The sequence below is a fragment of the Arachis ipaensis genome, chromosome B1, assembly GCF_059453495.1.
Source record: "Arachis ipaensis isolate K30076 ecotype BB chromosome B1, ASM5945349v1, whole genome shotgun sequence".
In the NCBI taxonomy this organism is placed as follows: domain Eukaryota; kingdom Viridiplantae; phylum Streptophyta; class Magnoliopsida; order Fabales; family Fabaceae; genus Arachis; species Arachis ipaensis.
This window is the reverse complement of record NC_142436.1, coordinates 108285494-108429672: the sequence shown is the minus strand read 5'-3', so window position 1 is coordinate 108429672 and position 144179 is coordinate 108285494. Positions and strand designations below refer to the sequence as shown.

The following is a 144179-nucleotide window of genomic DNA, read 5'->3' as shown; positions in this document are numbered from 1 at the left end:
TCTCCATGGGTTAGTTATTCTCTTCTCAAACACCAATATTTTACTTTATTTGTTAGTTCATTATTGCATTCTCATGTTTAATTGCATGTTTATTTCATTTTATGCATTTAGTTACTACTTGGTTGAAGTAATATTTTCTTTTTCAAGAAATTTTTATAGTATTTCACTAATTTAAATTAAAAAAAAATTTTATGTGTTAAATTTGTTTGAAGTTGTATTTGGAACATGATTTTTGAGCTAAAGAACACACAACCTGTGAGATTTTGAGCTTATTTATATGGTTACATTATTTAACCATAAATATTTTATTCTTGTGTGTTTTCTTTTCTATGATTGCAATCTTTGCTTTGTTCCATTCTATATGTCCAATATTTAGTGTATTTACATGCTTGCATATGATTGAGGCCATTACTTATTTAGCTCACTTATCCCAAATAAGTCTACCTTTTAAATCATCCTTGTCAGCCACTTTGAGCCTTGTAAATCCCCATTTATTCTATATTTTATCACATCACTAGCCTTAAGCAGAAAAACAATTAAATATCCCAATTGAATCTTTGGTTAGCTTAAGATAGGGATTGTGTAACAATTAAGTGTGGGAAAACTATGGGAACATGGGTTAATAAGGGAATGTGTTATGTTTTTCTACTTTGATAAAATATTAGGAATTTGGGTACCTACTCATGTGAGACTAGAAAAATCAAAAAAATCCATGTGCATTGATAAGTTATGTTTATTTTTCAATAAAAAAATAATAAAAAAAGAGAAAAAAAATATATTCAATAAATAAGTAAATAAATAAGGGGACAAAATTACCTCAATGTTAAGTTAATGAAAAATCAATGCATATGTGATAAAATTAAAGAAAAATTGATACATGAGTATGTGATGCAAAAGTGGGAATTTTGGGTAGCTAGGCATGAATTAGAATTATATAGAGTATATGTATGTTAGGTGAAAGTTTAGGTTAATTAAAGATTCAATTTATAGCTCACTTAGCCATATATACCCTCACCTTACCTTAGCCCCATTACAACCTTGAAAAGACCTCATGATGTTTGCATTGGTACATTAAAATTTTTGTTAATTGATTAGATGAAGAACAAAGTTTAGAAAGCATGACGAGAGAAGAGTAGAGTGATTAACCCTAGACACTTGAGAGTTAGAGTGATATACACTACCAATAAGGGTTCAGTGCTTAATTCTATGTTTCCTGCTTTCATGAGCTATCTTCTTACAAGTTTACTTGTCTTTTATTATATGATTTGAATTAGTGGAATTTGAATTATTTTTGTCTTGGAGAACTTGTTTACTTTTAACCAAGTAGATAGAAACATCTTAGCATATAGTTGCATTCATATAGATAGGTTGCATTTCATACTTTCTTACTTTCCTCATTCACTTTTATAGCTTCTCTTGAGCTTAGCATGAGGACATGCTAATGTTTAAGTGTGGGGAGGTTGATAAACCACTATTTTATGGTTTATCTTGTGCTCAATTGAGTGGTTTTAATCAACTCTTTACCCACTTATTCATACTATTTGCATGGTTTTACTTTTTCCTTCCTGATTTTGTGCTATGATTGAAAACATGCTTCTTTGATCTTATATTTTCTAATTATTAATCCTCTCTTATTACCATTCGATGCCTTGATATGTGTGTTAAGTGATTTCAGAGATTACAGGGTAGGAATGGCTCAAAGGATGGAAAGGAAGCATGCAAAAAGGAAGGAATACAAGAAGTTGGAGAAATTGCTAAGCTGTCCAACCTGACCTCTTCGCACTCAAACAGCTATAACTTTAGCTACAGATGTCCAAACGACGCGGTTCTAGTTGCATTGGAAAGCTAACGTCCGGGGCTTCGACTTGATATATATTATGACATAGTTTCTCTAACTCTAGGTGATGCGAACCCGCACTCCACGCAGACGCGTCGCAGTGACGAAAAATCAGCGTGTTTGAATTCGCAACCAGCAAATTCTGGGCTGTTTCTGACCCAGTTTTCGGCCCAGAAAACACATATTAGAGGCTATAAAGTGACGGAATCCATTCATTCATGATCATAAGCTCACAATACACAATTTTAGGATTTAGATGTAGTTTTTAGAGAGAGAGGTTCTCTCCTCTCTCTTAGGATTAGGATTTAGGATTTCTTTGCTTTCAGGATTGTTTCTTTTTATCAGGTTCAATTTTCCTTTTATATATTTTCACAATTTAATTTATGAACTCTTCCATGTTACATATGATTTTCTTAATTAATGTTATTTGAGGTATTTCAATTTATGATTGTTTTATTTATGCTATGAATGCTTTCGATTTATCCAAATTATTTTCATTCGAGTAGATTCTCTTCCCATTTGGCTTTGGTTGAGTAATTGGTAACGCTTGAGTTGTCAAATAAAGCAGTGGTTGAAATTGGAAGTTGCTCCAATAACTCTAGTCTTTCCATAGGAATTGACTAGGACTTGAGGATCAAACTAATTAGTCCATTTGATTTACCTTCATAGTGAGAGGTTAACAAAGTGGGATTAAAATCCAATTCTCATCACAATTGATAAGGATAACTAGGATAGGACTTCCAGTTCTAATACCTTGCCAAGAGTTTATTTTATTATTACTATTTTATTTTTCTTATCATTTAACATACTGGTTCCTTACTTTCAAAACCCCCAATTTACAAGACTCATAACCAACAATAAGAACATACTTCCCTGCAATTCCTTGAGAAGACGACCCGGGGTTTAAATACTTCGGTTATCAATTTATTTAGGGGTTTGTTACTTGTGACAACCAAAATGTTTGTAAGAAAGGACTTTTGTTGGTTTAGAAGCTATACCTGCAACGAGGATTTATCTGCAAATTTCTAGACCACGCAAAAGTTCTCTCTTCATTTTTACATTTTTATCTGTTCTTACTGTATAAGAATCGAATTAGTGGAGTTTGATTTGTGATTGTCTTTAAGAACCTATTTACTTTTGATCAAGTAGACAAGAATCATATAGTTGCATTCATATATATAGGTTGCATTGCATTACATGAGTTTTACATGTTCCCACTCATTTATTTTATCTCCTTCAACTAAGCATGAGGACATGCTAATGTTTAAGTATGGGGAGGTTGATAAACCACTATTTTATGGTTTATATTGTGCTTAATTGTATGGTTTTATCAATTCTTTACCCACTTATTCATATGATTGGCATGTATTTATATTTCCTTCCTAAAATTATTACATGATTGAATATTTTCTTCCTAAAGACTTTTAATTATGTATTTTAATTCTCCTTCATTCCATTAGATGCCGTGATCTGTGTGTTAAGTGTTTCAGGATTTATAGGGCATGAATGACTTGGAGATTGGAAAGGAAGCTTGCAAAAATGGAAGGAACACAAGAAATTGAGGAGATGACCAGCGAGAAGTGACGCGGACGCATGGCTCACGCGACCGCGCGGATTAGAACTGCACAACTGACGCGGAGGTGTGGACGACGCGCACGCATGGCAAGGCAAAACGCCGAATGACGCGTCCGCATGAATGACGCGATCGCGTGACATGCGCGATTTGCAGAATCTGCAGAATTCGCTGGGGCAATTTTGGGCCCTGTTTTGACCCAATTTTCAGCCTAGAAAAGCGGACTAGAGCCAAGGAACATGGAAAAACGAAGGAGAACAATTCATTACAGACAATTCTCAGTTTTAGATCTAGTTTTTACTCCTCCTCTAGGTTTTCTCTCTGCACATTCATAGTTTTTAGGATTTTATTTTTATTGCTTTTCGCATTGGGATATTGAGAAGAGTTATTACCTCAGCAAAAATTCGTCATTCTAGTTTGTTTTCTTTACCTGTCTCTTACTCTTCCATGTCCTTTGTTTACGCAGAAATATTATTGGATTATTTTTAGAATTTATTAATACAAGAACTATTTTTATTTTTAATTGATCCGTTTGATTATTATTTATCATGTCTTTCTATATTTCCCTTTCATATGTTATGAATTCTACAATGAGCGAGTAGTTCCATAACTTGGATGGGAGTTGATTGAAGGGAAGACCTTGAGTTGGAATGCTTAAAAGAAAAATTGTAACTGGGTTTATTGTTGGATTGCTCTCTAATCACTGACACCAATCCTTCCAAGTAAGCAGATTGGGACTTGTGAATAGAAATAGCTTTCCAACTTGCTTGACTTTCCCTTACCTAGTAAGGGATAACTAAACAGAACAACCCTCAATTATCAATTAATCTTGACAGTACTCCAACAAGAATATGGCTTCCAACTAATCTACTCCCAGCCAAGGCTTTTATTTAAAATTACACAAATTCTCTAACTTAATTTCCTGTTATTCAACACAAACCATTTTTTGAAAACATCTGATTAATAAAATAGGACATCTTTCTGCAACTCGTTAGAAGACGACCTGGGACTCATACTCCCAGTATTTTAATTTAAATTTTGTAATAACCCTTCTAAATTGATAAGCGGATTTCTGGTTGGTTAAGAACTGTACTTGCAACGTATCTCTTCTAATAATTTCTTAACTCACCAATTTCCGCCACATCAGCCGCTTAGGCCAGGATTTTATTCCTTTGGGCCCTCCTATCCATTAATGCTCAAAACCTTGGATCCTTTTTACCCTTGCCTTTTAGTTTAAAGGGTTACTGGCTTTTTGCTCTTGCCTTTTGGTTTAAAGAGCTCTTGGCTTTTTCTGCTTGCTTTTTCTTTTTCTTTCTTCTTTTTTTTCGCCATTTTTTTTCGCAACCCTTATTTTTCACTACTTTTTCTTGCTTCAAGAATCAATTTTATGATTTTTCATATTATCAATAACATTTCTTCTTTTTCATTATTCTTTCAAGAGCCAACAATTTTAACATTCATAAACAACAAATTCAAAAGACATATGCACTGTTCAAGCATTCATTCAGAAAACAAAAAGTATTGTCACCACATCAAAATAATTAAACTAATTTCAAGGATGAATTCAAAATCATGTACTTCTTGTTCTTTTGCTTTTAGAATATTTTTCATTTAAGAAAGGTGATGGATTCATAAGACATTCATAACTTTAAGGCATAGACATTAGACACTAATGATCATGTAATAAAGACACAAACATAAATAAATATAAAGCAAAATTTTCAAAAATACAGAAAAAAAAAACAAGAGCAAGGAGATTAAGGAACGGGTCCACTTTAGTGATGGCAGCTAGTTCTTCCTCTTGAAGATCCAATGGAATGCTGGAGCTCCTTTATGTCTCTTCCTTGCCTTTGTTGCTCCTCCCTCATAGCTCTTTGATCTTCTCTAATTTCATGGAGGAGGATGGAATGTTCTTGGTGCTCCACCCTTAGTTGTCCCATGTTGGAACTCAATTCTCCTAGGGAGGTGTTAATTTGCTCCCAATAATTTTGTGGAGGAAGTGCATCCCTTGAGGCATCTCAGGGATTTCATGATGAGGAATTTCCTCATGCTCTTGTTGAGGTCCATGAGTAGGCTCTCCTGCTTGCTCCATCATTTTCTTAGTGATGGGCTTGTCCTCATTAATGAGATGAGGGAAGGCTAACCTTGCCAAAGTAGAGGACTTGTCCGCCACCTTGTAGAGTTCTAGGGATATAACCTCATGAACTTCTACTTCCTCTCCATTCATGATGCTATGGATCATGATAGCCCGGTCTATAGTAACTTCAGACTGGTTGCTAGTGGGAATGATTAAGCGTTCGATGAACTCCAACCATCCCCTAGCCACTGGCTTGAGGTCTAGCCTTCTTAGTTGAACCGTCTTGCCTCTTGCGTCTCTCTTCCATTGAGCGCCCTCCACACAAATGTCCATAAGGACTTGGTCTAACCTTTGATCAAAGTTGACCCTTCTAGTGTAGGGGCGTGCATCTCCTTGCATCATTGGCAAGTTGAATGCCAACCTTACATTTTCCGGACTGAAATCTAAGTATTTCCTCTGGACCATTGTAAGCCAATTCTTTGGGTCCGGGTTCATACTTTTATCATGGTTTTTGGTGATCCATGCATTGGCATAGAACTCTTGAACCATTAAGATCCTGACTTGTTGAATGGGGTTGGTGAGAATTTCCCAACCTCTTCTTCGAATCTCATGTCAGATCTTCGGATATTCACTCTTTTTGAGTTTGAAAGGGACCTCAGGGATCACCTTCTTCTTGGCCACAACTTCATAGAAGTGGTCTTGATGGACCTTTGAGATGAATTTCTCCATCTCTCATGACTCAGAGGTGGAAGCTTTTGCCTTCCCTTTCCTCTTTCGAGAGGTTTCTCTGGTCTTAGCTGCCATAAATGGTTATGGAAAAACAAAAAGAAACGCTTTTACCACACCAAACTTAGAAGGTTTGCTCGTCCTCGAGCAAAAGAAGAAAGAAGAGAGTAGAAGAAGAAGAAATAGAGGAGATGGAGGGGGTTTAGTGGTTCGGCCAAGGGGGAGAAGTAGTGTTTGTGGTATGTGAAAATGAAGGAGTGAAGAGGAGTTTTTATAGGAGTGGAAAGAGAGGGTAGGGTTCGTGTATTAGGGGTTGGGTTTGGGAAGGAAATGGTTTAAATTTGAATTGAGAGGTGGGTGGGGTTTTTTGGGGAAGAGTGGGTGGAGGTGATTGGTGAAGAGGTATTTGGGGAAGGGTGTTATCGGAAGGTGTGAAGAAAAGAGAGAGAGAGTTGAGGTAGGTGGGGATTCTGTGGGGTCCACAGATCCTGAGGTGTCAAGGACTTCTCATCCCTACACCATGTTGGCGTGTAAACGCCCTTTTGGGTGCCAATCTTGGCATTAAACGCCAGGTTACTGCCCATTTCTGGCATTTAACGCCAGCTTTTCTTCCCTTTCTGGCGTTTAAATGCTAGCTTTTCTCTCTTTTCTGGCGTTAAACGCCAGCTTTATGCCCCTTTCTGGTGTTTAAACGCCAGTTTGGTGCCCTTTTCTGGTGTTAAATGCCTAGAATGGTGCCAGACTGGGAGTTTAACGCCCATTCTGCTACCCTTACTGGCATTTAAACGCCAGTAAGATCGTCCTCCAGGGTGTGCTGTTTTCAATGCTGTTTTTCATTCTATTTTTTCTTTTTCAATTATTTTTGTGACTTCACATGATCATCATCCTAAAGAAAATATAAAATAACAAAAGAAAATAGAATTTTAACATAGATAAATAAAAATTGGGTTAAACCTCCCAACAAGCGCTTCTTTAATGTCAATAGCTTGACAGTGGGCTCTTATGGAGCCTCACAGATACTCAGAGCATGATGATAGCCTCCCAACACCAAACTTAGAGTTTGAATGTGGGGGCTCTGTTTGACTCTACATTGAGAGAAGCTTGTCATGCTTCTTCTCCATGTGTGCATAAGGAGATCCTTGAGCCTTAGACACAAGGCAGGCCTCATTCACTTGAATGACCAGCTCTCTTCTGTCAACATCAATCACAGCTTTTGCTATGGCTAGGAAGGGTCTGCCAAGGATGATGGATTCATCTATACTCTTCCCAGTGTCCAGAATTATGAAGTCAGCAGGGATGTAGAGGCCTTCAACCTTTACCAAGGCATCCTCCACAAGTCCATAAGCCTGTTTTCTTGAATTGTCTGCCATCTCTAGTGAGATTCTTGCAGTTTGCACCTCAAGGATCCCTAGTTTCTCCATTACAAAGAGGGGCATGAGGTTTATACTTGACCCTAGGTTACACAGAGCCTTCTCAAAGGTCATGGTGCCTATGGCACAAGGTATTGAGAAATTTCCAGGATCCTGTTTCTTCTGAGGTAATTTCAGTTGAACCAGATCATTTAGTTCATTGATGAGCAATGGAGGTTCATCCTCCCAAGTCTCATTACCAAATAACTTGGCATTCAGCTTCATGATTGCTCCTAGATATTGAGCAACTTGCTCTTCAACAATATCTTCATCCTCTTCAAAGGAAGAATACTCATCAGAGCTCATAAATGGCAGAAGTAGGTTGAGTGAAATCTCTATGGTCTCTGTATGAGCCTCAGATTCCTTTGGCTCCTCATTAGGGAACTCCTTGGAGGCCAGTGGACGTCCATTGAGGTCTTCCTCGGTGGAAATCACTGTCTCTTCCTCCTCTCCAGATTCGGCCATGTGGGTTATGGTGACGGCCTTGCACTCTCTTTTTGGATTCTCTTCTGTATTGCTTGGGAGAGTACTTGGAGGGAGTTCAGTAACTTTCTTACTCAGCTGACCCACCTGTGTCTCCAAATTTCTAATAGAGGACCTTGTTTCAGTCATGAAACTCAATGTGGTCTTAGATAGATCAGAACTATGATTGCTAAGCTAGAGAGACTCTGCTCAGAATTCTCTGTCTGTTGCTGAAAAAATGATGGAAAAGGCTTGCTATTGCTAAACCTATTTCTTCCACCATTATTACTATTGAAGCCTTGTTGAGGCTTCTGTTGATCCTTCCATGAAAGATTGGGATGATTTCTCCATAAAGGATTATAGGTGTTTCCATAGGGTTCTCCCACGTAGTTCACCTCTTCCATTGTAGGGTTCTCAGGATCATAAGCTTCTTCTTCAGAAGATGCTTCTTTAGTACTGCCTGTTTCTGCTTGCATTCCAGACAGACTCTGAGAAATCATATTGACTTGCTGAGTCAATATTTTGTTCTGAGCCAATATGGCATTCAGAGTATCAATCTCAAGAACTCCTTTCTTTGTCCCATTATTCACAGGATTCCTTTCAGAAGTGTACATGAATTGGTTATTTGCAACCATTTCAATGAGTACCTGAGCTTCTGCAGGTGTCTTCTTCAGATGAAGAGATCCACCAGCAGAGTTGTCCAATGACATCTTGGACAGTTCAGACAAACCATCATAGAATATACATATGATGCTCCATTCTGAAAGCATGCCAGAAGGACACCTTCTGATCAATTGTTTGTATCTTTCCCAAGCTTCATAGAGGGATTCGCCTTCCTTCTGTCTGAAGGTTTGGACTTCCACTCTAAGCTTACTCAATTTTTGAGGTGGAAAGAACTTTGTCAAGAAGGCATTGACCAGCTTTTTCCAAGAGTTCAGGCTGTCCTTAGGTTGTGAGTCCAACCATGTCCTAGCTCTGTCTCTTACAGCAAAAGGGAAAAGCATAAGTTTGTAGACCTCAGGGTCAACCCCATGGGTCTTAACAGTGTCACAGATTTACAAGAATTCAGCTAAAAACTTATGAGGATCTTCCAATGGAAGTCCATAATACTTGCAATTCTGCTGCATTAGAGAAACCAATTGAGGCTTAAGCTCAAAGTTGTTTGCTCCAATTGCAGGAATTGAGATGCTCCTTCCACAGAAGTCAGAAGACGGTGCAATAAAGTCACCAAGCATCTTCCTTGCATCTCCACCATTGTTGTTGTTTTTGGCTGCAATGTCTTCTTCTTTTTCGAAAATTTCTGTCAGGTCCTCTTCAGAGAGTTGTGCTTTAACTTTTCTTAGCTTTCTCTTCAAGGTCCTTTCAGGTTCAGGATCAGCTTCAACAAGAATGCCTTTGTCTTTGTTCCTGCTCATATGAAAGAGAAGAGAATAAGAAAGTATGGAATCCTCTATGTCACATTATAGAGATTCCTTGAGGTGTCAGAGTAAAAGAAGAATAGAAGGATGAGGTAGAGAGGAGAATTCGAACTTATAGAGAGGGAGTGAGTCCGAATTGCTAAAAGACGGGGAGTATTAGTCCTTAGATAGAAAAAGGTGAGGAGGGAGAAGAATTTTCGAAAACAAATTTTTAAATAAAACCAAAATTTTTAAAATAATTAAAAAGAATTTTGAAAAAGTGGTTAGAATTCGAAAATTAGAGAGAAAAGTGGTTAGGTGGGTTTGAAAATCAAATTTGAAAAGATAAAAAAAAAGTTAGGAAAGATTTTGAAATCAAAATTTATGATTGAAAATTATTTTGAAAAAGATGTGGTTGAAAAGATATGATTGAGAAGATATGATTGAAAAACAATTTAAAAAGATTTGATTTTGAAGATTAAAGTTGGTTACTTGACTAACAAGAAACTAAAAGATATGATTTTTAAAATTTAAGAATTGAACCTTTCTTAATAGGCAAGTAACAACTTGAGATTTTTGAATCAATCATATTAAATATTAGCATTAATTTTGAAAATATGAAATAAAAATAAGAAAAATATTTTGAAAATCATTTTGGAATTTTCAAAAATATTTAAAAAAATTGAAAAATATGTGATTTGAAAAAGATATGATGTGAAAAAGATTTGATTTTGAAAAATTTTGAAGATTTGAAAAAGATTTGAATTGAAAACAAAATCTCCCCTCCTGTGCCATCATGGCGTTAAACGCTCAGAATGGTATCTGTTCTGGCGTTTAATGCCCAGAATTGTATCCATTCTGGCGTTTAACACCCAAAATACTACCCTTTTGGGCGTTTAACGCCCAGCTAGGTACCCTGGCTGGCGTTTAAACGCCAGTTTTCCTTCCTCACTGGGTATTTTGAACGCCCAGCTTTTTCTCTGTAATTCCTCTGCTGTATGTTCTAAATCTTCAATTCTCTGTATTATTGACTTGAAAAGACATACTTTTGAAAAAAAATTTTGAATTTTTAATGATGAGAAAGAAAAACAACAGAATGATACTAAACATGGAAAATTAAGATCAAAACAAATAATTCATGCAAGACACCAAACTTAGAAGTTTGTGTACTAGGGACAATAACAATTTGAAAATGCATATGAGAAATAACAAAAGACACCAAACAGAATAGTTTAAAGATCAGACCAACGAAAATCATCAAGAATAGCTTGAAGATCAACAAAGAACATTATGCATAAGATTTCGAAAAATGCAAGAGAAAGAAAAACATGCAATTGACACCAAACTTAAAATCTGACACTAGACTCAAACAAAAAACACAAATTATTTTTTATTTTTAAAATTTTATAAAAAAATTTCGAAAATTATTTGGAAAAAGAAAATAAGGAATTCAAAATTCTTAATGAGAATTCCAGGAATCATGCAATGTTAGTCTAAAACTCCGGTCCAAGAATTAGACATGGCTTATTAGCCAGCCAAGCTTTCAGGGAAAGCTTCGGTCCAAAACATTAGACATGGCCAATGGCCAGCCAAGCTTTAGCAGTTCATTGCATTCAACAACAAGGTTAATAGAAATCAACAAGCTCTTGTGATAATAAGTTGAAACATCGGTCCAAAAGATTAAACATGGCTTCACAGCCAGCCAGACTTCAACAAATCATCATGAAACTCTAGAATTCATTCTTAAAAATTCTAAAAAAAAAAATTTGAAAATAAAAAAATGAAAGCTTAAAATAAAATAAAATTACCTAATTTGAGCAACTAGATGAACCGTCAGTTGTCCAAACTCGAACAATCCCTGGCAATGGCGCCAAAAACTCGGTGCACGAAATTGTGATCTCAACGGCGCCAAAAACTTGGTACACACTTTCATAATCTCAATTCTTTTTTCACAACTCCGCACAACTAACCAGCAAGTGCACTGGGTCGTCCAAGTAATAAACCTTACGTGAGTAAGGGTCGATCCCACGGAGATTGTCGGCTTGAAGCAATCTATGGTCATCTTGTAAATCTCAGTCAGGTAGATTCAAATGGTTATGAGGTTTTGATAATTAAATATAAATAAAATATAAAATAAAGATAGAAATACTTATGTAATTCATTGGTGGGATTTCAGATAAGCGTATGGAGATGCTTTGTTCCTTCTGAATCTCTGCTTTCCTACTGTCTTCATTCAATCATTCATACTCCTTTCCATGGCAAGCTGTATGTTGGAGGATCACCGTTGTCAATGGCTACCGTCCGTCCTCTCAGTGAAAATAGTCCAAATGCACTATCACCGTACGGCTAATCATCTGTCGGTTCTCACTCATGTTGGAATAGGATCCATTGATCCTTTTGCGTCTATCACTACACCCAACACTCGCGAGTTTGAAGCTCGTCACAGTCATCCCTTCCCAGATCCTACTCGGAATACCACAGACAAGGTTTAGACTTTCCGGATCTCAGGAATGGCCGCCAATAATTCTAGCTTATACCACGAAGACTCTGATCGTGAACCAGGAGGCTAAGAGATATGCATTCAAGCTCGTTTTCATGTAGAACGGAAGTGGTTGTCAGGCACGCGTTCATAGGTGAGAATGGTGATGAGTGTCACATAATCATCACATTCATCATGTTCTTGGGTGTGAATGAATATCTTAGAATAAGAATAAGTTTGAATTGAATAGAAAAATAATAGTACTTTGCATTATTTCATGAGGAACAGCAGAGCTCCACACCTTAATCTATGAGGTGTAGAAACTCCACCATTGAAAATACATAAGTGATGAAGGTCCAGGAATGGCCGTGAGGCCAGCCTCCAAATGTGTACAATGATAAAAGGCTAAGGACTAAATGTCCAAAGATGGTCAAAAGACATTAAAATAAATCTCTAAAAGTAGTTTTTATACTAAACTAGTAGCTAGGGTTAACAGAAATGAGTAAATGATGCAGAAATCCACTTCCGGGCCCACTTAATGTGTGCTTGGGCTGAGCATTGAAGCTTTCACATGTAGAGACTTTTCTTGGAGTTAAACGCCAGCTTTGGTGCCAGTTTCGACGTTTAACTCCAGCTTGTAACTCCGTTCTAGCGTTTAACGCCAGAATAGGGCAGGAAGTTGGCGTTTAAACGCCAGTTTGTGTCATCAAAACTCGGGCAAAGTATGGACTATTATATATTGCTGGAAAGCCCAGGATGTCTACTTTCCAAAAAAATTGAGAGCGGGCCAATTGGGTTTCTGTAGCTCCAGAAAATCCATTTTGAGTGTAGGGAGGTCAGAATCCAACAGCATCTGCAGTCCTTTTTCAGCCTCTGAATCAGATTTTTGCTCAGATCCTTCAATTTCAGCCAGAAAATACTTGAAATCATAGAAAAATACACAAACTCATAGTAAAGTCCAGAAATGTGAATTTTGCATAAAAACTAATAAAAATATACTAAAAAGTAGCTAGATCTTATTAAAAATTACCTAAAGCAATGCCAAAAAGCGTATAAATTATCTGCTCATCACTTTCTCTTCATCATATTCTTCTTCGTCAGCACCTTTTAGGCTATGTAGAGCATAGCCTCCAACACCAAACTCAGAATGATTGCTTGTCCTCAAGTAACAAAGAAAAGAAGAAATAATGGTGATAGAAATAGGTATAAACAAGATTATCAAGTAAAAAATCAAGTAATGCAAAAGCTTATTCAATTAAAAGAAAAAAAATCAAAATAGAATGAAATAGAAGCAAAAATAAAGTAACATAATGGGGTTGATAATGTGTTTGCATGGTGAATGTGGCAACACGAAACTTAATTTGATACTATCCTTGTGAAACTAGGACAAGTACCCAGTGGGATGCAAATTTGGTGTGGCATACCAAACTTAGTCCATGAAAACATATGCAACCTTAAACAAAACAATAAAGAGGGATGAAAAGAAAATACCAAATGTTGGGTTATATCCCAACAAGTACTTCTTTAACGTCACTAGCTTGACGGTTGTTCCTTGCTTAGGTGGAGGTTGATAGTGCTTCATCTCTTCCCCTCTCACTTTGAATCTCCTTCCTGTGCCTTCATAGAATAGCTCAAGATGCTCAAGAGAAAGAACTTTACTCACTATATATGATGACAAGGGGTGGTGAGATAACACCACTTTATCCCCGGGTGAAAAGTCTTTAGTAAGAATTTTCTTATTCCTCCACCCTCTAGGCACTTTCTTCTTGGGAGCTTCCTCTTTATTTGATGCACATCCAACACCAAGCTTAGGGTTGACATTAGGGGATTTATTGATTGTAAAGGGAGGCTCTGGTTGCATGTTCCTGTTACTTTCAATTGAAATTCCAACTTGCTGTACCTCCTCCTTTTCTTCTTTTCTTCCTATGCATGAAAGAGGCGTCTCTAGTAGTGATTCATCAGGTTCTTCTTTCAATTTTAGATTTTTTTTTTCAATCTTCATACAAGTCTCCTCCTCTCTTGCATGATGCATGATTTTGAAAACATGAAAAACTTAAGGCTCATCATGCACTCTCAACATTAATTCACCCTTTTCAACATCAATAAGGGCTATTCTAGTGGCTAGGAAAGGTCTCCCTAGGATGATGGAGGCATGTTCATCTTCCTCTATGTCAAGAATAACAAAATCTATCGGGAGGAATAATTTTTCCACTTTGATCAAGACATTCTCAACTATTCCATTTGCAAGCTTCATTGATTTGTCTGCAAGTTGTAGAGCTATTTTTGTGGGTTTCAACTCTTGAATTTGTAACCTCTTCATCATGGATAAAGGCATCAAATTAATACTTGTCCCCAAATCACATAATGCTCTCTCAAAGGTGGTATTTCCAATGATGTAGAGAATTTGAAAACTCCCTGGATATTTCTTTTTTGTTGGCAACTTCCTTTGAATAATTGCACTACACTCCTTAGTCATCTCCACTGTTTGGCCACCCTTAAAGGATCTTTTCTTGGACAATAATTCCTTCATGAATTTAACATATAAGGACATTTGCTCAAGTTCGTCTGTGAAGGGAATATTCATATGTAGTGTCTTGGATATCTCCAAAAATTTAGAGTATTACTTTTCCTTGTTCTCTCTAGAGCCTTTGAGGATATGGAATCCTACGCTTGTACTCTTGCACTTGGACCTTCTCTTTGGATGTATCTTTTGAAGCTTGAATTTTTTGGTCCTCTGGAGTGGGTTGTACGTGCTCTATTAGAGGGATAATGTCCTCTGGAGCCTGTTTCCTTTGAATTGTCGTGGAGTCCTCCTTCCTGGTTTCTCTTTCCACTTTTCCACTTCTCAAATAAATGGCCATGTACTCCACCCTTAGGTTTGGAATTGTGTCACTTGGGAGTATTTGAGTGGGTTTGGCTAGTTGTTGAGTAATTTGGCCTAGTTGCACCTCCAAATTTTTAATTAAAGCACCTTGCTCCTGGAAGTTGATTCTTGTTTCCTCCAGGAATGAGAGTGTAACTTGAGAGAGTTTTTTCATAGCAAGCTCAAGATTAGTAAACCTTGAGGGTTTTGAGATGGTTGGGTGGGGGTGGAAGTTGGTGAGAGTGATTTTGAGGATGGTTATTTGGGTTTTGATTTTGAGAATTAAAAGTGTTTTGCTGGGAGTTGAAGTGGGTGGATAGATGGCTATTGTTGAAATTATGGTGCCTCTGTCCTTAATTTTCTCACCTAAAATTTGGGTGATTTCTCCATCCAGGGTTATATGTCTTAGAGAAGGGACCATTATGAGGCGGCTTTGGAGGATTATCCATGTAATTCACTTACTCCAGGGAAGAATATCCATACTCCATGCCTTCATCTTGAGATGATCCATTACCTACACCATAGGAATTCTCTTAAGAGCTCATTGCTGAGACTTGCATTCCTCCTAAGTATTGAGTAATTGTATTTATTTGTTGAGACAAGACTTTATTCTCAGCCAAGATGGTATCCAAAGCATCTAACTTCATTACTCTTTTTCTTATTGATCTTTTAAAGGAATAGAGGTATTGATTGTTGGCTACCATCTCAATCAACTCTAGTGCTGCATCAATAGTCTTCTTCATATGTAAAGAGCCTCCAGTCGAATTATCCAATGAAACCCGAGAGGCGAGGGTGATCCCATCATAAAATATTTGGATTTGGATCCAATTTGCAAATATATCCAGAGGGCACTTCCTGGGCATCTCTTTGTACCTCTCCCAAGCTTCATAGAAGGACTCTCCTTCATGCTATCTAAAGGTTTAAACATTAGTTCTAAGCTTAGTCAGCCTTTAAGATGGGAATAACTTGTTAGGAACTTAGTGACCAAGTCCTCCCATGTGGCTATGCTCTCCTTGTGCTGATTATCTAGCCACTGCTTAGCCCAGTCTCTCACAGCAAAAAGAAAGAGCAACAATCGATAAACCTCAGCCGGGACACCATTTGTCTTGATAGTGTCACAAATTTGTAAAAAATTAGAGATAAATAAATTCGAATCTTCTTGTGGACTCCCACTAAACTGACAATTTTGTTGCACCAATGTAACAAGCTTCGGCTTCAACTCAAAATTGTTGGCATTAACAGTAGGTGTCATAATACTACTTCCACAACTCCCTGAATTAGGAGTAGTAAAGCAACCAAGATTTCTCCTAGGTGGAGGGGTATTAGCATTGTTATTCTCTGCCATATTTTGCTCAAATTTCTCTTCAATCTCTTATTCAACTCTTTGATTTCTAGCTTACTTCCTTTATCGCCAAAGAGTTCTTTCAATCTCAGGATCATAGTGAAGAGGTTCTTTTTTCCTTGTTATTCTGCATAGATAAAAACAACAAGGCAATCGAATTGGAACTCCTTTCATAGTACCGAAGGGAATTCTGATAAACCCATATTTTATGACATATTTTGTGCTTAGTTTGAGTGATTTATTCAACCCTTTACCCACTTATTCATATTAATTGCATGGTTTTACTTTTCCTTCCTTATTATGTGATGTATGTGAAAAACATGTTTCCTATGCTTTTAAATTAATTATTTTAATTACCTTTATTTCAATTCGATGCCGTGATTAGTGTGTTGAGTAGTTTCAGAACTTCTAAGGCAGGAATGACTTAAAGGATGAAAAAGAAAACATACAAAAATGGAAGGAAAGCGCAAAACGGAGTTTCTGAAGAAACTGGCATCCACGCGATCGCATGGGCGACGCGGACGCATGCCAAGCGCGAATCAACAGCGACGCGGCCGCATGACTGACGCGACCGCGTGGCAAGGAAAAGCTCCGAACGACGCGACCGCGTGACCCACGCGGACGCGTGACAGAGGCCACGCACCAGAAATTGCAGAAAATGCTCATAGCGAATTCTGAAGCCCTTTTTGGCCCAAATCCAAGTCCAGAAGGCATAGACCAGAGGTTATGAAGTGAGGGAATGCATCCATTCAAAGAGAGCTCGCCAATTTTTACTTTCCATGAATTAGATTTAGTTTGGAGAGAGGTTCTCTCCTCTCTCTCTAGGATTAGGATTTAGATTTAGGATTTTTATTCATTTTCAGGATTATCTCTTTTGATTAGGTTCAATATTCCTTTTATTTACTTTTGCAAGTTACGTTATGAATCCTTTCATGTTGCAGATCACTCTTTTATTAATGTTATTTGAGGTATTTCAGTTTAATATTTATTTCTCTTATTTATGCTATTGTTGCTTTTACTCTAAAGACATTTTTATTCCAAGTAGATTTATTTTTCTCTCTTTGGTCTTGGTTAAGAAATCAGTAACTCAGGAGTTATCAAACTCAAATGTGATTGATAATTGTTATCTTTGTTAATTAAATTGAACTTCAATAATCCCAATCTTTTCTTAGGAAATAAATAGGATTCGAAGATCAACCCAATTAATCCCTTGACCTTCCTTTATCTTAGTAAGGGTTAACAAAGTGGAATTAAGATTCAACCATCATCATCATTGATAAGGATAGCTAGGATAGGACCTCCAATTTCTCATACCTTGCCAAAAGTTTGCTTTACAGTTATTTATTTATTTTAATTGCCATTTAATTAACTTGTCATTAAATTACTCGTTCCTCATTCTTGAAACCCCAATTTTACAATCTCCATAACCAATAATAAGAAAATACTTCCCTGCAGTTCCTTGAGAAGACGACCCGAGGTTTGAATACTTCGGTTATCAATTTTTAAGGGGTTTGTTACTTGTGACAACCAAAACGTTTGCACGAAAGGGATTTTTGTTGGTTTAGAAACTATATCTACAATCACTCCCAAGCACCACCACTTCCCTATGTTTCATGTCCAAATCCATCACCCCGAGAATCAGAGGTTCGCCTCAAGGCAACAGTAAATAAACTTCAAACAACCATTCGACAACTGGAGCAAGCAGTAATTCAATTAGCTTCTAGACGCGCGAACATTCAAGGACCAACCACAGCCCCATGTGGACAATCTAATGAAGAGCGTAGCATGAATGAAACACTAGAAACTCCAGTGGACAAGACAGAGCATGAATTCGTACTAGAACAAGTAGAAGAAGCTGTCATTGTACAAGAAGAAGAGTTGGTTGAAGATCTAGGAGACGCTGAACCTCCATGGGAATCCAGAGTTGAGGAGAACTCCATCAAGGACGTTACAGTTGATGCTAAGGAGGATATTGCACAATTCCCAAGGCAAGTCGTTTATGAAGAACTAGACGGAATAACCCAGGACACAAATTCCCTTGATGATGATAGTCACAAGTCAAGCTCTCTTAGTAATGAACTTGCATCCGCAAGTGAATTCTCTGATATCGAAGAATCTTCCCCAAATAAGTACGAAGATGATGCAGATGTAGATTTCTCTCAACCTCCGATCTATGACTCAAGTGATGAGGAAAACATAGAAGACTTTGACCAGGATACAGATGCATTTAAAGAATCTTGCGAAGAAGTGGAGAAATTCATAGAAGAGCACATGGGAGTAGAACTTACAGAACCACCAGAAACACCTACCCCAAAGCCATTACCGCCCAATACAAGCTTCAAGTGGGTACAATCCTTAACCTTTAACTTTACTTTTTCACTTGAATATGGTTTGCTTGAAACAGATGGCCAGCTTAGAGCTCTCTGTGGCTTTAAGAGTAAGAGGGAAATGGCTCGTACTCAGAGCTGGTGTACAAGGTTCGATAAGGTTCCACACTTCAAATCGAAATGCACGGATTGGTATCATGCTCAATTGAATGGATCTCGGAAAACGTTCAGTCACTATGGTGAGAATCTACTTTCTAAACCGCCCGGATGGAAAAATATAGATCAAAACGAAGGCGGATTTAGAACCAAAGTTTGGGATCTTGAAAAATATTCTGATATCCATCACCCCGGGAGCTTGAAAATCTGTTTGAAGCTGCTCAGAAGCTTCACATGCCTAGTTTGGGACCCCAGAGGCTATTGGCATTCCAAGCATTAGTGGAGATTTCTGGATTAATTTAAACACAAGCCACCATAACAGGAAGCTCTTCCAATGTCCAACTTAAGGACTTTAACTAAAAGTGCTAGGTGGGAGACAACCCACCATGGTATGATCGTTCCTTTTGCAATTTTAATTTTGTTTAGTTTTGTTTGTTTTTGAATTTTATTTTTATTTTATTGAACCTGGAATCATGCATAGCATTCACATTAAGCATTGCATTCTGCATACTGCATTCTGCACTCTGGAAAAAAAAAAGGTGCGCAACGCGATTGCATCACCCATGCGATCGCGTCAAATGGCGAACTACACTTCCCACGCGACCGCGTCATCCACGCGGTCGCGTGACCTAGAGATCGGCGTAAGGATCCAACGTCCAGAAAGTTGGGCTGAAATCGTGCGGCCATTGTGCATCTAGCACAAAATGGCCCACGCGATCGCATGCCCCATGCGATCGCGTCACTTGCACACAATCAATCCCACGCGACCGCGTGAGCGACGCGATCGCGTCGCATGGATTGCACAAATCCCAAAAGGAGACAGAGAGTTGGGCTGGAACGACGCTGGATTCGTGCGTTTAGCACAAATTCCAGTGACGCGATCGCATTCCCCAGGCGATCACGTCCTACCCCTTTTTATCCCTTCCATGCGATCGTGCGACCCACGCGATTGCGTCACCCCCCATTTCGCACCAGCCACGCGACCGCTTGCCCCACGCGACCGCGTGGATTCAAATTTATAACCCCCCCAGGTCACGCGAAACCCTATTATCGCCCCCCCCCCCCCTGAACCCCCTCCCCTCACTTCTCTCTTCTCAAAACCAACCACCACCACCCAGTCACCACCACCGCCACCCCCAGACGCCACCGACCTCCCAGACGCCGCCGCCACCTTTCCCCCCTCCCTCCCTCCCCTTCTTTCTCCTTCTTTCTTCCTCTTTCCCCCCCTCTCCGCCACTGCTCCTCCGCGCACCACCACCCACCGCCACCGCCCGCCCCAGCCGCGCCCCCCCATCCACCAGCACCACCACCCCTTCCCCTACCCCCCATATCCCCCATTACCCCTTTTTCCCCTGCCCCGAACAGCCGCACCGCCGTCCCCACCATCGCCAGCCACCGCGCCAAACGCCATCACCACCACCGCCAACCACCTTTCTGCCCAATCTCATTCTACGGCCTCCCAGGTTCCGCAGAACGTCACCCTTTTATCTATCCATAGTTAGTTCATATTTTTCTGTTTATGTTCATGTCTAGGCTAGTTAGATATGCATGCTGTAGTGGATTTTAAGTTGTTAGGTAGCCTAGGATGTGGTTAATGGATTTAGGTCTGTTTATTTGCGTTGTTTATGTTTATTGCTTTATGTCTTCGCAATCCTGCTGCTGCTGTAATGTTAGTTCATATGCTGTACTCTCCCGTATATTGCTGCTCTCTACATTGATTTTTCATGATTATATTCCTTATATGTAACTGCAAGCTTTAAATTTTAATTCATATGAACTATTTGATTGCTGTTTATTTTCCGGGACAGTCCAATTTTAGCCGGAATGTTGCCCAAATTTCTGTAAAATATTTCCCTTCATGTCTTGGTTTTGGCATTTTCAACTGTGCTTTCCTTATATTTCACCAAACCAATTCATGAATGCTTAGGCATGCATTCTTATTTTCTTTGATCTCCTGGTTCTAAATTGCAATTTTGATGTTTGATTCTATTTTTGTTATTTCTATATCTATCTGAATCATCATCCACTTGTTTTCCTTATTTGGTTTTGAGTTACTTATCGCTTCTAATTGTGAATGCTTGTTACTTAGAAAACTTATCCTTATGCCACTTACCTTAACCCATTTTTCACTAACTCACTAATTCTAATTTTCTGACACTCTTTTTCAATTCTAACCAGACTCACCTTTTAAAATCTCTTTTCTGGTTTTTTCACTTTCTTTTAACTTTCTAACCATGGCATACTGATAATTTTTCCTACTTAACATGCCTTCTATTACATTTTGGATTGTAAATTCTTCCTTTCAAACTTTTCACTCCTATACAATCCTTAATGCACATTCACTTAACTCATTTACCTCACTTTAATTCTCCTTTGCCACTTTGTATTTCTTTTGACTATTTGCCTATTTATTTTCCTATTTTTATTATATCCTGGTTTTCTGTTTTTCAGGATGTCTGAATCCCAGAGAAAGGGAAAAGGAAAGGCTACCACTGGCAAACGTAAAAGAGGAGATTCATCTATGTCCATCATAGATCTAATGCATGATGCCTCCTGGCGGGAGAAACACTTTACCCCGCAGGAGAAGGCTGACCAACTGCTTCCTGCCACTGATCCAATAAAATTTGCAAATCGATACTGTGAGCTGAAGTATCCGGTGTTTGCAACATCCGGGAACCTATACCTGGAAAGAACTCTGAAGATCCCAGAAGAACTCCAGCAGTACACCTCTGACCAAATTAAACAAAGAGGCTGGTTCTTCCTGGAGAGACCTCTGACTGAGGTCAATGCATCTTGGGTTAGGGAATTCTACCGCAACTACTTCAAAACTTCCCTAGATGCAGTGAACCTCAGAGGAAAGCAGATTCTGGTTACTGAGGAGGCAATTGAAGATATTCTGAAGCTTCTGCCTAAATCTGATCAGCTAGACGGTTATCAGAAAGTTGAGGAGGATATGCGCTATATGTGATTTGACTGGGATGCAGTAAAGGCGAGGATCGCCCTTGACCCGACAGTTCCTTGGATCATGGGTCAGAACACCACCATGCCCAAGGGGATCAAGCGAATTTACCTGAACGATGAGGCTCGGCTATGGCATCAGATATTCAGCAACTACATTATGCCGAGTACTCACGAGACTGAGATACCAGCCGCTATGATCACCCTCCTTTGGTGTGTGATGGAGGGCAAGGACCTGTACCTACCACGCTTTATCTGGCACTATATGGCCAGGGTCCATGTCCGAGGCACTCTTCCCTTTCCCTATCTGGTTACACAGCTGGGTCGTCGAGCTGACGTGCCTTGGGAGGATGCTGATGAGAGGCCACCTGCTGCGGAATGCAAGAAGATTATCCCACACAGCAGGAACTTTCTGGCCTTGGGCTACAAACCTCCATTCCTGACTGCCACTGCTGAGACAGCCACACCTTCTACCGGCCCCTCTTCCTCCACAGCCACACCTGCCACCACCACTGCACCTCCACCTGCCCCAGAGCCCATCTATCATCTAGTGCACCGCCTGTTTCGACGGCTTGACCAGATGGAGCGTAGCAACAAGCGACGCTATGAGCACCTGAAGCTGATGATACGATCCAGCGACATCCCCTCCGAGCCTGACACACCATCCGAGGCATCTGAGGAGGAGACGGATGCGCCCGAGGCAGAGACCATCCCACCTCAGGAGGCCGAGCAAGCAGGCACAGAGCAGGCCGCATCACAGCAGGTGGCTGAGCATCATATTCAGGCTGTAAACCCCGAGATCCCATTCAGACAGCCCCTCCTCTACAGCAGTCAGACCCTCAGCCAGTCACCACCACAGAGACCCCAGCTACCATCCCTTCTAGTGATGACACCCCTTCACACCCTGCTTGAGTGAGTATCAGGGACGATGCTTCATTTTAAGTGTGGGGAGGTCGCCATCTCTGGCGTATTATTTTGGTGAACCACTACAGACTCTTTTTCTTTTATTTTGGATATTTTTCTGTATTTTTCTCTTTATTTTTATTTTTTTCTGAGTACTTATACATTGCTACTTTTATGTATTTTTACTCTATTCCTGCATTCTGCATTTTTAGTTCATATTTTAGTTATTTAGTTTAACTTGCAATTCTAATCTAGTAGTTATAGAAATTGTGGATTAATTAGTATAGTTTACCCTTTTAGCATATGATAGCTTAGTTTAAATTGAAAATATAGAAAGGAAGTAAACTAGAGACTTTAACAGATTTAAAACAATCCACACACCTTGTATATATAGCATTACATGTTAGTTAGTTAACAACATTTCATCAAGGAGAAACATTAAAACCTTAAAGGCCACCCTAAATAATTTTTTTATGAGAATAATGGGAATTTTTAACTAAACCTGCATAACATATATGAATGATATATGATGTTTGAGTTAGAGAACACACAGCCTGTGAGTCTTGAGCATTAATTATATGGTTACATTCAAACCATAATTTCATCCCTGTGTGTTTTGCTTCTTTTTATTCTGATGTTCTTTACTTTGTTTTAATCTATATGTCCAGTTGTAGAATATAGATACATACCAAGAAAGTGATTGAGGCCATTATTTGATTTTAACCCACTTGTCCCAAAAATAGCCTACCTTTTACATCACCTTTGTTAGCCCCCTTGAGCCTTTAAATCCCTTTTTTTTCTATAAACCACATTACTAGCCTTAAGCAGAAAAACAAATAAAAATCCCAAGTTGAATCCTTGGTTAGCTTAAGATAGAAAATCTTGTATAGTTTGAAATGTGGGAAACCTATTGGGAACATAGATGATAAAAACAAAAGGTAGCAGAGTTGAAAAGAACAAAAATAAATCAAAATGAGAATTTTTTGGGAAGCATGCTCATGAGAAATCAAATTGAAAGAATTACCATGTGCATTCAGTTAAAAAAAAAAGAGAGTTATTTATTTTTCAAGCATATGAATAAGGGGATACAAAAGAATTCCCCAAATGTAAAAATAAAAGCAATGCACATGGGATAAAAAAATAAAAAAATTGAAACATGAGCATGTAACACCAAAAGTGGGAAAAGATGGGAAAATAGGTAAAGTAGCTTTGTTTTACTAAGTATGTATGTTAGGTGAGATCTTAGTCTAATTGAGGATTCACTTATTAGCTCACTTAACCTTATACATATATCCTTACCTTTACCTTGGTCCCATTACAACCTTAATTAAAGACCTCATGATTTTTGATATGTCTATATTCTATAATTGTTGATTGGTTAGATGAAGAACAAAGTTATAGAAAGTAAGAATAAAAAGAATAATAGAGTGATTAACCCAATAAACACTGAGTGACTAGAGAGTAAACACAAAATCCAGTGAGGGGTTCAATAACTCATCAACATATATCTATGCTTAATTTACTAATTGTTTTGCAAGTTTGTGAAATATTTTTCTTTCCCATCTCATTTGCAAAAGTGCTTTATTATTTAAGGGTTGGCTATGTATATATATGATTCCTTGAGAATGTGAATTAATTTAACTACATGTAAGCTTTATATATGAGTGAATAAATTAGAATTGCATGACTCATTTAGGTAGTTGCATTTAGAATAGGTTGCATTGCATAACATTCCACCACTTTAATCTTACCTTACTCTTTACCTTGGATTTAGCATGAGGACATGCTATTGTTTAAATTCCCAGGGAGAAATTAAACAAAAGTAGTAAATAACAGAAATTAAAAAGGTCTAATCTAGGTAACCAATTGATTGGTAGTTTGTTAACAACGATTAATCTCCGGCAACGGCGCTAAAAACTTGATGCCGAATTTTACAATCCACAACTTATCAGCGAGTGCACCGGGTCATACCAAGTGATAAACTCAGGTGAGTGAGTATCGATCCTACGAGGATTAACGGATTAAGCAAACAATAGTCAAATGATTGTTCTAGTCAGACAATCAAAATTTAGGATTTCAATAGCAAATAACATAAAAATAGAGAATTAAATAAAAGCAAACTAAAATTGGTTAAGAAAATAATATGATAAAGATAGTTAAGGTGTTAGAGATATTTAAAGTATTTTTATGTTTCTGGGAAAAAAGTATAAATATTAGAAATTTAAGGGGTTAAAGTATAAATATTAAAAGTTATAGGGTCAAAATACAATTTAATAAAATTTTGGGTGAAATGGAAAATGTTCAAAAATAATAATAAAATATTAAATAATATTATTTGATTAATAATAATATTTTATTAAAAATAATGGCAAAACGGTAATTTTTCGTAAAAGACTAAGAAAGACAACTCTTTAAGCTCAGAATCTCATAATTACCTTCATAAAACATTTAGGGAGTGGTAATAACATATTAGTAAGGAAAAGATAAAAGAAAGATAAAATGTTGAAAAAAAGATAAAAACCGAAGAAAAAATTGGTAAAGTTTTAATGACAAAGATTAATGGTTATTAGAGAAGCGATCTAGGAACAATATAGTTAGTGTTTGAATTGGGATTAGGGTTAGGTATTATATGAAAAGTCATATTGGTTCAGCATAGACTTAATGAATCTTTGCTTGGGACAGGTTGACTACTTATACCAAAATTGACATAAGCTATATATACAAACATTAAAAAGAGAAATAAGAGCAAAACAAGAGGCAAAGAAAAAAGAGGAAAAAGAAAAAGAGAATGATGAGTAAAACACTTATTATGTGTTCATCTGCTGCGAGAAGGCAGTCAGATAGATGGTGGTGTGACCACTTAGAACGCTTTCCTAGGATACTTAGCTATAATGCTATTCTGTAAGTCAGAGGACTCTTACAAAAGTATCGAGAACATACATAACTAGCATATGCTCTTGTAAATCAAATGACTCTTACAGTGAGTGTGTGTATGTGGGCTCTTGTAAATCAAACGATTCTTACCGTGAGTGTGTTAAGCAGACATAAGTTAACTAGTTCTGCCTTGCAAGTCAAAGGACTCTTACAGTGGGTTGCCAGTGCTGCCCTGCAAGTCAAAGGACTCTTTTAGTGGATTGTCCCGCAAGTCAAAGGACTCTTACAATGGAAAATGCCAACAGGGAAACCTTACCTGGTCAAAGGACTCCGAGTAACGTCAGAAGCAGGTATGTAACCGACAAATATGCTCATTACCTGTATTAGGATTAAACATGCATCATTGTTGTGTGCACATTATTCTTTGTTGCATATTCTTTGTGTTGTGCTTTATTCTTGTATTTTTCTATTTTTACTCTACTTTTTGTTTTCTCTGCTTCTCTGTTTATCTGCTTTCTTTGCTTTCCTCTATCTTCTGTAAAGTATATTACTGTTTGAAAAGTACGATGGAGCCGATTAACATGACTATTAGCCCGACTCTACTAAGAACTTTCCAGTTCTTACCCCTTCTCTCCCCTTTCAGATAGATGCAAGAGTACCTTTTCGTAATCTAATGATGATCGTTTCGCAAAGAGAATTCCGCTCTAGGTAGTCTTCCGAGTTTAGGATGAATTATATTTGCTGTTGATATGTAAATACTGTGAGACCAGCCAACGTCTACACCCTGTTTGAATACAAACTTTAGCCTAAATCCTTTGTACGAGGCTCCTGTTATGTGGCTACTTGATGGAGTACTAGTGAGACGCCCTATGACAACATATGATTGTGCAAAGGAGTAGTAGATGATGTTCTGCCTTTTGATGACGTTTAACATGACCCGACTTTTGAAGACCTAGAACGTACATTTCCTCGCTTTTGTAGTTAAAAGGGATGAGATGCTTATAGAGTCTAGGCTAGCTTGGGCCCCAACTTAGGGACTTCTTGAACAGGTCAGAACCTGGGATGTTGTATATATATATAGTTATTATCTAGGTATTTTTAGGGGTGTTCTAACTAAGATCTATACTCTAATAAAGGTTGGATAACTGAATGTTGTTAACTGCTTGAGATGTATATAAGTGTGATTTTTATAACTATTTTATATGTTATTATTTGTGAATTGATTATGAATGATCCTGTTTATTAATCCAAATATTAAAAAAATATAGTATCTCTCAAAATAACTACGCTTTTAACAATGAATCAGGCTCATATAATAAATAATAGATAATAATTAGGAAGACAAGTTGGTAGCGCTCAGTTTCTAGTATGATCTAGACATACTGAAAACTGGATCGTTACATAATTCTTCTATTATCTTGGAAGAGTTAATATTTAGAATTAGGCTAGAAACTCCTTCTCATAATTCTTTGAGTGTCCGAGACTAATTTTGATAAGTGACATAGAATCAATTAGGGTTGCTTCTTAAGAATTGTGTGGCTTTAAATCAAAAACTGCGCTTAAACTTTTATCATAGTTAATTGCTCAAGAAATTGATGGTTACTTAAGTTAAGGGGTATGTTGCCCTAAACCTACGCACCTCCCTACAAAACTACTCATAGATTTCATCATCTTAACATAATCAACATTTACTTGTAAATTTCATAAAGGGCAAAGGACAACATTTATCAGCAATTCAAATTCTATCGAAGTGTTACAATAAGACTCCATGGACATTCAACAAAGAATTGCTTGCACCAATAATGGTATTTCAGCCTATTCGATTCCAAAATTTTGTATTCAGCATTCTTTCGAATGTTGTAGTTCTTCACTGCCATCAGAATAGCATCCCTACCCCTGAATCTATGGCCCACCCAAAATTTTACACTGTCATCCATATTGTAATCTTTCCTGTTGCCAAGGTTGAACCGATCATCCAGTAACATTGTGTCCGAATTTGGAGTGTCATAATGGCTTGTAGCTTCTGATAATTGTGGAATAGCCAAAAGAGGAGGAAGGAAAAATCGAGCACCCTCACCAGTCGAAATCTTCGACACATACTCCTTAGACGAATCACTCTTGTTGGACGACCCGGTTTTAGCAACAAAATCCGAATCAGACTCATTATCATCCTCTTAACACTATCTAGTCTGGGTGATGTGAATCGATCTTACCTCCAACGGAATTACCTGTAAGATCGATGAGAACAGTCCACAACCACCACCTACGTCACGAACCGTAGCATACCACTTCATCACATGTTACATCATTAGCCTAGTATGTACACCAAATGTTACCCTCACATGCTGATCAGCTTCGAACCAAAATAGCTTGTTAGTAAACCCTTCATTCAGCAATGTTGAAAAAAATTTATATGTAACTTTCTCTATCACCTTGGAATTTATTGTCTTATGTTGTCCCATGTTACTCAATATAACATTCTTTAATATATCTAGAAAATTAACATGACAAATGCATAACATTATAATTGAATTACACTAAAATATTACTTCTTTTTTATAATTTCTTATTATTCCATTAAAATAAATTATTGTAAAAAAAAGTTAATTAATTTCTATTCGCATATATCTTGCATACTGTTACCCCAATTTCTTTACACGCATATCTTGAATATTGAGCACTTAATTTTTGGTTTGTGCTATATCTCAATAGCATTCGAAACATATAAATTTTTTTGTTGTACCATATTTTGATGACAAAGTATTCCAGATACATGTTTAATTTGAATAGGATCACATTTCCTAAGATGTATAACGTTGCTTAGGATTTCAGTAAATAATATATTTAATTAATTTAAATAAAAAAAATCCCCGAAGCTTACCAGCTGTCACGGTAAATTTTAAAGGGTTAGATTTAACAGTGTTTGTATAGTTTTCTGGAGTGTTTGAGAATACTCTAGATGGTTCCGGAACATTCTAGAATGTCCTAGAAGGTCCCGGAATACCCTAGAAGGTTTTAGAAGACTCTGGAAGGTCATAGAGTATTCTAGAAGAGTGTAGATGTATATAGAAGTATAAAGAGTGGTATGGAATAATCTAAAAACATTTAGAGAGTTGTGGTAGGATAGATATTTGTAAAGAAGGTTCTGGATGATTAATCTGGACCGTTGATTAGATTTAATCCTAATCATCCATTGAGGAGGTGGATGGCTATAAATAGGGGTGAGAGTTAGAGTTTGGGTGTGTGTGAATCATTTGTAACCACACTTGAGCAATAAAGTGTTCTTTCACCAAAGCTTCCTTTCTCTTGTGTTCTCTTGTGTTCTTAGCTTTCTTGCTAAGTATTGAGGGTTAGGCTGACTTGGTCTTAGCTCAAGAGGTTGAGTAATTCCGAGTGCCGGCACGGTAGCGTTGGAGTGTGTCCAAGGCCGTGACAATTTGGTATCCGAGCAAGGTTCGAGAGGGAGCACAAGTGATTTGTGGGTATGGCTTCTAGTATCACCATGGAGCATATTAAGTCTCAAAGGGGAAGGAATGCTATTCCTTCTCAATGGGGAGGCAAGAAGGTCCGTTCTTCAAGTGAGCCTAGAGGTAAGGACTCTAACTTCCTAGAAGAGAGAGTTTCTGTGTTGGAGAATGTTCTATCCTCTATGGATGAGCGTTTCCAAAGGATAGAACATGATAAGGAGACCCTCGAGGCTCACGTGTTAGGAAAACTAGATGCTTTTAAAGAAAGCATGCTCCAAATCGAAGAGAAGCTTGAGAATTCCATAAAGCTATTTGAGGAAGTTCGAGTTTGGTTCGAGGAGGCAAAATCTCGACCAACCATTATAAGGGAGACGACAAAGATTGATCTCCCCAAGCCAAAGGAGTTCAAGGGCGTAAGGGACGCTCGCGAGGTGGAGAACTTCCTATGGCAAATGGAGAGGTACTTCGAAGGCCAAGGGGTGGTTGAAGAAGTAATAAAGGTACGCACTGCAGCTCTCTACCTTTCTGATAATGCTACTTTGTGGAGAAGAAAGTACGTAGATATGGAAAAGGGTACTTGCAACATAGCCACATGGGAAGATTTCAAAAGGGAGTTGAAAAGACAATTCTTCCCTGAGAATGTGGTTTATGAAGCAAGGAAGAAGTTGAGGGAGTTGAAGCACAAGAGTACGATTAGCGACTACGTAAAGGAATTCACTACTCTCACGCTTCAAATCCCCAACTTAGCATCAGAGGATGCATTGTTCTTCTTCATTGATGGACTCCAACCTTGGGTAAAGCAAGAACTACAAAGAATGAATGTTAAGGATGTCGATGAGGCCATCGTGGTGGCCGAATCACTCATTGAGTATCATAGGGGAGACTCTAAACCCAAGTCATCCTCCAAGCCTAGTTCTACTAAAGGTGGGGGAGACAAGGGAAAGAGTTTCTCAATCAAGAAGGAAGGAAAATACTCTTCAAAGAAAGAGTACGAAGAAAAGAAAAAGGCTTTCATGCCCAAAGGATGATGCTTCGTGTGCAAGGGACCACACCAAATGAAGGATTGTTCCAAGCTAGGGACTTTGGCATCTATCGCCGAGGAACGAGAAGCTCAAACTCAAGTAACTGAGTGTGTTGGATCTATCCAACACATGAATGCTGTGAAGGGCAAAGAGGCAAGCACTACAGAAAAGAAAGGCTTGATGTATGTCAAAGCCTTTATCAATGAAAAACCCGTCATGGCTATGATCGACACTGGTGCTACACACAACTTCATCACGCCTGATGAAGCAAAGAGGCTTGGGTTGAAGATCACCGAAAAGAATGGCTGGTTCAAACCCGTGAATACCAAGGGTGAACCCCTTAAGGGAGTAGCAAAAGGGGTTGAGATGACTCTTGGTTCTTGGAAGGGCCTTGTGGATTTCTCAGTAGCACCCATGGACGATTTTAAAATAGTCATTGGACTCGATTTACAAAGGAAAGCAAATATAATACCTATGCCATACTACGACGTAGTATGCGTCATAGAGAAAGGGTCTCCATGCATGGTCCCTACAGTCTCTAAAGTTGGCAGACAATCGATACTGTCTGCCATGCAACTCAAGAAAGGATTCAAGAAGGGAGAAACTACATATTTGGCTCTATTACAAGAGGAGTCAACATCCGAAAGAGAAGACGTTCCTCCCAAAATCAAGGAAGTCCTTGAAGAAAATAAGGATGTGATGCCTCCCGAGTTGCCAAAACAACTACCACCTAGGAGGAAAGTGGACCACAAGATTGAATTGGAGTTAGGAGCAAAGCCGCCCGCCTCAACACCTTATAGGATGGCATCACCAGAACTCGATGAGTTGAAGAAGCAACTCAAGGATTTGCTAGATGCTGGGTTCATCCGTCCATCGAAGGCACCTTATGGCGCACCAGTCTTGTTCCAAAAGAAGCATGATGGTTCATTGAGACTATGCATCGACTATCGAGCACTTAACAAGGTAACCATCAAGAACAAATACCCCATTCCTTTGATAGCCGATTTGTTTGATCAACTTGGTAGAGCCAAGTGGTTCTCAAAGCTAGATTTGAGGTCAGGATATCACCAAGTGAGAATTGCCGATGGTGATGAACCTAAGACCACGTGTGTCACAAGGTATGGATCGTATGAGTGGTTGGTGATGCCTTTTGGCTTGACCAATGCTCCTGCGACCTTCTGTACCTTGATGAACAAAATTTTTCGACCTTACCTTGATCGGTTTGTAGTGGTCTACTTGGATGATATTGTTGTCTATAGCAATACTTTGGAGGAACATGTAGAACACTTAAGAACCGTGTTCAAGATCTTGCGAGAGAATAACCTATATGTGAAGAAGGAAAAATGTTCCTTTGCAAGGGACGAAGTCCACTTCTTGGGACACATCATTAAAGATGGAACTCTCTGCATGGATCAAGGAAAAGTGAAGGCTATCAAAGAGTGGGAACCTCCAAACAAGGTATCTGAATTGAGGTCATTCCTTGGGTTGGCTAATTACTATCGGAGGTTTATCAAGGGATACTCTGCCAAGGCTGCACCATTAACTGATCTTCTCAAGAAGAACCACTCTTGGGAATGGTCAAAAGAGTATCAAAAGGCTTTTGATGAGTTGAAGGCTGCTATCACAGAAGGACCAGTACTAGCACTACCCGACTACTCAAAGGTGTTTGAAGTCCACACTGATGCTTCTGACTACGCTATTGGAGGAGTTTTGATGCAAGAAGGACATCCTATTGCCTTTGAGAGTCGCAAGTTGAATGATACAGAGAGGCGATACACTGTCCAAGAGAAAGAGATGACCGCGGTGGTGCATTGTCTGAGAACTTGGCGTCACTACTTGCTTGGTTCACACTTCATCGTCAAGACAGATAATGTGGCTACAAGCTACTTCCAAACTCAAAAGAAGTTAAGCCCTAAACAAGCTAGGTGGCAAGACTTCTTGGCTGAGTTTGATTTCGAATTCGAATACAAGTCAGGCAAGACTAATGTGGTAGCAGATGCGCTGAGTCGCAAGGCTGAGTTAGCGGCCATTTCTATGGTGGAAGGAGATATTATGCATATCATCAAGAAAGGGTTGCATCACGATCCATTAGCCAAGAAGTTGGTGGAGTTGGCTAGAGAAGGTAAGACCAAAAGATTTTGGTTAGAAAACGACCTTCTCTACACAAAAGGGAGAAGACTATACGTTCCTAAATGGGACAATCTGAGAAGGAAGTTGGTAAGAGAATGCCACGACACCAAATGGGCTGGTCACCAAGGTCAGCGAAGGACCTTAGCACTCATTGAATCTTCTTATTATTGGCCTCAAATGAGAGATGAAGTGGAGAGCTATGTAAAGACTTGTCTTGTGTGCCAACAAGATAAGATTGAAAACAAGACACCAAGTGGGTTGTTGGAACCTCTACCTCCATCAGAGCGACCGTGGAAAAGTGTCTCTCTAGATTTCATCTCTGCCTTACCGAAGTCCGAGGGGTTTGGATCTATTCTCGTGGTAGTGGATCGATTTTCGAAGTATGCTACCTTTATACCTGCCCCTACTGACTGCACTGCAGAGGAAGCAGCACGACTATTCTTCAAGAATGTGGTGAAGTACTGAGGATTGCCTAAGAGCATCATTAGTGATCGAGATCCACGCTTCACAGGACGACTATGGACAGAGCTGTTCAAACTCCTTGGGTCGGAGCTTCATTTCTCAACAAACTTCCATCCTCAAACCGATGGGCAGACTGAGAGAGTGAATGCCTTACTTGAGTGTTACTTAAGGCATTTTGTAAGCGCTAATCAGAAGGATTGGACAAAACTCCTAGACATTGCTCAATTCTCATACAATCTGCAAAGGAGCGAGTCTACAGGGAAGAGCCCATTTGAGATTGTGACTGGACAACAGCCGCTTACACCTCACTCTCTTTCTTCCTCTTACTCAGGAAAGAGCCCTGGAGCTTATCATATGATTAAGTCATGGGAAGAACAAGCAGATGTCACTCGTTCTTACCTCGACAAAGCTGCCAAGAGGATGAAGAAATGGGCAGATAAGAAGAGGAGGCATGCATGCTATCAAGTGGGAGACAAGGTAATGATCAAACTTCTTCCACAACAATTCAAAACCTTTCGCAAGGTTCATAAGGGCTTAATCCGCAAATACGAAGGGCCATTTGAGATCATTGGACGTGTTGGGGAGGTTGCTTACAAAGTACAACTCCCTCCCTCTATGAAGATCCACCCGGTCTTCCATGTGAGTATGCTTAAACCATATCATGGAGACCAAGACGAACCAAGTAGATGTGACTCAAGTCGCGCTCTGCCCGTGGTAATTAGATCCTTTGATAAAGAAATCGAAGAGATCTTAGCTAATCGCATCGTGCGACGAAGAGGGGTGCCACCAAGTATCCAATACTTGATCAAGTGGAAAGGGCTCCCGATAACCGAAGCTAGCTGGGAAACTCGCGAAGATCTGTGGCAATTCCAAGAACACCTAGAGCACTATCATGAACAGAACGCGACGAGGACGTCTGCGCATTAGGTGGGGGAGAATGTCACGGTAAATTTTAGAGGGTTAGATTTAACAGTGTTTGTATAGTTTTTTGGAGTGTTTGAGAATACTCTAGATGGTTCTGGAACATTCTAGAATGTCCTAGAAGGTCCCGGAATACCCTAGAAGGTTCTAGAAGACTCTGGAAGGTCATAGAGTATTCTAGAAGAGTGTAGATGTATATAGAAGTATAAAGAGTGGTATGGAATAATTTAGAAACATTTAGAGAGTTGTGGTAGGATAGATATTTGTAAAGAAGGTTCTGGATGATTAATCTGGACCGTTGATTAGATTTAATCCTAACCATCTATTGAGGAGGTGGATGGCTATAAATAGGGGTGAGAGTTAGAGTTTGGGTGTGTGTGAATCATTTGTAACCACACTTGAGCAATAAAGTGTTCTTTCACCAAAGCTTCCTTTCTCTTGTGTTCTCTTGTGTTCTTAGCTTTGTTGCTAAGTATTGAGGGTTAGGCTGACTTGGTCTTAGCTCAAGAGGTTGAGTAAGTTCGAGTGCCGGCACGGTAGCGTTGGAGTGTGTCCAAGGCCGTGACACAGCGGAATAAAATCAAGATGAGCCACGGGCGGTGGTGGCTTTGTGGCGTCTCCGGTGAGAAGGCAGCCAACAACGAGAGAAGGAGAGTGGGCAGCACAAAGGTGGCGCAATAGTATTTAATTTTTAATAGTATTTAATTTGAGGTTGAGATAAAATTTTATATTTAAAAGACTCTTTATCTTCGTGCATAATTCCAATTGTTAAAAAATATTTTATTTTTTTTTTAATTTTATTTTTAATTTTTTAAATTTTCTTTAATTTTATTATTTTTTTAAAATTATTAATTTATATTTTTATTATATCTTCTTACTATATTAAACACTATTCTTTCTCTTACTATTATTCTCTAAACACATACTTGTCATTGTTTCATCGCCATTATTATATTTCCTTGTTCTCCTTTCTCATTTTTTCCTTTTCCATCCACTTTCTCTTCAGCAGACCGTAATTAATTATCACCAATGATTATTATCGCAACTTTTAATCTTGTTTATCACTTCGATTTATAACCATCTATTATGTTAACTTTTATGAATTGTTAAAGTTTCGCTAAAAGAAGTAAGACATAAAGCATTTAAAATTTTTACCCAAATTATCAAATTAACTTTTAGAATGTATAAAATTTATAAATTTAAATTAAATAAGATATTAAACAAATTTATTATGTTGTTATTATGGGTAACAAAATCAAAATCAAAATTTTGAAATATTATTTGCAAATTAACTATTTATAAACGTTATTAAGTTTTGTTATTTATTTTAAATAGTATTTAATTTGAAGTCGAGATAAAAATTCATATTTAAAATACTATATATCTTCATGCATAATTCCAATTGATAAAAAATATTTTAATTTTTTTAATTTTATATTTAATTTTTTAAATTATCTTTAATTTTGTTATTTTTTTAAAATTATTAATTTATATTTTTATTATATTCCCTTACTATATCAAACACTTTTTTCTTACTATTATTCTCTGTACATGTACTTGGTATTATCTCATCGTCATTATTATATTACATTGTTCTCCTTTCTCATTTTTTTCTTCTCCTTCCACCTTCTCTTCACCCGACCGTAATTAATTATCACCAAAATATTATTATTGCAATTTTTAATTTTGTCTATCACTTTTATTTATAACTATCTATTCTGTTAACTTTTATAAGTTGTTGAAGTTTTGTTAAAAGAAGTAAGACATAAAACATTTAAAATTTTGTTTCAAATTATCAAAATTTGATTTCATTCATCCTAAAAAATAATATCAAAATATATTATTTTTAACTAAAATAATAAAAAATACATAATTGTAAATTTTTTAACTAATAATTATAAATTTAAGTCACAATTTAATATAGTACCTTGGGACAAAAGACAACCATTGCTATTCATGTTTGATTGCTACTATCTAAGTTTCACATTTATTTTATTTTGCACATTAATTTAAGTGTACTTTATTATTTTATTTTACATATTTTGAAATAATGTCATCTACTTAATATACTAAAATTGGGTTTTCTCCCAACTAATGAAGGTGAGGTGTCGATCCCTCGTGACTCCGTTTTCCCTCCAAAATGAATACACATTTCTCTATTCTAAATTATTTTATACAAAATATCTTTATTATAATTATATTATAATTAATATTTAATGAATAATATATAATTATACTAATTTAGGAACATATCTTCATTATAATTATATCAAATCAATATTTAATGCATTATTAAACTACTTATCAATTGTCAATTAAAAATACTTTTAATCATTTTTAATAATAATAATAATAATAATAATAATAATAATAATAATAATAATAATAATAATAATAATAATACTTTTAATCATCTTTATTATAATTATATTACAATATTATAATTAATATTTAATGAATAATGCACAATTATATATACTAATTTAAGAAAATATCTTTATTATCTATCTATTCTATTATATAAAAATCAGATTTTTGCACTTAATAACAGAACTAATGCGACATGCTCTTAAGGTGTTTCCTGATTTATTTCATTTAATTCGTTAAAGAAAATTAATTATAATTAATTATATCAATTAATTAATTTGATTAGACATTCAAATTTTACCATTTATTATAATTAATTATATCAATTAATTAATTTAGTTAATTATATTAATTATTTGATTTGATTAGAGTAAATATCAAATTATTTAATAAATAATAAATATGATAACGAAATATATGAATTAATTTAATTAGTTTATTTTTTTCAATACCCTCTATTTATACAAAATCAAATGTCTTTTACTCATTTGCTTTTTTTTCTCTCTTTCCCTCCCCCCTCCGTCCCCCCTCCCCCCTCTCTCGTGTTTATGTACAATTTTTGTAATTTATTGAATTTTTGTTTCTTTTATCTTTTTTTATACATTTTATTTTTTTATATTTTTTAAAATTTTTGTTTATTTTAATTGCTTATTATTAGGCGCACACCTTTTTTTATTTTAGCTTCTGATTAACAAAAAAATGTGTGATTTTTATGTTATTTTTAAATAATCTTACTATAATTTTGTTTTGTAATATTCTATTTTGTCATGTGTACTTCAATTCATATATATATATATATATATATATATATATATATATATATATATATATATATATATTGTCCTTTTTTGTGATTCACAATTAATATATACATTGTTTGTGTATGTGGTTTATATGTTAATATTTTTATTGATTCTCTTTATTTTATTTTATTCTTTTGTGTGTCTCTTTGTTGCTCTTTATTTTAGTTATATATATTCATTGATTTTTCTGTATTGATGCTCTTTTTATTTGAAATATTGTGACAATTTAGAGTATATGTTGTGACTCATGTGATATCCGTTAATTTGGTATATCTTTTTAGATGGTTTATATTATAATATGTTTAAGGAGTTGACTTAAAATTATAATATGATATATAAATTTATAATATGATTTATAGTATGCTAAAATATTAGAACATTATCATATAAATATTTTTTTATTTATCCGTTAGATTTAACTATATAGGATCTTGAAAATTATGCAATTATGTAATTAGTTATTTTTTTATATAATTATTGCATTGATCATTTACATTAGTGAGACTATTTTCAATATTATTATTTATAAATATGCTATTATTTGTATAATTGATTGAATCATCTTATTCGTTTAAATTTAATTCTATTGAATTAATTATTCAAGGTTCCATCGCTATTTCTATTTTTAAAAAAATTTTTTAATATTATTTAATAATTCTAATAATAACAATTAAAAAAAGTAAGACGATACAAAATTGCAATGATGATAAGATTGAAATACCCGTGATAAAATTATGTTGATAATATATACTTGGGTATTACTAACAACTATGTTAGTAATTACTTAAAATAAATAACAAAATAAGTTATAGAGTATTATTTTATTTAAATTATTAATAATTAAAATAATAAAAGGTCAGTAATTATTTTTAAAATAGATATTAAATTTAATTTTATGGTACTAATTTATTTGAGTTGTTAATAAAATTTATAATTTTTAGATTTATATCTACTCAATTTATATATTTTATTTTATTTTACTTTAACAAAAAATTGAGACATGCATTTTTAATTATTTATTTAGAAAGTATAGCGAAATGAGTTATATCAATTATAATTAATTATCAATAATTGATATCAATAAATTAATTGTATTAATTTATAAGATGAATAACGTGTAATAAATGTTGTGAAATTAATTATAATAAATTAATAATTAATAAATAAAAAACTAAAAAGGATTTTTTTTATTGCTTTTTAATGGATATACATTTTTATAATTTTACTTTCTCTTTATCTCTTCCTCTCACATTTATTTCTTTTAATTTATTGAACTAAATCAATTATATTAATTATTTGGATTAACTAATTAAGTATTTTTTTAATGGGTTATTATAACTATGTCTTTAAACCATAGGTTAAAAATATTATAAAAAATCTTTTAGAAAAGTTGTTGCAAAATAAATATTTTTAAAATGTGTCCTTAAGACACAAATTAACTAAATTATTTTTCAATTTAATGTGTTTGATTCATTCAATTGTATTAATTATAACTAATCAATTATGTAATTTTATTTTATTAGGATAAATATTTCATCATTTAATATTTATTTGATTCATTAAATTACATTAATCATAACTTCAAATATTTAATTTAATTAGAGTAAATATCAAATTATTTTAAATTTTGTTTGATTCATTAAATCAAATTAATTATAACTAATTTATTATTTAATATGATCGAGATAAATATTAAATTATTTAATAAATAATATATAAAGCAATGAAATAAATGAACTAAATTAATTCAAATTATTATCTTATTATTTTATATATCCCTTTTCTCCCTCTCTATTTTGTATTTCAGGTAAAATATTTGTAATTTTTTATTTTTGTTTTTTTAACTTAATTTTGCTAATATTTTTCAATGATTTTGTTTTATATTGATTTTTTTATTTATTTTGATTAATAATTCTTAATGGTATTATTATTTTATTTAAAGATAATTTAAATTTTTTATAATATTTTTATAAAATTTGATTAATAGGTTTTTTTTAAAATATTTTTTTGAAATATTTTTAATAAGATCGTAATTTGATTTTTCTCTTTCATCCTTTGTATTAATTAATTATATTAATCTTCTATTACAATACATTTTTTATCTACTCCACACATTATCTTTTCTATCTTTTACTTTTTTAATTGATCTTTTTACTTTATTTTTAATTATTTATTTTACTTTTACTTCTCATATATAGATTTATTATAATTCATCACAGGTTCATTTTTAATTTAAGTGATTTTTTAGGTTATATTTTACCATTGATGCTTTTATTTTGTTTAGTGTATTTTTTTAGTTTGTGTTTAATATAATAATCTGTAAATATCTATTCTATTATATAAAAATTAAATTTCTGCACTTAATGATAAAACTGTCGTAACATATTTTTGATGGTGTTTTTCGATTTATTTCTTTTAACTCATTAAATTCATGTTATTACAATAAATTAATTATATCAACTAATTGATTTGGTTAATTTTTTAAATATCATACAATTTATTATAATTTCTACCAATCAATTAATTATAATTCAAATTGAATCATTATTTTGTTATGAAATTATTATTTTCTAATCTATTTATGGGTAATACATATATTAATTATCATCGTAAATTAAGCTATTTTACATTAAATAACTTATATAATGATCATCTCATTTATTATCATAAATGCTGAATTAAATAAGTCATTATTACTTTTGATTTAAAATTAAATGAGAATAAAATCAGAGATACTATTTTATTTGGTCTTTCGGATTTAATGGGTGTGACACTCAAATATAAATAGTGACTTCCAGATTTTGGTCTCCAACACATCAAAGCCATCTCCGTAACTCTTTTTCCATAAAAAAAATTTTGATTCAACTCTATCAGGGATACAGAAGGTTTTCAAAGAACAAAGGAATGGTCTGAATTTGCACGAATTCTAAATGTTCGAACTTACGACATTATTTCAGTTCGTTGTCGTTACGAGAATGACTCTAATCTATATGTGTCTAAGGACTAGAATAGATTAAATGTTATTTAAGTAATTTATTTCTAATATTGGTATTTGATTAAATTAGTTTTAGAGAAATTTAAATTATTGACTCAATTTATATATTACGACTATTCTTTTTGAATATATTATTTTTATATTTTTAATATAAAATTTCTTTTTTTTATTTTTAAGTTTATTTTCTTTCTCATTTTATATTTCAGATTAGTAATGTAATTATTAAGAAAAATATATTTAAAAAAAAGAAAAAAATATTAAAACATCACTATTTAAAAAAAAAGAAAGATACCTAAAAAAAGAAAATGAAAAATTAAAACATCACTATTAGAAAAAAACTGTTAATATGCGTATGAATGGAGTCGGAATTGAGGAATATATATAAATATAAAAAATAAAAAATTATTCCACGATTGTAGAATAAAAAATAATCATATATATAAAACGAAATAATTATAACAAAAAAATAATTAATATATGTGATTTAGATGTTTTTAATAATCGTAACATAGAGTTTAACAAAATATAATTCACATATTTTTTTAATTTATGTATATGTATAGAATTATTTATGTATATGTATATATATTAAGAAAAACTTCCGTAATATATATATATATATATATATATATATATATATATATATATATAACAAAATTAATATATAAAGTTATGGAAAGTTCTATCCAAGATTGACAAGAATAAGACGACTTACATAGAAATGGTTCTCATGGATAGTAAGTTAAGTTGATTATTTTCCATGATTCTTTCAAGTGATGTTAGGTCCATTTTATAAATATTTTTTGTTCATATATTTTAATGTTTTTAATAACCGGTAATATAAAGTTTAATAAAATATAATTCATATATTTTTTATTTATGTATATGTATAGAATTATTTATGTATTATGTATACGTATATATATTAAGAAAAACTACCATATATATATATATATATATATATATATATATATATATATATATATATATATATATATATATATATATATAGAATTATTTAACAAAATTAATATATAAGGTTATGGAAAGTCTCATCTAAATTTGACAAGAACAAGACGATTTACATAGAAATAGTTCTCATGGATGATAAGGTAAGTTGATTATTTTCCATTATTCTTTCAAGTGATACTAGGTCCAATTTATAAATATTTTTTGTTCATATTTTAAGTTTATTTGATAAGTAAACCCTTGCACGCGAACAAAGACAGTGCGATTTTATAGATTTATAAGTACTAATAACCTTTATATTTAATTTGTTTTATAGCTTGATAATAACTAATATATTTATTGGTGGATTTAACTATTACTATATTATTTATGATTACATTCAGTATATATGTCTGATTTATTGAAAAAAGTAGATTATTAAAATCGATTAATAACTATTTTAGAGTTAATCCAATTAACACTAAATTTAAAAAAAAACAATACATAACATGTTACTTTTTTTAATCAAATTATTATAATTTAAATTAATTTAAAATTATAATTTCAATCTTATCACGTGCATGGCACGGGTAATTATACTTGTTGTATTATAAGAATGAGATTAATTTTCATAATCTAATGCAAATCTTTTTATTATTTTGTTAGTCATTTGAATACTATCCACTTAAAATAGTTATTTAAAGTGAAACACTATATAAAGAGAGATAGAAAATTTTTAGATTTATCGTTCTAGTTTGCTTCTTATTAATCCTCACTTAATATACTCAAATTTAATAGCTTTAATGGTAGTGAATTTTTGTAATTAGTTAAAAAATTTTAATTTTCTCTTTTTCTCTCTGTCTCTCTTTACGATTTTGAACAAACACAATTTTATTATTAAATAATTTTTTAAGTTCAGAATATTTTTAACTTTTTATATAATAATTAGACTTAATAAATTACCAAAATTCAAACATATTCTCTGAAATTATTTCTTGATCATATAATTGAAATCGTTTAAACAGAAGATCACTAGATTTCTAAAATTTTTAAAGTAAAAGAAAAATACAATAAAATAAATTAAAAAACCTAATAAAATAAAATGGTTTAAAAAATAGAATATATATATATATATATATATATATATATATATGAAAAATAATAAATTACAACTTACATGGCTCATGAGATGAGATAGAAAAATAAAAAAAAGAAAATAATCATAAAGGTTGAAACAATAAAAAATGTATAACATAATTCTTATCTTATCACATTTAAATGTTATATGTAAATCTAATAATTAATAAAAAATAATATTATCTAATATAAATAGATTAAAAATAAAAAAGTGATTAACAAAATCAATTAACAAACTTTTTATCTTAGGCCCCTAAATTATTTGAAAAATCAATTAACAAAATTTTTACATTGCTATATTTATTGTGTTATATGTCGAATTAATAATCAATAAAAAATAATATTATTCAATGTAAAATAGATTACAAATAACAAAAATAACAAAATATGCGTGAGAATTTTTTATTCTACTATTGGTAGGTGTAGGTTTATTTTATCTTTTATATGTTAATTATGTGACAAATAAATAATATTAAATTAATTAATTCTTTTACAATATAATTTAGGAAATTAATAAATGTCAAACGTAGTACTCTATATAATTAAATATCAAATCCAATACTCTAAATAATTAATAGCTTAGATAGTTTAGGAAATTAACATATTAATATTTTTAACAAATCCTTGATAGATGTGAACTTTCTTGCATCCTATATATATGCCAATCAAATAACTTAGCCAATATGTAAAATAAATAATATTGTGGTAGACAAAATTAATAATTTAATTTAGTGTCAAAATAAATATTTATGTATTCAAATTTCAAACATAATATTCTACCTAATCAATATTTTAAAAAATAAAAAATATTATTGTAAAGAAATTTTAAAAAAAATAAGTTAACAAAATATTTATAAAACTTTTTCATTCAATTATTGATAGATAAAGACATATAAAAATACATATCAAATAAAAAGAAACTGTTTTTTTCTGCATCAAAATTAATAAGACAAAAAAAATTATTTCTTTCTACATTAAATTGATAAAAAAAAGGAGACACAGTACTATTTTCATACATCAAAAGTTGGGAATAAATTGAAAAGGGAGAGGAATGACTGAAAATATAGATTAGATAAGTAAACTAAAGAGAAAAAAAAAGATATAAGTGAACGATATACGTGAAAGTAATAACTGCTGCAAAATTGCCAATGAGTAATAGCTCAAATGGCATAGTCTCCCCATACTCAATTAAGAGGTTGCGGGTTCGAGTCTCCTATCTTTGGTAAAAAAAAATAATAATAACTGCTGCAAAATTGAATGAAATTTACAACTGCAGTAGATAAAGGCAATAAAAGAGGACGGAGGCGAGAATGTTGAAGAAAGGAGAATAACAGAACAGTAAAAAAATACAGAAAAGTAAAAACCAAACTACTGAGAGTATAACGTACTCAAAACAAAAGGATATAAACTAAAATTAATATAAAATTAAACTAAAATTAATATAAAATTACAGACGTAACAAAACTATTTTCATCTTAGTGGGAAGTTATTAAATTTTTCAAAACAAATTTTATGTCTATTTTGTCCTCATAATTTACTTTCTGAAATAGTTTATTGTAGGATTAATATAGTCTAAAAAAATTGGACACCAAAGTCATAGTCAATTCTCTGTATTGGCTTTATATATTATTATAGATAAACAAAATATGAATATAGTACAGAATGCGAAGACACTGATAAAACAAATTATATAAACTAAAACTAACATAGAATTAAATAAAGTATGAAGATGGTGAAGAATGTGAAAAGATATTGATATCCACATCAGTCCATTTTTTTTATTTATTAGCAATTTGTAGACCGTTTGATATTTTCTGTTGGAAGGTGTGTTTTTATAGTTACAGATGTAATAAAATTGTTTTTTGGAAAGTTATTGGATTTTTCAAAATAAATTTTATGTCTATTTTGTCCTCATAATTTACTTTTTGAAATAGTTTATTGTAGGGTTAATATAGTCTAAAAAAATTGGACACCAAAGTCATAGTCAATTCTCTGTATTAACTTTATATATTGTTATAGATATATTGTTATAGATAGTCTTGAATGTGTCTAAAATCAACTCAAGTCTTTTGAACTTATGTGATGCACCATAAAATTTAAAGCGTTGGATTAGATTAATAGACGATATGATGATTTAGATTTAATTTATTTATAATTTATTAAAAATTATAATAAAAGATACAAATTTTTTATATTTTAAAATTGTCCCATATAAAACTTGAGAACTAAACCTAGCTGCCTGTTGCCTTCTTCCTCTTCGCGCTGGCCCTCCACTTCTTCCCCTACCCTCTTTCTCACCAATTTTTCGATTTCATCCAAATTCTTTTGAATTCGTTTCAGATGCAGTGCCTCACCACAACAACAACCACCTCTCATCCCTCAAATCCTTCTTCATCCCCTCCTCCTCCGCCCAAAATTGTTGATGGTGTTTGGAAAGACATAATCCTAACCCATTCTCGCAGAGACCCACCTCACCATAATCAGCACTCTTTCGAGGAAATGACTCTTGAGGCTATCCTCTCAAAAAACGCTGTCGTCACTGATGACAACTTCATCGCTGTTGTTTCTCTTTATAATCATCATCCTGTTCCTCATCAGTTTCTGTAGGTGCCCGCCGTTGAAGGCTCATCCTCCTCTGCAGCTGCTAGGTCCAGGGAATGCAAACAGGTACTTATCTCCTTTTTCAAATTTTTTTTAAATAAAGTTTCATTTTTGATATATTTTTATTGATGTTTGAAAAATGGAGATTCTTATGTGGTAAGTGAGGTTCACTATTTCTGGGAATCTCACTATTGGGGTTATAATTGTTGAGTTGGAAGGAACAGGAACTGAATTAAAGTTGAGATTTTCCAATCTTATCTCTATAACTTTAAATTACTTGTTGCAACTTCTTGAGTTCGTCATTCCAGTATCCAATTGTGAAAATCGGTACAAAAGATCAATCTTTTATTGACTCCGTTACGGTAATGTGAAAATTGTTAGTTGTATTTAGATCTAATTGATTATTGAATACCGGTGAGCTATCAACAGTGAGTGGAATAGATTCAAAATGTATGTTGATGATAATATATATAATATTGATGTGACACTGAATGTGCAGGAACTAATAGATGCATTGAGTATATATTTTGTGCAATATGATAGAGATGGATATAGACTACAGGAAGAGACTGATCCAATGGACACTTTGGCTTGCAAAATATTCTCCAAGACTATTGCAACTGGGAGTTTGATCCATTGAAACTGAGCAATTCATTCTCTCACAACACAAGTGAAGTTCACATTTGGCAGGGATATGAAGACAAGGTTGTGCCCTCTCAAATTCAGAGATTTGTTTCAAGAAATATGCCATGGATAAATTACCATGAAGTTTCAGATGGTGGACATTTGTTTATCCATTATAGTGGTTTGTGTGAGGCTGTTTTGTGGGCACTTTTACTTAGTGAAGAAACTGTTTCATATAGCCCTAGCTAGACCAGATAGAAACATACTTGTATCTTGATTTCTTCTGATGTATTTTTTTCTGTTTTATATTCAGAGAGAATGTCATAGATCATATGTAAATTACATTATTTTTTAGTTTGCTGAAGCTTGAAGGAATCACATTCATAAGTTCAAGGCATCATACACCCAATTTTCAGTTGTACCATTATCCTAACACATATGTCTAATATCTCAGGCATTTTGGAGATTGAAACAAAAGCTCAGAAAAAAGAAAACATGTCAAGATTAATGTGATTAAGTGTGGTTCTCATTCTATTAACAAATGGTGAAGAAAATGAATAAAATTTGAGACAATAATAAATAATTTTTGTGACAAAATGTCCATCAGCATTTCTCTATGTTGCATGCATTGTGCAATAACAAGGCTACTTCACAAGACTTATGATGGATGCATTGCTTTGCATCCAAGTAAAAAGTTTTCTTGCTTTTGTGTCATTTATTATATACAAGAAAAGTTCCAAACAATCACTTGATGCTGTCACCTTTAATTTGGAACGATCCATTCTCATTTAAACACAAGCAAGCAAGCAAACAACTCTTAATAAATAGGTGAGTTCTACCCAACCCTCTCAATTTTAACATGTAAATTACCCCTCATGATATGGCATGTTTTAATTGGATACTTAATTTTAGTTTGAGTTAATTTAACTCAATAAGAGTTAATATGTTAACTAAAGTAGGATAATTTTGTAATTAAATATTTTTATAAGAGGGATAAATATATAATTTCTATAAACATGAATAAGTAAAATTATATTATTATTATTGTGCAAAAACTCAATTCACCCCGATCCCATTTCTCTCTAAAATTGAATGAAGAAATCAACTCAACTCTCTACAATGGAAAGCTATTTTCAATTCCAATGAAGATAATTTTGCTGGAGAAAAAACGGAAAAAACTGAGAGCGTCTGGGAACTTGTAGAGCACCCAGACTACTTCTTTTGTTTTGGTGATATTGTGTTTGCGGCTCAAATGATAGTAGTTGTCTCACGGCTTGCTCAGAATCAAAATCAATCATCCCCATTCAGAGTTCAGAGCTTGAGCTTCAATGGCGACGAAGATGCAGAATGATGATAACACCAAGAAGGCGGGCTTTACTCACTAGTGCCCCCCCAGTCCCCAACCTTCGTTCTCACCGTCGAAGAAGTCGTACGCTCGCCGTCGTTCTCACCCTCAAGCAGCCGACTCGTTTTCGCCCTTCCCTCAACTCCCCTTTTCTAGCAAAACAGTTATGGAACTGCCCTCCTGAGGTTTTTTTTAGATAACTTATTTTTCATGAATTTGATTTGTCTGAATTATGATACAGTTCTGAATTTATTTGTTATTGATTTGATATTGTTTGGAAATTTTGTTATTGATTTGATATTGTTCTGAAAATTTTCATGATTTTTTGTTTCTTCAATCTGATATAGTTCTAAAATCTGAGATAGTGAGCGTAGTCAGAGAAATTCTTACCTATACCGAGAGCAAATCTCTCTCATGCTCTAAGCCAATCTGTTAACCATAACTCACAGAGCCGTCAGCCAATGCTAACCTTGTATTAGTTAGACAGTTTCAAGGGTTGGCTTCATGTTAAACTGATTCATGAAATACTTACTTAATTTCTTGTGTAAGATAATGGCAAGTAAGTGACTGATTTGAAGATGGTACAGCTATGCCGAGTTTGAACTTGGCACTGGTGGATTCTCCGAGGCCAACTTCCTGGCTGAGGGGGGATTTGGATCCGTTCACAGAGGGGTTCTACCAGATGGACAAGTCGTTGCTGTCAAGCAACATAAATTGGCTAGTTCTCAGGGTGACCTTGAGTTTTGCTCAGAGGTAGAAGTCCTGAGTTGTGCTCAGCACCGAAATGTTGTTATGCTGATTGGATTCTGTATAGAGGATAAGAGAAGGCTACTAGTTTACGAGTACATATGCAATGGATCATTGGATTCACATTTATATGGTGATTTCTCTTGCTCTCTTGCATCCGAACTTCTGTTCTTATCAGACTTATGTTTGCTACTTTGATTTTTATTAATCTGATGCCAACTAAAAGCAGGTGGTGAAGTAGGATTAATTTTGACGATGTTTTTCATTTTGAATACAGTGATTGAAACAAGGCATATATTTTCCTGATATGATTGTAAATTAGTCTAATATTTCAAACTATTTCAGGGAGACAGCGAGAACCATTAGAATGGGCTGCACGGCAAAAAATTGCCATTGGAGCTGCTCGTGGGTTACGATATCTTCATGAAGAGTGTAGAGTGGGATGCATTATCCACCGTGACATGCGGCCTAACAACATTTGATTTTATGTTTCTTATGGTAATTATGCCATGAGTTTGTGCATTAGAGATTATTCGCTGATTGTGATGAGTCTCATTCTTAACAATTGATTTTCATGTATGGCACAACCATATTGGCAGATGAAATGGGCCTGGGCAAAACTGTTCAGGTATGTTCTTGTCCATTTGGTTTGATTATGCCTTCATTTTTATTTTTAATCATTGACTTATTAGAGTAAAATCTGTTATTGTCTACCAGGCCATTACATATTTAACTTTGTTGAATCACTTGCATAATGATCCTGGTCCACATCTCATGGTATGTCCTGCTTTTGTTTTGGAAAACTGGGAAAGGGAACTAAAGAAGTGGTGCCCGTCAGTTTCTACTCTTCAATACCATGGGGCTGGACGAACAGCATATTGCAAGGAGTTGAACTCCCTCTCGAAGGCAGGGTTGCCTCCTCCATTTAATGTTCTTCTTGTGTGTTATTCACTTTTTGAACGGCACAGGTTCGTTTGTCTACACAGAGATGCCATTTCTACAAAATATTCCGGTGTTAACTACATGTTTATAATTTATATTCACTCTAGTCCACAGCAGAAAGATGATCGTAAAATATTGAAGCGCTGGAGGTGGAGCTGCATGCTGATGGATGAAGCTCATGCTTTGAAGGATTGAAATAGCTTTAGGTGGAAAAATTTGATGGCTGTTGCACGGAATGCAAACCAACGATTGATGTTGACTGGGACACCACTTCAGAACGATTTACATGTACGCATTCTGTTTAATTGAATGTCATTGCCAAAGTCTTGTCTTTTGATTTTCTGTCCATTTAACTGTTTCGTGTTACTGAACAAAACAATCCTTTGGGTACATTAAGAGCATTATATACCTTCCCTTTTCTTGGAGGTTGCGTTAGAAAGGGGAAATAAGTGGCATTGCTTCTTAAAGCCTCTGTAACCTAGTTATATTCCAAACATCTCGAAATCAGAGGTTTTAGGGTGATTAAGAAAATATTTTGATATGGTTTTATCCTTGTTGAAATGGAAATATTATGTACATCATTTATAATTATTTTCAGTTACTTTTATGATGAGTAAAATTGTAAAGCTCATTTCTCTTTTAAGCGCTTTCAAATGAAGGCAATGTTAAAAACCTCTTCCCTTGTTTCCTTAAATTCCTTCCCCATTTATAACCTTCCCTTTTCTTTCCTTTCTCAAATTGCACTCACCTTCAATGACAGATTTTCTAACAAGCAAATTTTATGGGACACGATTAGATGCCTAGCTTCTATTTGGTGTAAAGCTTATGATTTGAAAGTTTGGAAGTTCTGGTTTAGTGTTTCATAGATAAATTTTGTTTTGTTTTGCTTTTGCATAAGGGATCACTTATCCCCACATTTTGTATTATCCTTCTTCTTGTCTTTATGTCTTAATGAATTTTATTTTAATTCTCTTTTTTATAAAAAAGAATCCCAATTCGTATAGCGGAAACTTATCTCCAATTACGATATCTTCATGAAGAGTGTAGAGTGGGATGCATTATCCACCGTGACATGCGGCCTAACAACATTCTCATAACTCATGATTTTGAACCACTGGAATGGTAGTGCTTGCCTATTGTACAATGCATTCTTGTAGGTTTGTAGTTTACACTATAAAAGGCACCTTTACCTCACTTTTGAATATCCACCCATCTACATTTTTAAATTTACTTACCATTGGATGTAAAAGACAGAATTTTCTGAGTCTTGTATAGATTACATTCTAAACTCTGGTGTATGCTGAATTTGAGTTGGATTACATACATGCCTAATTTTTCTAACAGCATTATATTGTGATTTCAAGGTTGGTGATTTTGGATTGGCGAGGTGGCAACCTGATGGAGACACGGGTGTGGAAACCCGAGTAATTGGAACATTCGGGTATGTATTTGTGTTTGTCCTGAATGGTTTTCATAATCAAAACTTGTCTGAGAAATATGAACTCACAATTAAGATATGTTGTTATTGTGTAGGTATTTGGCTCCTGAATATGCTCAAAGCGGCCAAATAACTGAGAAAGCTGATGTTTATTCATTTGGGGTGGTATTGGTGGAGCTTGTTACAGGGAGAAAAGCTGTGGATCTCACGCGGCCTAAGGGACAGCAGTGTCTCACTGAGTGGGTAAGTTATATTTGCAATTTTTACTCGAACCATTCTGTGAAAAATTTCACCCTTTATTTTATCCCCAACCAAACATTGCCTAAGAGTTAAAGTATGGCTATGTCTATAATTAACAATCAGAAATCCTATATTAATCCCCTTTTATGTTTCTGGTTGTTCATGCCAAGTCTTGTCGAAATTTGAGTAAATGTCTTGATATTTAACAGACACGATCTCTGTTGGAAGAATATGCCATTGAGGAACTGATTGATCCAAGGCTGGGGAACCAATACTTAGAAAATGAGGTATATTGCATGTTGCATGCTGCATCATTATGCATACGGCGAGATCCTCATTCCAGACCACGCATGTCACAGGTAAACAAGTTCTTGAACTTATTTTTTGTTGGAAAAAATTGCTTTGAAGAATTCTCAATCACATATATATTATAATTTGATCAAACTCTGTTTTAAGTTAAAATCAATAGGAAAAGCTAATGCTGCATGTTTAGATCATGTTTTTTGAATTTGACCATGTTCCCTGCCTAACTGTTTTTAAAATTATTTCTGCTTGTTTATTCAAGGTTCTTCGTATACTGGACGGCGACATGGTCATGGACGCAAGTTACATTTCAACTCCAAGTTATGATGTGGGAAACCGGAGTGGCCGACTCTGGTCGGTGCCGCTGCAGAGGCAGCACCATTACAGGGGTCCTCTGTTAGAGGTGTCACTTGAATCATTCGGTGGGAAGCTATCTCTTGACAAATAGAGGCCTGCATATTGGGACAGGGACAACAAAGCAAGAAGGACTTCATGTGAAGATGACATTTAGAAAGGGGTTGATACTTGATCAAAATTGAGAATTGCTTTTTTCTTGTTATGCTAAATATGTTTATTTTCCCTCCTATTTTGTAATTTTGCATCTTTCTATCTATCTTTCTGCAGTGATCTAATTTTGCATGTGTATAATAGCAGGGTGAAAGTAGGATAGGTAAAAAAATATAGAAGTTTTTGAAATTCTTCAGGGAAAATCATGTACACACTATTGTGCCTAAAAGGGCCTCTTTGACTTGAGAGAGTTTGTGGGGTCTTGAAATGAAATGAAATGGAGTAGCTTCTTCTAAGTTCAAAGATTGTTGGTTTAACTATCCCTTTTCACTTTCTATGCGCGTGTCCATGCACATGCATGCGTTGAGAAGCAAACAAACATGGTTTGATGGTTGTCATCTGAAGTTCTGAACCAACTTGGACAGCGATATAGACAAATCAGAGTTAGCCTTTTGCATCTATGAAGGGTACTAAAATCACAGGGTAATTAATAATGACACTTCACCTTTTTGAGTTTGAATGATATCAGAAACATTTTATTTATGAAAATGTACACTAAACTCTAATATATGCAAGTCTCATGACTCATGATACAATATCTTCATATTTTATAAAATATAGCACTAAACTCAATATCTCATAATTAAAAAAGAGGTAAGTATAGACATGACAAAACAAAAGCAAAAAATGCTGAATATATAGTAGCAGTTAATGAGACTGATAGAGTTTATCCATTTTAAAAATCTTAAAATTTTGAAGCAATTGATAAAACCAAAAAATCTTGGTTGGCTGATGTTGACAATGTCCTATGATTTTTTGAATTCTTGACTTCTAGGAATCATGTGAAGCAAAATTCATTGGTTGGCTGATGATGACAATCCTGAGAGGGTTCAGACAACATAAATTCATTGGTTGGCTTGCTTCCCTTTCTTCTAATGCTTCCTCATTTTAGACCTTGCGTATCTACAAGAAAATATTTAGGGACATAAGACATCAATCCTAGCTAGAGTATCTAAAATTAATAGAAACCATTAGGTTAGAAGTTACTCTATGTGCATGCCACCCCGATCTGACGACGACAGCATGCTGCCCTGAAGCTGCTCCATGACCTTAGTAGCTTGTTCAACTTCCTGTAAAAGAATAAAGGTTAGTAAATTGATAAGGGGTAAGCAAGCAAAATTTACTACACTGACCAACAGGGGATTGAACAAGAACTATGACTCACATCAAAATCAGCAAATGTAACCGGCATTCCTCCTCTAGAACGGATTTTGACCATGTTGAATCCAGCATACCTGGAAAATGGATTTAAGACATTAAAGGTCGATAGTAAAAACTCAAAATCAAGTGAAAGATGAACATTGCAAGATCAAGATATAACAAGAACCAGTAGGTCCAGCACTGCTCCAATATGAACAACTTTACTATAGACACAATAACTCACACTGAGACAGTTTGTCTCAGTTCATCTTCAGTGCAGTTTGGACCAAGATTTGCAATGAAGAGAGTAGAGCATGGTCCTCCATGAGGACCTCTTTCATGCTGCTCCTACACAAAAAATATTGCAATAAAAAGATGAAAAATTGCAACCTCACTATTGAACGCGAAATGTGTTGATGCTTAATTGATAGCGGTTTTTGTTCTCAACAATATACCTCGAAACTGGAACGGACCGGTCGATCGGATCGGTTTAACTGCAAACTAATAACACTAACAGACCGAGCAGGCATATAAAACTGGTAATTAAAAACCGGTAAAAAATCGTTGAACCGCACAAAAGCCGACCGGTCGGATCAAACCGGAACCAGGCTGGTTTACACAAAAAACGGACGCTCATTCGTTTCTTTCTCCCTTTCTCCGTTTCTTTCTTTCGGTTAGAGAAATCACCCACACCCATAGTTATCAGAACCGAACCGGTAATCAACCCGGTTATATGACTGGGTCACCGGATTACTGGTTCAACCGGTGGGTCACTAATTCACCCGGTTAATCAGGTCATAACTAAAAAAATATAAAATTATATTAATAAAATTGAAATAATGTCTTAAAACTTAAAATGCGAGTCTTACAAACATTAATAATCAAATATCAAGTCTTAAACATAACTAATAATCTAAATGAAGAGTTAATAAACTAGTTTTTAGTACAAAATATGTTCTCAATTTAAATCAACTAGAGCAAGTTAAAGATAACACATTCATTAAATCAAGTCCAAGGGGTGAGCTCAAAGTCGGCATCAACATCTTCATAGGGCAAATTAGGAGCTTGATCAACATTTCCCTCATTTTGATTTGTATCCATATCTTCCATAGCATTGTTACTTGGTCCATCATTATCTTGGTCATCTTCCAAATTTAATTGATCTACATTTGTGTATTTTTGACAATGGTGGCGTTTCTGATGGTGTTTGAGATGAAGCCATTTTTAAAATTCTAGCAAAAAAACCAAAAATATTTTCAGCAACAGGATTTGCTTAAATCAGTTTTTAAGCAACACAACAACCACCACCATTTCACCAAAGTTCTCTGATTCAACTAACAGCAACTCCAAAGTCTAAAGTCTAAACAAACCAGCAGTAAACAACAACACCAAAGTTTTCTGATTCACCTAACAGCAACTCTAAACAACCAACAACTAAAAAACTATATACCAAATAACCAACACAGCAACTAGCAACAGCAGCAACCAGCAACAAACAGGGAAAATACAATTCAAGAACAATTCAACAGAATTGAAGTGCCTCTCAACTGAGAAAGATCGAAAAGGCAGATTCAAGACAAGAATCAAGGGACTAGAGAGCAAAATGAAAAAATTTTCTGACAAATGCCAAGGATCCGAAGCAGAGACCAAATTACCAACCAGCAACCAGCAACAATATAATTCAATTCAACAGATACCAAATTACCCACCAGAATCCAGCAACAATACAATTCAATAACTACTCTAAAAAATCAAATTTATCAACAGATTTCGTAACAATAGGTCAATAGCAGAGGCACTGACCTGAGGGAGCAGAGGAAGTGATGAACTGAGGCAGAGACTGTGAGTGACGGAGAGGTGAGGCTGCAGAAGCGTTCTGACCTTTCTGAGCTAGTTGATGAACAGCGCTGATGAGGACCACCTGAGACTGAGAGTGACGACAAGAGGTGAGGCCGCGACTTGATGAACAGAGCCGACGAGGACCACGCGAGACTGAGAGTGATGACGACGAGGTTGGCAGGGGGGTGACGACGAGGACGACGCGAGACTGAGAGTGATGACGAGGTTGATGAACTTAAATTCTCAAAGTCTCAGAGAGTCAGAGAAGTGAGAACTCTTCTCAGACGCCATTAGGGAGATCAGGAGATGTGAGGTGAGGGCATGAGGCAATGGGGGAAGGGGGATAGCCATTAGGGTTTCATTTCAGTTTGGGGAGGGGGAATTATTCATTAGAACGACGCCGTTTTGCTTAGGAATAAAAAAAAATTCACAACCCGGACCGGGTCACATCACCCGGCCGGGTCACCAGTTTTCATCGAAACCCGCCAGGTTCCACCGGATCTATTGCAAGTCCGGTTAAAAAAAATCGTTGAACCGCACAAAAGCCGACTGGTCAGATCGAACCGGAACCAGGCCGGTTTACACAAAAAAAGGGACGCTCATTCGTTTCTTTCTCCCTTTCTCCGTTTCTTTCTTTCAGTCAGAGAAATCACCCAAACCCAACCACAAAACCCTAGCACTGTAAGCCTACACCACCGCCACAAGGAGTGTCATACTGCCGCCGTCCGTCGCACTCACAGTTCGCGTTCCGTCATCTAGCGTCCCTCGTGCTCCAAATCTTCAACCCCTGTTTGCTGTCACCGATCGCGGTTGCTTCCTCGACCTCGGCATCTGTCGTATTTGTCTGCTCAGCCGTCCTTCCGTCGCCGTTTGTTTGCCGTTCATGTTCACATTTTCGATCGCATTCTTCGCCGTACGCGTTCGCTCGGCGTTCACCGTTCGCGTTCAATCGCCCTTCACCGTTCGAGTTCGCGTGCGTCTGGAAGCCACGTTGCTCTGCTTCAAACTCTGCGACCAACCCGCGCGCTCCACACAGCCTTCAAACTGCTCTCCTTCGTCCCCGCCGTGAGTTCCCTAAACCCGCCACCAGACAATACACTCGCACAACACCAACACTCTTCTTCGAACTCTGCAACCTATGATTTATATTACAATAAGTACTTATTTTATTTGATATTGGTTTGGATGTTTTGGTAGACTAAATTAAAGTTACAAAAGTTATGTTCTCTTCTCTATCACGATGAAATCAAGCTTTGAATTCTCTTATTTCGTTTTAATTTTACCGCACTCAACATGTTTGATGAATTGCTTTAACCATATTTCTGGTTGGTTTTATACTTGCTAGCTTTTAGAAACTTATTAAGTTGATTGCATGTGAAATTAGAATAATTGGATCATAGTAATGAGGAAATTTTAGCTGTACAAATAGCATCTTTGCAGAAAACATGTTAGCATGATGATTGCACTTGCATTAGTGTTCATCTGGTACATGTTTAAACTGTTATTGTGAACTTCTTAATTTGCTAATCATTCTTGTGTTCTTGTGTTACCTTTTTTTTTGTTGTGATTTTCTGTTATTGAATTTCTTAAGTTGATTTGCTAAATTGTTGGGCTGTTGTCATCCTAATTTGTCAAATTGTTCGGTTGCTGCGACTTCATTTGTTGGATTTTCTATTTAGGTCTTGTTCTTGTTTATTTGCTAACTTGTTGCAGTATATTTATTGTTTATTTGCTGGATATTGGTGATCATTGTATTTGAGATTGTTTACTATGAAAGTTAGATGTGGTGTTGAAGTCCATGATTAGTGCATCCCTTTGATTTAAATTCTAATTTTGTTAGGACTTAACGGGTTGCATTGGTTAAACACTAATAAATATTTTATGTATGCGTTTTGATTTTTTAAGGAAATATGATATGACTATGATAAGGGTTTTATGGGCAATTAGGAGGTACATTGTTAGTGAGTGAGAACCTATGCGAAATGATAATTGAGCTCATCAAGCATTCATTCATTCTTAATGACAGTGACATCAAACCCAGTACATAGTCTGAGTTCCTTGAAGACCTCTGTAAACAGGTTTTTTCATCTGATTTTATGTGCATATCATCCATGCACTAGCTTTGGTTGTTTATTCTGATTAAAAAGGCATAAAACAGCTGGCTGGGCATGGTTAATTTGCATATGTTTCTCCCTGTGTTCCCGCATGTTGTTGAATTGGTAATCAATAAATTCACCTTTTTGCTGTAAATCGGTACTTTACTAGGATTTTTTAAATTTGTTGCTGTAACTTGCACTTGTTGCTGAATTTACTGCCTCTCAGTCACAGAATCAGAACAGAATGCTCAATCAGTGCTTGAATACTTGGCTTTGCTCACTGATTGTATTTGATGATAAATTTTAAGTTGATAACTTTTAAAATTTACATTTGCACTGCCCATGTTACTGATTCACTGTTCTTTCAGTTCTTTTTGTTGTTGTTAATCGTCTTGATGAGGTTTGTTAAAATTTGAACTGCCTATATTACTGAGTGTTCCTTCAATGATTTTGCTTGTTGTTACTCATTGTGGTGAATTTTGTTAAAATTTGCACTGCCTATGTTACTGATTCACGGCCTCATGCCTCTCGTAATTATCAACGGCATGAATTCCAAACCAAAGCCCCAACTCTTTGTAAAAAATTGTAATGAAAGCTTATTGGGACTTTTTCTTTTACTTAATGTATGAATCAGAATGATGAGGCCAAGTTGTGAATACACTAGTGTCAACGGACCATAATATGTATGGAATTTGTGACATTAGAAGGATGTAATAATAACAATAATGGAGTCATGTTACTTGAATACTGAGGTTTAACATTTAAACTCTCAGCTTGTCAGCCCTGTTTGATTCTTCATCTCAGTCAATTGAATCGAATCAGCCATGCTTTCTTTTTATTTTTCTCTTAGTTGATTCTTAATTTTTCTAATGTATGTAAGCTTTCTGAACCAGGTGGATCAGATTATGTAGTTTTCTTGATTTGGGCTATTTTTGGAGATGCATTAGAAGAGCTATTTTATTATTATGGTTGGTATAATAATATTCACATGTTCTGTATGCTTGTGATTGTTTCGGTGTTGATGGTGGCCCTCTTATCCAACTGCTCTTGTTCTGTAGTATGCTTACTTTTATAAGTATTAAGGTTAGACAGATATTTTGTGTTGTATTTTACTAGAACTGAACCCTAAAGAGTTGGTAGAGGATTTGAAGAAACTTGTATTTGTATATTATTCATTTATGTGTGTATTCTAGCCTGAGTCTTGCGCTGTTGATGCTTGTGGTTACTAATTCTGAAATTTTAAAGTTGTGCTTGATTTTTGGTTCTGAATATCTTATCTTCTGTGACTAGGAAATAGGAATAATTTGTTTTGGTTAATTACTTAATATTGCTCATAATTTTTGTTAGCTGTATTTTGAATTTTGTTTGCTGTGACGTAGAATCATTTTGTTTGAAATAAAAAACCCCAACCCTAGAGGGTAGAGAAGGAAGAAGAGGAATTGATTGAGAGATACATTGAATCAATCAAAATGAGATGATTCTGTTATGACATGAGGTGAAAGCCAAGTGAATTACAATGAGAAAGGAAATTACTATTATAAACTAACTAACAAAAGTTGTTAGCATCTACTCCTTCTTACTAACATCTAGCTATAACTAAGCTAATTATAATTAATTTGTGCTGACCCATTACTAACTATAATTAAGAAAGTCCTTACTAAGATATATACATACCGTAACTCCTATCATTATCTCTAATTTTCCTATTTTTTAAGTTGTTTCTTTTTTCTTTGATCTTCATATTCTCTAAATTATGCTTTCTAGAAAACTGCTGTTGCTGTGCTAAATTAGACCTTGATCACTAATGCTAAGTTTGTCTCTGAAGTGTAGGAAGTTTTATGAGTGTATAACCTTTGTGAAAATATCATCCACTTGCACAGTTTTTGAGATTTGGTATATTCCGATTTCTTTGTCATTTACATGATTTCTAAAAAAATACAAGTATATCTTAAAATATTTGGACTTATTATGTAAAATAGGATTGACATCTAATAATACTGCACTGAAGTTATCACAGTATATCATTGGAACTTCTATTAAAGAGTTATTTAACTCATCATAGTTTGTAATCAGATCAATTTTTCTACTATATCTACTATACTCCTATAGTATCCTTTTATACTTGTCCTAGTCACAGTCGTTAACTTGTTGATGCCTAAGACACCAATTTTGAATCAACAAATACACATTATTCAATAATAGACTTTTTATCATTAAGATCCTTAACCTAAGTTGTTCATGATTTTTAGCTTTGCATGTCTTATTTTTCTGTGACTGGGGAATAGGAATCATGTATTGTGGTTAACTACTTAATTATGTTCATGATCTTCGTTAGCTGGAATTTGAATTCTGTTTGCTGTGACTTGGAATCATTTTTTAGTATTTATATTGGTTTATTCTAGCCTGAGTTTTGTGCTGTTCATTGTTTGCCTGATGTCCTTTAATTTTGTTCTGAACTGAGTTAATTGGAATTGAAGTAGGTAATTGGCATAAGAGTATATTTAATTTTGATCAGACACACCTTCGATGTTGTTGTGTTATTTTTCCGAACTTTTCATGTTATAGTTGCTGATGTCGTGTTGTTGTTGGTGTTCTCTTTTGTTTTTTTATTTTATATTCTTGCAATTAATTAGTGACAGAAAGAGTAAGCGTTGTGTACCAAATATTAAAAGATGATTATGTGGGATTATGGAAAGCATTTGTCAGCGAGTTGCTGTATAGAAAAAACGAAAAGTTGGTAAGCAACGGTTGCTTTGTTGAATTGGGTCCCTGCGCAAGTAGATGGAATTATACTTCAAATCTGTGAAATTAATATAATCCACTTATAGTAATTATAATCTTTTCTTGTTGTTATAGTTATCTTTTACTTGAGCTCACAACTATAACATGTTTTGGGTAGACGTTACTGTTTCTGAAACGGGAAAATCCTTGGTTTTTCAGCTGCTGCCTCTGCATTTTATACTGACTTTAACCTGTTTTTTTTTTATTTTTTTCTAATATATGTGTTTTTTTCTATGCAGGGGTTTACCTTCATGACCCCACAGCATTTCTTGCAGCTGTTGATCCTACTCTTGTAACCTGGTTGGAAGGGTAGTGTTAGATATCAAACCATTGGCATTACACGAGGTCTTACAATACTGTACAACAAACAGAAAAGGTGCTATTATACTGGTTTGAAATTTATCTTCAACTATTTGCATTTTGATAAAAGAGATGTCTTAGAGCAATGGTTGAGTTATCTTTGTATGACCTTAAGGTCACGAGATTAAGTCGTGTAATTGGTCATGGATGCATTTATTATGTTAGAATGTATAGATTACATCCTCTAGGAATGGTGCTTTTGCACGTGGTTTTTTTTTTCCTTTAATTTTTGCAGTTTAATCCAGTATATATGAATTCGTTACTTGATATAGAGTAAACTTTTCCAGAATTGCAAAGGGTAAGATTCGGTAAGAGTTTGAAATGTATTAGACATAAGAATGCCACACTCTTCTTGTTACTAGCTGATGTTATGTATACCTAATAATCATCTTGCATGTTAGAGGATGAGATCCTGAAAACTGTAACTATATGAACTCTTTTCTGAATCTTGGGCACCGATATTATAGTACACATTTTCAACTAGACAGCATACTATATTCAGGCAGTGAGGATATTATTTGGAGTATGGACTATGACATTATTTTGACTCTTTCATTCCTCTGATTTATTGTATTTAATGCAGATTTACTTATGCTCTTAATGAGAAAAGAAATTATCAAGTGAAAATAAAAAAAAGGTGAGGGGAATCTGGGACATGGATGCGTCTTAAATTGATAATCCGTTGTCTCTTATTTGAATTGTGTAGAACATAGATTTATTGAGGACTCCATCGAATTGTTTATACTTGGAAAGAACAAAGTAGGGAACTGAAGTCTGATTTATATAGGCTTGGATGAAATAAATGCACATAATTGTTGGATATTCTAAATAACAGTTTAATATTGGTTAGTGAAGTATTATGGGATAAATGTAGTTACTTGTACTAACTGAACTAAATGCTATACATGTTGAATCTGGATATGATTTAATGCTAATTATTATGGATGTTAAGTTTTAGTTTCAGTTAATATCTTAACTAAAATATGACATCTTTGTAATTAAATATTTTTATAAGAGGACTGGATATATAATTTCTGTAAGCATTAAAAAAGTTCAGTTATATTTTTTTTATCATTTTGCAGAAATTCAATGCACCTCAGCCCCATTCCTCTCTGAAATTGAAAGAAAAAGGCAAATCAAGCTATACCCACCCATTTACCCAGCCCCGCTGCCCGCAGCACTGCAGCCACGCCAACCACCGTAGCCACCTCAATTTTGGTGAGAATGTCATTCTATTTCGTATAGACCATTACAAATGGAATTCTAAAGTGATGAAATCATTGATGCTCATTTTTTAAAACAATTAATCTAAATATATGTTGTTATGCTTAGATCTTTAAGATACAAAGAAGATAGTCAACCAAATGAGGGACATAAAAGTAAATACAATTGGATGGATTGTATTAAAAACTTTTAGTTCCTTAAAAGGTGTTGCTGTATTTTATGTAAATTAGTGGTATTTTTTGTAGTCTACCTATCTGTGAAATGTTAATTGTGTCGTGATGTGTTTGTTTTTTTTAAAAATTGGAGGTTTATCTTCGTTTTTGGGATATGTATCCGTCGGATAGCGATTTTTTTGGATCAGACTCCGATGTTGGGTTCCCTAGAGGAGACGATCTAGACTTTTTAGACGACGATTCAGAGGCTGATGAAGATAGACCTCAAGATAAGAGAATAGCAGAGCTGTCACGAGAAGATATCATGCAACTTCAGTTTACAGATGAGGAAGCTGTCTATCGATTCTACAAGACATATGCAATGATTCACGGTTTCGCTGTGAGGTTGGATGAAGTCAAACGCGATAGCGACGGTTCCGTAATTATGCGCCAAATTGTTTGCAATCGGGCAGGCTCAAGAAAGGAAATGGTTAAAAAGGATGAAAGAATCAGGGACCACCGACCCCTAACTCGAAGTTGTTGCCCGGCTAGAATTCGTGCAAGACTAGATACAAAAATTCAGCAATGGAAGGTTGTTTCGTTCTACGAAGAGCACTCTCATGAATTAGTTGCTCCACTCGATGTTAGCATGATGCCTGAGTATCGCACATTCAGTGTCTCGGATAAAGCTCAGGCAAAGAATTTGCACGACATAGGCATTAGGACCTGTCACATCTTGGGATACTTGGCTGCTCAAAAAGGTGGATATGCAAACTTGCCATTCAACCAAAAAGACATGTACAACCTCATTACTCAATATAGGAAGGAAAAGGTGAAGGGTGGTGATGCAAATGCTGCAATAAGCTATCTGAGAGGTAAAGCTGGGAACGATTCTTATTTCTTTGGCAAGTACACATTAAGTAATGAGAATCGATTGGAAAATTTGTTCTGGGCTGATAGGACTAGCCGCATTGATTATGAGTGCTTTGGGGATGTATTGACATTTGATTCGACTTACAATAGGAATGTCTACAATAAACCACTTGTTATATTTTCTGGTAGCAATCATCATGGGCAGACCGTCGTATTTGGTTGTGGTCTTCTTCTTAATGAGGATATTAGTTCATACAAGTGGCTCTTGGAAACTTTTTTGGAAGCAATGGGGAGTAAACACCCTACGGCAGTTGTCACCGACGGGGATCTTTCAATGAGAGAAGCAATTAAGCAGGTCTTTCCTTCTGCAACACATCGACTATGTGCATGGCACTTACATAGGAATGCATGCGAGAAGGTTAAGAACAGTGGATTTCTAAGGGACTTCAAGCAATTGATTTATGCCAATGTGAGTGTTGAAGAGTTTGAGGTCAGGTGGGAAGACATGGTGGCCAGGTATAACTTATCAAGCAACTCTTGGGTCATCCAAACATATGAGATGAGGAATCTATGGGCTCTTGCATATCTGAGGGACCAATTTTTTGGGCGAATCAGGACAACATCCCAGTGTGAAGGGATTAACTCTCTAATTAAAGCATATGTGAGAAAGAAAGATACCCTTCTTGAATTCATCAATAACATGGAGACCGTGGTTAGCCATTACAGGAACAATGAAAGAGTCGCAGAGTTCAATAGTAAATATACCGCTCCAGTACTTGTGACTTCTTTGCCGACACTTGAAGATTTTGCTGCAAAGACTTTCACTCGTAAAATGTTCCGAGAGGTCAGGAAGGAAATTGAGGGTGCTTGTGCAATGAATACAGAGGTGGTAATTCAGGATGGTGAAAAACTATACTTCAAGTGTAACGTTTTTGGAGTGCCAGAGATTCATCATGTGGTTGAGTTTGACAGAGTTCAGGGGATTCTCCGTTGCGAGTGTAAGTGGTTCGAAAATAGAGGAATTCCCTGCATGCATATATTCGCCTGCCTAAAACACCAACACGTTGAAGTTATTCCAGAAAGCTTAGTGTGCAAGCGTTGGACGAAGAATGCCAAAAGTGACTTCATGAAGTCAAACGTCGATGATCCAAGTGATTCTGATAAGGTACTAAAGTGTCGTTTGGGTGTGCTGGGTGCTGAGTGTTCTAGGTTGATGGATTTGGCCTGTAAGAATTCAAGTGACTTTGTGGAAGCAATGAATAGTGTTGTCGACACCATTACAAAACTCCAAAAGCGAGGTGAAAATCCACGTAACGCTAACTTAGACGATGACTGCGTTGGTGACCCATTGGTGGTGAAGAGTAAGGGAGCTCCCAAGAAAAACTCAAAATTCAAGCAACAGAGAAAATGTTCAAATTGCGGTGTGACAGGGCACTACAACAAAAGTTGTCCCAATGCTCCAAACTGAGGTAGGTAAATACTTTAACCGCATATGCTACACTATTTTGTTGAAAATTAGCTTCGCCAATTGTCCTCCTTGAAGAGTTAACTTAGTTTCCTATCACGCTTGGCATTTATACTTAATTTGTTCATTTGATCCAATTTTGCAGCATGCAGGGTTATATGGCATCAACCCAGTGGATGCTGTTCAAATGGAGAATGGTGAGACCATTGCACAATGGACGAATTTATAACTATTAAAGTTTGGGGTAAGGTGATGTTACACAATTTAATGGTTGATGGGGCATTATGCAGAGTTTTTATATGGCCTGCTCTTACTTTTGCTTATTAATGTTGGATAAGTTTTCGGTTCTCAGTAAAACAGTCATTTCTTTGCTGGTTTTGACTTTTCTGTTTTGAATACTTTGCACATATTAATGACTGAAAATGAGTAAATAATACTTGTACGTATTTATCTCCCGCTTTTTTCGTCGTTCCCCCTTCCTTCCTTTCTTGAATTTCGTTTTACTATGATGCAAAAGAACTAATTGTATATCCCTTATTTACAACAGTCGCTTCGGTAGCCTTCTGATGTGATGCATCTTTTTTACTGAATTTTACTTTCACTTTTTATATCTCTCTTGGGTCTTTCATTATGCTTTATTTTTTTTTACAAAAGTGAATGCTGTATGTTTTGTTCCATAAAATTTAATTCACTAGCTTGAAGCATATATCTTTTTTAGTTGTTGATTCTGAACTTAAAATCATGTATAATAAACTTGGTGAGCATTAACATCTATCTTACTTTTGCCTTAACCTTTTGGAATGCTGCATTAGCTTCTTCAGAAGATTACAATTGTTCTTCTTGCAATTTAGTCAATTTCACTTTGCATGAATTCAGAGCCGTGGTTGCCATCAAAGTTCGCCCATCATTATCTTCTATGACAGTAGAAATATTTTAATATTATAGATCACAAGCATATGATAAATCATAATATGACCGAGTTTGAACTATTTTTGCTGTTTTGGCATCTCTTTTTCGATTTAAATATGATTGCAACAGAGTTGACTCCTGCTGAATACTGACATTAGCTGAATGATAATACAAATGGAAATAAGAAATGAATTAAAAGAATCAAGACAGGAAAACTGAAGGGTTTAAAGTGGTTTGTTTAATGTGTACGATGTTCTAAAAATATGTTTGTTTAGTAGGAAAGTGATTATGTACATTGGAGGGCTCCAAAAACCTACAAAAGAAACAAGGAATAAAATCCTAAGAAGGGTGGCATGGAACAGTTGTAGTAGTAGGAAAGTGATTATTTTACCACTTTCATGTCTCATTTCCCAACACACCAAAACCTATATTTCAATTTACTCTTATAGATTCATTTATCATTACTAATAAGGTGAGATTTGGTAACAACTCACCTTTTATATTGGATTCAAATTCAGTAGAATGTAGCATAAATGATATTATGATTTATAACAATAACAATAAGTTATATAATCTTATGCCTCTGAAAAAGTGGCTTTATGGTGGTCATGATTTCTTCAACAGACCTTGTCTCGTCTGCACAGTGCCTTAAACAATTCCAAAACTGGTTGTGTTTTGTCTCTCTGTATTGGTTAGTGCAGGCAGGTGCAGATAGTAGGATATGATTATGCATAAATAAAATATTAACATTTAATATTATATTATTCATTTTTTTATTTGAAAGCACAACTCTTCTAGATGATAGTTTTTATCAAGCAAGGCAGTCACAGTGGTTTAAAAATTGTAATGAACCTATACACTTTAAAATGACTTTAATATTAATTTTACTTTTTAAAAAAAAATATGGTTTAAAAATTGAATTTCTAAAAACTGGTTTTAAAAGTGGATTTTTTGTTAAAATATCTGGTTTAAAAATTGAATTTTTAAAAACTAGTTTTAAAATTGGATTTTTGGTTGAAGAAACTGGTTTTAAAATTGGATTTTCAAAAACTGGTTTTAAAACTGGATTTTTGATAACCAAAAATCTGGTATTAAAAACTGGATTTTATATAGAAAACCGGATTTTAGATTTGGATTTTAAAAAAACCGGATTTAAAATCGGTTTTGCAAGTAAAACCAGATTTAAAACCGGTTTGTAAATAAAACCAAATTTAAATTTTAAAATCGGTTTAGAATCGGTTTTTATTTTTTTCAAACCGGTTTAAAATCGGTTTTTAATTTTCAATCCAGTTCTGGTTTGGTTTCCTAAACCATAAAACTGGTTCTGAAGTGGATCCAGTTTGGATTTTTAAAAATCTAAACCATGTCCACACCTATGTATGAGTTCTATTTTTTATATAAATGAAATAGCTAAATACTGACTTCTCCCCAGAGAGATACTCTTTATCAGCTTCTAAAGATGAAGAATCTGAATTTTTTTATTTTTTTGTTTTCTGTTTTTGGGGGATATTCTGACAATTTATACTAAAATTATTTGTCCCTTCACCGCAGTTTTTGAAAAGCAAACAAACCAGAGGCTTCGATTTATGGAATGACAAATTCAAATTTGAAGGGTTGTAACTCGGAACCTCCGATTTGAGGTTTTTCTTTTTTCTTTATTTATAAGGCTGGAAAATTGCCGGGTTAGTGTTGAGGTTTTAAAATATAAAATAATTAAGAAGCTCATATGGTCTGATTTGTTTCTAACCGTTTTTCAAATTTCACACCCCAACATAACACAATGAGCCAATAACAACCTGTAAGTATAACACCAACGTTTTCTCAATATGTAAATTTAACAGTGGAAAAGGATAGTATATAAGTAGTAGCAAAGGAATACAGGATGAAAATACATACTTTTTGCTATATGACAATCATATAATGTTACAAAATGGAAATTTGACAACCAAAATAATCAGCAAACCTCATCTGATCAACACACTGAACAATCATTTTATTGGTGTTTTTCCTTTTTCCAACTGAAAAATTTAGGTCACCTCACTACCTTGCCAATAAATGAAATCATATACTGCTATTACAACCGAAAAGAATGACAAACTTACACCATAATACCCTAATAAAAGATTTAAAAAATATACATATAACAATGCCTTCTACAATGACATCCCCACTTCATTCAAAACAAACATGGAAATGAAAACATAATCCAATCTCAGCAACCATCAATGAGCTATTCAAAGCAGCATAGAGGGGGAGAAAATAAAAAAAATGAAAAAAATCCCTGCAATCAAAGAGATACATCGTCATCATTGACATTACATAATACAACTTACATGAAAGGATTAGCAGAAAATAAAATATTGAATTATATGCACTATCATGCAATCCGAAGGCGGTAACAAAGTCTAATTCTACTAGGCAAGGTCAGTTATATCATGGAATCTGATCATTTGTCAACTAATCACAATTATCCAGTCAGTAATAGTTATTATAAGGTCAATCACATGAACCCCATGTTTCCATACATGCGTCCCCAAAGCTTTTTTTCTGTCATTTCCACCACAAGAATACTTGTAAAAACATCTCTCAAGTTATGAATGGGAAAATTATCATTTCAACTTTGCAATACAAACAACAGAAAAGAATAAAGGATCATTCATGTCGGTTGAGTCGAGACAAAAAACACTTAATTTTCCTAGCAAAAGTAAAATGCAAATCTAGCATTTAATTACTAATGAAAGCAGAAGCATCATGCAAAGAAAATGGAGTATAAGCACATTCTTCCTTACCTATCTCAGAGGAGGAGGAAGCCTTCAAAAATATGTAATAGCCAAAACAAAAGCATTATATATTCATCTAATGAACAACAAACTCTATGTAAGAACACTCAAAATTGCTCCAACATGTCATGTAGTTTTGGAACACGTTGACGAAACAAAGGATCAAGTTGAAATGATGGAACATTCCCCCGATTAAACAATGCCAGAGCTGCCATTTCTTGAACTTTATCTGATGCAATTTCAAACAGTTATTGATCATCATCATCCGATGCACTATCCTCCATTGCTTCGAACATAGCTTCATTCCAACCTCGTGAATATCTAGATATGCATCAGAGTCAAATTCAACATGGTTCTTGAACAGCCTTGCAAACTGGACAAGCCAATCCTCCAAAGTAATCACCCGGTTTGCTACCGGTTCGGCTCTTTGCCTAACTACATTCTCTATATCCTCGCCTGGTTTGCTAACATAAGTTGGCACCCCACTTCCCATGCTTCTATCATCATAATATGGATCCTGTGAAGGATCCACTTCTGTAATATAAAGTCGGTTTGATCCCGGCACATTACCGGAACTTTCAGCTAGCCTTAAATCAGCAACATTGGTTATTGTAACAAAATCACCTTCTCAATCCTTATACTTGACAAGAACACCCTTCAATTGTGGAAACCGATCCTTTATTGTATCCCTTATCGTTTTTAAACTACAATTCACCGGCAGCTGCGCCCATCTTATATCCTTTCCCAATATGATTCTCTATGTCCTTGTAACCGCAGTTTCTCGCCTCTTAACAGATCGTGCTTCCAAATTGTCTTTCTCAGTTGTGTTCTTGACCACTTCCTTATCCTCATCCTTAAATTGACAATAACACATTCTCCTGCACATGATCCGTCTGCACCACCTCCTTGTGCACAACCTCCTTATCCTCCTCCATCTTCTCGTCACTTTTCTGGTGATGACCTTTCTTCTTCTTTAGCTTCTCCCTCACCACTTTTCGCAACCGGGCACCTGGAGGCACTGCGATTGTAGCCAAAGCAATCTCATTCTCATCTATAGTGATGCCCTTTTATTCCATTGTAATTCTCAGACTATCCTGGATCTCAATGCTGTAAGGTTATTAGGCTCCCAATTCAAAACAATCATAACATCCCTCATTGGCAAAATCCAACCGATTCAACGCTGCGTAGCACTTTGCACTCTTCAACATAGCCCTGCCATATCTAGGTGACACTTCTAATGCCATATTGCATTCGTTGATGGCAAGAGGGTATTCACATAGTCCCATTTGCATGTAACGGACGGCCATACTTATGTGAATGTGTGCAGCATCAAGGTGATCCTTTAGCAGGAGCTTCAAACCTTTCTATATCTTCAACATGGCAGCTTCATGATCCTTCTTCTGATATAGCCTGTTGCCTTCTTCCTTGAGCTCTTGTGCCATGTGGATGAACATGGCAGTGTCATCATCAAGGGCCTTTGAGGCGCTACGGTCCATAGTCTTATTAGTAGCAGGAACCTTATCTTATTTTGCCTTGGGACTTTCATGATCTTTCTTTTTCCCTGTTGGCTTCCCCATAATTGGTCACTGAAAAACCAGTAAAAAATTTCCAATATTGGTCTATACAAATAAAGCCAAATTTCCAATAAAAGTTGTGAATTGTTATTGCAATCAAAAAACACAACAAAGCAAAATAAGTGAAACAAACTAACAGAAATATAACTTTAACGCAATTCGAGAACTTTGAAAGAAATTCTTATTTCCTGATGATTAATCGTATGACAAAATTGATTCAGAAAAAGAGGAAAAATTAAGAAAGGATTAGGGATAGGAATATACAATTACGTGTGATATTGAATTGAATTGGATTGGATTCCAACAAGATGATGATTGGCGGTGATATTGATTTTTGTGGCTCTTTCTGTCTTTTTTGTTTTCTTCTATCCCACTATGGCCAAGGGATTGTGCTGTGTTTCCCTCATGTCAACATTGAAAGAAGGAGAATGAAGGAGAAGGAGAATAATTTATTATGGGGTGACCTAAAATTAGAGTGGATCATTTTCCTGCCAATTCTCACTAATTCAGGTTTGATACAAAACCAAATGGTGAATTTACTTCTTTGGAAGAGCAGGGATACTGCCACTCACATATCTTACCATATGAAAAATAAAAACATGGAGATAGCATAGCATATTGATACTGATGTCTGAGTTGAATTATTCCCCTTCCATTGTCACGCCAATATCTTTCTCACATTAACATTCCTCTTGATTGAAAATTGACAATAAGGATCGACATATAGGGAACTACTTATTCCCCATACCTGAGCTTTATGTATTACGAAAATGCTCACCTCTAAAATATTGAAGACCACATATAATTTGATTGTTCCTTGGCCACATAATCATATGATATATTAAGCTGATATCTGAGGCATCTTGATATTCAGGATGAATAAAAAAAATTCAGTATACAGCATTATACCTTATCAACACAAAAAAAATAATGATATAACATACGATCATAGGAGTAGAGAATCAGAAGACCTGCCTGCTGCAGAGAAATGACTCCCCAACTCAAAATAAGAAATCAGCCAAAATCTGATAATTCCATAGCACACAACCTCTTGAACTGCCTGCCACAGGCATGATAATGTCAAATTATGATACTAAATTGATGGACTACCACAAGTTTTAAAACTGAACACAAGAATTGGGATGTACAAGAAGATACTAATCAAAGTACAAGAACTAGTTGAAGAATCATTGTGAGATTCAGCACCTTTACTTAGGGTTACACGATCAGACACAAATTCTGATCGGTCAAGAATAATTTTAAGGAACATCTCCTAAAAATGTTCAGCCATCTTGATCTGCAAGAGGAAGCGTCCAATCATAAACTGAAAATTGTTTTTTTTTTCTACTTAACACAAACTAAAATCCCATTTACCACATCAGTGTCGAATTCTACAACTCCAAATGGAAGAAATGTTGATATAACAGATCTACCATGAGCAAGATGAAGATCAAGTTCCAGTTTTCTCAGCCTCTGATGGAAGACATGGCATGATGAATAGACCAGACTTTTCGTAAACCCTATCCTCTAGAAAGGGCCAAAATTTTATGTAGTATGAGCTGAGATGAAAAATTTCCTCTTATACTTTCCAAGACTTTCTACAGGGAGAAGGAACTAACATCTAATGTAATTCTCCGCTTGACGTGTCATCTGAAAAAGAGGGGGAAAACGTGAAATACAACAGCAATTCAAGGAAGAGAATAACAAACCCACTAACCTAAAGAGCATTTCGAGAAGAGGGCCACTATGAACAGCGATGACCCTCGGGGGAGCAGACGTCGTTCCCAATTTGCAGGAAAGGCTGAAGATAGGGTCACAAATATGGGTGAGTGCTTTATTTTTTGCGGGGTTGGGGCTATCGGGTTTTTGAGTTTGGCGGGTTTGTGTGTGAGTCTATCTTTTGAGTCTCAGAGAATTAATTTTGGGGGGGGGGGGTTTCTACCACCCAAACTATTCAGAACAACAACCGATATCAGTTAAATTATAGAGGGAGTAGAGTTTTCGGGTGAATATGCGGAGTTCTCTTACACCTTTGCTATATAATTTCCGTAAAATTGTAATTATTGTGTAGTGAAGTGTACCTCCTCATTTAATTTTGAGGTTGCAACGTCTTTTTTTTTTTTTTTTGAGTTTATAATTTTAGTGAAAGAAATGGAAACAACACAATACTATCGATGTAAACGGCAGAATTAGAAACAAATAATTAGAAACGGTTCCAATATAAAGTCTTATCAAAATAAAATACTCAACCCTGTCAATGTAAATAATTCAAAAAATCTTAAACTTCGAAAAGTAAATAAGTCTCGGATCATGAACATAATAAATGGCTGCATTTCAGTTAGTTTTGGTGACCAATTTCCTTGCGGCTTCGATGGTGTTCTCTTTGACCTTATTATAATTACTCAGCACTAAGTCTAAGGCCAATCACATGCGAGTAGTATCGTCCACTGGCTGCATGTTGTGAAATTAATAAATAACTGAACATTCAATTGACTTAGGATACAATATGAGGAATTATAATGTTATACTCACTGGTATAATAAATGAATTTCTGGTCTCAGCACATAGCTGCCATCTAGCAACCCATATTCCAGAATCAAACCTGAGGCATAGGAATTAAAGTATTTGTTTCAATTTCCTTAGAAACTTATTTGAATTTGCTTAAATTCATATAGGAACTTAGCTTACGAGTTATCTTGTTATGGAAGATTCTGTGGATAATAGATCTGGAATTCACCGAGTTGATATGCAACTTCATCCAAATCTGACTTACACGCTAATCTCTCATTGGTCAAATGTTCATGGATCATCCAGTCAATGAAATTTGCCTGCATTGATAGCAATTATAATTATAAGTTATTGTTTGCTGAAAATTAAATGAGTTATTGGCAACAAATTCGATTTAGAAGCATGAATAACTCACTAGTTGTCGAATTTGTCGCTCTCTTATGGTTTTCCTTGTCCGTTGTTGCATCGGATCTACACATATCAGCTTCCTCTTCTTCACGTCAACACATAATAAGTACCAGTGATTAAAGTGGTCCTTAACTGGTACGTACATCTAAAAATCACAAAAACTCAATATTATAAAAACATATAATGGTAAAGGATAGTAGATGGGTAGGTTTCAAAGTTGAAACAAATACACTAGCTACCTTTGATAAGCTGCTAACATCAGATAAGTATGCTGAATGGTTCATTACCACCTCTGATGGTGGGTAGAAAAAGGAGAGTGCTTGTTCCTACAACGTTTTACAGTCAAGGAATATTGCGATTCACTTTGGTTGTTTTAGTAACGCACATAGTAGACATTGAATTCATATGACTTACGGAGACCCTAGGCGGAAGAAACCATATCTTTGGACCTCCGGAACGGTTTTTTTCATCATGAGTCATTTTGCATGCAACCATTGTTAAAATCTAGCAAGATTAAAGGTGACAAATAAAATTAGTCTCAGAGGTTTGAAAAATAAAAAATTTAACGAAAAAAATCTGGAATTTTACATTAGCATCTAGCTCTCGCATAGGCTTAAGTGCATCGAATGATTTTCTACAACCATCCACACCTTCGTATACAAGTATTTTCTCGCTGTTGTAAAAATAAATAAATAAATAAATAATATTACCACATGAAATAAAATATTTAACAACTGTTATTTACATGTATATTAACAAGATACTTACTCGGGAGAGGCATTAGCATTATATAAATATATAGCTACCATTGCTTCTTCTTCATTGACCAGCATATCTTTGGGGATTTCAAACGTCAACTGAAATAAAATTAATCATGAAATCATAGTCGAATTATTCATAATGAACATAATCTTAATAAAATAGTTTTTACTTACTGGTATTGTCAATGAACGCAATCTTTCAACTTCACATTTGACGCCGTCCAACTCATACAGTTGTCCATCACGGTTAGTTGCCTGCATATTAAATGTATACATTACAAATAATAATTTTGATCATTTTCAGTTGTATTAAACATAGATTCTTATTGTTCATATGTTACTATATTCACCTACTATTAAACATGAAATTCGCATTTGGCAAACTTTAAGAAATCCTTAAAACAGAGATTACTAATTCTTGTTACTTACCCTACTGCCATTTGCTTCTTCACCTCCAGCGGTAGACATTACTGTGTTTGCAGGAAGAGTTAATGTCTGGGCCAATTTATGAAACTCGTGGCGTACCGTTATTTGTACCTCTTGTTTCACCCTCAAAATTTTTGAATCAATGTATTCAGTTAAACATTGATACATTGGTTCTGAGAGTAAATTTAAATGTTGGTTGCTGACAAATATATTGTCAAAAGAGGCTTCTGTATTCTTCTTGGAAAGACTTTGGCTACACAATTGCGAAATTAAATTATATTTAAAAGAAATTTTTTTTTAAAGTGTCATACAAGTCTTTTCTTGTGAGAAAATATAAAAAGGGAAAAAATACCATAACAAGAACATATTTAATATTAATTTACTTTACATAGGATTAAGTTGTAAAAAATAAAACTGATAACCGAATACTGAACAAATAATTTTAAGACAGTTGACTTTTATAAAGCCGGAAATATATAGTTGTTAATGTTAAATATTTATTCATGGTTAATTAATGAATTTATGCATAAAAATTATTAAAACGGTAAAAAATTTAACGAAAATGTAACTAGCCAATCCATCCTGTAAATCCCGATTATTGGAAATGTTGCAGTTGATTAATATAAAGTGTTTCTTCAACAATGACTAGTTAAAGGAAATATCAGACGTTTTCAAAAGATTAAGGAGATAATTTACATCTTGCACAATATATCACTCTTTTACTCGTCCTTGATATTAAAAAAAAATTAATTATTTAGATATTAATATAATATTACAAATATTATTACAGTTAAAAACTTAAGGTATTAATTAAGTAATTAATACCATACTTAAAATAAAGTGCTGTGTTTTTTTTTTCAGAACCAAATGTTAAGATAAATTAATACATAGTATAGTCCGTTATAAATTTTTTTTCATAAAATAAAGTTTTTTGATAAAGGAGCAATAATAACTATAATAAAATAGATTATAATTACAATATGATATGAATTAAAAATATTTTTAATGTACTCACCCATATAATTATCTATAACAATATATAATGGGAATATATAGGAAATACAGAGGGTTTGGTGTCCAATAAAATAGATTATAATTACAATTTTTGTGCTTTATTTTAAGTTTGTTAAACAAAAAAGTTCTAATGTTACCCCGCTTTAATTTTTTAGTTTTACCACAAATGAAAAAAAAAAGACTTTGTTTGTATTAAATAATAAAGAGAATACTCGAAAAAGAAAAAGTTAATTCTACTCTTTCATTATATTTATAGGAGTGTAAAGTATTCGCACAAGTGTTACAAAATCTTTTTTTCTTACTTTTTTTTTAAATTAGTATTCACTTTTGATTGTAATAATTATAAATTAATACATGGTGATAACTAATTGATATTGTAGAGAAGATCGAAGGAGACGAAGAGAGAACAAGCCAATATAAGCATGGAGATGAGCCAATGATAAATATGTAGATAGATAACGGAATAAAAAAGAATAATGAAAACAAAAATTAAAAATTCTAAAAGAATAATAAATCTAAAGATGATTTGAAATGTTGAATATAAAATTATGAAAAATAAAAATTTTTTAGCTATTACAATTATATGGAAGAAAAGAGTGATTTAAATATAAATTATTATATATACTCTATATTAAATAAAATTGAGAAATAAATAAATTTATAAATATTTATAATTTTTTATCTGCATTGTTACACATAATAACAACTTAATGACTTAAGTATTATACCTACATTAATTGAAATATAATTATTCTATATATTAAAAAATTAAAAAACTTATAGATTTTTTTTATTTTTTATTTAATTTTTCTATACAAAATCATTGAATGATTGATATCTTAATTTTTTTTTAAATGGTAAAAGATGATTTAACACGCAAGTATGAAACAATAAATATCTAAATAATAGTTATACATCTAGATATCTAAATCGAACAAAAAAAGTAATATCTTTAAAAAATCTTAAATAACAGTAAAGTTAATACAATGGATAGTTATGGATCAAAGCGATGAACAAAAAACGAGAGCTACTATAATGATATGGTGGAAATTGATTGCGGTAGGGGTTAGTAGAAGAAGAAAACAAGAAAAGGGAATAAGACAAGGTTAATAGTGGAGAGACAATAATAGTTATTGACATAATTTTAATTTAGACAAAACATGATATAAATAAGATCACGTTAATATTAAAATAAAAGAATATTTATCAAATAAATTTAAAAAATAAATAATACATTAACAAACAAATTAAAATAAATTTTTTAAAAACAATAGAAAAACGGATGAACAGTCCGTTGAGCCGCTAGTTTATATAACATGGCTTAAAAGTGTAACATAGTTGCTGAGATTATCGCAGTCTAATTTTAAATTGATCGAAAAAAAAGTTGAAGGTGCTCTAAAAAAATTATTGTTAATGGAATTTAAGTATAAAAAATAATTAGTGAATTATTTTCTGGAAGTCAAATAACTAATGTACAAAGTAAATTAAATTAGGAAATCATAGTTGTGGTTGGCAAAGATTGACTTTAAAATCAATTTTAAGAAAATTCGTTTACGTAATATAATTAATAAATATAGATAGGCTTGTTTATATAAACAAAAATCACATGTACAATAATTCCAAAAATACGCCTGAAGAAAAAATAATTCCAAAAATTTCGAAAAATGCACTCTAATTCATATGTGGTGGCCATGAAATAGGATTGACATGGGCGTGCATTTCTGGCACGGCGCCTACGAAATCAATGGGGAGGTTTTTTTTCACCTGAGCCATCCTAATATCTATTATCATGGACTTTCGCTTCATATTTTCACATTATTATTTTTAATACTGATTTAATAATGGTACGCTTTTTAATTGTAAATTATTCTACTGTTTTTTAAAATGTGTGATGATCTTATTTAGGGAGTATAAATTTGAGTTTAAAAATTTAAAAAAATTTGGAGTGTGTGACGAACGGATTTTTGATGGTTTAGAATTTCACAAATGAATTCTCGTTGTAAAGTATAGTTTCTAAACCAAGCAATAATCCTTTCATACAAAAAGTTGTTTGTCACTAGTACAAACCCCTAAAATTTATAAACCGAAGTATTGGACCTCGGGTCGTTCTCCCTAGGAATTACAATAAAGTGTTTTGTTATTGGTTATGAGTTATTTTGGGGTTTTGGATAAGAAGCATGAAAAGTAAATGGCAAGGAAAATAAACTAACAACTATAAAAGGCTCTTGGCAAGGTATGAAAATTAGAAGTCCTATCCTAGTTATCCTTCTCAATTGTGATGAGAATTGTTCATTGCTACCACTTAGTTAACCCTTACTAATTAAAGGAAAGTCAAGTGGATGAATTGACTTGAGCCACAAGTCCTAGCCAACCCCCAAGGAAAGACTAGCTTTAGTACACTCCAAACCAATTAGCAATCTCTCCAATTATCAATCAACAAAAGAATTAGATAACTCAAGTGTCACTAATTACTCTACCTAGGCCAAGAGGAACAAAATCTACACTAAAACTAAAAGAGGCATTTCAACAAACACATAGAGTGCAATAGAAGTAAACATTATTAATTGCAGGAATTAAAGGAATCTACAACTACAAAGGCAAGAGATCAACAATAGAAAAGCAAAGAAGAACAATTATTATGAATTACCTCTTATTGAATTGGAAGAAAGTAGAAGGAACAATACTAGATCTACAACAAAATATAAGAACAACATAAAGGAAATTACAATAAAAGAATAGAAGAAGATGAATGTAGCAACAAAGAATTGAGAGATAGGAGTGGAAGAAAGCATGAGATTAAAAACCTAGATCTAAGAACTAAACCTAACCCTAATCCTAATTCTAGAGAGAAGTGAGAGCTTCTCTCTCTAAAACTCTAAACTAAAATGATTATTTGTCAAAGGATGATTAGTCAAAAGTGTTGGTTGCCATCCCCTTAATCCTTCATCCTTTTATTCCTTTCCCTTAGCAATTTGGCGCCAAAAATGGGTTCAGAAACCCTCTCAAATCGCCAGGCACGTGTTGCATTAGTGAGGTCATGTGCCCTCATCGACGCGTGCGCGCACGGTACGCGTGCGCGTCCCTGGCTAATTCTGCGATGTGCGCGCGTGCCTTGTGCGCGTGCGCGTGCATGGCGGACTTTGCTTCTTTGCCTTTTTATGCTTCTCTCCACTTGTATGCTTCCTTCCTTGCTTCTTTTGATCCATGCCTAGCCTATTTCAATCCTGGAATTACTAGCAAACACATCAAGGCATCTTATAGAATCAAAGGAGAACTAGAATTCATCAAAATAAGGCTTAGAAAGCATGTTTTTACACTTAAGCACAAATATGGGAGAGATAACAAAATCATGCTAATTCCTAGGCTAAATGTGACAAAAGGTTATCAAAATACTCTAAATTCAATGCAAAACAAACCGTCAAATTGGGGTTTGTCAACCTCCCCACACTTAGGCCTTAGCATGTCCTCATGCTAAAATAAGAAGGAACTAAGGGTTATGACATTTATTGAATGCAACTAAACTATATGAGTCCTATCTAAATGCAATTATCTAAAGCAATTGGAAATGCTTAGTTCAAACAAATCAATTCCCAAGAGAGCATGCATAAGCACAAGAGCTAGGCATATAGGAACTAAGTCCAACCCACAATTGTATTGAATTGTCAAAAAGAGTTCAAACTTGCAAGAATATGGATAATATGGGTGAACACATGTGATTGAACTTTTGAACCTTCACCGGATGTGTATCCGCTCTATTCACTCAAGTGTTTAAGGGTTAATTCACTCAATTCTCTTCTAATCGTGTTTTCTAAAATTTGATTTTTTTCTAACAATCAACACTTATTCAATGCGTGCATACATTCATCATGAGGTCTTTTATTTAGGTTGTAATGGGGTTAGGGTCAAGGTAGGATCATTTATGGTCAAGTGGACTAGGATTTGAATCTTTGATTAGCATAGACTTTCCCACCTAACCTATTTAATTACCTATACAAATGCGAGCTATTCTAACTACCCATTCTTCACTTTTTCGTACATACTCATGCATTTTCTTTTCATTTCTCAATACTTATGCATTGATTCTTATTGAGCTTCACTTTGGGGCATTTTGTCCCCTTTTTTTGCTTCTCTTTTTTTTCTTTTTCTATATACATTTTTTCTTTTCTTTTCATCATTTTTTTTATATACATATTATTTTTTTTTTCTTTTTCTTCTTTCAAACTAAACGCGAGAACATCAATGCATAAGGTCTCTACATTTAATCAATACATGAATATGTGCCCAATTCCTAAACATAAAAGTGTGCTGCCCCTTTTTATCCCATCCAATATTCCCAAGCCTCACCAACTTGAATAATACACACTCTCACTAGCCTAGGCTAATCAAAGATCCAAACAAGGACTTTTCATTGGTTTTCCGCCTTGGGCTTGTAATGAGCTAAAATAAGAATGAGTTGGTTAAGCATAGGCTCAAAATTGGCTAGCAATGGAGAGTAAAAGGTTGGCTATTTGGGTGAGTGGCTAATGAAAGAATGACCTCAATCATATAAATGCACAAACACAAGAAATAAACGGATATATAGAATCAAGCAAATCAAGGATCACAATCATGGAAAGAGAACAATTTCACACAAGAATGGAAAATAAGTGGTTATAAAATGTAACCACATCAATAGGCTCAAGTCTCACAAGCTTGTGTTCTTAGCTCATAAATCATGTTCCACAAAATATATAATTCTAGCAAGTTCTATGAAAAGTTTTCCACTCAAATCAATTGGTGCCCTATAGATAGAGATCTTGAAAAATTCTCATTATCTTGACTAAGCTTATTGTGTATACATATGCAAAAATAAGAAAATGCAAGTAAAAATCCTAAAATCCTAAAATGAAATGCAAAAGTATTGGAGTTAGAAATTTGTCACCCAAGATTGCCGATCGGTCGGACGACCTCCCCACACTTAAAAGTTTGCACCGTCCTCGGTGCACTCAAAGATGAGCAAGGGGGTACGACGACTCTCTGGATTGCTATGTGTTCTTTCTTCCGCTTCCATGGTTGCTTGTGGTGCATTTGTTATGAAAAACAAAAATATAACACCATAAGATGAGAAGATATAAAAGCAAGGAAGCATACATTGTTGGAATGAGGTAAATCACTAGAATGAGGTGAGTGAATTAGTGTGACATTAAGAAATATTAGGTGTGTGAATTCTAAATTGCGCGGTTTAGAATACACATTAGCATAAAAGCTATGTCACAAAAGAAGCATGCACTTCACTTATCCTAGTGTGCTTGAGATGCTTTAAGTAAGCTTGTAAGGTAAGACAAGCATTAGAGAAGCATGAAAGCATTCAAGTCAAACATATGGATGGATATAATCATGAAATACAATGCATTAAGGTAAATGCTCAACATTATCCATCAAGAGATTGCCTAATCAAAGAATACGGTTCAAATCACATGGTGGCTAGCTACAACATGCAATTCAAAAGAGTTATAAGCTCGAAGACAATTCTCATCACTTGCTATTTTTCAAAAGGTAAGCATGAAGAACTCAAAACCAAGTAACAAAATATAACCTCAGTCATAGAATCCAACAAAGATTATCTAAAATTATTCATGCTAAAATAGCATTTAGGCAATAAGGGATATAGCAATGTATAGTAAACAAAGTCAATACTCCAACACTTATAATGAAAAGAGAGAAAATAAAATGAAAACTAAACTAAAACTAACTAATCAACTAGCTAACTAACTAATTTGTTAACTAAAATAAATGGTTATCCATGGTGTTTGGAAGTGTTGGATGAGGGGTAGGAGAAGGGAAGAAGAAAGGAGAAGGAAAGAATTGGAAAGAGGAGAAGAAAAGAAAAGTGGATGGGAGAAAGAAATCCGCGCGTACGCACGCATGGCGCGCGCGCGTCGTTGGCTTATTTCGAGAGTGGCGCGTACGCGTCATGGGCGCGTGTGCGCAAGTGGGGTTTGTGCCAGAGGCACAACGTTGGCGCGGCGCAGGCACAACTCTCTGGAAAATGTATGGAGGTTGGAACTTCTCAATCCGCGCGTACGCACGCATGGCGCGCGCGCGTGGATGGTCGAAAATGCTGGAAGTGCGCGTACGCGCCATGTACGCGTACGCGTGGATGGTGCTCTGTTTTTCAAAAAAAAAATTTTCTATGTTTTTGCACCAATCCATGCATTCCAAACCTCCAAACAGCTACCAAAACACCATAAAACCTTATTTAACATGCTTAAACTACCAAACATACTCAACTAACTAAACAAAACATGAAATTAAACTAATTCTACCAATATATACAAAAGAGAAAATGAAAGGATTTTACCATGGTGGGTTGTCTCCCACCTAGCACTTTTGTTTATTGTCCTTAAGTTGGACTTATGGGGAGCTCCTCTCAAGGTGGCTTGTGCTTGAAGCTATCCTTGAACATCCACCAATGCTTGAATCTCCAATAAGCTCCATTCTTCAATTTTAATATCTTCAAGCCTTGATGGAGTTCTTCACAAACCATGGGCTCCCAAAATTGATCCTCATATATTCCCGGATCCCATATCTTATTTCCACACCCATCTTCAAGTTGATTATCATTATTCCATTTGGGTGGCATGACCTTAGAATTCTCAATAAAGTGACCAAACATTCTCCTAGACCCAAACAATCTAGCTCTATGCCAAACCGTGCAATTAAGCTTTGAACATGCAACCATAATGAGCCTAGAATAATGTTTCCAACCACTAGCCATTTCCTTTTTGCTTTTAAAGCCACAAATATGTCTAAGTTGACCATCCGTCTCAAGCAAACCAAATTCAAGGGGAATAATAAAGCTTGAGTATAAGGAATTTACCCACTTGAATGAAAGAATGGATGGTGGTGGCTTGGGGAGAGGTATCTCCAACGTGCTAGCAAGCCTTACTCCCTTGTGTTCTTCCTTATTAATCTCCACCTCTTCATAAGCTTCTTCACTTCCAATCCTTTGTTCATCAATTTCATCTAACTCTTCCTCATCATTCAAATCATAAATGGGAGGTTGAGAGAATTCTACCTCCACATTGCTTTCTATCTCATTGGGAGAAGGTTCTTCAAATTCAAAGGATTCACCACCAAGATGGTTGGATGCATGATCTTCATCACCAAGGGAACTCAATTCTTGCTTCATTCTCTCCAAGTCTTCATATAGAATATGCCTTGGAGGTTGTGCACATTCCTCCTCAACATCAAATTTACTCTTCTTGGAGGGATTTTCTTTGATTTTAGCTTCCCATGGAAGTTCCGCATCTCCTAAGTCTTCAACCACTTCTTCCTCTTCTTCAATGTTCATAGGTTCCTCCAATTGTTCTAACACAAAGTAGCCTTCCTCCTTTTCCACCGGAGTTTCCAATCTCTCCTTCATGCTATGCTCTTCTTGAGCCATGGGAGTTCCTTGAGTGTCCAAAAGTTGGGATGCTAACCGGTTTACCACCGCATCCAAGGCGGTCATGAATTGTTGCACATCCCTTGTCATCTCCTCATGTCCTTGAAGAAGAACACCAAGGGTTCCATCCATTAGAGGTTGGAGTGGATAAGAAAGTTCATTGTCTTGGAGAAAGGGTTCATTATAGGAAGGTGGTTCTTCTTGGTGAGGTGGTGGTGTGTATTGAAGTGGTTCTTGGGAGTAGTAATCTTGGAATTGTGGTTCCATGTATGGCTCATATGGTTCAAAAGGAGGTTGGTATGGTGGGTAAGGATCATGGTCATATGGAGGTGTTTGTTGAAAATAGGCTTGTGAGTGTGGTTGAGAGTCATGTTGAGGATATGACTCATAGGCATATAGTGGTGGTTCTTGGAAATCACAAGGAGATCCACCATAGCCATTTGATTGATATGCATCAAAGAATGGCTCTTCCTCATAGTGCATTGGTGGGGGTTGTTGCCATGATGATTGATCATAAGCATATGGCTCTTCCCACTTTTGATTGTCCTATCCTTGATACACATCTCCATTATAGCCCTCATCACCTACAACATAGTTGTAATCACACTCATAGCCAAAATGAGAATTCATAATGGAAAGAGAAAACAAAAATCAAAAGATAATGGAAAATAAGAGAAATAAAATTCTACAACTAGCAAATAAAGCAAAAAAAGGAAGATATTCACACTATTCACATATGTACAATAACCAATAACATAACACCATTGCAATTCCCCGGCAACGGCGCCATTTTGACGAACGGATTTTTGATGGTTTAGAATTTCACAAATGAATTCTCGTTGTAAAGTATAGTTTCTAAACCAAGCAATAATCCTTTCATACAAAAAGTTGTTTGTCACTAGTACAAACCCCTAAAATTTATAAACCGAAGTATTGGACCTCGGGTCGTTCTCCCTAGGAATTACAATAAAGTGTCTTGTTATTGGTTATGAGTTATTTTGGGGTTTTGGATAAGAAGCATGAAAAGTAAATGGCAAGGAAAATAAACTAACAACTATAAAAGGCTCTTGGCAAGATATGAGAACTAGAAGTCCTATCCTAGTTATCCTTCTCAATTGTGATGAGAATTGTTCATTGCTACCACTTAGTTAACCCTTACTAAAGAAAGGAAAGTCAAGTGGATGAATTGACTTGAGCCACAAGTCCTAGCCAACTCCCAAGGAAAGACTAGCTTTAGTGCACTCCAAACCAATTAGCAATCTCTCCAATTATCAATCAACAAAGGAATTAGATAACTCAAGTGTCACTAATTACTCTACCTAGGCCAAGAGGAACAAAATCTAACTAATAGCTATAAGAGACATTTCATCAAACACATAGAGTGCAATAGAAGTAAACATTATTAATTGCAGGAATTAAAGGAATCTACAACTACAAAGGCAAGAGATCAACAATAGAAAAGCAAAGAAGAACAATTATTATGAATTACCTCTTATTGAATTGGAAGAAAGTAGAAGGAACAATACTAGATCTACAACAAAATATAAGAACAACATAAAGGAAATTACAATAAAAGAATAGAAGAAGATGAATGTAGCAACAAAGAATTGAGAGATAGGAGTGGAAGAAAGCATGAGATTAAAAACCTAGATCTAAGAACTAAACCTAACCCTAATCCTAATTCTAGAGAGAAGTGAGAGCTTCTCTCTCTAAAACTCTAAACTAAAATGATTATTTGTCAAAGGATGATTAGTCAAAAGTGTTGGTTGCCATCCCCTTAATCCTTCATCCTTTTATTCCTTTCCCTTAGCAATTTGGCGCCAAAAATGGGTTCAGAAACCCTCTCAAATCGCCAGGCACGTGTTGCATTAGTGAGGTCATGTGCCCTCATCGACGCGTGCGCGCACGGTACGCGTGCGCGTCCCTGGCTAATTCTGCGATGTGCGCGCGAGCGCCTTGTGCGCGTGCGCGTGCATGGCTGACTTTGCTTCTTTGCCTTTTTATGCTTCTCTCCACTTGTATGCTTCCTTCCTTGCTTCTTTTGATCCATGCCTAGCCTATTTCAATCCTGGAATTACTAGCAAACACATCAAGGCATCTTATGGAATCAAAGGAGAACTAGAATTCATCAAAATAAGGCTTAGAAAGCATGTTTTTACACTTAAGCACAAATATGGGAGAGATAACAAAATCATGCTAATTCCTAGGCTAAATGTGACAAAAGGTTATCAAAATACTCTAAATTCAATGCAAAACAAACCGTCAAATTGGGGTTTGTCAGTGTGCACTCCAAAATGTATATCTGTGTACTCCAATTTAATTAAATTTTTCAAAGACATATCCGAAACTATGACTTTTTCTGTATCCCATTTTATTTTTTATTTTTTAAATACAAATTAAAAAAAGTTTCAAAAACAAAATTAATGAAAAAAAATAAATATTTTTAATCAATCATGAATTCCAATTATTGGAGTCTTCACCTGTTTTTTCATGATCCTAAAAGTAGTTAAACTTTAGATTAATCATTGTAATTATGGAAATAAGTTAGCAGTATGTTTATATTATTAATTAGTCAATAAATTTTGAAAAATTGTACAAAATTATAGTAAGATGACTAGTAACTATAAGCCTGATATTGACCTAAGTTTGTTTACCAGTATATAAGATTAAAACATGAAAATAAAATTATAAAATTATATTTATTAAATAAGGTATAAACACATATATTATATTTAGCCACATAAAATTAATATATTTTGTATTTGTTTTATACGAAAGAAATAAAATATTAATTAAAAACTCAACTTTATTTTTATTTTTTATTATTCTTATCAGTTGTTTGTAATTAAATTTCTTGTCATTATATATATTTTGTAAAATTTTGTATGAAAAAAAACGATAAATACACTTTTATATTATAGTTTTTATGTTTAATTTATTATCAAATAAAATATAAAAACTGACTACTAAACTGTATATCTTTGTTCTTTGTGTTGCTTTGTATATATTTTGTTAGCATTCTGTATTCTCTCAAGTTTCATTAATTAATAGTGGAAATAATTTTAAGTTATCGATAAATAAAAAATAAATGAGAACTATAACTTTTATCTTCATAATAAAAAAATTATATTTTGAAAAGATTAATGATTATATATTTTTATATATTATGTTACGTATCTTGAATATGTATACTGTATTTAACATTAGTGGTCGATTTAGTAAAGTTTTTTAGTGTTCGTATAAAATAATTATCATGATAGTTTAAATAGATTAGTATCTGTTGAATAATTTTTAATTTGTAATAGATGTACCATTAAATCATATGACCGTAACTAAGTTTATCCATATTTGGTATGTAATCTAATAATCTTACCATTAGGGTGTGAAAATTTAACCAGTAATGCGGGATAATTGAACCTTTAAAATTTCGAATAAGAATAGTAGTATATAATTCGTGAATTTTCATTGGAGTTGGTAATTTGAAAATTTAATAATTAAGAATACCTTTAAATTGAGACTTACCTGGAGGATACGTCACAAATAGCATCTTGCGCGGTGATAATTTCGTTCTGCGTAGCTTTTTTTTCCATATCCTTTTTTTGCGTTGAGTTTACTCTTTAAACAAAATAAAAACACGTAAATAATATCAGATTGAGTTTTAAATAAGTTAATCATCTGTTAAAATTTTATAAGATAATACTAACACGTAGAAAATAAAAAACGAAGCATGGTATGGAACGAACAAAAATTTAACAAAAATTAAACTGAAATAAAGTTAGACACCAAAAAAACTAATAAAAAACTTGACGTTCCGAACCTCTTTGAGCTGCTCCTAGTTGCACGACCAGTCATGATGTCATTTTGATGGTAATGTGAGTGCTGAAAAGGGTAAATAACAGAAAAACATAAAACAAGTTATTAAGGAGGCCTGGATATTAGAGACTATGACAGTTATTTATAATGTTTCCATTGTCGTTTGAAATTTGAAAAGGTAATACTATCTAGCAAAAAAAGGAGGTTTAAGTTAACTTCTTTTCTTTCAATTTCAAATTAATTCGACTACACATGTGATATTTGTTACGGATTTTTATTATCCAATGGCCGTTTAACAATATTCAAATTTAAATTACTCTTTGCACAGGTGGCAAACGGTTTGAACTTCAATTTAAAAATGTTGCCATTTCAGACTTTAATTTAAATCTTTAATTATATTTCACTAATTTAATTTATAAAAAAAATCTTAGCGTTTTATTTATCCTAAAAATTATAAACTGAAATTAAAATTTATAACTTGTTTCAACAGATTTAAAATAAAATAAAAAATAAACGTTGAATAAAAATAAATGTACTAAAATTTGAATTTCGAAATTAAAAAAATTACAAAAATAAATATATTACTTGAACATTATTTTTTAAAGCACCTTATGAATAAATATTATATATCAAATAAATCATGATATATTGACACAACAAATATTATCTCTATATTGTTTGAAAAATAATAAACCTATGCCATTAATAACAACATTAGAACTTAAATTTAAAGGGTAATTGATATCATATATTGTGAAGATACCTAGAGTATATTAAAACGGTATGTTTATAATTTAAAGAGAAAAATTAGTCTATATAATTTTTATATAACAAAAAATTAGCCTCTTTCAACTAATTTAATTCCTTTATGAATAAAACTATCCTAATAAGAAAATCTGTAAGATTAAATTACATCCAACAAAATTATATGTGAAAAAATGGTTAGAGATTTTTTAATTTAACATAATTAACGAAAGAATTTATTTAATAATAAACCTATTTTATTAAAGCTTGAATGTAGATACTAATTATCATAATATATTGTATAAGTATGAATAGTGTATTAACATAGTATGATATTAATTTAAAGAGAAACATTGTTCTGTACGTTTAATTTAAAAAATCATCTTGTTTAAATTATTCGGTAAGTGGATCGATTTTTAAATCGTAGGTTGAAAATGAGCAGATTTTTTAAACTTCCTTGATGGTTAAAAGTGAAGCAGGTATATTTTTTTTTCTCGGGAGTTAATGTAGAATTTTACAAGTACATGCATGTAGTTCTAGATTACAAGAAATAGGGGTAAAATAGAAAAAGAGTATTTGATAATACATCTTTCATATTTCCATTATATATTGTTACAGGTGTTTTAGCGAGGAAATTTATTTTCTGTAAGATTTATTTAAAAAATTACTGTGTTAAAATTATTTTGCAAACTATTCTATCTTTATAATTTTACGTTGAGACTGAGCGATTTTTTTTAAATCTCTTCGATGGTTGAAAGTGACGCAGTTATATATTTTTGTCCTGACTTAATGTAGTATTAACAAAAATTAAGTACGTATTTCTACTTTTAGATTATAAATATCGGAGTATACTAGGAATACATAATTTGAGACCAAATTCTGCGTATTCTGCTGGTATATTGTTATAGATACATATTATTATAGATTTAAAAAGAAGGCAATTTTAGAAAAAATCATGTTACTTTTTAATATTTAATATTAATAATGTGTTTTCGGAAAGTTTGCACAAAATCACCGTTGACTTAGACTTATTTATTTACGTAAAGTTTGTTTATGGACTCGCAAATCTGTTTAGTTTTAATACAGTTTAAATTGTGTTACTATAATTTTTTTTTTATAAATTTTATTTTTTTGTAAATCATTAATAATGTAAATTATAAAATTTGTATTACTTTGTAATTTAAAATTTTCTGATTTATTAAATTGCATGTGTTTGAATTATTGTGCTGGTATTATTAAGTTTAGTTATTAGCTTTTCTTAAAAAAAATTTAAGGTTGTTAAATTTTAACTTACAAATAAATACATTTATGTTATTTTTAAATTAAAATTTTTTAAATAAAAGTACTCTTATTATTTTAATTTTTTTATTTAAATAAACATATTCGTATAATTTTAACTCAAATTTAAAATTAAAAGTGTTTTTCACTAATCAATTGAATCTTGAAGAGACATATGATATTCAATCGATGGTGTTGTACGGCCAATTCGATTGATTTACCAAGAAACACGAATTTATTGGTGTTTAGAGATGGATCAAGGAAAAAAATTTGTTGATTAATAGAAGATGTGTTTCGTTGTTTCTTCTATTTTTATCATTATTAAATATGATACACGAATAAGAGATAATAATTTATAAAATATAAGATAAAATTAATAATTAAATAATATATAAAAGATGAAATTATAGTTAAAATTAAATAAGAATTATGTAACAATTATTTAAAAAATTTAAAAAACCTATCTTGTTACTGAAACTATATAGTAGTCCAAGTATGAGATATTCGAACCAACTAAATTGTCCAACGATATCTTCTACACAGAGAGGATGACTCATGATCAACATTAATCTCATGAGCATCGTTACGCGTAAACAAATCTCCAATAGTTTACATCAATACCATCTAAATTTTAAAATTAAGAAATTTTTAAATTCGATTTAAAAAAAAAACCATTTTTTTAGAGAATTAAAAGCAATAGTTTATCGTTCTAGCATGGGTTGGAAACGAAACTTTAAATTAAATTAAATACTTATAAAGTTATTTGCAAATAAATCATATACATAAACTGAAATTTAAAATCTAAAATTTCCAATTATTTATTAACAAAAAAAAGTCCAAAACCATATCGTTACAAGTTAGATATAACATACGTGGTTTCAAAAATTGAAGAATATTAGATGTATAGGCGTAATAGAATAATATTAATTATCGCTATCAATTTGTGTTTTTTTTAATTAAGTACGGTAAATGAAAACAATATAGATAAGTAAATTAGTGCACCGGGATAGAGAGGAGTGATACATTAAAGGTAGATAACTTGGCTCATGATCACCGTTAAATAAAACGGAATATCTAACAATAACAACAATACCATTTTAATTTTAAACTAAATAAATTCAGCAATTCGGTTAAAAAAAATTCGATTTATTTTTTTTTTAGTTTACTTGCATGATTTTTTTTTTTAAATGGTACAAAAACAACAAATATCTTTTTTCAACCCAGATCGTTACAGCCTCCACCGATTTATGCACGTGTCTCGATGCACATAAACCGCTATTGTCAGTCGCGGTTTATTGCTAAGCATCGATAAACAAAAACCGCGACAGCTTCTAGCGGTTTATGTGTTCCCCCATTTGCACGTAATATGCAGCTGGCTATAGCGGATTATGCGTTTACGTAAACTGCTACTGCTAATAGCAATTTCTAAAGATATAGAAAAAATGTGTTTGCGTCTTTATATTAGAATGAGATATTTTTGGATAAATTAAAAAAGGGAAACTATCACTTCAATTTAAAAGTTTAGTGTATTCAATTCAAATGTGGCTGACATGATGTAGATTGAAAACAAATTGAATTCCGTAACTTTAAATTTGAATTGCTAAAAATTCAATATTTGAAAGTTTAATTTCTGAAATCTACTCTGTCATTAGCCCTTATAAATTCGGAGCACACGGATCTACTCTAGTCAAAATTTTTTATAATTTACCTATTCGTACGAGAAAAATTTTAGTGAATTTTAGCTTGAATTCACTATTATCACGAGAACATGTCTTCGAGGGGGAGACGTAGGAGGCCGAGCAAGGAAAGAGGTAGATCTACCATCAATGTAACAAGCGAATCAACGGACAGCATTGACAAGAATAGGACAAAGCAGAGGAAAAGAACACTAAAACAAATAATAGATACATCCTCAAGGTAACCGGTCTAATTTTATTATACAACTAATTTTTTTTTTTATAGTATAATCGGTTTGTTTGATTAATATATGTAAGTCCAATTTTGTATTTTTCTTAATATTAATTTAATTCTGAACTATTATCCCGTAATATTTAATATAATAGAAAAAAACCTGTTTTATTATTTATTAGTACATATCTTTAGTACAAGATTTTAAACATTTTGTGAAATTTTGTAGATCAATTTTAATTATAATTTTTAAAACATGAATCATTTTTTTTTGTGTAAATAATTATTCTGCACCAGAGCTCATTGAACAATGTATCAGATTAATATTTCAGCGTACATTTAGTGAACAACGAAGTAATCATTTTTTCGCCTTCAATAAGCTACATTCTTTGTGATAATTTTTTAATAGGATTTAATTTTTATTAAATTTTATGTAATATTTAGAATACAATATTAACGCTTATTAATTATTTAGTATGTGTTGATGCTTTAAATAAGTGTTCTTAATTTGTGTGTTAATTGCAATATTTAAAATACAGTTTTCATGGAAGTTTAAATACGGGTAACAAGAAACAAAAGGAGGTGAGTTCACCCCTTAAGAAGAACCATTCTCAACACGGTGAAGCTCACTCACCACCCACCTACAACCAGTACCACCACCATTGTGAACTTAGTTTTACTAATGCAGTTGATAAGATGACAACAGCCATAACCTGTCTGACGAAAATCCTCGAAAAACAAAACCAAATGGTTTATCCATTGTACGCCGTTAATAGAACTAGATCGGACAATCCGTACATAGAAAATCTAGCTATTAATAATACCACGAATATTAATAATTCAAAAACTGATAACAAAGTTGACATAGATAGAATAATGAGCAAATTCATTCGATCCCAAGAATGTCAAAAAACAGTTGTACAACCCACCCTACACAAACTCCCCCTAGCAACGATTCTGATAACCACGCAAATGACGTGAATCTCAAGGAGCTCTTCAAAACAAATGCCTCTCCATGAAGATCATCTGAATTAGATTTGAATTCAAATACGGGAATATATATTGGTAAAAAGGGTACCTCATCATTTGTGCTGTCGCGGCGTTCATGTGGCCCGAAAGTTCCACAGGTATGTGTATAAAAACATGAAATTGTGTTGTGATGACTTTGTTTAGTATTACTTTTTTTTTAATTTTATTGTCTAATTACACATGATGATGATGTCGTGTTTGCAGTGGATGCCCATTAGTTTTAGACCACCGAAGGACATGATTCTAACGACGAATGAAGTTGCTTGTGCCGCCTATATTTTTGGCCCGGATTTAAGGTGTCAAGTTAATCGGTAAATCCTTATAACACTATTCGATTTGATGCAAGTCTAATTTATCAATTCGTAACGACAATTTTCTAAGCTAAATATTTGTATATGTATTCGTAAAGGGATGAAGTACTGGTGTCAACTCGTACCGCATATGCAAGTAGAGCAAGTTTAGCCACATTAATTCCAGGAGAACAAGTCATCCAAGATGTAAATATTTATTTTGTATTAGTTAACATTAAAAAAGTACAAAATGTTAATGGTATGTATCGTAAAATTGAAAATGTACAAATTTATTTGTTTGTAGGTTATAGATTCCCTTACTTGCATTCTCACACAAGATCATAAAAAGCTTAACAAGTTGCCATCCATATGGTTTCTGCCAACAACCTTTTCGGTAAGTTTCACTAAAAAAATACCCCAAAAAAATCTGTATTTGATATTTTGTTTACATTAATTTTCAAGCCGCATATGAATAATTTGATGTATTATTTTTTTATGACAATATATCAAGCAACTAGCACTTACATGGTCTAGACCACCGAATCAACTAAGGGAACAATATGCGGATAAGTACATGCATAAGATTGAGTATTTGAACAGGGTAAGTCCATTATTTTTTAGTAAATAATATATGATTTATTTAATCCAAGTTGTATGTTTATCTTAAAAGCATAGATTCACAAACCTCGTTATTTTGTAAATAAGTAGATTTTTGTCCCCATCAACGACCTCAATGAGCATTGGTTCCTGATGATCATAGACGTGAAAAAGGAAAAGATCTTTGTGCTTGATTCTTGTAAAATACAATTTAGAAACTATGGTAGGCTATTATCAGTTAAAACCATGGTAAGTGGTCCAGTTTGATTTTGTTAAAAGTACAATTAGTTTTTAAACATTTATTTTCTATTAATTTTGAATGTTTTGTATATAACGAAAAAAAAAACGATATCGTTTGAAATTATGATTTGAATTTGTATTTTAATATCATTGCTACTTTCAGTTTGTAAGTGATATAGTAATTTGTTTAATTTGAAATGAAGGTTCATTTGTTAACACTAATATCAAATTAATAAATTTTAAATTTTTTATAGTCTAACCATTTTATACATGTAATAAAAATTAACCCGTTACATTGCTTGTACTACACAGTAACCAACAATATTTTATGTCACACAGACTATATTCATCGAACGAATGTTAGAACACAAATCTTTCTACAATTCTAGTGAAATCACTGTACCTCGAATTTCTGAGTTTCGTGTCGTGGAACCGTCTGACCTGCCACAACAGAGGAAAGGCTCGTAAGTAATATTAATTTAAATTTTTCTTTTGCTGTCATGTCTATTGAGTTTGTTATGTACGAATCATGTGTTCGATTAAACTGATGAATTAGTACAATCACACATTTAACTAAACAGTAATGACTGCGGTATCTGGGTTGCTCAATGGATGAAAGAGTGCGGGTGGACTGATGATTTTGGAATCACGGTAACCAACTTGATTCATTTTTTAAATTTTTCATTATTATTAGGACGAAATGTAATATGTATCTAGGTATATATTAATTATTGTAATTGCATCGTACTTTTTAAAATTATTAGGTCTATGACAGTGATAGGATGAGGCTAGCAATCGATTTGGTTAGCAAGGAATTCAATTTGAAGAAGTCAGAAGTTATGGATAAGGCACATGCATATATGAAAGAAATACTACAAAAACAATCACGACTGCAGAAGGATATATAGTTTATTTTTTTCATCGCTTTTGATATTTGACGAGACACGTCATATTTTGTTATGCACGTTTTAACTTAAGTGATTCGTTTATTATGGGATATTTCGTTCTCTAATCGAACCTATTGTTGAGTCATTTTGATATTTATTTATGTGCTTAATAAAAGAGTTAACATAGTGAACGAATATTACAAGAATGTATATTAATTTTTAAAAAAAAATATTAAAAATAAAGATAATTTAAAAAATTAAATATAAAATTTAAAAAATATTTTTCATCAATTGATATAAAGTATGAATATAAAGAGTATTTGGAATATGAATTTTTCTCTACTTCAAATTAGATACTACTAAAGATAAATAAGTACAGTTAATAACGTTTATAAATAGTTAATTATTTATAATGTTTATAAATTATTTATAATTTATTATGTTGTTATTACAACATAATAAATTTATTTAATATTCATTTAATTTAAATCTATTAATTTTATATAATATAAATTAAAAAAATTTTATACATTTTTTAATGTTTTTATTTTTAATGTTTAAATTGTTATGTCCAATTAATAAGATTAAAATTAAAATTAAAAAAATTAATCTTTTAAAAAACTACTGAATATATTAAACTGCTAATATAATATTTAAGCAGGTCAGTACATTAATTTAAAATTATTATACATTACAAAAAATATTTTATTTTAATAATATTATTTACTATGACTTTTTATAAATTCCTGCAATATTGATAGGAGAAGTCTTTTCTTCCTTTTCATTCTTTCGAAATTCTATTTACATGATTTTATAAACCCGTTTAAAAAATTTTTAATCTTGGATAAATAGCCGCCTCTTTCCATTTTTCCCAAAATTTGGCGCAAAAGGAAATCTAAACCCGCCCAAACCAAAACATTCTTCTCCATCCTTCCCTAACTCCTTCGTCTTTGCTGAGCTTTTGTTCCCTAAACCCATCTTCTATCCTTCTCTAAACCCATCTTCTCGTCAGAAACTCTGTTCCTTGGCTGCTGCTGCTAATGGTTGCGTTGCCGACGCTCTTGCTTGCTGTTCGCCTGTTGCCACACTTCCTTCCTTCTTCCTATGTCTTTATTTAGCCTTGACCACTGAGCCACGAACCACCGCAATAGTTTTTCTCATGTGTTATGTAAGATTTAGAATGACATCGGAGTTATATTTTACGTGTTGTTGATCTTTGGGACAGGTGAAAGGAAGGCTTGAGGGAGGGCAATTGTATACTCCCGCCTATGTGGCCCGCATGAATGCAATGGTTTGGGGGGCAGCAAGGGGCATCACAGTGCCAACAAATTTGACGGTGTTGTGGAGCTCATTGCAGCAGTTACTGCAGGAAATGGGCGGCACCGGTGGTGTGGCGGTTGATGGATCTTTCTTCCAATCTTTGTTTAATGGACTTGTGAAGGAAGGCGAGATTCAAGGATCAGTTCGTGCAGGAATCCATTGGACACAAGTTGTAAGTGACATGTTTGCCATCGATTATGCATTGTCAAAGTGATGTCCAGATTAAGGTTTTATGGTTTCTTTCTTGGGCCTTTGTTTTGGTTGAACCCTTGATGATCCTTCTCTCAATGTTTGGTTGGCAACAATTGGAAGCAATCTTATCTTGTGTTGATGTATTGCATTTCCAGTTTTTACTCTTAATCCTCTGATTGATAGTGTCCAAGGTGGGAGTATTAAAGTGCTCTGCTATCTACGTTGGTGCTAATAATTTAGTTCCTCATTCAAACATTAAAGGAATTTATTATAGTTTTCACTTCTTACATCACATCACAGGAGTTTGCCATGGCTCAGAAGGAATCTGTGGATTGATTGTTTTCACAGGTATAGACTCACTTCTAATTACTCTTTTGTTGACCATATTCAATCTTTTTTATATTTATAGTACATCATCGGAGCTAGATGGCTGTATTATTTTTTCCAGTTGTATTCTTTGTCTTTATCGTTCATGTTGTGCTGGCTTCCATTGCATGCTTTAGAATTCTTTTATCAGCTATGAGGTTCTGCACAAACTTGGAATTCCACAGCCCATTCAGTTCTTGCAGGTAAGCATCTTGTCACCATGTCAATTCTTTTTTCCAAATAAAGAATACGATGATCATGCACCCACTCCTGTTTATTGAGTTAAAGTATATACTCTTTATGGTGCCTTAATCTCTTAGTCTGCTGTCCCTTAAAGACTGACACATGTCATTCTTTATTTATCTTCACAAATTGAAGTTCTTTTGAATTAATTATCATGTTGCTCGTAGTTTGTTATTTTAATTTATTTATGAAAATCTTTTTGTTTTTGTATTTTTAAAGATTTTATCTGAATCTAAAAATACCATGCAGTGTATAGGATATAACATATGATACATGAATATCTTATACCATTTGTTTACCTAGCTTATGTGATGAAGTCTAAGTTTGTGCAATCCAATTTAGTCCAGATATTTTGAAGGAAAACCTATAGTCACAACATTTGTTCACCAATCTATGATTGACATGATAGATGCTGCTACTGAGGATGCTATTGAACGTGGTAGTTGGTAAGGTCCTTATTATGTTCCTTGTGAACTTTTATAGCAACTCATGTTTGTTCCTTGTGTCCTTTCCTAACATTGTCGCAGGAGTGATTCTCTTTCCTTGTTGCCCTCATCTTTCACACCTCAAGATGCAGATAAAAAGCTGTCCCTCTGTCAACAGGCACGATTGGCTCTCAAGGTAATATTTGAGTTTGATTACATTCTACATCGTAAAATTTAGGTTCCCCTCATCTGTTGATAAATATAATTTACCTTGCAGTCTAATAAAGCGCACATTTTTGGAGAATTTTATGTATTAAGCAGCAGCTTTAAGAAGGTATGGTGATTGATATAAGTAAAAAAAAGGTACTGTTGAATAAAAGATCAGTAGCTGCTGCTATTTTTCTCATTGGTTTCCTGTTGCCATTTTTTCCTTTCTATAGGACATATGTGATCGCGTGGTGAAAGAGTTGGAGACATAAGGTGTTTCAGGGTCTTTTGGCTATAAGATGTCTGATGATCTACAAGTAGCCAATGAAGCAAAAAGATACGATTCAGGAAGGTAGAATGAGTCCAATGAAATGGCAAGTGATGCTGGGGCCAACAAGCATTCTAATAAAGGGTCCAAGAAAAAAAAAGGGGGAAAGCCACTGGAAATGCAGCAGCAAATCTATCTGAAAGTGGTCCAGCTAACCAGGAACAGGCATCCACAAAATCTAAGAAAAACCTTTGAAAGAGCAAGGATACATCGTCACAAACATCAGATTCAAAGTCAGGTTCAAGGAAAAAATTAGTTAAATGAAGGACGACAATCTTAGTAGTCCCTCAGAAGAATGGATCGTGCAGAACATTACTACCCTGTTTCCCGAGTTTGAAGAACAAGGTCTGTTGATTCTGACTTCAAATCTTTCCTTTCTTCCTATACAAGTTATTCTGTATTCTCAAATGCAGTGCTGTAAGTTTTATAGGTCTAGATGATCCTGAAACAATTCTTGAGCCTTTGGCTAACAAATTAAGGCCTACAATAATCAGTTCTTGGATGGATAAAAGGAAGGCATTACTAACAGAAAATGCAGACATAATGAAATGATTGCTTGATAATTTGCAGAAGAAACTTGATGAGGTTTGGTAAAGTGGCACAAACACAACTTTTGTGGTCTTTTATACATACAGTTTACTATCGTAATTGTTTTTTCCGTGTTTCCCTGGTGGCATTCTTTCTTAAACATGCAGCCTTATTAGAAAAGCCTTGGAATTGATTGAAGATGATCAATCAACTTATGTAAGTTCTGTTATGTTTTTTAGAAGTTTAATTATTCTGTTTTCATTGTTGAAATGTGCAAATTGACATGTAAATGATGGCAGGTTGTTTTACATAGGCATTTACTAAGAACAGTAGCAGCTCCTATGGTGGATATGCTTCTTCATGATCTGGTAATTCTATACAATGAACTGTCTGTAAACGTAATATATATCTTGAGGGTTTAATATGGTCTAACACAATAGATTCATCATCTGCAGGATGAACAGAACAAATTGAAGAATGGTGTTGAGCTTCAGGACGCTCCTAGTTCTGAATCTATTTCAGTTAGTCCTGGAGACAGAGTTGCAATTGTAAGAATAAGATGTTATTTGCATCAACGCCTGTATTGGTGGTGTTTGCTGCTGAGCATTAGTAGGAGCCGTAGAATGAGTACTTACATTTTGTTTATTATTTCCTTTTGTAGTCCAAGAGTTTTCCTAGACCTCTTGCAGTTGCAGATAAGGCTCTTGCTGTTGTAGAAGCATTAGAGGGAAAGGTTGGCATTTCTAATTTTACAACAAATCTTCTTGTTAAGGTTTATGTAATTCATTGCCAACCATTTTTCAATTTACAGTTGCAACCAGTTGGGTGAGAATATCATTTTTTTTAAGCATCAAAGCTATTCTCCTCTCTGATTTGTGAACAGTATAATTCAATGTTTTAGAAACCGAACCGGACCGGACAGTCGAACAGATTTAAGTGCGAACCGACAACATTAAAAAACCGGTAAAAAATCGTTGAACCGGACGAGAACCGGTCGGTCGGACCGAATCGGAACCTGGCCGGTTTACACAAAAAAGGTCAGCTCCTTCGTTTCTTTCTCCCTTTCTCCCTTTCTTTCTTTCATTTAGAAAGAAATCACACAAACCCTAGCACTGTAAGCCTACACCACCGCCGCAAGGAGTGGAATACTGCCGCCGTCCGTCGCACTCAAAGTTCGCCGTCCGTCGCACTCAAAGTTCGTCATCTAGCTTCCCTCGTGCTCCAAGTCTTCAACCCCTCTTCGCTGTCACCGATCGCGGCTGCTTCCTCGAGCTCGGCGTCCATCGTCTTTGTCTGCTCAGCCGTCCTTCCGTCTTCGTTCAGCTGTGGTCTTCGTTCGCGTTCTTCGCCGTTCACGTTCGCTAGGCGTTCACCGTTCGCGTTCACTCGCTCTTCACCGTTCGAGTTAGCATTCGTCTGGAAACCACGTTGCTCCGCTTCAAACTCTGCGACTAACCCGCGCGATCCGCCCAGCCGTCGAACTACTCTCTTTTGTCACCGTGAGTTCTCTAAACCCGCCACCAGACAATACACTCACACAACACCAATACTCTTCTTCAAACTCTGCATCTTCTGATTTCTATTACAATAAGTAATTATTTGACTTGGAAGTGGTTTGGATTTTTTCATAGACTGAATTAAAGTTATAGTAGTTATGTTCTCTTCTCTGTCACATTGAAATTAAGTTTTGAATTCTCTTATTTCGTTTTAATTTTACCGCACTCAACATGTTTGATGAAATGCTTTTTTTTTTTGGGACTGTTTGATGAAATGCTTTAACCATATTTCTGGTTGGTTTTATAAATTCTAGCTTCTAGAAACTTAGTAAATTGATTGCATGTGAAATTAGAATAATTGTATTTTAGTAATTGGATCAACATGTTTGATGAAATGCTTTAACCATATTAGCATGATGATTCCACTTGCATTAGTGTTCTTCTGGTAGATTTTAATTGTTATTATGAACTTGTTAATTTGCTAAGTTCTTGTGTTCTTCTGTTACTTTTAAATTTTTTTTTTTGCTGTGATTTTCTGTTCTTGAACTTGTTAAGTTGATAATTTACTAAATTGTTGGGCTGCTGTTGTTTTAATTTGCCAAATTGTTAGGTTGATACAACATAATTTGTTGGATTTTCTATTTAGGTCATGTTCTTGTTTATTTGCTAAATTGTTGTTGTGTATTTATTGTTTATTTGCTGGATATTGGTAATCATTGTCTTTGAGATTATTTACTATGCAGGTTTAGTGTCATCACTGTTTTGGGATTTTTTATAATGTACTAATGTTTGTTGCTGTTTTGTAATTGCTGGTTGCAGGTTTAGTGTGATTATTGGTTAATATTTTGTAATGTTTGGTGCTGAATGCTGATTGTTGAGTTCAGATATGGTTGTTTATTTTGACTTGGGTAAAGAGACTTATGGTCATTTTTTCCTGCCTTATACCAATTCAGAGGATTATTTACAGAGGATGAGCACTTGTTTATGTATCTTGAGAAACTGTCTTTGTGTTTTATGAGCATTTGGTGAAGCTTGTATTGTACCTATTCAAAGTTTAGTTTCACCAAATGGTCCTCAAAGCAACTCATCCAAAATGCTGCTGCACAAACCCAAGTCTGTTGTCTCTTAAAGCCTGTACCCAACTTCATTTAGTGAAAGCCTTTCTAGCACTACTCCAATACCAACTTTGTTATTAATAATGTTATCAAATTTATTTATCCAAGTACTATGCTTATTTTTTAGTTGGATTTATGATAATTCATTTGATATTCTTTCTATTCTTGTCAGATATTTCTTTTTTGTCAGATATTTCTATTCAGTTGAACTACTGGTTAGACCAGTTAGACTAATAAACCAGTGAACCAGTGACTAGAACGGTTTAATGACCGGTCCAGTTCTCAGAACCTTGGTATAATTAGAAGTTGAATTTGAATGTTCAAACCATAATGTTGTAGTATTCATGGACGCATTTAGAGCAGTAACTGAAGAGAGGCAATGTGTCTATTATTTAGTTGAGCTTCAGTAATGATTTGACCTCCAGTTCTTCTGTAGTGATTCAAGCCTTGCAATGTGATTTGATGTTGAATATTCTTTTTTTTCCTCAGTGCATAGCCTTTGAAAAAACTCGACACGAAACTCGAAAGAACACTTTTACATTCATATCGTAAGGTATTCATGCTTTCACCCGCATAAAGCTTTATCAGAATTTATTTGAAGCTACTAGATTCACAAATATACTGTCAATAACACTGGTAATGTATTAAATATCAGATTGGTAGACCAACTGAAAATTACCCAAAATATTAATGAATAAGTTCTTTTCAGCTGAAAGGAAAATTCTAATTTAAGTCCTGAGGAACAAATTTCCAAATAAACAAAACAACAACAACAAAGCCTTGTCCCACTAAGTGGGGTCGGCTAGGAACAAATTTCCAAATAAGAGGAAAATATTTATCAGAGTTGGCCTACCATTAACTTTTGTTATTTGAATATCAGGAATTAACATCCCAAGTTTCTGCTGAGACTGAACCTGTATCCCTTCTGCCAAAAGTTGTGTCATTACTTTATATCCAGGTAACTTTGGTTGTGTCATTTGTATCTTCTATCCAGATCCCCCTGGATTCAATGAAGTTGGGATATCTTATTTCCGGTATGGGGTCAGTGTCGATGTTTTCATGACTTATTTGACACTGATAATGTCTTCATGACATTGTTTGATTAATTGACATGCTCATTTTTATTAATTACAGGTTTATATGATGGTAAAAGCTGATGCTAGGGAAGCAATGATCACAATTGTAAGAAGATCATCCTTTTTTAATATTATACTCTTGCGGTGCCAATGACGGTTGGAATAAGCAGTATTTCTTTTGCTTTTGCAACAGATTAACAGAACGAGAGGGTGGACAGATTGACAGATCCCTATTGAAAAACATTGTAGATATATTTGTTGAGGTTGGTCTCGGGAAGTTGGATCATTACGAGCAGGATTTTGAGATACAAATGCTAGATGATACAGCCAATTACTACAAAAGCAAGTGCACATTATGGACTGAGGTTGACTCCTTTCAAGAATCTCTGTGGAAGGCAAATGCATCAAGAATTGGCCCCTAGATTTTGTGTTCTATTGGTTGACCAGCTCTAATAGTGTGTGTAGGCTCTGGAATGCTTGGGAAAAGAGAAGAATAGAGTATCTCATTATTTGCACTCTAGCACTTGGCAAAAATTGTATAAGGTCGTCTTTTGACTTATTCTTGATTACATGGATTTACCTGATGTTAACTATTATATCTTTTGGTTCATCAACTGCATCTACAATCACATACTGCATGATAATGATGTTTAACTAGGGTACTGTGCCGGTTAAACCTTGTTTTGATGATTAATTTAAATATTAATGATATTTTAATTAGATTCTGTTGTTTGTGAATTGACATGTTATCATATATACTTGAATAAATTTGGGATATACCTTTGGGTGATAACTTTGTAACTGACAAATAACAGCTAGGTTTTAATACTCATGGAGCAAAGTTTCCATGTTGCTAGTTTTCTGTTTTAAGATGTTGAGTGTCATTGCGAATCGGTCTCCCGTCACACAAATGCGGGGGATGTGAGTATTCCCCAAAATAAAATTCAACTCAACCCAACTATATATTGGTAATGTACCCAATTTTAATTGGTTCGGATATCAGAATTAAAATCGTGAAACTCAATTATCTAATTATCTAATATATTATATTAAATAAAAAAATAATATTTATATAACTTTTACTAATTCGAATCTCACTTTAGTTTTCATTTATTTTTTTTATTTTTTTCCTTTTATTTTTTAATTTGTCTTATAAATTTAATTTTAGTCGGGTACTGGATTACCCAATCCAACCCATATTTCATCAGTTTGGCATAGTTTGGTTTCAATTACAAAAGCACATTAATCCAATCCAACTCGAACCCATGAAATTTAATCGATTTGTTTCTCAAATTCACCCAAATCCAACCTGGCCTGATTACACCCATAGGAGCCAATCAGTGACGTGCAAACATTTTTCTTAATGAACTTATTTATACCCCCCTATGGATCTACATATATATATGGGTTATCTGGATTGGTGTTTTCGGTTGAACTAGAACTTAACATGTGTCAATCGTTGAACCTACATCGTCATGTACAACCAATTTAAGCCATTTTTTGAGTGAGTTGCCACCTCAAACCTCACAAGAAACAAGAAAATTCAATTTACCAAAGGACTTAACATTGTCTCTTCCAATCAAAACTCTACTATGTCTATGTGCTTCATATTATGAAAAATACAACATTAGTGTTATGTTTGTGCCTTCTAAGAAGAAAAGAGCCTATAAAACAAATAACCATGGCAACCCTGCACTGTATCTAGCAGAGGTGCAACTTGGCATGCATCATCAACATCGCGATTCTTCCATTTCTCTAGTATACCTTCGGCATAAGGAGCAAGTTGATGATGCAAAACTGTAGCAACCATGATGACTAATCATATTCAACCTTGCAGCAGCAGAAATAACACCCCTCATTGTGATGTACATATAAGCTCTTTGAGAATCAGTACTATCTAATCCTAGTGTGCCACATATAAGTCGAAATATAGGAGCATGGTGAAAAGATACAGTACCTGACCCCAAAGAAGCAGTACCTGACCCCAAAGAAGCATTTCTCATTGTTTTCAGAGAAGGGAGTTCCGAGAACACGGCCGAACCTACCCTCATTAGTGCAGACCCTTGTGAGATCGATGCCTTTCGGCTGACTTCATTTGTCAGTGTGGCATCCAATATTTTGTCAAGATTGAGCCAGGTTTCCAACTTGGGCGACACGGAAGCCAAGTGCACGAAAGGAAGGAGTAAGCCTCCTGTGTTCTCCAAGACATAGATAATGAATGTCTTGAGTTCATCTGGATTTGAGACCAGGTTGGACTGAACTGATGCTTCAAGGCCAAAAGAGTTAGCAAAGCCGCCGGTAGGTAGAAGAGAATCAAGCAACTGCCATTGGCTCCACTGTGCAATGGAGTCTGAAAGGCGAGGTCCGTTGTCACACCCTTCACTTATTTGCATTGTAAATGATAGTCAGCTGGGATCGACGACAAATATTAGACTCCCACAAAAGCCTAGAAGAAGAAACCAGGCTTATACATTCAAATTCTTTAAGGAAATTGAAAAACTTGCAGACATCATTTGAAAATGAATTACATATCATACAAGAAATAAAACTCAATGTCTTGACCAAAATTGAGCTCCCAAAAGCGTGATTATGAGGTCACACAAAGACAACTCAATCATTGCTCCAAACCTATCTTCAAACAAATGCTTAAAATCCGGAAGAACCGTGAAAATTCCTCGGTTCCCTTTCTTTAATTATTCTGAACTCTCTATGCCATGCTTATTAATATTAACCATAATTCACTTACGGAGGGAGTAGGACATTTATTTATCAGATCACATTATGAATTTGAACTCACTATGTTGTTCTATGTCCAAACAAGGATTTGCAAAAAATGTTTTTTTCAGTCCAATCAGAATCATATCTTACAACATAACAAATCGGCATGTTAAAATCAAATTGCACAAGAGTTGGAACAATCTATTAATGGTGATTCTACATTATGTGATAAAAAGACAAAACATTCAGTAGTTCCAACCTACAAACAAATACACCTATGCTATCACAAGAGGGGGGGACTAAGACTTGTTTTCTTGGGATTTATCATTGTCCCTGTTCATGAAATGGAATCCCATAATATACCTATATTCTCCGATACCAAGGCAACGGGAGCAGTAACCAAGACCGCTTCCGCCACAAGTTCTACACCATTTTGGCCATTCGCCTTTCGGGAGCATTTCCAAATGAACCTTGTTTGTCCTTCCCTTCCCACAACACTGGTGGCAATCGACTCGTCCACTCCCCTCACAGACTACACAATGTGGATCCGGCTTCTTTCTTCTCTTCTTCTTAACATTTGACTCCGTTATCACAACCCAAGATGGCTTAGTGAGTGAAATTAGGGATCCATGGCGGCGGAGAGAGGAGACAGAGGAACAAACGGAGATGGGGGAAGGAGATGCAGAAGATTAGGGCTCATTCTGTGGGAGCTTGATTTGGGGAAGAATCAAATATTGATTTTTTTGTAAATTACATAATTACCTACTATGGGCTATAATTTAATTATCAATAGTTTAACTATGGTTAACATAGCAACCAATTAGAAGATGACATGTCACGGGGGGTAAATTACATGTTATTATAGGAAGGGTAGATTAGAATTCACCTAATAAATAATATCGTATATCAAATATATTATACATGAATCGAAAGTATATTCTTGAGTGTCAAATAAAAAATTAAGCTAATCTTATGCAGAGTTTTAGCAAGTAATAAATAGCAGTGTTGCTCAAACTCAAAGTATGATTCCCTATCTTCTTTAGACTTGCCAATTGGGTCTCACTACTATGTATTCCTTCATCACCATCATATAACATTGTTCCCTTTTTAGCATCCTCTTTCGCATCAATGATAATGTTCTTGAAGCTTTTGAGAAACATGGAGTCAAAGAAGCTTTTGAGAAACATGGAGTCAAAGAAGCTTTTCAAGTGATCATTTTCCTGCAGCAGGCTTTTCATCCGACTTTGTCTATTTACATTCAATCTTGGTTTTGTTTCTGAAGGAAATGCCATATTTCTACTAAGATATCTCACAGCTTCAGCTGACAACTTTTCATGCTTTAATGTGGAACATATTCTCATCTTTTCATGATCACTTATTTCTGCATGAATCTATGAATTGTATCAGCAAAAGCCTTTAATTAAGCATCAAAGTGAATTCATCATAAACACTAAAAACCAAGAACAACATCTTAATGAACACAATTCAAGAAAAAACTAAAGTACCTTTAGAAAAATATCCGTGGCAATGTATAATTGATCATGAGATTCCCTTGCAGCATCTGTGAGTTATATTTGTAATTGATCATGAGTTATATTTCTACTAATGCCTCTTTCAAATCATTAAGTGGCAACACCTTTAGTGCGACTGGGCAGGTTCCAAAGATCCTTCAATTTCAAATATGCTACTTTTGTAACTCCAGAAACATTTGTGAATTATATTTATCAGAACATCAAATTAGGAAAAAATACAAGACACACACACAAAAGAATGGAAGCTAAGTAGAAAAGAGTGATACCAGAAATTTGTAGCTCAAGTGATCAAAGCCCTCTTGTAGCATCTAAAGGCTTAAGTCTTGGGTATACATGGTTCCCTTCTAGACTCTTGAATAATGAATGGTGACATAACAAAATCCACATAAAAATTATAATCCTAACATGAACAACACACACCAATAAATTGAGTTATATTAAATTCAATTGAATAAAACAAATTAGTTATATATGGAAGAAGCTTGCTTGCCTCATCTCTAAAGGCATAGACACCTTTCTTCTTAAATTTCCTTCTTCTCGAGATCTCAAAAACACATGCCTTGTTTTTCTGCAATATAGCTAATATTCTGTTAGAGAATGATCAATGACCAGTAACCAAAGGAGAAATTGTTTGTGATAGAATGTTTCTCATTCACATTATCAAGGTTTTTCCAATACCAATTGACCAAGAATTATTTTACCTGCCTAGATTGACCATTTCAGCCACCGATGCTGGTTCTAATCACATCTCACATTTCAGCACCCACACCATCAATGATGTCCGGCTCATTATCCTGGAATGCACAAACACAATAGTCTTGGAGAATATTTTGCAAGCCAAAGTGCCCATTAGATCAGTCTCTTCCTGTAGTCTCTTCTTCGCACGGGTGGTGATTATGGTGAGGTGGGTCTCTGTGAGAGTGGGTTAGGATTATGTCTTTCCAGACATCATCGACAGTTTTGGACGGAGGAGGAGGGGATGAAGAAGGTTTGAGGGATGAGAGGTGGTTGTTGTTGTGGTGAGGCACCGCGTCTGAAACAAATTCAAAGGAATTTGGATGAAATCGAGAAATTGAATTGAAACATGAAGGTATTTCGTGAGGAAGAGGGTAGGAGAAGAAGTGGAGGGCCATCGCGAAGAGGAAGAAGACAACAGGGAGCTGGGTTTAGTCTCAAGTTTTATATGGGGACAATTTTAAAATATCAAAAATTTGTATCTTTTATAGTAATTTTTAATAAATTATAAATAAATTAAATCTAAACCATTAGATCGTCGCTTTTTATTTTTTTTATGGAGCTAGGAATGGTGTGAGACATCATTATGGGGTACATGGGTGCATTACTGGAGTGTGGTGTCAGCGGAACTAAAATCGGACGGTCCGGATTTTGGGTGAGTAATCGGACGGTCCGATTAGAGGGGAGCAAATCGGACCGTCCGATTTGTTGCTTGCAAGGCCAGGTGTCGAGCATGCAGTCTCCCCAGCAGCGGTGGCCCCTCCATGCATGACTATCTCCCCCTTGAAGCCCCACTCTCCTTCAGAAGTCATTTTCCCTTCCTGCATCTCAAGTTTCACCATTTCTTCTCTGCTTCTTCATCCTTACTAGCAAAAATTTTTGCTTCTTCCACTGTAAAAAAAAATTTACAATGCCAAAAAAAAGAAAAGCTAAAGATGTTGATCGTCCTGAACTACATATTATCAATTATCTCTACCATTCTAATTATGTAAGTTAAATTTTTATTTTTTTTTCAAAATTTATGTTATTATTACAGATTTATTATTACTATTTTTTAGAAGTTTAGAAATGCATATTTAAGGATTAGTTAAAATATTATATATTTAGATTTAATTAGTTGTAATGAATAAGAATGTTTGAATTACATTAATATAATTGGTTAGTAGAAAATATATGTTTAGATCTTGGTGTAATAATTTTATAGATTATTTGTTTACGGCTAGTCTAATTATTTCTTCTAATAATCTTGAGAATTATGGATAAGAATTAGATTTTGTGTAATATATGATATATGTTATTGATATATTTTGTTACGGTAATTTCATATTGTTATTTATTGTTGGATATTTAAATTGATTTAATGTAAATATATTGTTGTAGTTGAGGATTTAATAATAGGTGAAATATTATTAATTGAATAAGAATTAGATTTATTTAATTATTAGTTGTTATTAATAGTTAGTTAGTAATTATAAATGTTGGGGATGTAAGAATTATTATTATTCGTTCAACGATGAATATGTAAATAAATAATTATGTAACAAGAAATTTAGTCAAATATTTACGTAACAGTATGTTGGAGTTAGATTAAAAAGTTAGATTATTAATAAGTATTAATAATTTTCATGTAAAGTGTTGAATTAGCATAAGTATAAAAATTTAATTAGCTACTACTATTAAGAAATTAGTTCGATCGAAATATTTTTAATAATGATACTTAAATAATTACTAAGTTAGTTGTTTCTATATATGCGCATGCATGTTACTTACTAAGTTAGTGTAATTAGTCTAGTAAATTAGTTACTATTATTACAGAGTTAGGGCCTTTTATATTGAATTAGGTTTACTAATAATTTAGTAACAAGAAATTTAGTCAAATATTTACGTAACAGTATGTTTGAGTTAGATTAAAAAGTTAGAATTATTAATAATTATTAATAATTTTCATGTAAATTGTTGAATTAGCATAAGTATAAAAATTTAATTAGCTACTACTATTAAGAAATTAGTTTGATCAAAATGTTTTTAATAATGATAGTTAAATAATTACTAAGTTAGTTGTTTCTATATATGCGCATGTATGTTACTTACTAATTTAGTGTTAGTCTAGTAAATTAGTTACTATTATTAGAGAATTAGGGCCATTTATATTGAATTAGGTTTACTAATAATTTACTAACAAGAAATTTAGTCAAATATTTACGTAACAGTATGTTGGAGTTGGATTAAAAAGTTAGAATTATTAAAAGTTATTAATAATTTTCATGTAAAGTGTTGAATTAGCATAAGTATAAAAATGTAATTAGCTACTACTATTAGGGAATTAGTTCGATCGAAATATTTTTAATAATGATAGTTAAATAATTACTAAGTTAGTTGTTTCTATATATGTGCATGCATGTTACTTACTAATTTAGTGTTAGTCAAGTAAATTAGTTACTATTATTAGAGAATTAGGGCCTTTTATATTGAATTAGGTTTATTATTAATTTACTAATAATTTGTTATGTTTTTGTAGAGTTCACGAAATTTGACATGTAATCACCTGTTGCCTCCGGATAGATACAATCATGCTGTGAAGGATCATTTACGGTTTATTGGTTTTTTTCATGTTTCTCAAATTGGAATAGTTCAATGCCAAAAAGGCCTAGTAAATGCTCTTGTTGAGGGGTGGCATCCGGACACACACACCTTTCACCTTCCAGTTGGTGAGTGTGCTGTGACACTAGAAGACGTGGCTTTGATTCTCGGTCTTCCGACCAACGGTATGCCAGTTATAGGAGTGACTTTGAGTAGTCATGAAGCCTTAGAAGCTGAGTGTTTGCACCATTTTGGAGCTGTGCCGAGTAAGTCAGATTGTAGAGGAAGCTTTATAAAGTTGGGATGGCTTCGGGATTTAAAGGAGCGACTTCATTGCATTGATGAAGACAGTATTCAAAGGTACGTGAAGTGTCACATTATGTTGTTATTTGGTACGATATTGTTTGGAGACAAGTCTGGGGTAGGTGTGCACTGGAAGTTTCTGCCATTGCTGCGTGATTTTGGTAGTATCAGACAGTATAACTGGGGTTCGGCATGCCTAGCACACCTGTACAAGTCGTTATGCAGGGCTTCTCGTTTTGACTGCAAAGAAATCGATGGTCCGTGGTGCACAAAATTGTTACTCTCTTACAATTTCGCACACATGACCAGCAAGTGCACTGGGTCGTCCAAGTAATACCTCACGTGAGTAAGGGTCGAATCCCACGGAGATTGTTGGTTTGAAGCAATCTATGGTTATCTTGTAAATCTTAGTCAGGAAGTCAATTATGTTAATCAGTTGAATTGCAAATAAACAATAGAGCATGGATTAAGGGTTACTTGTTATGCAGTAATGGAGAATATGTTGGAGTTTTGGAGATGCTTTGTCTTCTGAATCTCTGCTTTCCTCTGTCTTCTTGTTCACGCACGCACGTCCTCCTATGGCAAGCTGTGTGTTGGTGGATCACCGTTGTCAATGGCTACCTTCTATCCTCCCAGTGAAAACTACGCTCACGCGCTCTGTCACAGCACGGCTAATCACGGGTTGGTTCTCGATCCGGTTGGAATAGGATTTACTATCCTTTTGCGTTTGTCACTAACGCCCAACCTTCAGGAGTTTGAAGCTCGTCACAGTCATTCAATCCTTGAATCCTACTCGGAATACCACAGACAAGGTTTAGACTTTCCGGATTCTCATGAATGCCGCCATCAGTTCTAGCTTATACCACGGAGATTCTGATTAAGGAATCTAAGAGATACTCATTCAATCGGATATAGAACGGAGGTGGTTGTCAGGCACACGTTCATGGTTTGAGGAAGGTGATGAATGTCACAGATCATCACCTCCATCACAGTTAAGCGCGAATGAACATTTTAGATAGGAACAAGCGTGTTTGAATGGAAAACAGAAATACTTGCATTAATTCATCGAGACACAGCAGAGCTCCTCACCCCCAACAATGGGGTTTAGAGACTCATGCCGTCAGAGAATACAAAGTTTAGATCTAAAATGTCATGAGATACAAAATAAGTCTCTAAAAGTTGTTTAAATACTAAACTAGTAGCCTAGGGTTACAAAATATGAGTGGACTATGATGGATGATGCAGAGATCCACTTCTGGGGCCCACTTGGTGTGTGCTGGGCTGAGACTTAAGCAATTCACGTGCAGAGGCCATTTGTGGAGTTGAACGCCAGTTTTTATGCCAGTTTGGGCGTTCAACTCCAGCTTTTGATCCTTTTCTGGCGCTGGACGCCAGAATTGGGCAGAGAACTGGCGTTGAACGCCAGTTTACGTCGTTTATCCTTGTGAAAAGTATGGACTATTATATATTTCTGGAAAGCCCTGGATGTCTACTTTCCAACGCAATTGGAAGCATGCCATTTTGAGTTCTGTAGCTCCAGAAAATCCACTTTGAGTGCAGGGAGGTCAGAATCCAACAGCATCAGCAGTCCTTTTTCAGCCTGAATCAGATTTTTGCTCAGCTCCTTCAATTTCAGCCAGAAAAATACCTGAAATTACAGAAAAACACACAACTCATAGTAAAGTCCAGAAATATGAATTTTTCCTAAAAACTAATGAAAATAGACTAAGAACTAACTAAAACATACTCAAAACTATATGAAATTATCCCCAAAAAGCGTATAAAATATCCGCTCATCAGTCCGCTAACACTGTTGCTAGCTTGGGCTTGGCTCCGTCTACCACATCTTGCGCCGGTTCCTAGGGAGCCCCACAGTTTTCCACTTGCAAACAGGTAACATTATTGACTTACATCGTATATTCATAGTTAGCATAGTACTGTGTTAATGAGATAAATTATATTAGGTGGCGTAACTGGGACCGTGGAGGTGGATGCTATAGATATCTTAGTCTTGCTCACTTTAGGAAGGCATTTGATGATCTTCAGGAAGGCCATGTTTGTTTTGAATAAAGGAGTATATGTATGAAATTATAGTGTAACTGTTGGATGTTTAGTAATCAGTTGTTTCTTTTGTTGTGTGCAGTTTGTGTGGCAGGCCTATGCCGTTGATCGCATTGAGCCCGACACAATTCCTCCAGAAATCTACATGGACTCAGTTGTGTGGAGCGCTACGGTGCCATTAGTATCATTTGAATGCATTGAGTGGCATTCAACCGATCGGATTACGCGACAGTTCGGTTTCATTCAGGTAGTCCCTCACCAGGAACGGAGTTTGGAACCGGCACACGGGGAGGTCCTTACTGGTCCTAAGAATCTTGACTGGACCACAGCCCCGACTCATTCATTTTGGGTGATGCAGTGGACCAATAGGTATAATCACATTCTTACTGATAATCCAGTGGCTCCACATCATGCATTAGAGATTTACATGGATTGGTACCGTAAAAAATATGGGAACCACCTGAACTTGTCGGATCTTGTGGTGCAAGAAAATGATGATGGTAATCCAGTTAGGGAGGATGACCCCCAAGAGCAGGAGAATGACCCCGAAGAGCAGGAGAATGATGAGCCACAGTCACCACCACCCCAACCTCAACCTCCAGAAGAACAACCACAGTCCTCGAATCCATATGTACCTCAGACATTGTTTACCCCGTCTATGCCTTTACATCAGCAGTACTGGGGTTCTTCACAGTTTGACACAGGAGAGGGGGCTTCATTTAGCCAATTACTTGGGTTCATGGCTGCAGATTCTACCCGGTCACATACTAGCCATCAGCCTGATATTATGGCGGGTAGGTATTCCTTGGATGCGAGGTTTCCGTGCCGCACCCCCTCAGTAACTTCTGGAGGGATAGTATCTGGAGACTCTAGTAGGAGTGAAGGTAGTCGAGGAATTCTTATCAGCCAAGACCCACGACGTGTTTCAATGGGTCTAATTGAGGAGAACCCTACAGCAACTGAGCAAGCGGTTGATGACTATCTAGTAGACGAGCCGGAGGACGATGAGTCCGAGGATGATGATATGGATGAGGATGATGACAAATCCGGAGACGATGACCCTGGTCATGCTTATGATGCAGGCTTGAGTAAGAGTTAACTCTTTTGTTGTTTCACTAGTTATGGTAGGTTCATATTAGCATTTGATGTTGATTGAGGTTAGGTTCGTAACTATTGTGATAGATTCATGTTTGGATGGTGCTGTTCATTAGTATTATAATGGTATTCATGTTTGATGGTGCTACTCATTTCTATTATTAGATTCATGTTTCGTTGGTGCTGTTTATTAGTATTATAATGGAATTCAGGTTCGATGGTGCTACTCATTTATATTCTTAGATTCATATTTGGATGGTGCTATTCATTAGTATTATTAAATTCAATGTTAGATGGTGCTGTTAATTAATATTTTTATATTCACCATTGGATGAGTTATTAAATTACTGTATATACAGGTGAGCCACGGACTCCAGCTGAGATAGGCAAAGCCTACAATATGAGGGTTGATCCGCCTCATCATAGTGCTAATCGATTCACCCCATCTGTGTTCAAGAAGGCCGCCAAGAAATGCAAGAAGTTTGTGAAAGATGTAAAGTGGTCCATGAGAAAGTAGTGGATGTTGTTTTTTAGAAGTTCAATGTGTATGAGTAAACTTTTCTATGTCGTTGTTAACTACCTTTTCATGACTATCATTTAGGTTCTTGTTTCGATTATTACTATGTTTGAAAAAGGCGGAAATATCATGGAGTTATATCGGTTGCTATCGTCATATATCAATAATTTTTCCTTCAATTATTGTTGTTGTTGCAACCTTGAATTTTGATTGGAAATGCACATGAATGTGATTAATTTTTTATCCAAATTTTGTACATAGCGTAGTTTAAAGTGTGAAAAGTTTGTTACAAATACAATACTAATGCAACTTAATAGCAATAACAACCATCAAGCATTGTTGCCTACATTAAGCAAGACAAAATGTCATATATCAAGCACAAATGTCATACTTTAAGCAGGATAAATTGTGAAATACATAACTCTACTGAGCATTGTTGCCTCCGGCTTGACGACATCTACTACGGCTGTGGCCCTCGGCCCCACATTGCCTACACCTCCTAGGACCACGTAGCATTCTTGTGTCCATCTCGTTCAAGAAACGAGTCATCCTTGGGCGACTTTTGGCAACCCGTCGCAAGAACGGATTTGGCACGAATCGAGGCCCGTTATAAGCAGGCCATGTAGTAGGATTCCCAAGTGGCCTAAACCTGGCTCGGTAAACACGTCGAATTTGGTCCATCTTATAAACGTCATGTAAATACACTTGCCAATCTAGCCGTTGATTCGCACAACAGGCAAACACATGTCGACAAGGAATACGGTCCACCTGGAACTCACCACAGTCACATCAGTGTCGATGGAGGTCGACGGCATACTCCACTCCACTTGGCATCTCACGCACCTCAAAGACCTCATTCTGTCTGTCGAAGCAACTCACCTGGATGTTTCCTGATGCAAGTTGATTTGCATGCAATTTGGAGGTCACAATCTCAGAAAAAACATGTCCAGCATTAATCCGGGCCTCCGCCTCGGCTCGTTTTCGTGTGAACAACTCATTAAGCCTGTAGAACGTCGCCTTGACAAGTGCAGTGATAGGGAGATTTCGTGCACCCTTCAAGACTGAGTTGATGCATTCCACTAGATTCGTGGTCATGTGTCCCCATCTGTAACCACCGTCAAACGCCAATGCATACTGTTCGCGGGGGATACGGCTTAACCAGTTAGTATAAGCCTCACCCCGTTCCCGTAAACGCTGGAAACGCAACTCGTACTCGCGGACTGTCCTCGAATATCCTGTGAAATAAGAAAAACAGAGGAAAAAACATAGATAAGAATCACTGCATGAAGATAACTCTATTAACTATGCACTTCGAATTACTAGGTGTTACCTATATTGACCACAAGTTTCTGCAAGTAAGGTGCCTTAAACTTTCTTAAAAAATTCGACTCTATATGCCTGATGCAAAACATGTGGAAGGCTCTAGGAGGCGACCAAGCTCCATTATTGCGGGCCACAGCTGCATTAATGGATTTGTGTCGGTCAGAGATCAGTCCCACACCATCTCGAGTAACCACATGTTGTCGCAAGTTGCTAAGAAAGAAGTGCCATGCATCAGAAGTCTCTCCCTCCACAATAGCAAATGCAATTGGGACAATATTGTTGTTACCATCCTGTGAAACCGCAACCAACAAACAACCCTTATACTTTCCGTACAAGTGTGTACCATCTACCTGGACAACGGGTTTAGAATATCTGAATGCTCTGATACATGGATAGTAACTCCAAAAGACTCGAGACAACACTCGGATATCAGTAACCAAGTCATCACCTTGATATGCAGGCATAGTCTCAAAGTGGACGAATGCTGATGGCTCCTTATGACACATTGCCTCAAACCATATGGGCAAAGCTTTGTACGATGCTTCCCAACCTCCAAAAATTTTTTTCACTGCCTTTTGCTTAGCCAACCATGCTTTCCGATAGCTGATGGTGTAATTGAACTTTGACTGCACTTCCGCAATAACTGATTTCACCTTTATCGAGGGATCAGCCTCAACCAACGGCTTTATCGCTTCTGCAATAGTGTTCGAATCCAGCTTCGAATGATCCTGTGATATCGTTGCTCTAGTACAAGTGTGACTACCATTATACCTCCTTATAACCCAACAGTACTTTCTGCTGATCATGCTAACCCTGATAAGCCAATCACAACCTGATCCATACTGCGTACACTTGGCGTAAAAGGTTAGCGGCTCCGACTCATACACTCTGTAGTCTACACCTCTTCGAATAGTATAATCTTTCATCGCCATAATAACAGCTTCCCTGAAACTGAATTCCATTTCAACAGCAAATTCACCATCTGCGACAATAGAAATTTATGCCACAAAAACAGTTGTACCTTAAAATAATTAAAAACAGATATTTCACGACTGAAATTAAAAGTCAAATCTATATATAACTTGTAACACAATCATACCAAAAATTTCATCTAACATAAATTAATCTTCATATGTCAAATCGATATCTACCATGTTAATCTACGGTTTAATATTAACATAAAGAATCGTTACTCAATACAGTTATACTAACATAAATAAATTTTACATCAAGTAATTATCTCAATTTTACATCACGTACCTGCATTCATATATTCAGGAAACTCCGGAGCATGCATGGCTTCCAAATCCAATGCTCGCATGAAAGATGGTTCCTCAAACGGATGGTCGTTCGCCAACGCATTTGCCACGTCCGTCACACTTGCCTCCCAAGTGCCGTCACCTTGAACTTCATCTCCCTCTTGACCAACAACTTCGTAATTGCTTTCAAACTCTTCTTCACTATCACTATTGTAATCTTCTCGTTCGATATTTCGGTCGGCCTCAGATTGCTCAAACTCAATATACAACTCAATGAACGGCATCTGAGCGCGACTTTCCATATACACTGAAAACATCTCTTGCATGCTCGCTTCATCAGTTACATATCTGGTTTGAAATTGAACGAATCCGCCAAATACCGGTATAGGATACTTGTATAAAATGCATGATATTTTTCTTGCCACCGCTAAATCTATCTTCTCACAAATCACACCTTTTAGTTCCTCGAATGAGATTATGAACGGAATAACAATATCTAATGGATTTTCACAGACAAATTTCACTCCTTCAGATGTTTCTAACAAAATCCGACCAAAATAATATACTTTTAAGAGGACTCTATCATCCATATCTCTCACTCATATTACTATAAATTTTTCACTCTCAATTTTTTTACACTCAACTGAAACAATGGAAATACACCTAAAAACTAAAGAAAGAGCTAGAACAGCTCCAGGAAGAAGAAGAACAACTCGAGTGAAAAGAAGAGATTTGGAACTCGAATGGCACACAGATATATGTATACACTTACAAACAAAAGTAATCGTACCCCCGATTTATATCTGGACCGTTGAAATATTCATATTATATTAAATTCGGACGGTCCGATTTGCATTTTGCAAGATAAAAAAAAAATTTTTAAATTCCCTGAAATCGGACAGTCCGATTTCAGTGTCCAAAATTCGAAATTCTCCCTCCCTACAATTCGGACCGTCCGATTTATAACACCAAAAATTCATATCAAAGAAATCGGACGGTCCAATTTTTCTATTCTAAGATTGACGTAAAGCTGTTCCACATACCTGTATTGCACCCCTAGTTTCCATAACAAAGCATAACACACACAGGTTTTCAATATCAAAAAAAATGAGCCTTATATCGTTTATTAATTTAATCCAACGTTTTAAATTTCATAGTGCATCGATAAGCTCAAAAGGCTTGAGCTAATTTTAGCCAGACCCGTCTTATACTACCTTACCTGAGACTCTGACTTCAGTACTACTTCATCAACGCAGCAACACAAGAAGTAAGAATTCGCATTTGGCCCATATCTCTCACACTCTCACACTCTCTCCTCTTTTACATCACCGATCACGATTTTTGCTATTTTGAGCCCTATTTTTGCATGCATCTACTGCAAAGTGCAAACCATCTTAGAAAATAAGCAACATTGCTGAACCTAGTTTTTCATTTTCAAGTTACGGTGATTTTTTTTTAAATTATTGTTTTATAATCAGTATTTTACTGCTGTATAGATTGAATTGATAAGCTAGTGAGTACACAACGAGTTCCAAAAAAAAAAAAAAATTAGCCATTATAACCTTTCCAAGATTCAATAATGTGTTTGTTATATTATTTATTCAATAATGAATATCTGCGTATGAAGTATGGAATCCTTTATCAAACTACGACGAATGTAAGCATCTGAACTAGATATCGAAGATTGTTTTACTATTTAATACTTTTTCTTCCTAAAAGACTCAAAACACATATATTGAAACTGAAATGCAAACATGCAACACTGAAACCAATCAGATTCTAATTAGCTTTATTTCTGTTGAATTTCTAGAAGAAATAGAGGAGAGTAGCTTAAAGATGGACACTGCAGAAATTGTGGATTTATCTAGTGATGATGAAGGGGGTGAAGCTGGTTCCAGGGCTCTCCATTTTGATTCTGATATTGCGAGTGGTGCAAAGCAACAGAATGTGACCAACAGAGGCCACACACCCAAACATTACAGATCTCGAAGCCATTCTAATATACAAAATTCTGAAGAAAATATGAGCCCCAGCCGTCCGAATTCTTGTCATAGTTGTTCTGGTGATTTGAAGCAAGGTCTGTTGCCCGTTGGTGACGACGCAGGCCTCTCTGATTCATCACCAATTTGTGCAGCACTACCTTGTAGGCATTTTTGGAAAGCTGGAAATTATGATAATGGGCTTGTTCCTAAAGTCAGAGTCTCAAGTAATCAAACATAATTCCTCCCAAATTGATAGAGTGTAGTTTTTCTAATGGGTTCCATGATTTTAGCTCACTTAATCCTTGTTGCTACTCCTTTTTCTTGTCGAATCGTAGATGCAGGCAACTATCTCAATGTCCATCCTCTGTTCCTTCATTCGAATGCAACTTCACATAAGTGGGCATTTGGTGGTATGCTCAAATGATCCATGTAAACTTTCCCTTTATGAATTTTTTTTATTTTTAATTGGTCTTTTCCTTTGTTTTCCATTTGCAGCCATAGCTGAACTTCTGGATAATGCAGTTGATGAGGTGATTTTTCAATGCATGAACTATGAAATTAGCTGAATTCTTAAATGGGTTTTAAGCTATATAATTTTCTTTGACCTTGTATGGCTAACTAAGCTACTGGTTATGAATAGCTTTTTCTTCTCATTTTGTTTTCTCCCTGCCCTAGAATTAGTTTTCTTTTTGGGTCTTGATTTGCCAGTTTTTAACACCACCATAGACCATTTAAGCAGTGGAGGAAAATTGTAAAAATTTAAGAACTGTAAGAATCTTTTCACTTGGGAAAAAATTTAAGCAACATTTCATAACACCATAGACCAGATGTCCACTAAATAGAGGTTGAATTAAGCAGATAACATTTGGTCTTGATAATAAAAGTCATTATGTGCCTTTAATGCATCAGTTGTGCAATAGTTGGTTCTTGACGTTCATGCTATAGGATCAAATTTAGTACATACATTTTTAACTACACTTTGATGTCAGATTCAAGTTATACCAATATTTTATTTTAAAATTGTTACTATATAGATTATTGGAACTTCTTATTGTCTATTTCATATGCTGTTCTGTTCCTTTTATGCATATTTGCATTTCATTTTCTTATTCTTTATTTACATCATAGGCTTCTGTTCAAATGCTAGATCCAAAATGGGGCTACCTATGTTATTGTAGATAGAATTTCAAACCCAAAGGATAAAAGTCCAGCATTATTGATTCAAGGTATGTTGACTTATAGGAAGTTCCTTTTTATATTTTTGGAGTCTAATTGTTTGCTCTTTATGTGCACACTTGGCAATCAGATGATGGTGGTGGAATGGATCCAGAAGCAATGCGTCGTTGCATGAGTTTTGGATTTTCAGATAAGTCAAAATTTGCAATCGGACAGTGTATGGACTATGGCAATATTTTTGTGGTGATTCTGCTATTCTCTTCTCTATTTATATTTCAATTTGGCCATACAGATGGAAATGGCTTCAAGACTGGTACCATGAGACTGGGTGCAGATGTCATTGTCTTCAGCCGCCATCTGAATAACGGGTAGGGGTCTGAAAAAGTGATTCTCTTCTTACCCCCTCCCCCCCCTCTTCTTTTCTTTCTCTCCTTTTAATAGCATTGGAGAAATGCTGAAATATAAGGTGATTTAGAACATAAGTAAAGTACTATTAGTCTACTCTTAGGAATTTTAACTTTTTGTCAATGGAGGATGTAAGCATATACATGTTTATCATCTTATTGGTTATTTCCTTCCCAGTCTGTTGATATCTTATTGTCTTTGCTCATTCATGTGAAAGGATGGCAATAGCTTCACAAGAATACTGAATTTATGTTGACCAGGATACTGACTCAAAGCATTGGGCTTCTGTCTTATACATACATGATGCAAACACAGCTTGACAGAATTGTAGTACCCATGGTAAGTGATGTGTCCCAATTTTACTACTTGGAGGGTTCTTGGTTATTTGGTTCATTGATTGAAACAGTACTTATGCTGATTTATTTATTTGAAGTGAAATGATAACTGTATATATGAGGGTCTAGAGGATTTATCTAGAAAACTAGCTATCGCTATGTTCTGGTGTCCTTCATCCTGATTGGTTGAACTTGAATTAGCAATTATCATGTATCCTTTTTGGGTAAATTATATATTGTCTCCTTAAATTATAGCCTTTTCTCAACTTAACTCCATTATATCTCTCAATTTCACTTAATCCTCCATCTTTGTGGCTTAGTATGTGCGGATTTAGTTCCTAGAAATGTGGAATTAATGGTATTGTCTGCGGTGTTGGAGAATTTGAACACGAAAGAAAGATTGAGGAGGCTTAATATCATTCATGAAGGGGAGGGTTCTTGTGGGATGGAGGTTGAGGATGTTGGGCACTTATTTCTATATGGTGATTTTGTGGGTGAGATATCAGAATGGGGGAGTTGAGTAGGTGATGCCTAGAAACACAAAGGAGGCATTGGAGGTGTGGTGTGGGGTGGAGAGGGTAATGGTGAAAAGAAATGCGTTGATGGGACTGTTCTTTGCAACAATATGCTCAGTGTGGAAAGCACAAAATGAGCTTGTATTTGCAAATAAAATACCAAGGAGGGGGGGGGGGTATGGGAGGCAGCGGAGTATTGGAGCAGAGTTTTGGTGGAAGAAAAAAGAAAACTAAGGAAAATTGGTTAGAAAAGATGGTGGGTGTGTGTATGCTATTTACCTGGTAATGGAAAGTATGGGGTTGGTGGATATTTTGAGAAAGGGAGTGGGGCTGGAAGTTTATGATGATTGAACTGACTGATGCTACCTTGGAGCAGTTTCTACAAGTTGTTCTTGAGGAGCTAGAGATCTCAAATGAGGAGGTGGAATTCATGGTACAATCGAGACTCATTCTTGATGGACTTGAAGGGAAGAAGATTAATTCGTTTTCATGGGAAATAAGGTTTGATTGGAATACAGTGTGCAACAAAGAATATGCTTTAAAGATACACAATTTGTATGGGAAAGTAAACGAGAATTCAGCTGGTGGAAACAACAATGGGAGGAGCTATCTCATCTTGTGTGTTCTTAGTAGGTATATGGTTCATGGGTCTATGATTAGATTTTTCATAATCTTTTTAATGGATTGAATGTACGGGGGTGCTATTCATCTGTGTGTGTGTGTGTGTGTTTTATTGACCAAGTGATCACGTCTATATCAGGTGCATTATCAGATCAATACATCAAGCGGATCCTTCGGAATATTAAATGACCAAGAGCATTTTATTTCCAATTTGTCCATAATGTTGCGCTGGTCTCCATTCACATCAGAAATAGAACTTTTGAAACAAGTTAGTTTCTTATTTATCTGTTGATCATGATTTTGCTGAAACTGCTTATCTTTTTTATTCTTTAGTTTTTCTTTTGTCATATTGGTGTCTTGCTGTCAATAGATTGAGCTATTGTAGCAGGTGCTAGTCAAATTTTGAAGAGGAGAGCCAGAGGCTCTTTCTTATGGGAGGGAATTTATTGTTTAGCATTGCTGTGGTGTCTAGTTGATCGGGTCAGTCTATACTTTGTTTTTAGTGTTTTCACTTTCTGTTACAAATTCTCTGAGACTAAAGAGTTTCATTGCAATTATAAGCATTGTTTTCTCGGGCATATCAAGAGAGAAATTGGTGGGTTTGAGAAATAGTAAAAAGGTTTTGCAATTTGCAGTTTGCATTCTAGTGCTTGAATGTTCAGGAATCAGGACTGTCTTTTACGAGCATATGAAATATGAGTTCAGGGTTGATGCCTTTAGGAACAAAGAATAAAAAATTAATGTTAACAGGGTGCAATTTTAATGATATTTTCCGAAGAAAGCTGATTGAAGAAGTTGATAAAATCAAAGGAAGGAGGATATAAGGGAAGTGGAAAGACATACCTAAAGGATTGATGCATCAAATAACCTAATAGCCAGTACAGGCCAATTTATCGATACAATTCATAAACCTCTGCTTCTATTTAACAGCATGCATAACAATATCCTCTAAGAGGAGTTAGGAAACAATTATTTAGTCCTATAAGAGTTTGAGACTATTAACTCAGATATTACAATAAAAAGTCATTAACATGCAACTTCCAATGATAATTCCCCCCTTAGAAGGAAGAAGCACACTAATTATAGTAGCAATTTACCTACTGCCCATGTGGAATAATACAGGCAGTCTGATAACTTTTATGAAACCAGTGTATTTAGATAATTTTATTTTTAAATTTTGTTCCTTTTTTATGCTAGTATATCCTGAGTAAGGCTGAAACCTTTTTGGTTTATCTGGTGACTCCTTTATTCCACTTAAAGAATTTCAGGTGCCTGGACATATAATCAAGTCACAAATTCTTGCAATAGATTTCATGATTTCATTTGCTTTCTAATTGGCCTGATAATTATTATCATTCTACTGATGGATGATAATGGATCTGTAAGATGGGGCAACATGAGGAATTTGAAACATGAACAACCTTTTTGAAATTATTACTTGCTAATATAACATTATATTCTTGTAGGTTTTCCCAATTTATCGTTTAATTGCACATTTCCTTCAAGGATTGTGATTTATTTTGGAAATTCTATTTTTGGCAGCTTGACGAAATTGGATGTCATGGTACTAAAATTATTATCTACAACTTGTGGTTCAACGATGATGGCAATTTGGAATTAGATTTTGATTTTGATACCGAGGTGATATTTTTTGTTTTTATGGTTTTTTAGCTTTTCCCAAACGATCATGCTTTAATTTCTTGTATGGAACTTTGATATTAATATTATGGATGTAGGATATTTGTATTGCTGGGGATATCAAGGAGGAGGTTGATGCACTTTCTTCCTGGGAGACATTGAATGAGCAACACACTGCTAACCGGCTTCGATATTCTCTACGTGTATGGTTGATTTTGTAAATTGTATCCAAGTGGTTTAAGAAGGGCTGATTTTTTTTTTTCTGATGTTCTTTAGGTTTACTTGTCCATATTGTACTTGAGGTTACCAGAAAGCTTTACAATTATATTGCGAGGGCAAGTTGTGGATCTACATAACATTGCAGACGATCTTCAGTATCCTGAATTTATCTTGTATAAACCACATAGTTCAGATGAGGTTCTTGTCTAACTTTTGAAAGGCTGCTTCCCCTTCTCCTCCTCCTCCTTCTCTCTCATTTTCTTTTTAACTATATTGTCTCAATGGAAAAATTATCTTGGATTCTTACCATGATCCTTCACCTAACAGCTTTTTCCTTTAGGAGAGTCGATTCTTTATATGCTAGATATGCATATATGGTCGTTGTGATATTGGCAATTAATCTTTCAAACTTCAGGGTAGTGAGTTTCTTCTGTGGAATTTCAATAAGCTAATAATATTTCCCCTTTTGGATTAACTGCAGTCTGCAGTTGTGACAACAATTGGATTTGTTAAGGAAGCTCCTGAAGTCAATGTCCATGGCTTCAATATATATCACAAAAATCGGCTGATCCTGGTAATTATAACTCAACTGAGATCCTAATAAGAAAAGCTGATCAAATGGATGTGTAAGTAGAACAATGAGCAAAACTATTATAAGTACATCTATTTTGATATTTTGGTTTGGAAGAGTACAATTATGTTGTTCATGTAGTTGATCCTGCTTAATGGATTAAGGCATGGTATCAGTGGTTGTTCTTCAAGGGTTGCATGGAAACTAGAGGAAATGATATGCTCTATAAAATAATGGTCAAAGGAAGGAAACTGACATGAACAGAGGAGCTTATTTTTGTCATGGAGTAATATCCCAGATTAGTTCCTAAGGAGTATTTTTTGTCAGATACTTTAGTCCCTACAAGTTTTAGTTACCAAACCAATCCTTAAAAGTTTTATTACAAAATTAGTTCCACATTAGATTGCTCGTTTACGTGAAAGAAGTGATTTGAAAATTTTAAGAATTCTCAGAGACTTTCATGTCCTTTTTAAATAACAATGGAGACTGGTTTGTCTAACTTTTTTTTAGCAAGATTTGACGTAAGACTGATTTGCCAAACAAAATAGAAGGTTGGGGCAAGATTTGACACAAGACTGATTTGCCAAACAAAATAAAAGGTTTGGGATTGATTTGGTATTTAAAATTTGTTGAAGACTAAAGTATTTAACTAAAAATTTATTGGGAATTAATTTGGGCTATTTATCTTTGGGAAGACTGCAGTATGGAAGCCATGTGTTGCAAAGAAAGGAAGGCCATGAACACAATCTTATTCGAAAACCATAGTCTATAAATAAATCATGCCTATTCTAATAAAATTGATAACCTTGTCATCTCAAAGTCCTTATACGAAATTTTGCTACAAATTATGAGGGTTCATCGGTGCGTCAATTAGTTGATATTTGACGAAGGAACTGTAAATTAAGCTAGGAAAGTATAGCATGATCAGGTTAAGTTAACAAAGAAATCCCCCCTTCTTTACTGGCATCATGTGAAGTTTGTATTATTAAAATGTGTAGTAAGCCTAGCTTAGTAGTGCAAATTCACATGTATTAGATTGTCCAACACAATGGTACTATATAATAACAAAAATGGAAGTCTTCGTATGCATCTTAGAAAATTGGCATCCCTGCTATCAAATAGATATTACTAGTTTTCAAAGGTAAGGTATCTTCATTTATTTGTTTATCTTTCTCTGTTGTTCCTACACTTAAAATATAAGCTCTAACTTTTCTATTTACAGCCTTATTGGCAGGTTGTGAGCTATCTGAGAAGTAGAGGCAGAGGAGTTGTCGGTAAGCAGAAAATAACTTGAGAATATTTTTATTCTCTTTATATGAGAGATAAATATGTTATTGTGGGAGCACATGTTTAACAAGTTCAATTGCATTAACTTATATAAAAAGGAATGCAAGTCAATATCACAATGATAGTAGACCGAATTCATTGTGCTTTTACAGTTTACTTTATTTGAGTATGTAATCGAAGATGTTACACTTGTGTTCACCTGATAATTATTTGTTAGAGATGTAATCGACTTGTGGTGGATAGGTGCCTGACTATGTTACTCTTGTGCCAGGTGTCCTGAAAGCAGATTTTATTCAGCCTACTCATAATAAGCAAGATTTTGAGAGGACTTCCTTGTTTGCAAAGCTTGAACATCGCTTGAAGGAAATGACGTGGGAGTACTGGTATGGTATTTTTCTGTTAGTGGTCATTTGACAGCATGGGTTGCTGAAATAATATACTCCTGGTTGTATATTCTACTCTTAGAAATGAAGTGTTAGTAATTTCTTGATATCCATTAACAAAAAATATCTTCAATATATCTTACATCATATCCATGATGGTATCTTCAAATTGATTTTTATGTATCTATTTTATTACTTCATTTCTCATTATTTTATGAAAATTGATATTTTTCATATTTTTCAATGTCTTTTCTCTCATTTCTTTCTTCCTTTTGGAAGTGAATTCAACATGATAGTGAGGTTGTGTTTGATTTGGTGTATTGTTAAACTTAATATTGAATAGTTTAGAATAGTTTTCTTTATTATATAGTATAATGAAAAGTGCAAAACTATCAAACCAACAGAAATAGAGGATCATATATTGTTCAACTTTTAAATTTCATTAAATTAGTTAAAAGGATATTAACTATATTAAAATAAATCATATATAATATTTAATATAATTTATAATTTAAAATAATTAACAGAGCTTTTAGTAGTTAGCTCTAAAATAATAAAGTTCTAGTTCAATGGTATTCTCTCAAATCAATTGTACTTTTACTTTTAGTTACATAGTTGCTCAAGTTAGATTAGAATTATTAGTGATAGTGTGAAGATAACCATTTATTATAATGTAACATTTTATACAATATTGTACCAAACTTGGTGTGCTTTTATCCTAATATAGTTACAAAAATAATCTCTATAGTCGATCATGCAGTCAAGTCTGAATTTTCGTTTCGTTGTTGGATGTATAATCCATACTCCCGATTATGCACTCGAGGATTGTTGAATTAACAATTGTTATACATTAATATTTGTCATGCCTGGATACTTATAAAATTTTGTAGGGATTCTCATTGTCAACTACTTGGGTATCAGAAAAAGAGGCCTAAGTCTCAGGTCCCCATTGATACTTTGCCGCCAAAACCACCTGGCTTTGAAATACCGGTTGCATTGAACAAAAGTACCTATCCACATAGCACGTTTGAGCAAGGTAACTGCTTATTTTAGAAACAAGATTTCCCGTTGCTAGCTTCACCACTATTATCCAAACTGATGATTTCTCATTGTGGTTCAAGTATCTCCTACTAAGAGGAAAGAGAGACATGGATCTATGGACCTTCATAAGATGAAAAAGCAAACAAGGGAACAGGATTTCTCAACAAGTGTTGGTTGCAATGATGAGAATATACAGGTCTGCATTAGAATGTTGATTGTAATGTTTTGACTTTGGTTTGTTAATATTCATGCATGTTGTTTTAGGAAACTTTTTTATCCAAACATCTTCCAAGTTATTATTCTAATTACAATTAATACTACTCAAACAAAGAGTCTTTATATTCTAGTCTTTTTTATCTTGTCCCTTATTATTATTATTATTTGGAGAACTACTGTCATTTCTCCTTTTATTCCACTTGATTTCCTTAGATTTCATGCTCTGGCATTGTAAATCATTGAAATTTGTTTTAATGGTTCTTCCACCCTTGCTTTTTGTGTAGACTACTGCATGTTCTGAAGACCAGGAGGAAGACCAAGGCACTATACACTTGATACAAGTGAACACAGAACTCCATGCAAGGTGAATAAAAAAATTTTACTTACATAGTCATTGCCAGCACTTGATTACTTGGAAGGCAGTTATACAATTACTGGGATTGGCTTAAATCTTGTTGCTACATACCATATTTACAATTCTTACCTTATCTGGAATTGAGCAACACCCATTGTTCTTGCCTTGGCATCTAAAATATAGCATGGCAGCTCTATGATGCAAAGACTCATTCTCTTTATTCCCCCTTCCCCTGCAGGTGTTTGGAATTTGAAAAGACAAATGAAGAACTTTGCCACAAGGTAATTAATTCTTACCCAGTTGTCAAGGGTACTGGGATACAATCAGAAAACTCCCTTTCAGTTTTCTTCCCTCTTTTTCATATTTATCAAAGGACGTTGCTGAATTTACATCTTAGTTTCACATAACCATCACCACAAAATAGAGACAAAACAGTGTAGCCGTAGCCCGTAGGGATCCAAAGTTTCTAGAGATGGCCCCGTAGTTTTACCGTTCATATGTTTTTTGTGTTAATGTCTATCTATACACAATTGCCCCACTCAGTCGGTTGTTGTCAATGTCTCTCTAACCCAGTTGTACAGAAAGCTCACGAGAGGATTGAAATCTAGCCAATTTTTTTCAGTTTGTGCATTTATTTGGAATCTGTTAAATTTAGAACCTTCCATAGAATGAAAATCTTGTTGTTTGACCTTTTCAATTTTGACCATTCAAGAGGAATCATGATTTTACAGGTGACAGAGCTTAGAAGCAAAATTCAAGACGCTAAGATTGAGTATAATAGCCTTTTGTCTCAAGTGCACTACCAGGACCTGATGCTAACATGTATTATAGATGGTACACCTCTTGCAGGCTAGCTTTGTTTCTCCAGAATTTGTTTTTTGGTGGAAGGTTCTCTAGTTTTAAATGATGTTGTATGATATGGGGATGGATTCTTCATGTGAAAATATAAACATGGTCATGTGCAGATTTTTTTGGCTCCAATATAGCTCTCGCAAGAGAATATAATATATAGTGAAAGTTATGTGAGAGTTTAGCCCAGTCTATATAGATAACTATTTTTACCTGTAATTATATGAAAGTAAGATACATCCTAATATCTAGCTTTTTGTAGATATATGATACTGTGAGCTTTAAGTAATTAATGCCAATTCTACTATAGAAATTTTATTCTATAAAGGAGGATAGAGTTGAGCTTCTCTACCACTCCCCCTAAAAGGATTCCTTTGGATCCTTACAAGTTACATTCTTATGGTTTTGTTGGATCATGTGAAACGGTTTGTACTAAATGCACATGGCTTTCTCATCTCTAGAAAAAATGTTTGGTTTTCTCATCCGAATTCCAAGATCTTGATTTGGGTAACAGTTATGTTCTTAATTTCTTTGCATGCTTCGTTTTCTGATCGAAAACTTGCCATGTTATTATTTGATGGAGTATTTCTTTGGTCTTTAAAATATTGAAATTGATATCACAGTTTTTTAAACAAGCTTTTGACACTTATTTAATACTGCTAAATCAAGTTGTCGGCAACTATTATTGCTAATTTGTTATTCATCTTATTGGTGTAATGGTATCATGTTGATTTGGTGGAAATTTATTATATATCCAAGAAAATGTTAGTTTTGTTTAACCTTTTTAAAATTTTAGTTTGAGTTTCCTAAAATTAAATTATCATAAATATTCAAGTATTAAAAACAATATCTATGGGGAACTAAAATATAAGGACTTACATTTTTGTATAACAAAGAAAAAAGTTAACAAAACCTCAGCTAAAGTTTATAATTTATTTTTACCAAAAACAGTTTAATATATTGAACATTATTATATTTAGGAACTATGTCGTGGGAAAATGATAGAGAAGACACAAATTTGGAATCACAAATGAATACGTATAAACAATGCCGTATCACACAATTTTTCACTAGTGTGTTTGAGCTTGAAGTCAGCGTTTGATGATGTACCAGTACTGTTCCCGCTAACTAAAATGTTTAAAAACACAAACTTTGTGGGAAAAGAGAAAAAAAAAAAAAAAAAAAAACTTAATAGTTTATATGTTTGTATTATCCACACCTTCCTTTTTGATATCAAAGAAGCATATAGCTGCTGTTGTTGTTGCCATTGAATTATTCTTCTTATCTGGTGAAGGAATCAACCCAAAGGAGGAAGAGTTCATGTTCATGTTCCAATACTCACCATTCCCTGTTTTATTATTGTTATTAGCACATTTTGCAGCAATGCCACCATCTGAACTTGAAATGGAAACTTTCCTCCAATTGCACCATATCCTCAACATGATGTAAATCATAACCAAACATATCACTGTGGAAGTGAAAACAGTTGCTACTATGATTGCCGCCACTTGCATATTTGATAGCTGCATTTGCATTTTCCCCTGTGATGTGGAGCATGGTACCAATGGTGGGCCACACAAGCCTTCATTTTTGAGGAATGAGCTTCTTGGGAACCCCGAAAATGTTGAGGGAATCTGGCCTTCAAGATTGTTGCTAGAAAGATTCACTACATGGAGGCTTGTGAGTTTTCCCAGTGATGAAGGAACCTTGCCTTGTAGCTGATTGAAAGAAAGATTTAGTCTTTCTAGCTTCATAAGGTTTCCAAGTGAAGATGGAATCTCACCGGTGAAGCGATTTTTACTCAAGTCTAAGATCACTTGCAATTCAGCAAGATCCCCTAGCTCTTCTGGTATGGAACCTGTCAAGAAATTCTCTGAGAGCCTGAGCTCATAAAGCTTGCTGCATTGCCGAATCATTGAGGGGATGCGGCCGGAGAGACTATTGCTTTGTAAGTTTAGAACATTGAGGCAAGTGAGATTTCCAATCTCTTGTGGGATATCCCCTGAGAGATTGTTGTGATGCAGAGAGAGTTTAAGCAAATTTGAGCATTTACCAAGCTCAGAAAGCACCCTGCCATTGAAGTTGTTGTATGAGAGATCTAGCTCACCAAGTGTTTGTAAGATTGCCAACCATGGGGGTAGTTGGCCAGTGAACCTGTTATTACTCAGGAGCATGTGTTGGATTTTGTGAGAGTTCGAGAGTTGAGGTAACACATCTCCTGTTAAGTTGTTGAATGACAAATCGAGGAAGTTAAGCTCAGTAAGGTAGAAAAACTCCGAAGGAATGGCTCCGGTGAGATTATTGTATGCGAGCCGGAGACGGCTGAGGCTTAGGGAATTGCCCAATGTAGAAGGGATGGGACCTGAGAAGCTGTTGTTAGTCAAGTCCAGTATAGTTAGAGAATTTGAGCCAGTGAGAGGAGAGAAACTTCCACTGAACCTGTTGTGGGAAAAATTTATGATTTTGAGGTTCTTGAGAGCAAGAAGTGAAGGAGGGAGAGGTCCTTCAAAGGAGTTGTTGTAAAGGGTAATTTTGAAGAGTTCTGAAAGATAACCGAATGTGGGTGGTATCGAACCAGACAGGCTGTTATCTGCTAATGCTAATATCTGAAGACTCTTACAGTACCCCATGCTCGGAGGGATTGGACCAGACAAGTCATTCTGCCTCAGATGAAGAACAACCAAGTCCTTAAGCTTGCCTATAGTTTCTGGAATCGGCCCGGTAAAGTGGTTTCCAAAGAAGTCGATTTCCCTTAAGCTTGTGCAGTTTGTTAACTCTCTCGGTATGGTTCCAGACATCTGGTTATCATAGAGGTAAATGGTGTTCAATCTATGAAGCCTTCCGACCTCCACTGGGATTGTACCTGTGAAAGAGTTACCAAACAGGAAAAGGCCTTCCAAGCTAGTAATATTTCCGATTTCCGGAGGTAAGGATCCAACAAAGCTGTTGTTGTTGAGCACAAGATCAGTGAGGTTCTGCAGCATGTCAAGGTAGGATGGAAGCTCTCCTTCAAAGCTATTGTCAGAAAGATCCAACTGTTGGATTGAGGAACAGTCGAGTAGCTCCAAGGGGAATTTTCCATACAGCATGTTTTGAGACAAGAAAAGCTGCTCAAGCTTTGAAGAACCTTTGAGGCAGAAGTTGCTTGGAATGCTACCAGTGAAAGCATTATCAGACAGAACCAGGGACACAAGATTCTGTAATTTGGTATTGAGGAGTGGTATTGGTCCTGAAAGGTTGTTTTCGGACAAGTCTAATGTCTGCAGCTGGGTTAGACTGTTGAGCTCAGAAGGGATTTCTCCATTGAGTTTGTTTCCAAGCAAATTCAGGTATGTCAAGTTGGAAAGATGACTCAGGGTTTTAGGAATTGATCCAGAGAGAGTATTGTTGGCAAGATTCAAAATTTTCAATGATTTAAGAGAGCCTATAGAGGAGGGAATGTTCCCATCAAGCATGTTGTTTGATGCTGCAAAGGTTTCAAGCATTTCGCAGCCTTGAATATCTTCAGGTATGGTGCCACTAAAGCTGTTACTTTGCAAATCAAGAGAAACCAGATTCTTCAATTCACCGATCCTGAATGGTATGCTGCCATTGAAGTTGCAGTAGCCTAATCCCAACACTGTCAACTTTGTTAGGTTAACAATACTAGATGCAATTTCACCTTCCAACATGTTGTCACCTATTCTAAGAACTTGCAAGTTCTTCAAATTACCTATCTCTAAAGGAATGTTCCCAGAGAGAGAATTTGAGTATAGGAGAAGTGTTGTTAGATTTTGAAGCTTAAAAAGCTTTGAAGGGATGGAGCCAGTAAGTGAATTTGAAGACAAGTCAAGTGTTTGAAGATGTGAGAGGTGGTCAAACTCAACTGAGATGGAACCTGATATTCCTGAACCAGAAAGGTTCAGACCTATAACATGTTCTTGATCAAGTGAACATGTTAGACCATTCCAGTTGCACATGTGAGTTGTTGGAGACCAGTTGCTCAAAGCTCCTAATGGATCAACAAGTTCTGATTTTATTCTGAGAAGCCAATAGGAATCTGTTTCATTATTGGCCATACTTGAAACAAAATCAGTGCCAATTATGGCCAGAAACAGAAAGAAATGGCTCAAACAAATGTAACCCATTGCACAGTGTTTTCCAATCGTAAGTTTCATTATGGAGATTCAGACACCTGATCAATGGTTCAAATGGAATGCTATAAGGCTAAGAGATCCATTGTATGTGAAATTGTAGAGAATAAAGAAGGAAAAAGATCAAGTTTAAGATGCTGAGTATGAAAATGAAAGTACTTAAAAAAGGAGAACAGGATATGAAGGAAGAATAATGATGAAAACTGAAAAGTGACAAAGATTCAAGTGCTATGAGGATGTGAGATCCACCTTTTAAAGTAGTTCTACTGAAGCAGCCATGCCTACTCTGTTTAAATAGAAGGTTGGCACTTAATGGTACAGATAAATTGCATGGATGTGTTTGTGGTAAATGAAGGGCTTAACTTGTAATTTATATTTTCTAAAAAATTATAGTTATTATTCCTTTCTAGCCTTTTAGTTTCACAAGGGATTTGATGCCTCTCTCTCTCGGGAATATAATATGAAGAGTTTAACTAAGTACAAGAAGCTATAAAATATATCATTCCCTTGGATAAAAGGTTACACAAAGTAGGCCAATTTTTTTGAGATAAAAAAACAGATTAATTAATTATCGCAACAATTAATGAATGCTAAATAAAGCAAGTTATGGCTATTTTTGGCTGATTTTCTTTGGTTACCAAACATTATGTCTGTCAATAACGACTCTATTGAAAACAAAATATGTTCTTAAATTCAATAAGTATTTATAGAAATATTTATAAGATTAATATTACACGACTAACTAAATTTATTATTTCTTGGTTAATATTCTAAATCTTAAGTACTAAATTGAGTAAATTCCAAACTCTAAATCTTAATAGTATAAAAATAAAATATTAACTAAGTCTTAACTAATATTGATAAAAACAATATTAACCTCCTAAAATTTCTTTAAATAAAGACACATGATAAAATTACTAATTAAAAAAGATTTTATTAAAAAAATACAAAGTTTAAGTTCTCAAAATTTTTATTATGCATTTATTAAACTAAAAGGTTCAAAAAAAATTTCTAATACTAATTTTATCAATTAGCTAAATTCTTAAATTAGAAAAAAGACTCTTATAGCAGTATTATAAATTTGAAACCAAATTCTTAATACAATACAAATCGAATATTTATCGGCACAAATAGTCCACTTTCTATATGCAAAATAATTTGGTTCACATTGTTGTTGTACAAATTCATAGCATATGAAAAGAAACTTTTAGAAGTAATTTTGGATCACAGAAAATAAATAAAGAAACTTGAGCGTGATTTGACTTAACAAGCTAAGAGTACCATTAATTTCGAAATCAGAAAATTTCAACCACATTACACCATCGTAATACTAAGATTTCTTCTTAGGATGTTTAAAACATGACATACCGTGCATTTGCCATTATATTCTGTCTGCTTGCCGTGATAAAATTCTTCAAGTTATCAAAGAAGAGAATAATAATAAGAGAAAAAGATAAATAAGTCCCAACTTTATAATTCGAAGATATGTTTTTACTAATTAAAAATATAAAAATATTTTTTATTTTTTAAAATACGAGATATTTAAATTTTTTTATTTAAAATATATAAAAATAAATAAGTTTTTTAGAGAGATTTAAATGTCTTATATTTTAAAAAATAAAAAATATTTTATATTTAAAATTAGTAGAAGATTTATTTGTGTTTAAGATAAAATGTCTCGATCTATTTGTAGTTTCTCTAATAATAAAACTAGTAAAGATTTTCAACTTTATAGCATATGCATGATTATACATGAGAAAGTGAGTCACTATGCATAGGGAAAATAATATGTGACTAACGAGCTTAACTTTTTACACTTACGTTCTTTTAATTTTCTTATTCTTTAAGATTATTTCCCTTTTTAATTTTTTATTTTCCTAACTAGTTTTAATTTGCTTCTTTTATGCACAGGACAGTATTAGGTGCCATCATCGTCGTGTTCTATATGTGTTTTTCTATTCAACTATCAAAATTGATTATAGAGGGTTAAGGCATCTGTTTCTTCACAAACCTAAACACACCTAATCTTATATTAAATTATGAGAAGAAAACACGAGAGACAAAACAACCTCATTGGCTTTGGTCAATCACTCTTCATAATATTATACAATACTAGTCTTAAAGAGTCAAAACCATTTGAGGTTTGATGTGCAACATTCAAACCATGTCGGCCTAATTAGCTTCAATAATATTGAATTAATTAAACACTTAACTTTAGTCTAAAAACTATAAGACTTTTTATTTAAAAAAAAAAACTCAACACAATAAAGTGAAGATAGTACAATGTACAAGAAACAAAAGATAAAATTCTCAAACAAGATATATTCAAACACTAAAATAAATAGGATAGGATATAAAGTGGAAAAAAATAAGAGTACTACTCCAGAACCGTGTTCATTATTGTTCGGAAATTCTTAGCCACACTCTTCATTGTTCGCAAAGGATCTCTCCACCACCTCTATTCGTGATTTCTGAAAGACATTCTCATTTCTACTAAACTAAATATTTCAGATCACTGCATAAAATTCAGTCATCCATCCAACTCTTATGAGTTCCTTTTCTCATCATAGCCACAACCCAACATTCAAAGTGCTCTTCGTAGCTGCAAACATGGCCTACAACTAAGACCTATCCTCCACTAAGACTCATCCTTCAAATGCGTCTATGGAAACTCCTCTAGCCACTCTAGCCTCTAGGGAGACTATGAGCCTATCAATCCAACTATAGGACTTTTCTTTGAACCATGTATACATTCTGTCATTAATTACCAGACCCATCAGTTCCATATCAATTAACCATATGCTAAATTCTTCTGCTAACACTGCTAGACTAATATTTCAGTTTCTCTTTCCAACATGTACCACCCCATTAAAATCATCCATGTAGCAGAAGAAAACCTGACAAAAAACTCTTGATAAAATTCAATTCCTCTAAAAAAATCTAGCTTCTCTTCACTCACTTGAGGGCAATGGCTATACACTAGATCAGACAGAAAGTACAATAAATTTTTCAAAGGATTCCTTAACCACACAACCACCGGCCACCTTTAGAACAGTTCAGCTTTTTTAAAAAATTATTATTTCACATGAGCACCAATCCTCTCCATGTTTCCTCTGCCCTTACCAACTCCAAATCAATAGAATTATTCTTCCAAAGACCAATAACATCAAACCTTGTGATCAGCTTCTTTTTAGTCTCAACTAAGCCTAACATCTCTATCTTTTGTAACTAAAATTTTAAATCATATTCTTTCTGCCTACAGCCCCCAAATTCCTCACATTCTGTGCGTTAAAAATCATTTGACATAATTAATTTAATTAATTATGACACGCGTTGCTAAGATTTTTCAGTAAACTCCTACACGCTCCCCCCCCTCCCCCCTTCTTTTTTTTTTTTTTTTTTTTTTTGTCTATCTCCTTTTTTGTGCCGGTGCTTCATTCTATGCTTGCAAGATCTCTCCATTATTTCATCCTCTGCTTAATAAGCAATTACTCCAGATTCAACTACCAAACTCCAACTCACAACAGCCATCTTCTTCACCTTCCTTAAATCGGTCCCCCTCCAAACCCACGTCTTCTCTCACAGCCCCCATCACCATCGTCCTCCGCCACATTCCCACTGTCCCGGCCCTGCATTTCATAATTGAGATAGGAGAACACAAATATGAAAATAGAAAGATACAATAATATTTGAAGTTAGAAATAAATCTCATCCATTACATGCGTCATAAATCTGGATGTTAACTCTACCAAATTGTAAAAGTGATCGTAATTTCATAAAATTTATAATTCAATCAAGAGTTTTATTAAATGTATTTGTTATTTGGCCATGTCTCTGGTGACTATGTTTCTTGTGGCTATTGGTGGCTAAAAATGGACCAACCAATGAAGAGATGACATGTGATGTTGCTTAGTGTTGTGGTTATCGTAGATAAAGGTTCCGTTCCCAAAATCCAGCAACACAATGAAAAATGAGGAAGAAATTTACTCCGACGACTGGCGCAAACCTATCATCGACGATCCAATCTTCAACTAACCACTAGTCGGCCACAACCTCAACCCTCAAGTTGGCCATGAACTCAAAGCTCCATGACGCCAAGAAGTTGCAGACGAAAACTCCAGACCGGCGATCGCATCTTCAACTTCCACACTTGCACGAACTCAACCTTGCCTCTGAACTACCACAGTTGTGCCTTCATAAAATTCTCATTTCAGCTTCTACAATTTACATCCTCAGAATTTCTATCAAAATTTTAATTTTGTTCAAATTAATGTTTCATTAGTATATTGTTTATTTCTTCTTTTTCTCTGCGAATGTTTAGTAAAGGCATAAACTTTATCCAGTTTGATTAATGAATTTATCGCAACATAAACAGGTCATAATCACGGTAAACACAGCTTCCCATCTCCAACGGTCAAAATATCATATATGCCACGCCTGCAGTCATCTTAGCCACCAGATGGACTTAGACACCAGAAACTACACCTTGTTATTTATGTGAATAAGGTGTAGTAATAATGATATCTTATACAAATATTATAATTCCTATATTTCCTTTAAGTAGATGGATGTGTCTTGAAGAGGGAGAGAATATTGGTTTCTGTTTATTACAAAGATTATTCCTAATTCATAGAAGCCAAAATGCATGAAGACAATTAGACAAGTATCTCAAATTATCTTAAGTTTCACATTCACCTCAATACACTTAGTTTCAGTGGTAGCTTTCTACGATCCATATCTGATTAGTTACCCAGGATTGAAGCATAAGCAACCTTATGTCCAGTTGGGTTTGTCCATGTCACATTCATAGCCCCCAGAAAAGGAAACATGATTGTAGTTACCAGCGTGGACCACTAGTAAATAGTGTAGTGTGTGCCTTTTTTTTTCTTTTCTGATCAGATACATTAGACAGTTTCTAATGCTAAATATTAAATCACAAACTTACACACTCAACATTTTTAAGAGTTTTTATCCATCATCTGGTATAGTCAAGATTTGAACTCAAATGCAGCATATCAAGAGACATACTAATATGTCATTTTATCTATGCTTCAGCGGCTAGTATGTGCAGCATATTAAGAGATGGGAGTGTTTACTGTTTGGATCGGTCAAAACTCATATGATCCGGACATTAATTTTACTTGTGGTTTGGATTTGATGATTTTTAAAAAAGAAATTCGATGCGATCCAATCTAATTTCAAGTGGTTTGGATCGGATTGGATTGGATTTGCGATTTTTGTAAATTAAAAAAATTAAATACATATAACAAGTCTCAACATCAAATTTTAAATAATCAACAATAACATAACAAGTCCCAACAATATCTTAAAAAAACTAATGATAACATAACAATAGAAATAAAATTATAGATTAATTAAAATAAATAAATAATGACATTTTGGACATAAAATATTTATTAAATAATAATAATACATGAATAACATAAAAATATATAACAAATTGAACATTCTATAAGTATAATTGTAGATATAATAATAAAATAATAATATTATAGCACACTGTGCAGTTTGTATTATATTGGATCGATTATGAAAAGTAGATTTAAAATCCAATCTGATCCAACAGTTTACAAAAGATAGAATCCAATCAAATCCAAATTAGTATGATTTTAATTAATTTTTAATTTAGATTAAATTGAATAAACAATTTAAATCGATTTGGATTTCAACACCTCTATTAAAACACATATTAATGTGTCATTTTAACTAGGCTTCAGCGGCTAGTGTGTGCCTTTAATTTGGTACTACTTACTCACCCACCCACCCAACCAATTCCAAGTGCTTGCTATCACGCCTCTATGCTCCAAACCACTGTGTGCTCATTGCAAAAAGGTGAGGTGGAGGGTGGGTTGGTTTGAAGCCATTCGTATATGTTTAGGAATGTTAATACAGTCCCAAATAAATTAGGAAGCTTAACACCTTTATAAAAATAACATACTTATGTGTACTATATTAGGTTATGAATTTTTTATTTTTTTTTCCTCTTTTGTTAAAAAATATATTTAGTCCATTCGAATTCTTTTTAAAAATATAATTAATCTAATTAGTAGTTTTAAATCTCAATCATTCATATAAAATATAACAAAATAAAAAGTGATTATTTGTTTAATTAATAAAAAATATATATTTCTTATTTAGTAAAAAGTATTTTAAAAAAATCATATTTAACTTGTATCACTTTAATTTTATAATGTCAATTTTATTTTCTATTGGTTATATAGTAACTATATCGTCTGTATTATCTTGCATATGATATAAGAAAAAATACAGAGAATTTAAATTTGGGTTAGTCAATATTAATCAACTTTAGAATTTAGATTTATAATTTAAGATTTAAGATAATTATAATTTAAGATATAAAATTTCAGATAAATAAAATTGTTTTAAGAAAATTGACTGTTATTGACCGAAAAAGTTCGTTTTCTCACATTACTAAATAGTAAATAGTCATTGCAATAGCTATACGTAGCATTATAGCAATTAAGAGGTTTAAATTTTATCCAATTCTAGCTCTTTATTAGGGTACGGTTTATGACATCTAGTTCATAATGGACAAGAATAAATTGAGTACCAACACGAGGGAGGAGGGACACACAAAATAATCAATGAAGTTCCAAATTGAAATATATAGTACAAATACAATATAAATGGAATGAATGTAATTAAAACTAAGTTTAACTAGGGAACTAATTTTTTTAGTTAAAATTAATTATTTTCTTTTTTAAATTATTTTTTATTTTAAATTTTAAATTTTAGACTATAAATTTAAATTTTAAACTTTAAATTGGATTAACAAAATAATTTTATAATAAAAATCTAATGTTAACTAATTAAAAATTTATTTTTTATATTTTATTCATTTAATTATTTTTGGAAAAGGAGCATGAGGGTTAGGGAGTGGAAGAGGAAGATGAAATATGGAGCATTGTAATTTCTTTGTGAACTTTAAATTGATTTAGGTTTCCTTGAGTGCAATGCTACCATGGATGAGTTCTTTTTTAGCCATTGTATGAGGAGAAGCTTGTGGATTGTTGTCACTGCAATTTGGGTTTTTTTTTTTGGTGACTTGTTTTTTTGGGTGACTCACTGCAATTTCTTTGAATGAGAATAAGGACAGTGTTAAAAGAGAAAATATTAAAACTTAAGAGAATTTTTGTAATTTTAAATTAAAAAAATAAGGTTCAAAATAGAATTATTTTTTAAGATTATATAGGTAGCCTTTAGAGAGGGTTTTTTATTTTAATAAATTAATTAATTATAATAATTAATAAAATAAATATTTTAAAAAATATACCAAAATAAATATTTCCTTCTTATCTCGTTTACAGTGACTGTAAACGAGATAAGAGAGAAAAACGTGACATGTGTATATCTTCATTATCTTGTTTACGGCCTGTTGGTTACTGTCTATGTCTATCAAAGACATAGACACAGTGACACACGTCCAATGTTTGTTGTATAAGACACAAAAAAGTGAGAAACGCGGTTACACACAAGAATACATAGAATACGTATATTTTGTATCTTTGAATTTTTAAAGGTGGACACAAATTATATCATTTTTTAGACAATTTCACTATTACTAATTTTATAAAATTTCTAACATTACCCTCCATCCTACTTCATCTCCTTCCACTTCATCTTTCCCAGTAAATCTGAACTCCTCCATCTCTTCACCTCCATCTTTCTCTTTCTCTTCATCATGGTCTATTTCTCTTCCAGAATAGCTACATATTTTTCTCTTCCTCCTCTTCATCTTTTTGTCTATTTTCCTAATCTCTTTTTTATTCTTCTTCTTCTTCTTGGCCTATTCCTCTGCCTCTTCTACTTCTTGTTGTATCTACCTTTGTTGACGCCCAAATCCTCCATTGTTACTGCTCTATATCGCATCTATCATTGTCTTTAATGTCGTTAGCTTCCAGATCTGTCATTCTTCTTCTCTTTTTTTCGATTTGCTTCTGCCTTTGCCTCTCTTGTTCAAGAGTTTCATCATTTTTAAAATCAAGGTTACAACAATGGCTACTAGCCTTGTTGGTGGATTTTTAAACTGAAGATGAAAGGAAGACTTTAGTGTTGTTGGAGGCAAATGGTTAGGAATGTTTGTTGATGAAGTGTTCTTTGTTTTGTTTTTTTTTTAAATAAATTATATTTTATTAGAAGCTAATTAGGACCATTTGTTAAATATCTTGGATTATTTTATTTGATTAATTTCTTTTATTAGTTCAAGAGTTGTTAATAGTAGTAAAAAAATAGAGGTGATTGTTTAAATAGTGACAAAGAGAAAATGGTGACGGTGGTGGTGATATTTTGTGGTAAGGGCAATGTTGATATTTTATGAAGAGTTAATTTATTATTGTGTCTTGTGCTTACTTATCAAACAAATTAAAAAAATACGTGTATCACTATGTCTATGTCTTCAATGTCTATGTATTTGTGTCTATGTCTCAAACTACACATAAACCAAACACAGTCTTACAGTATAAACGAGATACGTGTATTTATAAAAAAATATTTTTTTCAGAAAATAATAAAGAATATTAATAATATCAATAATCCAAACTTTTAGCATGGAATTAGTAAATAAAATAGTTGATAAAAAAGATTAAAATGGATATATTTGATCAATTAGTACTCAAAAATAGTACATAAAAAATTTTAGATTAAAATAAAATCCAATTGGATTGATTTAAATTTTGAAAAATAAAAAATTCGTACGTGTTCAAGTTTCATGAAAGAATGGGAGAGTGATGGACGATCAGAAAAAGAATGGGAGATTGAAAGATAACCGTTTGCCACCAATTGTTAGGAGAGGTTAATGGGGATAGTAGGAGATGAGATAATGGTTTCATCATGCAACTTGAACACCTACGAATTTTTTATTTTTCAAATTTAAATTAATCCAATTGATCATATTTTAATCTAAAAGAGTAAAGTATCGTTTTTGTCCCTAACATTTGGGGTAAGTCTTATTTGTGTCCCTAACGTTTAAATCGTCCTATTTGTATCTCCAACGTTTATAAAAGTGATTCAATGTTATCCTACTATTAATTATACTAACAAATCAGATTATATTTTTCAATTATTCTCAGTTGGATGTATTCATTCTCAATTAGGTCTCACTTGGATATGTTCGATTTTAATATTATACCCATTATTTGTGTTTAGATTCAATTATGTCCCTAGAAAAGTGAATTATATAAATGTTGTAGGAATTAGTTTCAACTTTTGATGAGTTATTTTTCGAAGTGGACCATCGATTCTATCTCAGACATTTGTATTCTAATTTCAAGAAAAGATTTTTAAAACTTAAACTAAAGCACTCATGATGTATAATTGACGGCAAGATAACATTGAATCACTTTTACAAACGTTAGGGATACAAATAGGACGATTTAAATGTTAGGGACACAAATAGAATTTACCCTAAATATTGGGGACAAAAACGATACTTTACTCTAATCTAAAATCTTTTTTTATGTACTCTTTTTTAGTACTAATTGATCAAACATATTTATTTTAATATTTTCTACCAGTTTTTTATATACTAATTACATGTTAAAAGTTTGGATTATTGATATTATTAATATTTTTTATTATTTTTCAAAAAAAATATTTTTTTTACCAATACACATATCTCGTTTAAAGTGTAAATAAAATAAGAGAAGACACGACACATGTGTATCTTGTTTACACTGTAAATAAGATATATGCAAAATTATCTCATTTAAACTGTAAACGAGATAAAAAAAATATTTATTTCAGTAATTATTTTTTAAAATATTTACTTCAATAATTATTATAATTAATTTATTTATCAAAATAAAAAATCCCCTTTAGAGAAGACTACGAAATCATTTGTCTTAGTTCAAATAACATTTCACCTTTTGGGTTTACGATAAGTCTGAGATGGTAATAATATTTGGCTACCCATGTTAAAAATATAAAATATATATTAAAAATAAATTAAATAATAAATAAATATATAATGACTGATTTTTAGTTGTATAAAGCATTTTTGAATAATATTTGCATATAAAAAGATTTCAACTATACTACATTTACACACAAAAAAATTAGTTATTAAATTAGTCACATAAATACGCGTTAAAAATAAATTAAACAACACGTGTATTTATACAAAAATACATAATAACTAATTTAATAACTCATTTTTAGTATAGAGATGATAACTTTTGAAAAGATTTATAAAATACAATATACAAAAATAATTTCTGATAATGATAGAATAATAATATGTTAAAAATTTTAAGAATTTTTTAACCCAGGATCATTCATGTTAAATTATTAAGAAAAAAAATACTTGAATGCGAAAGCATATTTTAATTCGTTAGCCTGATTAAAAAAAATTTGGCTCTTGTGATTTTTTGATCTTTCTCAACCTAAATCGCTACTCTTTTATTTTATAAGAAAATAGTTACAGAGGCGACTTTGATGTATTAATGACTAAAACCCTGAAGTCATTATTTATATTTGAGCATGACACTTATTAAACCCAAATAAAATAATATCTCTAATTTTATTCTCTTTAATTCCAAATCAAAAGTAATAATGACTTATTCAATTCACCATTTATGACAATAATTGAGATCACCGTTATATAAGTCATTTAATATGAAATAGTTTAATTTGTGCTTATAATTAATATATATATTGTCCATAAATAGATTATGAAATAATAATTTCCTAACAATCTCTAACTTGTGCTATACATACATATATAATTTTCTGAAATAATCACATCTTATAAACTTTGTTCGCGCATCTAAATTCTATTTTTCTTAATAGTTTAACAATCTGGTCCGTCTCATATATCAATTGTGAAATTATCGCATTTTTTATCACATTAGTATTACAATGAAACCACGATAATAATCATACTAATATATTCAATAACATAAATCAAGTTTGGATAAAAAAAATTAGAAATTACATGTGAAAATGATCTTATACATGCCTATTTTTAATTGGTCTAACATTAATAAACTTTATGAGATCATGAGTTAGAGTGAAAATGAAACTGAATATTTTATTTCTGTAGAAACAATTATTATTCATAAATTTGTCTAAACCACATGAGCATGCAAATGTACACTCTCAATAAAACAATATATTATAAAATGATATGATACCTATATGAATAGTATCCACATAAAAGATCTTGTGTGTTTGTTTCTGATAAACCAAATATGCATGCATTTATGGAATTTGTGCTAACTTGCTCATTAAATACTAAAACGCTGTAAACTCTCTTGTTTAATAACAATTTAAAGTATTAAACTACTAACATATTATCACAAAATAACCCCAGTGGTCTTTCAAATATATATATATATATATATATATATATATATATATATATATATATATATATATATATATTCATAATTTGTAATAGGTATTTGTAGTCACCTAATTGAATGCATTCAAAAAGGTGTTTTATATTCAAATACTTTAGTGAAAAGAGTAATAAGTGTCTCCTTAATACTTTTTTAAAAAACTCTTTCAATGAGCATATAAATATACCAACAATGGATCAAAATTTTCTTAACATCCAATAAAATCAAAATTTGAATACCAAATAATCTCTAACTTTAGTTTCTAACTTCTTATGTATGAACATATAATATTTTGCTATAACAAAATTTATTTGTCTACTATTAATGGACTCAAATATCTCTTAAAGATATCAATAAAGTATATTGTTATCCATCAGACTACTACCAAAGCATAATAAATTTTATACACTTTTGAGTTTTATAACTTTCTTGAGGCACCTAATGAGATTATAATTGTCTCCCTTAGAGTTGAATATATAACCTTATTTACAGTTCTATATGCCATTAACATATAAGAATATTGAAAATATACTTACTTCCACCGAATTAATATAAGTTATCAATTATATTTATTTCAAAAGATCATATGAGTATGATTTAATGAAATATAAGTTACTAATGATAGAAAGTTTCTTTTTTTTTTTTCAATTTTCAAAAAAATTCTATTTAAAAATAGACTAAAATTGGTATATATAACTTTAAAGAAAAATAATATATTCACACAAGCTACATGTCATATGAATAAAATTCATATAATGGTGGGACTAATTACAGATATCTAATACAACATTAATATTTAGTCTTTGAATAGAATTATTAATTTGTAAACGGTATTTTTAACCCAATAGTCAAACATTAATAATAAATTCTGTCAAACAATAAATCAATCATTGGACAAATTTATTATTCACATGGAACCAGATAAGTATCACATGTTTATTACTACAAATGCGCATATAATTTGATTAAGTACAGAGCTTTCTTTGAGCCGATCCATACCTACATAAACAACGTACACATAACTTCATTTAGTGCGACTTACCAAATATTCTGAACAAAATTCTGTCAAACAATGAGCCTATCTTTGGATCGACTCATTGTTTATATGAAAACTTGAGAATTATGCCTATTTATTACTGCATATATTTTTTATTAATTGGCCAAACACCAGCCTTCTTTTGACTCTATTAGTGGTTGCATAATTAAATAGAAAATAAACATAAGTTTCAATGTTAATATTTGGCCCAACAATAAACTTCTTTTGAGTTGATTATTGTCTGTATAAATAATAAGTATTGATTTATTCTTAACTAGTTACCAAAGTGTGAGCTTCCTTGATAGAATAGGGGATAGTAAATCAAATAGCACAATTCTTCGAGGCGTGTGTTACATACACTTTCATTTAGGCTTAATTCACCTTCACCAATGTACAATGGTGTACAAAATGGGTTACTGACGAATTTTCTGTAGGATACAATAAAGAACACTTGACTTGTTTATGCACTCACACAATCAAGTTTTACACTAAATGATAATTTACAGAATAATATTCTCTATTCTTTCTTTTGCGCATAAAGAAAGTGTTGAGATGGATTGTTCAGCAATAATGAAATGAGAAAAATTTATAGATATGGAGTACATGCAACATGTAGCTACGTACTCAACAGACACAATTTTTCAGATAGTTACAACCTTTCTACAGACATAACTTTTCAAATAGTTGTAACTTTTTAACAGGAATAACTTTTGAATAAGTCACAACTCTATGAAAAGATGTAACTCTTCAAAATAGCTTTTCACATATTTTGAAAATATATCTCACAATCCCCCACCATTGTCAAAATTTCATTTCAATCCTATCATTCTGGAAGTTTTATGCTTTCAATAGAGGTATCTTGTGATTTGAACCTTTACCTAGTAATCAGTGGTATTCACTCATCCGAATTTAAAATGGTAGACAAGCTTTGAACCATTTAACTCATATGAACAAGCGTGCACTGATAACACATAAAATTTCGGTATCATTTAGATGTTATATTAAATACAACACATTTAGTATACTACATGGCCTTGTGTCTTGTATCCTTTTGTGAGTTCTTTAAGAGTAAAATCTTAACTCCAAGAACCGGCCTCAGTTCACACTCATATAGGTAGACTCTATCAAAAGTATCCCATAATTAAATACTTCAACAATAATATACTTGCTATAGGTCTATTAAGAGCAAAGCTCATCCTATTCTTTTATACTATTATGGTTCCAAGTACTTTTTACCTTGGAATGAAAGAAATAATTATGGGTACTTACAATTACTCTAATAGTGTACTTTACCGCATTGAACTCAAGACTTGATGTTACTCAAGTGTGAGTTGGATTTCCACTGTTGGTAATTATTTAAAATACAGATTTTAGTCCCATCCCTTTTGATGTTTTAAACACCAAATCCCTTGTCAATTCTTTCATCAAAGGATCTGCAAGATTTTATTCTAACCTTATAAAATTTATAAATATAATTCCATTACCAATAAGGTTTTTAACATAGCTATGTCTTACTCTAATGTGCCTAGATTTTCCATTATAAACTTGACTATAAGTCTTTGATAATGTTGTTTGGCTATCACAATGTATAGAAATTGGTGCCATTGGTTTTGGCCAAATTGAAATTTTATGTAATAAATCTCTAAGCCATTCAGCTTCCTTGTTTGTTGCTGCCAAAGCAACAAATTCTGCAGGCATGGTAGAATTCGTTATACAAGTTTGTTTTTTGGATCCCTAAGAAACAGCACCCCCACTAAGGGTAAAGATCCAACCACTTGTTGATGCATGATCTTCTGTATAATTTATCCAACTGACATCTATATATCCTTCTAAAACAGAACGTTCACCACTATACAACAAAGTATAGTTTATTGTTCCTTTTAAATATTTTAATATTCTTCGAACAGCATGCCAATGGTCTTTACTTGGATTGCTTGTATGCCGACTTAAGCGACCTACAGCATATGCTATATCTGGCCTAGTACAGGTCATAGTATACATTAAACATCCAATTATTTTTGTATACTCAGTTTGTGAAACAGACGAACCTGTATTGGGTACTAATTTAATACTTGGATCAAAAGGAGTACTCACCGAATATTCTTCAAACTCATTAAACTTTTTTAATATTTTTTCTATATAATGAGATTGAGATAATCCTAAATTATGATCATCTCTAACAATTTTAATTCCTAAAATTATATCTACAACTCCCATATCTTTCATATCAAAATTACTAGACAAAAAATGTTTAATTTTTTCTACCTCTTCTAAATCAGTACCAAAAATAAACATATCATCAACATATAAACAAATCATAACACCTTTACCATTTTTAACTTTACTATACACACATTTATCAGATTCATTTATTTTATATCCATTAGCACGAATAGTTTCATCAAATTTTTTATACCATTGCTTAGGGGCTTGTTTCAATCCATATAAAGACTTAACTAATTTGCACACTTTATTTTCTTGACCAGCAACTATAAATCTTTCAGGTTGCTTCATATACACCTCTTCGCCTAGTTCACCATTTAAGAAAGCTGTTTTAACATCCATTTGGTGAATGACAAAATTAAAAATTGAAGCAAGTGCTATAAGCACTCTAATTGTAACAATTCTTGCTACTGGTGCATATGTATCAAAGTAATCAATTCCTTCTTTTTGTGAAAACCCCTTAGCAACTAACCGTGTTTTAAACTTATCAACAGTTCCATCTACTTTCATTTTCTTTTTAAAAATTTATTTAGAACCAATGGCCCTTGACCCATGAGGAAGATCCACTAATTTCCAAATTCCAAGTATTATTTCTCATTATTGAGTCTATTTCATCTTGTATTGCTTCTTTCCAAAAATTTGAATCTCGAGACCTTATTAGCCTCTTCATAGGTCTCAGGATCACCTTCTATATGAAGGCATATAGGTGCAATGTTATCTATCGATTCTCCTATCCCTTCCACAAGGAACATAAAGAAATCTGGTCCATAAGTCTTTGCTTTTCTTATTTTTACTTTTTCTAGGTTCAATATTTTCAACGGATTTATTTTCTACATTTTCTTCTATTTCTAAGAGAATTTTATTTTTAGGTCTTGGAGTTGAATTAAATCTATCCTCTAAAAAAATTGCATCTCTTGATTCAATAACTGTATTAACAAAGTATGATTCATTAGATTCAATAACTACAAACCTATAAACTTTACTGTTCTCAGCATATCCTAAGAAAATACATTCTATACCTCTTTCTCCTAATTTCTTTCTTTTAGGTTCAGGAACTTTTACTATTACTCTACAGTCCCAAACTTTAAGATATTTAAGATTAGACTTTTTATTCTTCCAAAGTTCATATGGAGTTATTTTATTCTTTTTATTAGGAATTCTATTTAAAATATAACAAGCAGTTAATATAGCCTCACCCCAATAACCTTTTATTAGACCAGAATAAGATAGCATAGCATTATCCATTTCTTCCGACACCCTATTTTTTCTTTCAGCAATATCATTCTGTTGTGGAGAATATGGTGCAGTGGTTTGATAAATAATACCAGTGGACTCAAAATAATTAGGATTATAATATTCTCCTCCACGGTCAAACCTTAAGCACTTAATAAAAGTTTCATGTTGTAATTCAACTTCGATTTTAAAAATCTTAA

The 144179-nt window shown here is 33.9% G+C and overlaps 4 protein-coding genes, 3 long non-coding RNA genes, 2 other non-coding genes and 4 pseudogenes across 18 annotated transcripts; 8 read left to right on the top strand and 5 right to left on the bottom strand.

The window, feature by feature from the left end:
- Positions 1 to 8852: 8852 nt before the first annotated feature.
- LOC148577854 (small nucleolar RNA R71) lies at positions 8853 to 8956 on the top strand. Its single transcript, XR_015904344.1, has one exon. It is a non-coding gene; the product is annotated as a small nucleolar RNA R71 (small nucleolar RNA).
- Positions 8957 to 15657: 6701 nt separating this feature from the next.
- On the top strand, positions 15658 to 15764 carry LOC148577853 (small nucleolar RNA R71). The gene has a single exon (XR_015903713.1). It is a non-coding gene; the product is annotated as a small nucleolar RNA R71 (small nucleolar RNA).
- Positions 15765 to 43876: 28112 nt separating this feature from the next.
- LOC148577852 (uncharacterized) lies at positions 43877 to 45457 on the top strand. Its single transcript, XR_015902755.1, has 3 exons — positions 43877 to 44302; positions 44736 to 45247; positions 45379 to 45457. It is a non-coding gene; the product is annotated as an uncharacterized LOC148577852 (long non-coding RNA).
- Positions 45458 to 45615: 158 nt separating this feature from the next.
- LOC110271671 (uncharacterized) lies at positions 45616 to 103664 on the bottom strand. The gene is made up of 5 exons (XR_015902754.1): positions 103216 to 103664; positions 103001 to 103078; positions 102484 to 102539; positions 101865 to 102369; positions 45616 to 45676 (listed from the first exon to the last, which is right to left on the bottom strand). It is a non-coding gene; the product is annotated as an uncharacterized LOC110271671 (long non-coding RNA).
- Positions 46893 to 50323, top strand: LOC148577851 (inactive protein kinase SELMODRAFT_444075-like; annotated as a pseudogene).
- On the top strand, positions 47527 to 48089 carry LOC110271674 (protein CHROMATIN REMODELING 19-like). Its single transcript, XM_021122715.2, has 3 exons — positions 47527 to 47580; positions 47670 to 47920; positions 48002 to 48089. The coding sequence occupies exons 1-3, from the start codon at positions 47527 to 47529 to the stop codon at positions 48087 to 48089; spliced, it is 393 nt and encodes a 130-aa protein (XP_020978374.1).
- On the bottom strand, positions 65115 to 67638 carry LOC148577850 (protein PHOX1 pseudogene; annotated as a pseudogene). Its single transcript, XR_015902752.1, has 2 exons — positions 66071 to 67638; positions 65115 to 65562 (listed from the first exon to the last, which is right to left on the bottom strand). The product of XR_015902752.1 is annotated as a protein PHOX1 pseudogene (transcript).
- LOC110271673 (uncharacterized) lies at positions 87782 to 95402 on the top strand (annotated as a pseudogene).
- Positions 95634 to 98985, top strand: LOC148577849 (uncharacterized). The gene is made up of 6 exons (XR_015902753.1): positions 95634 to 96072; positions 97375 to 97560; positions 97674 to 97737; positions 98065 to 98142; positions 98319 to 98366; positions 98454 to 98985. It is a non-coding gene; the product is annotated as an uncharacterized LOC148577849 (long non-coding RNA).
- On the bottom strand, positions 99808 to 100837 carry LOC148577848 (urease accessory protein F pseudogene; annotated as a pseudogene).
- LOC107632125 (uncharacterized) lies at positions 101278 to 101678 on the bottom strand. Its single transcript, XM_088502080.1, has 2 exons — positions 101637 to 101678; positions 101278 to 101583 (listed from the first exon to the last, which is right to left on the bottom strand). The coding sequence occupies exons 1-2, from the start codon at positions 101676 to 101678 to the stop codon at positions 101278 to 101280; spliced, it is 348 nt and encodes a 115-aa protein (XP_088358206.1).
- Positions 103665 to 113531: 9867 nt separating the features above from the next.
- On the top strand, positions 113532 to 124303 carry LOC107632101 (protein MICRORCHIDIA 6). 9 transcript variants are annotated; one of them, XM_016335767.3, is made up of 20 exons: positions 113532 to 113650; positions 114194 to 114589; positions 114701 to 114775; positions 114861 to 114895; positions 115513 to 115591; positions 115672 to 115758; positions 115834 to 115909; positions 116207 to 116285; positions 117557 to 117685; positions 118960 to 119058; positions 119154 to 119258; positions 119332 to 119472; positions 119756 to 119848; positions 121068 to 121119; positions 121404 to 121515; positions 122406 to 122551; positions 122637 to 122752; positions 123057 to 123136; positions 123366 to 123408; positions 123859 to 124303. In XM_016335767.3, exons 2-20 carry the CDS (start codon positions 114220 to 114222, stop codon positions 123979 to 123981), a joined length of 2040 nt encoding a protein of 679 aa, XP_016191253.1. In that variant the 5' UTR covers positions 113532 to 113650; positions 114194 to 114219; the 3' UTR covers positions 123982 to 124303. The 9 variants fall into 9 exon arrangements, 8 of the variants coding, with proteins under 8 accessions (XP_016191253.1, XP_016191236.1, XP_020978347.1 ...); XM_088501600.1 differs by lacking the exon at positions 113532 to 113650 and adding an exon at positions 113658 to 114040; XM_016335750.3 differs by having other exon boundaries at positions 115672 to 115909.
- Positions 124304 to 124974: 671 nt separating this feature from the next.
- Positions 124975 to 128415, bottom strand: LOC107632094 (uncharacterized). Its single transcript, XM_016335740.3, has one exon. The coding sequence runs from the start codon at positions 128131 to 128133 to the stop codon at positions 125173 to 125175; it is 2961 nt and encodes a 986-aa protein (XP_016191226.1). The 5' UTR covers positions 128134 to 128415; the 3' UTR covers positions 124975 to 125172.
- Between the last annotated feature and the right edge of the window lie 15764 nt (positions 128416 to 144179).

Bases quoted from the DNA above. Each gene is read 5' to 3' on its own strand.
- LOC110271674 (XM_021122715.2), top strand. From the start codon at position 47,527: ATGTATGGCACAACCATATTGGCAGATGAAATGGGCCTGGGCAAAACT. The intron at 47,581-47,669 runs GTATGTTCTTGT...ATTGTCTACCAG, and splicing joins GCCTGGGCAAAACTGTTCAG to GCCATTACATATTTAACTTT. The intron at 47,921-48,001 runs GTTCGTTTGTCT...TATTCACTCTAG, and splicing joins TCACTTTTTGAACGGCACAG to TCCACAGCAGAAAGATGATC.
- LOC107632125 (XM_088502080.1), bottom strand. From the start codon at position 101,678: ATGAGCCCTAATCTTCTGCATCTCCTTCCCCCATCTCCGTTT. The intron at 101,584-101,636 runs GTTCCTCTGTCT...TCACTCACTAAG, and splicing joins TCCTTCCCCCATCTCCGTTT to CCATCTTGGGTTGTGATAAC.
- LOC107632101 (XM_088501596.1), top strand. From the start codon at position 114,130: ATGCAAACATGCAACACTGAAACCAATCAGATTCTAATTAGCTTTATT. The intron at 119,849-121,067 runs GTAATTATAACT...TTCTATTTACAG, and splicing joins ACAAAAATCGGCTGATCCTG to CCTTATTGGCAGGTTGTGAG. The intron at 122,753-123,056 runs GTCTGCATTAGA...CTTTTTGTGTAG, and splicing joins GCAATGATGAGAATATACAG to ACTACTGCATGTTCTGAAGA.
- LOC107632094 (XM_016335740.3), bottom strand. From the start codon at position 128,133: ATGAAACTTACGATTGGAAAACACTGTGCAATGGGTTACATTTGTTTG.